General features: G+C 41.5%; 6 protein-coding genes across 12 annotated transcripts in view; 3 read left to right on the forward strand and 3 right to left on the reverse strand.

Annotated features, from left to right (window-relative positions):
• Positions 1-3657: 3657 nt before the first annotated feature.
• On the reverse strand, positions 3658-29297 carry TMCO3 (transmembrane and coiled-coil domains 3). The gene is made up of 13 exons (XM_033147714.1): positions 29256-29297; positions 26369-27238; positions 24892-25071; positions 23855-24046; positions 21547-21675; positions 21171-21263; positions 19605-19791; positions 13061-13178; positions 11618-11813; positions 9998-10148; positions 8180-8259; positions 6138-6287; positions 3658-4584 (listed from the first exon to the last, which is right to left on the reverse strand). Exons 2-13 carry the CDS (start codon positions 26885-26887, stop codon positions 4471-4473), a joined length of 2109 nt encoding a protein of 702 aa, XP_033003605.1. The 5' UTR covers positions 26888-27238; positions 29256-29297; the 3' UTR covers positions 3658-4470.
• LOC117045008 (small nuclear ribonucleoprotein E) lies at positions 14460-14766 on the reverse strand. Its single transcript, XM_033145799.1, has one exon. The coding sequence runs from the start codon at positions 14745-14747 to the stop codon at positions 14460-14462; it is 288 nt and encodes a 95-aa protein (XP_033001690.1). The 5' UTR covers positions 14748-14766.
• A 452-nt stretch (positions 29298-29749) lies between the features above and the next one.
• On the forward strand, positions 29750-41862 carry DCUN1D2 (defective in cullin neddylation 1 domain containing 2). Of its 6 annotated transcripts, none has more exons than XM_033147721.1 (7): positions 29750-29768; positions 32875-33091; positions 35586-35754; positions 37909-38039; positions 40279-40361; positions 40925-41021; positions 41332-41862. In XM_033147721.1, exons 2-7 carry the CDS (start codon positions 32917-32919, stop codon positions 41409-41411), a joined length of 735 nt encoding a protein of 244 aa, XP_033003612.1. In that variant the 5' UTR covers positions 29750-29768; positions 32875-32916; the 3' UTR covers positions 41412-41862. The 6 variants fall into 6 exon arrangements, with proteins under 6 accessions (XP_033003612.1, XP_033003606.1, XP_033003610.1 ...); XM_033147715.1 differs by lacking the exon at positions 29750-29768 and adding an exon at positions 29802-29954; XM_033147719.1 differs by lacking the exon at positions 29750-29768 and adding an exon at positions 29810-29954 and having other exon boundaries at positions 32690-33091.
• A 3547-nt stretch (positions 41863-45409) lies between these two features.
• Positions 45410-79862, forward strand: ADPRHL1 (ADP-ribosylhydrolase like 1). 2 transcript variants are annotated; one of them, XM_033147722.1, is made up of 8 exons: positions 45410-46124; positions 51196-51360; positions 56461-56586; positions 60336-60476; positions 62593-62720; positions 65463-65595; positions 66347-66500; positions 74539-79862. In XM_033147722.1, the coding sequence occupies exons 1-8, from the start codon at positions 45911-45913 to the stop codon at positions 78926-78928; spliced, it is 5451 nt and encodes a 1816-aa protein (XP_033003613.1). In that variant the 5' UTR covers positions 45410-45910; the 3' UTR covers positions 78929-79862. The 2 variants fall into 2 exon arrangements, with proteins under 2 accessions (XP_033003613.1, XP_033003614.1); XM_033147723.1 differs by lacking the exon at positions 74539-79862 and having other exon boundaries at positions 45488-46124; positions 66347-67598.
• Positions 79863-103190: 23328 nt separating this feature from the next.
• GRTP1 (growth hormone regulated TBC protein 1) lies at positions 103191-125827 on the forward strand. Its single transcript, XM_033147724.1, has 8 exons — positions 103191-103686; positions 108235-108386; positions 112166-112324; positions 114390-114514; positions 116935-117031; positions 124197-124369; positions 124484-124669; positions 125486-125827. The coding sequence occupies exons 1-8, from the start codon at positions 103628-103630 to the stop codon at positions 125573-125575; spliced, it is 1041 nt and encodes a 346-aa protein (XP_033003615.1). The 5' UTR covers positions 103191-103627; the 3' UTR covers positions 125576-125827.
• A 1052-nt stretch (positions 125828-126879) lies between these two features.
• Positions 126880-143519, reverse strand: part of LAMP1 (lysosomal associated membrane protein 1) — a 16828-nt gene continuing 188 nt past the window's right edge. Inside the window, exons 2-9 of the mRNA XM_033147726.1 lie at positions 136854-136969; positions 134516-134729; positions 134219-134380; positions 131546-131727; positions 130780-130902; positions 129946-130015; positions 129305-129475; positions 126880-127844 (exon numbers count right to left, since the gene is read on the reverse strand). Of these exons, the coding sequence (XP_033003617.1) occupies positions 127705-127844; positions 129305-129475; positions 129946-130015; positions 130780-130902; positions 131546-131727; positions 134219-134380; positions 134516-134729; positions 136854-136969 (1178 nt within the window). The 3' untranslated portion in view covers positions 126880-127704. The remainder of the gene's footprint in view (positions 127845-129304; positions 129476-129945; positions 130016-130779; positions 130903-131545; positions 131728-134218; positions 134381-134515; positions 134730-136853; positions 136970-143519) is intronic.

Consider the following 143519-nt stretch of genomic DNA (forward strand, 5'->3'; position numbering starts at 1 on the left):
GGCAGAAGGAGAGGGGGGCATATCAACTGCAGAATGGAAGTCAGCTGGAGGCCTTTCAAAGGTAACCCCCCCCCCCCCGGTTATAGTAATTTATTAATACTACCACGATAATCACTTGTACCGCCCTCTTCAGTAAAAAGGCTCACAGAACAGCTTGCAGCTCAGTAAAATGCAAGACACTTCCCCTGCCCTCAGCCTATCAAACTGAAAGATGCAACACTAAAGGAAAGAGGGATTAGGAGGGAAGAGGTTATATAATGTGAGAAACATGAGGCTGGACTAGGAATATCTTTCCTATGAGCTATTTAGGAAAGAGAGATCCTCTGAGGACATATTGGCCTGCTCTGTCCTTCAGATTTCTTTGTGTTGCTATTTTTGTTTTTGTTTTTGTCCCACAGCTTCAGGAAATGGAACCAGAAGAGGGGTCCCTCCAGGAATTGCCTGGCATCACCCCAGAAGATATTAGCAACCAAGGGCTAGCCCACAATTATTCGGCCAGAGATGCTCTGCAGGGGCTGTGCCTCCCACCTGGAAACAAGGCGGAAGAACACCTGGAGCCAAGAGTGAACAAGGTCAGAAGCACATAGGGATTCAGTCCTAGGAACTGCCTGCCACCAGAAGTGGCAAGAGGGCAGGCTTAAAAGGGGGTGGAAGAGATGCATTAGTTGGAGGCAGTGGCCCCTTAACTAGGGTTGCCCTATTTCAAAATGTAAAAAAAAACGGACACCCATGCCAATGGCGCACCTATTCCAGAATCCTGTTCTCACTGTGGCCAGCCAGATGCCCAAAGGGGGAACCCCCAAGAAAGATCCAAGGTCTCCATAGATTTAGGAATAAGGAATGAAATTTAAATGGAAACACAAGCCATCACTCCACGTTCAGGAGGACTGAGAAATAATAATATCGTACCACCCGACCCTGCTACGCCACTGGGAGTAAGGGCTTGGGGATGCCTACACGAAGTCAGCTGCAATTTAAAGTAAATTGGGGGCGGGGAGAGAAGCCCTGCAGCGCCAATCCGCACCAAAGGTGTTGTTTTGGGGAGGGATGGCACCTCCGGCACCAGTGCCTGCCTGCTTCTCCTTGCCCAGTCCATGGAGAGGTGGTCGGCTGCGAGTGCCCCTGGATCGCTTCTAGCTCTGGCGGTTATAATCCCGGGACCTCCAGGGAGCAGGCTATGCTTCCCACCAGGTGCTTTGTCACCCCCCTCTGTGATGGCACCTGGAGTGGGCCGCACCCACTGCACCCACCTTGCTCTGTCCCTGCTTACTCCACCTCTCTTTCCACCATACTTTAATGAGGGATTATATGGTTCATAAATCCTTCAACTTTTATTTTATTGTCTAGGAGGTATGCATGCCATCCATGTCTATTGTTGTGATCCTCTAAATCAAATAAATCAGTATTTTCTAGTATGATCCACTCTTTAATCCAACAGAGACAACAAGCCTTGTAATATAATTTAAGGTCCGGGAGACCAACCCCCCCTTTCTGTTTTGTCTGTAAGTACCGTAATTTGTATTTAATACAAGGTCTTTGGCCCTGTGATAAAAATTTTAATAGATCTTTTCTCCATTTATCGAAACATCCCATCTTTCCAATTACAGTGATCATTTGAAATAAATACAATATTTTTGAAAGGATATTCATTTTTATTGCAGCCATTCCCCCCCAGAAATATAGCTTTAATCTATGCCAGATTTCCAAATCCTTTTTAATCTGTTTCCATAATTCATTATAATTATCTCCAAATAAATTAATATTTTTCATTATAATTTGTATTCCTAGATATCTTAATTTATTAACAATTTCTAAACCTGATTTTTCTTGCAAGCTTTTTCTGTTGTTCATTCATATTTTTCATCATTAATTTTGTCTTAGTCATATTAAGTTTAAAACCTGATACTCTTCCATAACATCCTGTGTAATTCTATGTAAATATTATGTATATGCATTGGAACATCAACAAATGGTTCATGAAAAAAATTAGTTTTAAAAGCCTGAGCTCCTCCTCTAGCTGACCCTCCTTCTAAAGCTGGCTTGCCTTCCTTCCTTCCTTGCTGCCAGCTCTGCATTGCCCGTGTATTTGACAAATTGGAGGGGGGGGAGGCGGAGAACGAAAATCTCCTTGTCTGCTCGCCCGCTAGTTTAAACGCAAAGAAATAAGAAAGGAGCCCTCCACAAACAGTGAGGGAGGCAAAGAACAAAACACATGGGGGAAAGCCCCCTTAGCGCTCCATGAATTTGAGCAAGGAAAAGGCTCAAAACAGGAGTGTACAGCCTGGATCCCCAGGAAAACCATGTCATTCATTTTGCCAACCAAGTTTAATTGGCCAGACTACTTCCATCGGCAGAAATAATTGGGGGGGGGGGAGGAACTTCCTCTGTGTAGGAAGGCTTTCACATTTTTACCCAGTTACATGGGCATGGCCAAGAGGGGGCAGGAAGGCAGGTGCCCCCCATCAAGTAAAACAATAGAAATACTTAACTGAACAATGACGTTGGTTCTGCCCCCCCAAACAAAAATCCTGGCTACACCCATGCCCAGTTCTGTTAGAAACTATACTTCTAGGACTGGAGAATAAGGTATCTGAGCATAAGCAGTGGGAAGTATGTGCCATTATGTTCAGTGCGCTGTGTTTCCATTTCAAGTAAGCATACATAGGAATGCAAGGGTTGTGACCGTGCAGCTTGATCCTGTGCAGATATCCTATGTTCTGCATTTGCCTTCCATCCATATCTGGTTGGACACTGAGAGAACAGCCTTTGGCCTTATACAACAGGTCTCTTCTTAATTTCTCAGAGTTTAGGTACACTTATTGGGGTGTGTGTTGTTGCCAGGTATGCCAAACAATGGTGATAAAGACTGTTAGTGGTGCTGGGCAAGCCACTATGTCTCAGAAGCATTCCTCTCTAGACACTAGAAAGTGACAATTGCACCCTTCTGTGTTCACCATATTATGGAGATCGAAACTGATTTCACAGAGAGCACATTTGTTAGCATGGTTTGTTTCATTGGACAGAAGGAATTACATAACTTTTTAAAAGTTATCTTTTCATCTTTATCTCTCTGGGCATTACTTGGTTCTAGTACAGTGGTTAAAAACCAACTAAGTCACAGGGGGTGTTTCTTTCCGCCAAAAGTAGCGAAAGGAATTGATTTTGATGATGTGATTTCAAAATCTGCAGAGAACAAAGTTAGGAAAAAAGGTTTTAAGTGCTTATGCTCACAATGTTAAGTAAATAAACCAGAAAATAACACTTGCAACTGTATCTTATTTTTCCTTCTTTTAATAATCTCAATGTGTGGGGGGGGGACGGGACAAGAAATTTTCTGTAGCGGGTACCACCAGACCTTGCTACGCCACTGGCCACAGCACATGAAGCAACATGAAGTATGGATTTTTGGAAGCTGCTCAGAGCCACTATAGCTACATATAGAATGCCACTAAGATTGTTAAATAATCACATTTTCAATATTAGACTTGGAATCAAATAAGGTGGAATAGTTCACCATTTAGTATGTGTCTATCTTTATAAGAATTAAAGACATGGACTTTCCAGTATTTATTCAATGTGACTAGATTCTGAGTTTTTCCTTCTTGCTACTGGTATTTAAATGATGGTTTATCCAGTGAAGCAACACAAACCTAAACGTATCTTCCAAAAATAGTTTTAATTTAGTTTCAATGTCTATGTTTTGGTTTTGAACTATTAACATGATCAACACAATAAATTCTTGCTATTCATACTAAAAAGTCATTTCTGATCACAACAAACATTTTTGTCAAAAAATGTATGAGACAGATCAATGTTACAAATAACTACATTATTTAAAATGCATCAATTAAGTGTAAATTTAGGCATATTAACTTTCAGTCCTTTGATAGCTGTAGCAGTTTTCAAGCTTATATTTGAATGAAAAAAGTTAAAGTTTGTATAGCACTGAAAATATATATGTATTGTGGCCGTTAGATTTGGATACTAACTTATTACATAGTTCTTTAACAGTGCCACAGGCACTATAAATGTTAATTAAACTTACTACACTGACTGTAAATAACAGGTTGTATCTAGCACTACACATGTGCAAGTGGAATAGACTTCTGTTCACACTATGGGACTTCACTTTCCTCTCCCGCAGGCCCCTGTGTATCTCAAAATCTGCTCCACAGAGTTGGGGATGCTCAAGGACTGATTGGGAGGAGCATAGGGGGAAAGAAAGGTTGGTGAAGTCCCATTGTGTGATCAGTGTCTTTCTTATGCAGTGCTGGATTCTGCCTGGTTATCACAAAAAGGCACACCAGTCAGTTATTGGAATTGAAGACTTTTTGTAAAAGAAATAAAGCTTTTTGGGGGGACGACGACACACAGGCTCTTCCTCCAAAATTCAGGCTATGTAGTGTGGAAAATTCTACATTTGTTGATTATAAATATGCTTTCTTCATGAAAGATTTGTACTAAGTAACTTTAGCAACTTAATCGTCTCTCAGATCTTGGTACGCATTTCATAATCGCAGCTCTCCAGAGTGCTGGTGCGAGCAACTGGCTTAGAGTAGTCACACTCAATATAAGGAGGTAGACCTAAAAATTGGGAAGCAAAATGTGTTATTTCTGTGAAGAAAAACAATATTAGCAGAAACCCACTAAAGCATTCAAAGATATCCTTCCACCAAGGCCAGTGTCTTCTATTCTGACAGTGGCTCTAGGCTAGGGTCTTGGGCAAAGGTCTTTCCCAGCCATGCTCCTATGCATGCAAAGCACATGATATGACGCAATTATATTTGCACACTTGTGATAGTCTTAATCCATTTCCCTCCCCAAAATCATGACATCTGCCGTGATGCAGCCTTTGAATAATTTTGCCACGATACTTTTTAAAGGCATCAATTAAATGCATGGAAATTTTTCTTGTACTAAAATAATACTCAGAACTAGCAGGTCATAAAAGTTCCATCTGGAGAAGCCATGACATCTTTACCTACCCAAACGCACAGATAGATCAACATCAACAAGAGCGTTTGAGAGATCAGATGAAGAAGTAAATATTACTGGAGTAATGAAGATAGTACAGCAGTGTAACAGGGCATCTGATAGTCTTCACCCTATATTTTTTAATGCCTTTTTTAACAAGTGACTCTGAAACTGCTCCACTGGGTTGCCCATTATCTGCAAGCATTATTAATATAGTTTCATTTACCAGAGGTTGCTTACGGACCTCAGAATGAAAACTCTTAAGGTCTCAGCAGTCCTCTTCATCAGTCTGGGACCCAGCCTTAGGCTTTCCACCCACAAAAACATTAGGCTGCTTCTGATGCTACAGCATGAAGGTAACTAAGACAATGGCAACTAGAGACAACGTAATCCACCACCCCACTTATGCAACAGATACTTATTCTATCCCACAAGTAGATCACCACACAGTGCTTAAAAATAAAAGGATTGTCATTATTGTTCTATTACCAGGACTTGGAAGATAGCACAATCAAACTCAATATGCAACAAGCAACATTTTATGGCAAGCCACGCCTTCTTATTCCTTTAATTATTACCCATCCAACATGCCCTTTAATATTTGTCAATCTACAGCTAAAATACTACTAGAAGTTGAGGCTGGTGGAGTCCAGCTTTTGGAACACATGTATTTGACATGGCCTAATGAAACTTTTGTGCAAATTTCCCATTAAAGAAGATTGAACCCCCAAACAGCCTTGGTAAAGCAAGTTAAAGCAAATGCAGTAGCTAGAATCTCTTCTCCCTTCTGAAGTTTTTGTTTCTACCCATGGCTGGGGAATGCAGGCCTACCACTATTTTGCAAGGGGGGAAAACAGCTGGGTGGGTTTGAAAAGGAACTAGAATGGAGGTAAAACGTTAACCAGCTCTTCCCCCTCTCTTTCTTTTACTAATGAAGCATTAAGACTCCAAAGCTGTTTCTGTTTAAAAAGGAAAAAAAAGCTTAAAGAAGCTACCCACAACTGCGTATATAAAAGTCTCAGCATCACTTAAGTTAACCATTTTACCATATTGGTTTTATTACATGTGAAATGGCTTTATGGCTGTGTGGGGATTTGAACTGTGGTCTCTCCTCACCACCAGCCTGGCTCTCCGTGAAATGGCTTTATGATGTCATAGCTTACCTCTCGAGAAATTATACCCGTTCTGCGTGCTCTACTTCCCAAGACAAAGGAAAATTCACTGACTTGAGCCAAGCCTGCAGATACAATCCATTTGATGTACTGACTGCTCTTTGGAAGAATCATAGAAAGGACAAGCACTGCCAGGAAAAACTGAGAGAGAATGTTTTTAACAATGCAGTGGAAAAAACAGGAACGTTTACGCTGCTTAAAATAAAATAAGGTTAAGAAGTTATTTAATTAACCACAGTTATCTAGTTTATACTGATTAGCAAAGCAGAACAGATCAGATTGTAATCTAGGTAATCTTTACACAGCATACTAGATTAAATTTGAAGTGTTTAGGGTTGTATCTCAGCTTTGTAACAATGAGAAAGCTGCTCACACAATAAGGCTGTCTTTTTCCACTGCAGACACACTGTGCCTTCCAGAGCCTCTGCTGAAGGGCAAGGCATCCCACAGGTGAGACCAGGAATGTGGTACAGGGGATATGGGAGTGTGAGTGGGGAGATTCTAAACAAATTTTCCCATTCCACTGCAACTTCTGCACCACATTCCAGCTCCCAGGAGAAGCTTTTTGCAATGCTGGTGGCTGCAGTAGTGAAGACTTCATAAGAAAGTTGTTGCTTAAGTGGAACAACTCCTAAAAGAACTGGACACAATTATTCTCATTAATTTCAATAAACATGGGCTTTAACTTAGAATGCCTGCTTAAATTTTATAGTTCTGGAAAAGTTTCAGTCTGGTAAAAAAAAAAAAAAACTTCTACAAATGTTTATGAAATAAGAGAAAAAGCTTACAGACTTGTGAGTTGCAATTCTTTAAGCAGTTTGTACACTTCTGATGGGATTAAATATAGCTTCTCTTTGTATATTTTAAGCCAATCTAGTGCTTTATACTAACATTAGAGATCAAAACAATATATTAAGCATAATATATTAGGGAGGCTTGCCTGGCACCGATTCAGATATCTTTTCAGTACTACATGAATATATTTCTCTGCTCCCAGACATTTAGTTGCTAGTTTTCCTGCTGTCATTGCTGACATTTTATCTGAGTAATCTTCTGTAATTGGGCAATTGTTCTGATAACTGAATCTGATAACTTTTAAAATACAGTGGTACCTCTGGTTACGAACGGAATCCATTCCGGAGCCCTGTTCGCAACCTGAAAGGTCCGCAACCTGAAGTGCCATGTCTGCGCATGTGCGCGACGTGATTCGATGCTTCTGCGCATGACGTCATTTTGTGCGTCTGCGCATGCGCAAATTTCCAAACCCGGAAGTAACCCATTCTGGTACTTCTGGGTTCGGCGCATTCGTATCCCGGGACGAACGCAACCTAAAGCATTCGTAAGCAGAGGTATGACTGTATTAAATTGTTTAATATAGAATTTCAGCCTATATATCTCACACTGATGTCTTACTGTTGTTGTTTCTTTGACTAATACAGACACAGTGGTACCTCGTGTTACGTACCGCCCCCCTTACAAAATGCTTTGGGTTATGCGCTCCGCTAACCTGGAAGTAGATGCCCCTTGTTGCGAACTTTGCCCTGGGATGCAAGCGGAAGTTGCGCTCCGGTGGCGCGGCAGCAACAGGAGGTGCCATTAGCGAAAGCATGCCTCATGTTAAGAGCGGTTTCCGGTTACGAACGGACCTCCGGTTACGAACGGACCTCCGGAACAGATTAAATATGTAACACGAGGTACCACTGTAGTAATGATTAATAAATTACTGCTGCATTCCCACAATCTGCATTCAGCAGCCTGAACCGGAGCCAAGACTGCAGTCCTAATCTCACAAAACTGGGAGTAAGCCCCACTGAATTCAATAGAACTTTTGAGTAGACATGGATAGGATTGCATTGTAAAATAGAAACCTGTGGTTAGGTTCCTGGGGGAAAAAATCATCGGTTGTGTCCTTCATCTAGCATTCTTAAGCCACAGAATACCAGTTGCAGGGAGTGGGGTTGCAGTCACCATAGTAACCTAATACAAAATATCAACTTTATTCAATTTTATTCTAAAGTACTGAATATATATACCTTCATTATTACCACTGAAAGTGTAAGGGACAGCAAGACTGTGAGTTCATATATTACAAATGTAGGGAAAACATGAAGGCCTGCAAGAGAAAAAGAAGCATCTTACCACTATTGTGACTTTTTTTTCTAAAAATTGCAATATTTATAAAAGAGCAGTGATGAAATATTGACAGGAATCTTTCTTAAAGCTTATTGTTGAGTTAAGCATGCCATATTAAAGAATAATATTTTAGATGTTTTCATTTTACCCACAATATTAGAGAGGTTGCATAATTAAGGTGGAAGTGCCATCCACCAGATGCAGTATTTTAGCCTAGAGTCTGCTATAGAATCTGTCTCTAAAGCGTAATGGTGATGCTTACTAGCTGGTTGTTCCTGAATTAGGTAAAAAATAAAAATCCTTTCAGTAATGTTACTAGGTGACTATCTCCACTGAGCTATCAACTATGACCCAAGGTCTCACTTTTGGTCACTTACTGCCAGCACAAACTTCATGAACGCATATGTGAAATTAATATATTTTTGACCCTACATGCATCACTTCACACTTGTTTATATTGAATTGCATTTGCCATTTTGCCACCCATTCGCTCATTAAAGAGAGCCCTTTGAAGCATTTCACAATCCCTTTGAACCAACCTCAAACAGTGTTGAATCATCAGCAAACTTGGCCACCTCACTGCTCACCTCTAACTCTTCATTGCTTGTGAACATGGCCCAATACAGATCCTTGGGAGGACTCCACTTCCTACATTCCTTGATCAGGACAACTACCCATATATTCGTACTCTTTGCTTCCTGTTATTTAACCAGTTCCTGAGCCACAAGAGGACCTTGCCTTTTAGTCAAAGACTGCTAAGCTTACTCAGGGGTCTTTCATGAGGTACCTTGTCAAAAGCATTTTAAAAGTTCAGATGCGCTGTGGCAACTGGATCATATATGTCTATATACAGTACTTGTTGACACTCAAAGTTATAGGTTAATGAGATGGAATGTACCCTTGCATAAGCCGTGCTGGTTTTGCTTTAGCAACAACTTGTGCTTTTATATAATTGGCCATTTTATATTTAAGAATACTTTCCACAAGTTTTCCTGGGACATGCATAAAGCTAACCAGCCCAAATTTCCAAGATTCCCCTGGATCCCTTTTTAAAAACTGGTGGTACATTAGCTACTTTCCAGTCCTCAGGTATAGAAGCTGATTTGAGGGATGTTACATAGGTTCCAATTTCTTGATCCACCTTGCTCCTAGATACCATGTCACCTTCGCTCCTGCAATTATTGGGACTTCTTTCCAGTCCCTGAGCTGTGTGATGTTTCAGTTCAGTTTTAAACTAACAACTCCCCCTTCCCTCAGAGAATGTGAACTGCAAACACTCTGGGACATAAAGAGCTACTTAGGTTCATATAAGGAACTTTTATCAATCCAGCTCTTCAATTCTTTTTCTTTTTATACAGTTCCGCATGTCATATCACAAACTGCTTGAAAGTCATTTTAATATCACAGGTAGTTTGTCGTGTATCATGGTGGTTGCAGATCAAGAATAAGCCTAATGACTTTGGAGGATCCATAGTTCTTCGGAGTCTAGTCCAATAGTTTTGTCTACCTGAATAGTTAGAGTACTCAAACATTCTGTGCCTTCACACCATCACCCACCAACTGATGCCAATAGGCTTCACAAGCACAATGCAATTGAAATTCCAACAAGCACAATGCAAATGAAATTTATTCTAGTTATTACAAATGTACATTCCTTTCCCTTTGGCTGTTATGCTGGTGAAAATAATAATCATTTATATATATTTGTAATAAGTTACCTATAGATGCAAAGAATATGATGGCAAGAAAGTCACGTATTGGTTCAATACAGGACATAATTTCTTCAGTAACCATATGACCCTGAGAAGATATAAGTGCTCCTGCTAGAAAACATCCCAATTCCATTGAAACATCCAATAGCTCTGTGATCTGTTAGGGGGTGAAAAAGATTTTTATTACTATTTTGTGTCTATTAATTAACTTTTCATTAACCACCTTGCTTAAAAATTAAATACTACATGCAAATCTTTTATAACACTATCCTTGTTTAATGAAAGCACTATAAATTCAATAATTAAAGTTAGAGGAAATAAGAAATTTTAAGACTTCTAAAATTGTAATCTTTTTGTGAGTTATAAAATGGTCTCTACCTTCTTTGATTACCTGTTAACCCAGTTCCTAAACACAATTTCACTATAGTAAATCCACTTGAAATCCAAACTAGTCACACTAGCATCTCTCACTAAATACAAAGGAAACTTACCATATTAATGTATTTAGGCAATGCAATGATCTAACTGCAAGTGGCCATGCAGACTTGATTTTAAGAAATGTATATGAATTTTGCTTTTAGAAGCTTGTTTTATATTACAGAGAGGTTGTTGTGTAAATCTGTAGCAGCAAGGACAAAGAGTCTTCCTGCATCTAAAAGTCTAGTTTATTGTGGCATGAGCTTTCCTGAGCAACAGTGCACTTTCTCACATGCATGATGGACAATATCTAAATGTCTAAATGGACAATATGTTATAAATACCGAGAAAACAATAATTTTCTAAGAAAGGGAGGCCAAAGGCAATGCAAAACGATTAGATACACCTTCTGGTCTAATGCATATCAAATAACTGAAGAGTAAAAATGAACATAAGATCCAGTCAAAGCATAAAAGTATTTGCTTATATTCTGTATCTTTCTATGCCTCTTAATTACTCATCTCTTCAATCTACCTGGTTGCATGGAAGGACTAGTCTGCATGGAATCAGTTAACATTTGGCTCTTCCCCTCTACCCTGCATTTACCTTCCAACCCCACCTGCCTGGCATCTTATAGCCAATCCAGGAAGAAGAGCACTGCTTATCAGCTTCCTCCTCCTTAGTCTTAGCTGTAGAACCCAACAGAAAAGAAGTTGGCTCTGCGTGTCATTGGCTCTAGTGCCACCTGCAGTTGACCTCCCTGTCAGCAGTCCTACTGGCCCAAATGGGCACCAGGAGATTTAACATATCCCCTTCTCATAAAGTTGACATAACTTCCCAGAGATGACCCAGATAACAAACTTTGATGGCAGGCCATGATGTCTGCAATAATGGCAGCTATATGGGTGGAACTTTAGCTATACAATAAAGGAACTTTAAGCAAGGACTATGTATGCACAAGCATTTTAAGCTATGCACAAGCATTCTTATGAGCAGCCAGCTTTCTGACTGGTCCAATATTCATTTAAAACTTACTTATGAAGATGGTTATTAAATTTGTTGACATAAATTTCTATGTAATTTACATATTCACGTATGAAGCCAGCTTCCATGAATGAAATCTACATTTTCTCCAGAAATTCTTTTCAAAATTAATATATCACCGTATCATGTGCAAGTTAAAAATAAAGAAATATTTGGAAAAATTACCATTAACATAAGAAACATAAAAGCAGATATTCCCAGAACTAGAATTTCCTTATTTCCTTTGCTTTCCGTATGCAACTTGCGGTAGTATGGTCCTATTAGATAAGTCTTTAAAACAAGACATATAAGCAAGGCAGCAGCCAAAGAAAAGAGAATTTGTCCAATCAGCATCAATATTCTCAGTATTTCCTTGAAGGTGCTAGGGGAAAAGAACAAAAAGTCAGTTCAGTGTCATTCTAAAAGCTCTCTTAAAATGATTTTTTCTTATTAAACGGGAAAATGTGTGCATAAATCTATATCTGTCATTTACAGTTTCCTAACCTGCAATTCCTGCAAATGTTAGACTACAACTCCCATCATTCCTAATCACTGGCCACATTGAAGGGGTCTGATGGAAGTTGGATTCCAACAGCTTCTGGAGAACCACAGGTTAGCAACACCTGGTCTTAAAAAGAAAAGAAAAGCAGATCTGGGGAACAGTTAAGCTAGAATAAAAGTTGAGCCTTATCTAATAAATATTTTTGAAAGTGGTGTGTCTTGTTTGCCCTCTAAGCATTTGAATGCCTCAAGATATCATGTGAAAGTTCCTGAGGAGGAGGAGCCAGTTTTTTGTCTATGTCTAGCACTGACCACCATTTTGAATCAAGATGGTGAACCAAAATGTTCCACACCGCACCAGTGCCAAAGGATCAGAAAATATCACCGCCCACTTTGGCATGATGGTTCCAGAGAATGGGGAGTGTGTTTTGGCCTGCATTTGGATACTGTCACATGTCATTTAGAATCCAGATGTCAGACGGAACTGTATAACCTGCACCAATTTGGACGTCACTGAAGTTACTGTTGCCCAATTTGGCATGACAGTGCCCATGTTGAATTTAATCTATATTTGGATACCACCGGACACCATTTTGAATCCAGATGGTATACCGAACCATTCAAAACTGCTACTAAAAATGAGCTACTAAATGAGCTATTAAAATATTTAGAACCGAATTAAATTGACATTTGAGTCACAATATAAAGAGTATTAGGATGTATTTAACATCTAAGCCCTATGCATGTACAAATGATAGCATGTACCAATTTTGTGGCCAGTCCCTCTTCAGGAACTTACATATCAAACTCAGGGCATTTGAAAGAGCAATTTGAAGGTAGAGGAGCTGGACTAATGAAAAGAAAGTTGACATAGAAACTCAAATTTATTTATAGTTCCAATTCATTTGCACCTCTGAACAGCAGCATGGAAAGCCAGTAATTATGTACCATGAATGTCAACAGTAGATTAGTTATTAGATGTATGATTAAACACTTCATTGTATTCACACTTTAAGAGACATGCAGCATGAAGGAAAATAAGCATAACATGTACACAGTCCTGAAATCCTTGGAGGAAAGGCAGGCTAAAAATGTAATGAATAAAAGCAAACAAATGAACTTTGTTACCTGGAATGAGTGCCAACACCCGCTTGAATAAGAGTTGGCATAACAGCTATAAACAAGCCAAGCTGTACATCCTGCATAACCAACATTGCAAGCAGAACACTGCTGTAATCAATATCTCCTGGGAGATTAAAAAAAAGAGGCAGATGTTAAATATGTTCAATAACTGCAATATTAATAGTGTCCGTTTCCTTGATAATTATTTGCCACTTATCATGAACTTGTTATATAATATCTATTCAGTCCAAACTCATACATGTGAAAATATTACAGAAAGAAAAATAAAATGAGTGTCTAAGAAAGTGTGTGCAAGAAGGCACAACTTTCAGAATATCTATTATTGAATGGCAAATCAATGGGAAGGTCATTTTGAGCCCCAAAATACAAGCCAATACAATACAAATACAAGCCAAGTTCCAACATAATTTTGTTGCCATGCACTTTATGCTGCAGCATACCTGTATCTGCTGGATCCAAGATTCAAGGGCAGAAATGTAAGTGATGACTGCACTGCTTCTGTGTTTGACTGCATTACAAAGCAAGCAGCACACTTAGGGCCTGATGAGGAAAGCTTATTTTCTGCAGAGTACAGAACCTATTGGGCCAACATATTTGACAGAGCATCTGGGATTCTGCCAAGCATAACTTTCCTGCAACACAGTGGCAAGACCTTCTATGCACAATACAGTCTCTGACACCTCCTGTCTCTTACCTACTTCAAATTCCTCCCTCTTCCGTAACACGTGAAAGAAACTGGTCTATGTTTTGAAACACACCAAAACAAGAAATAAACTGACATATGAAAGGGTAGAAGCTTGTTTCAACTTGGGCAAACATTCAGTTTTTAGATGTCCATGATAAATATGATGATAAATATGAAGAAACTGAAACTTATTAAAAGAATAAATACTAAATTTCACGTGGGGTTCAGTAAGTTTTGTTCCTCCTCCCCTCTTTTTCTCAGCTCTTTTTATGTCTGCTTAACACTGGAGGACTGGAGAAGACGTAATAGTTTTCAGAACAGTCATCTGTTTCACAATAATGCTGGTAGTTTTTCTTAAGTTTGCCTGCTCTACGGAAGCTTGCAAAATCATAAAGATGAACTTCCTGACAGTTGAGCAGCTTGTAACTCAGTTTGTAACAAAGATTTAAAAAAACAAATGAGTAATTATTGTCTGAATAAAACCTACTTTTTTTTTTACTAACAAAAAGTTTTATTTATAAAGAACAACAGTTCAACACCAATGTAGAAAAGTTATTGAAAATTATGCAAGCACAAATTAAGTAACTGGCTTCATTCTTCACTCTTCAGACACCAATAGTAGAATTGGGAGTGATACCATTAAACCACTGCATATTTTATTCTATAGGTTAAGAGATTAAAATAATAAGCCAAACAGGCTCAATAGCCATTTCTAGTTACACTCTGTAGAAGAGTAATATTGTCTCCATTTAACATGATTCGACCCAGCTGTTTCCTTGATTTTGTCTTGGAGTGAATATCCTCAGCATCATCCAGAACCAAGTTCATATATTCATCAAATCCAATAACACAGCCTTCTATCCTCATGTTCACCTGTTCATACAGCCACACCTGAATTCTGGACCTATTCTGTAGGTATCTGAAGATGAGGTTGATGGGCTGAACCATCACTTTCTGCACCTTCTGGCACTGCCCACGGTACGCCATGGCCAGGAGCTGGGCTGGGAGGAACCCCCAACAGGATGAGCCCTACCTACTTAGGCGGGACCGGGCAGCTCATAAAATCTACTTTTAATATACCAGTCATAATTCTATGGTAAACCAAGCTATGCATATCAAACTGACTTTCAATATGTAAAGAGTACTTTTTAAAAGTACTGCATTTTCTCTCTCTGAAAATGTCCACCCTGCCCCAAAAGGTATGGGTTTCTTTATGGCTTCAAAATTCTTGAAAATTTTACAAATCCAGTAGTTCCCAATCAACTTAAATTCAGAGGCATGCTGTCTTGTCTCTGAACCTGGAGGTAGCATACAGGGGTGGATTTTGGTCATATGGTGCCCTGAGCAAGGACAAAATTTGGCTCCCTAAATTTTTATTTGGTCCCCTCCCCCCTGTTGCCTTCCATTTTGCTCTTAAGTGCACTATATCATAGCTGCAGAAACTCAATCACCTGTCTGACCAGGGCTTAACTTTGAGTAGGTACCAGCATAAATAATGGTTTTATATTATACTAGCTGACCCGGCCACGCGTTGCTGTGGCTAATAATGTGGATTGGAAAAGGAAGTATAGTGGAAAAGAGGAAATGTATAGTTTTTATACCTTATTTTGTTGAAGTGTAGGATGTCTGCAGTGTGTTTTGATCTGTAGTTGTTGTCTTTGTGCAGTTTGGAGGTGTTTGTGGTGGGACAGGATATGTTTTGGATAAAATATAAATGAATTCCTAAGTCCTTGGGACGGGGTAGGTTTTCTGAAAAATATAAATGAATTCCTATGTCCTATAAAGAACTTAGAGATCCATTTTAAATAAAAGTACACCTTCTACTCATGTAAAAACAGCAGGGAGGCCCCATAAATAACCCAGAGATGCATTTTATTTAAAAGGGGACATTCTAGTCATTTAAAAACATGGTGATTTCCGGACGTCCATTGGCCGGACTTAGAAGGTGAGTGAGCCGTATCCGGCCACGGGCCCTAGGTTGTCTACCCCTGGTGTAGCCGGGTAAGGTGTTGCCATGGCGTGCGTTTTTGGGCGGGCTTGTTTCTGTGCACGCGGTGGAGGCTTAAGTCGGGAGGCGGCGGGTAAAATTTGTCTTTCTGGCCGGCATGGTTGTGGATGTGTGCGAGGTGAGTGTGCCAATTGAGGAGGCGCGTTTTTGTGGTGGAGTGGCTCTGTGCAGGCGGTGGAGGAAGCAGCCAAAATCAGGACTTGGGTAAGTTTTGTTTTTTTGGCATCCTGGTTGTGGAGGTGGGCGAGGTGAGGGAGGAAATAGCGGCCACAGCTTTTTTCTCCACCTTTGCTCTTTACAGGCGGTGTTTCCATTGTTGTAAAGTCGCGGCCTGTGGAGGTGGGCGAGGGGAGGCAGCAACTTGAGGTGGGGGGCTTTGCGGGTTACGGTTTGTGCGCCTCGGCTCCACAACTGTGGATACGTGTGAGGCGAGTGCGGCAATTGCAGAGGCGTGGTTTTCCGGCGGACTGGCTGTGTGGAGACGACGGAGGAAGCGGCAGAAAGTGGGAATGGGGTAAAGTTTCGTTTTCGGCCCTCGGTTCTGCACAGGGGGTGGTGAGGACGCAATAAGCTCACTCTGTGTAAAAGTCGCTGCCTGTGTAGGTGGGCGAGGGTAGGGAGCAACTTGTGGACGGGGGTTTACCGGTTTGCGGTTTGCACGCCTTGACTCTGCGCGTGGGCGACTTGAGGTCGGAAATGGCGGACGGCGCTTTGCAGGTCCGCGCGGGTTGGGCAATGTCTTAGGGCGATCTGTCTTTCTACTGGCTGCTGGCAATGCTGGTCGAAAAAGAGGAGGAGGGGCTAGAAACGGGTGCACTGGGACTTCCGGTTTGGTGCCGGTCAATGGCGGACGGGAGCTGAAGAGCTCCGGTTCCCCGAGGGGTTTTAGGGGCTACCGTGCCTGCGCCGCGGGCCCCTTAAAGCCACGGGAAGAGCGTCCCGTGGACCGTGGTCTCGTGGGTCCCCGACGTGTCGTCCCCGCTCCCGATTGACCCTCGTAAGGGGGAAAATCGGGCGAGCGGGGATCCGACACGGGACTGAAGAGACGGCTGCCCCCGGAGAACAAAGCAGCGATCCCGCCAGACTTGAGCGCCAAGCATTTCCTGTCAATTTAAAGAAAAAAGAAAAAATCCCGGCCGCTGTAAGTACGGAACTAATTGGATTACAATTTAACAATTGGCAACCGGGAGGGATGTCAAAAGGAAGCCCGTCCCTCTCCTTTGTTGTGCAGAGAAGATAACTTAGTTTCAAGTAGCTGCAGCTGCACCGTTAGATACAATGTTGCTTTGAAGTACTTTGACAGATGAGATGGATTAAATCCCTGCGAGGGGATTGAAGATTTTGGAAATATCTCTTTTGTGGATTTTTGGATTGTTATTGGCACCCTGTCTCAGGGGAAAATGGCGCTGGGAAACTAGCAGTTAAAGATGGAAAATTACTGACACTTGACACCCTTTGTCTTCTTCAACCATGCTTGCTTTCGTTTTTAAACTGATCTTAGATCCGGGCATTACCCAGGAACAAAGGACAACCCTTTTACAATTAGAACTGATGAATCAGAAAATGGACTTGATAAGGTTTAATTTTAAAGAAATCTTTTATGGATCAAGGAAAAGTAGTCAGATTTGGGAGAACTTTGACAAACTGGAAGTAAACTTTGCCAGGGAGCTGGAGGAAATACTGGAGAAATGCAATAAAGTGACTGAGCAACCCCAAGGAAATGGAAAACCCTGTTGGAGTGAGAGACACAGGGCTGATGCTTCGGCTGGAAGAGTAACATCCTGTCTCTGGAGTGGGAGTCCAGAGATGAAGGCGAGAAGATTTTTGAAGACACAAGTGGAAGATAATCCAAACTACGAAATGGAGTTGCTGGAAGATGAGAGTTGGTGTTCCCCGAGGTTCCCAGGGGGGAAGTTTATAAACTGTGAGCTGACACTGAACAAGGAGGATGGAGGGAGATGCAAAGATGATTGGTGGGTGAGCCTGGGAGAGTGTAGGAAAATGGTAAGAAGGGGGATAGGGTGAAAATGATAGAATTTTAATTAGGACGGCTTTATGGTACCCTGAAGATAGCGTGTTAAGATTATATGACTTTGAATTAGTGAAGAGATATGTGATTGATTATCAGCAGCAGTTTAAATAAGAAGAAATATAAGATTGATTTAAGAATTATTATGTGATATTACAAGATGTTAAGTTTTTATGATTTTGAACTAAAGATATCTGAATGATTATTAAGGTAAAGAAATTTATTGGAATATTTCAATAAAAGTGGATATGGATAATGGATTTTAAAGTTAAAAATGGATGTTATCAAAGTATATTAGTATTGAAAGCAAAGGAGGGAAAACGGGGGAAGTCTTTTTTAGAAGATTTGGAACAAGAATTCCTTTTATCTGTAAAAGTAAAGGGAGGTTGGCGTTTTGTTATAGATGCATTTATGTTTAGGTTTGTTTGAAAAAAGTTGTATGTTGTATTTGTGTATTGTTTTTGTGTTTTTGTTTATATGGAAAACCAATAAAATCTTAATAAAAAAAAAATAGAAACGGGTGCACTGTGCTATACCCTCAAACGTCCACTGGAGGGGGTAAATTTTTTAGATGTAAAATCATATTTCTACCTATGAAAGGTGTGGTATATTTGCAATCCAGGTACACAAGATCACTCCCATATACCCATGGAATGTTGTGTTCAAATTCAAAGAGAATCGGTCAAGCGGTTACGGAGCATTGCGGCTACATCAAACGACTGATCTTGAACGTTTTTATATTACTATTATTATTATTATTATTTTATGCCCACTTGGCTCAGTGCCCTGTGCAGGGGAACTGCTCACACCACCCTAAGTCCGGCGCTGTAGCATATCTCCATGACTAGTAATAATTTATAGTCTTATTCCCCATAAATTTGTCTGATTTCCTCTAAAAGCCATCTAAGTTGGTGACCATCCACACTCTTGTGGCAGTGAATTCCATAGTTTAACTATGTGCTGTGTAAATAATTGTTTCCTATTGGGTGTCCTGAATCTCCTACAATTCAGTTTGTAGTATTATGGGAGAGGAAGAAAAACTCCTCTAGTTCTCATCTGCAACAGCTGTGCGGAACTCATGATTCAGTTCCATAATTAGCCCATTCATCATACCAGTCAGATGACAAAATACAATTGAAAATATAAAGCTACACGTGTAGATGTATTAGCAGGAGTCTATGAAGATGTCTTATTCTCAAGCTTTTATATTTTCAGTAGATTATATCTAAAGCCTGCATGTATGCTTTTCTAGAAGTCTATTACCATACATGTCTCTTGAGGCTTGCATTTCATAGAAACCAACTTATCTCGCACAGAAAGCATTATGGAGTGCTGTGATTAGACATGCTGCAGGATAAGTTCTGTTAACTCAGATATCGGCTGAGAAACTAGGGATAGAATCTTCAGAAGTTATTAACTGCATGGAAGGCACTGGATCTCAAATCTAGCCTTCCAGACACTTTGGACTACAACTCCCACAATTCCTGACCCTTGGCCATTCTTACAAAGGTTGACGGAAGTTGTGGTCGAAAACATTTGGAGGGTACCAGACTGGAGAATACTATGAAATGTTAAGGGTAACTGGAAAATTTGGCAAAAATAAATGGATCCTTAATGGGTAAAGAACTCAGGTAAGGACCATCACTATGCAAAACTCTCATTATTTAACTGGAAGTTAACTGATAGTTAAGAGCACCCTTCTACAACAATCAAAAGTTCATTAGTACCTTTTAAGGTTAATTCTTTTTGCCCATGTGTCTGGGCTAAGATTAAATGGAAGACTTCAGTAGGTTAAGGATCCACCTACCTTCTTTATCTCCCCGAGCACTCCCTGCAAGGAATCTGGATACCAATGGTGTGCTTGATAATGATAAACAAGTAGCAATGAAAACACTCTGTGTTGCTCTAATTTGTAGCAAGTGTCCCCACAGTAAGCCAAATGCAATCATCAGGAATGTCATGTAACAGGGTCCTTGCAATGCTATCTTCCACACCTTTGAAAATAATGGTCACTTAGATTAGCATAATACTATTTCAACATTGCAACTATTAATCCTTTAAATTTTATGCTAAAATTTAATGCAATACAACTTCAGAATATATATCCTGAGAGTTCTTTAGACAACCAAAACTGTTCTTAAATGTAATTGTTTCTGGATCTATTTAACAATATGAATTCCAAGAAAAGAAGAGTTCGCCATCCCTGGCAAATAGATTATATTATGCTATAGATTATGAACTGGGAAACTCACACCTGCTTAATACAACCCTTGTCCTCAATGTTTAACTGAAAAAAGTGCTAGGATATATATTATTACAAGCAGCAAACAAACAATCCTACAATACTGAGTAAATTGTTAACTTGTGTTCAAACAGTAAATAAGCTGTTAGTAAGGCAATAACTCTTTAGCATGTAAGCGTTCCCATATAAAATTTATTTATAGTAGCTTGATGGACTCTTTCAGCTCACAGCTCCCAAAGTGGAGTCCAGAGGCAAAGCAAGATGTGGAATGACAACCCAGCGAAGTGTTAAAGCGGCTGTGATGAACACAGCTATGCTCTAGCAAAGAAGCTTGGAAAGAATTAAAAGCTGAGCACAAGCTGGAAGGTCAGTGGAAAGAGAATGTAAAAAGGAGTAATTGAGAAGAAAGAAAAACGGTACAAACAGGTTTGCCAGCTCAGTGAGAACCCAGGCAGAAGAGCAATATTAAATTGCCAGGTTAACACCACCCACTATGCCAACCCCACTTTCAGACTTTCAAGACTTGCACTGCCCTGGAGGTACTTTCCCATTCAGAGCTGTTGCTGTACTATCCACCTTACTGCTCTTCCAACTTGCCCAGTTATGATGCAGTTGCAATAGTCTCTCTTCTCTCAGTCTCTAGCCCTGTTTTTTTGTTTTTTTTGTTCCTAGGCAGCTGCAGCCTTTGCACCTGGGGACCAATCATGCCCTAAATATGAGTCCAACCCATTTCAGACTAAGGCTCTAGCACAATGTTCTCCCCAACATGCTAGCTTTCCACGTGCAAGGGTTTTCTTTTGTACAGAAGAGCATCTGAGCCCACACTTGCCATCTGAAGTGGTATAACCCAGACACAAATCTGCCACCTCAGGGAGAACTAGGTCTCTGTGTCTATGTATTCTAGGAGAACATGTGTTTATTTTAAAAAAAAATAACCCTCCGCAAACTGTAGAAGTCTTTTAAAAAGAGGTGTTAAGAGAATAACAACAACAACAACAACAACAATAGTACTAATAAATGTCTAGTCAAACAACAATTTTAAAAAATCATGCAAATTTGAACAATCCAAAATGCTGGTTTTCTCTTGGATTATTTGCAATGCTGATGCACATACATTTTATGGAGCAATACCTTTCTTAATCTGTCCGGGGAAAACTCCAAGCCTACGAGGAACAGTGTGTAGAATACACCAAATTCTCCCAACGTCTCTACTTGCACAATTGACTGAAAAACACAAGTTTATTCAGTTGCCACAGGTAAGTCCTTTAATTGTTTCAAAATATAGTCAACTTCTGCAAAAGTAGCAACTAGAAGTCCAGTCATGCTATACATATCTGCTTACATCTTACTTCCACAATAAGGAAAGCATACACAAACCCCTTAATGCACTTACCTCTCCGGAGCAGATTTTGGGGCTGTACAGGACTGGGTGGGGGAGAGGAAGGAAGAGCCCTGGTGCATAGATTAATATCAGCTTATGTAACATTGAACCTCTCCAAACTCTTACCTTAATGCTGTTTAATCCTGATGGTCCTAAGAGTACTCCACAAATAATGTATCCAAACATAGTTGGTAATCCTATTGTTGTACATAACCACCCACAAGGCAAAGATAGCATTCCTATGGTGACAATATCCTAATAAAACAAAAATAAAATAAAAGCATTCCACACACATATGTCAACATGCAAAGCAAGGGGACATACTACTGATCCAGGAAGGAAGAGGATTCATGGATCATCACTGGGCCTTTTCATGGAACACTACATTCCTGAAACACTACCTGCAGTTGAGTGGGACAAGGAGCAAGCCTTGGGCTCCTCTGCTCTGCTCTTTCTCCAAGAGAGTGAAACCTCTTGAGAGAGATTTTAAAAAGTATCACTCATTACACATATGAAACATGAAATGGAGATAAAGCTTGTGTTAATATTAGTTGGGAAATACTTATTCCAACATTTTTTTAAAAGACAAAAATAAAAAATACTGTATTTTTGTCATTAGTCCTTATAAGTGTTGATTTTCATTTGTTCTGGGTAACTCCTAATACTAATATCCAAGGCTTTCCCCCCTACCAGAACAGCGTTCTGTTACCTCTCAGCTGGGCCCCAGAAGTTGGGGGAGAGGCTTGACCAGCAAAGCCTCATTGCACCCCCGGCTCATGAGGACATCCTCCCCAGAGCCTGAAGATGAGGGTTCTGGAGAAGGTCTCCTCGTGAGCTGGAGGCACAGCAGGGCTTTGCTGAGGCTCTTCAGCCTCCTGGTTAACAGCTGATGTGTTTGAAAGCCATGCCTCAGCTGAGCAAGCCCTGAGCTGCTCTGGCTCACACTAGTCAGAAAGACATATAGATGGGGGGCTGCTCATTAAGCTGGTCAGCTGAGGCACAGAAGCCTCTCCACACTTCAGGTGAGCTGGAGAGGTGCATTGGTAGGGGGCCATTAAGCTGATCAGCTGTGGTGTGGAAGGCTCCCCTTGCCTCAGCTGAGCAGCCTCAACAAGCCTCTGGCTGGCAAAGAGATCTCCCAGCCCCACCCCAAGAGGATCTCTGAGGTGGGTACTTCTGAGGGATGTGCATTCCGACACCTTTCTCTCTAGGAAAAAAACACTACTAATATTGCCCTTTGTTGGTACTGGTTTCACAACAATTCCATTTCATTTGTGAGCTGGATGAGCAGCCCAGGGTGGAATGACATTTATGGGGCATATCACATTCTTACTTGGGTTTAATTTTTTCCCCATAGCTGTGAATAGAATCAGATCACAAATTCTAAATTCATTTTTTATACCAGCTGTCACTAAAAACTAACCCAGTACAGCTCCATAAGAACAGCTACTGTAGTTATGGCACACAGAGCTCAGATCAGAAGCTCTTACATACACAGGAGTTCCTATATGAGCAAGGACTTCCCTGGTGCCTTTAGTGTCAAGGGCAGGCATAGGCAACCTCAGCCCTCCAGATGTTTTGGGACTACAACTCCCATGATCCCTAGCTAACAGGACCAGTGGTCAGGGATGATGGGAATTGTAGTTCCAAAACATCTGGAGGGCTGAGGTTCCCTATGCCTGGTCAAGGGCAACTCAAAAATAAACTCAGCTTCCACAAAACTGTGGGTAATGGGAAAGAGCTTTGACTTGCAGCCATAGATCCACCCTAGAATTTATTCTACATTAAAAGCAAATGGAGGGATCATAGTAGTATTTTATACCACTTTTAGTACCAGAACTCAAGACTTCTCCTATATACATAATGGGACTGTAAAAATGTTCACATGTTTAATAATGGAGCCTATCTAGAAGTCTCTTTCAGTTAAGGCAGAGTGATATCTATATCAAATAGCTACTTTGTATATGGCAATTATCTTCCTGTTGAGTGTAATCCTGGTGGCAAACACAAGTTTGTGGTTGAATAATGTCTATAACAACCATCCAAGGCAAAGTCTAAGAAGATGCTTCACAGTCTTTCAAATAAAAGAATGAAGGATCTTGAGATAATCATACAAGCTACTGCAGTCCAATGTAGCACCTAACGTCACCATTTTGAATTCTCAGAAATAGAGGAAATTCATATTTATTATTTTTGCCAGGTTTCAATAGCAGCATTTTTAATTTGGCAAAACCCAGTAGTATTTTAAGATATGACAGCAATAAAAAGTTCCTGACACCTGGATATAACACAATTACAAACTGGTACTGGCAAATAACTTTAATATGTTTATAATTGTTGTTTAGATTTCTGTCTTTGAAATGTAAGTATACAGACAATACTCACTTTTAATTTAAGTTTTATTAATATGCTCAGCCCTCTTTACATACATTACCTTTATAAAATGGTGATCCGCACGTGGAATGGTAGAGTCTCTGGGCTTAGTAAGTATGTACTGATTGTTTTGGGAATCAATAAGCATGCTTAGACCCAAATCATCTTCTACTACCCGTTTTGAAATATTTCTTTTAGTATCTGCTTCATCTTCTTCAACTCTTAAAACAGCTTCAAAATTCACTCCCCTCACCTATCAAGGAAGCAAAGGTTTTCATTATTGTCATCTATTTATTTTTGTTTGTTTTCAGAGTTTAAAAGGAAATAATAATAATGAGCAAGCAATCCTATGGTCTCAGAGGGTATCCTCAGAGGTCACAGAACAGTGTGGACCTCCCTCTCTGTGGGCAGAGATCTGGCCCTGGAAGCCTTCTGATTGTGGCTGAAGAAACCTCCATTGGTCTCTCTCCAATGACACTCCAGTGGTTTTTATGGTGAGAGATGGTCCTTGAAGTATTGCAGTCCTGAGCTGTTTACGGCTTTATAGGTCAAAACCAACACTTTGAATTGGGCCCGGAAGCCAGGATCGGTTTAATATGCTAAAACCATTTTGCCCCAGTGAGCAACCTAGCTGCTGCATATAACGTGTAGCAGTAAGCCAGACTATTCTTACAACACCAGGATTTCAGTTTTTATAAATTGTTTGTATTGCTTTAAAATAACCTTTAGGTCAGCGATATCAATCTTGTGTATCTGTTACATTGCCATTTTTTATTCTAAAAGTTTCTAGTTTTGCTACTTTTAATTTCTACAGTTATGTGGGTTACATATAAGCTACTATGTATTTCTTGCCTCTCACCACTGAAGAAAACTTGCAGTTGCTGTCTTGGAATACTCCCCATTGCATTGGATCTCAAATCAGAATTTATATTGCAACAAGAAGAAATGAAAGACTTCTTATTTATTCTGCCAATATGCCACTTAACTGGAGAACACAACATAAAAATACTTAATAACAATACTTTTGATAAATTGTTATATAAGATAGTAATTAGCAGAATTCAATAGCTATAAAAATCCCTCTCTAGATAAACTTACTGACTTGTTGTCATCAAAGGCATGCTCTCCTATTTCCTCTTCAAGCCTATCAGCCGCTTTTCTTACATCTTCAAGAATCTCATCAAGAATGGATAAACTTTTATTTTGATGCTGCATGTTTTTCAGGGCTTCAGCCTGGTGTTTCTCTGCTGCTAGAAGTTCAACATATTCTGTTTCTTCCTGTTAGAATTCATAAAAAAATTTCTAAGATATTTTTTGAAAGCTGAAATTCACAGAATGAACATTTCATTTTGTTCAAGTTCTTAAAAAAAAACTTTTTAAAAGCTGCAGAACAAGTACTTCAAACAAAGCTTCCTGAGGTCCTTGAATTGCCTTTCAGCTAGATCCTCAATGAAGCTGGAGTGAAATCCTTAAAAAGTCCATTTTATAATGACAGTCAACATTGCAGAGTGTTTACTCCTTTCAGTAGCCATTATTTATTAACTGTAATTATATCCCACTTTTCACCCAGGAAGTACATGATGACATACATGTTTTAAGGCTGATATATAGCAATTTACTCAACATCACCAGTGATTTTATGGGGAACTATGGGGTACAACATAACATCTCTCTAGGTATGCAAACCTATATCTCTCTTCTCATTTCATTATGTGGTTATTGTCATTCTGCAATCACCCCTTCCAATGACCACACTGCTGGAAAAGGAGTTACAATGACCTTGACAAAGGAGCAGTCTCACTGATTGTATATCCTCTGCTGTCATAGCAACCTTTATGGGCATGCATGCACTTCTTCCTTCCTTACTTAAGAAAGGCATCTCCTTGCCCAGTAACAGCGGAAGTAACAGATTTTTAATTCTGGATGATTTAATGTAGGGGCTTTGGCCACCTTGTCAAGAGCTAATGAAGTCTGCTCCTATCAAAGGCTTATGAGCATAACAAATGATATGCAGCAGCCTGCCTAATCAGTCATGAATTCCTGTCCTGTCTCTGGGCATCATACATAGATGCATAGCATCTATAGCCCAAATATGACCACTGATAATATGGGAAATTCTACATGCATTGGCTTTTTTTGCAACTTTTGGCCCTAAGGGCGATATCCAATGTTGATCATATTCAGAATAGAGCCATTGAAATAAACAGACTTAATAGGTCTACTCAGAGTATAACTAACACTGGATACTGCCCTAGCCAGGCTTCCTCAACCTCGGCCCTCCAGATTTTTTGAGACTACAATTCCTATCATCCCTGATCACTGGTCCTGCTAGCTAGGGATCATGGGAGTTGTAAGCCAAAAACATCTGGAGGGCCAAGGTTGAGGAAGCCTGCCCTAAGCAAAGCATTATCTCAAAAGTAATGTGATGGGTGTGATTCCCCCTCCTCCACCAAGCACAGCTGGCAAGTTTGTTGAAACCAACCTAATACTTTGTTGAAACCTGTCTATAGGCAGTAGCTACCTTGACATCCTTTAGTTTTACAACATTAAATTTTCAACTGTAGAGAGAACTAACCTTTATTGCTGCTTCCCTCAAAGCTTCCAATCTCTGCCGACTACTTTCCTTCATGTTCACAACATCTTTATAATCACCTTGTAAAGCTCTTTGGAGTCCGTAGATTGCTTGAAATACGGAGTTTTCACTTTCATTCAGCTCCTTTTGAAAAATTTCAAATGTGTGGACCTGAAAAGTTCTTTCTGCAAGTGACAGCGCCGAGTCCTTTTCTACTGCTCTTATTGCACTTTTTAGTTTGTTGAGAACCACATTCTTTTGACGCAGGAGTCCAGATAGCTTTCTGCAGTTTTCTACAAGCCATTGTTTCCTCTGTGTAACAGCAACTCCTCTACCACGATGCAGCTTTATTGCATGTTTCACTATATCTTCATGTTCCACAGGTGCTATTAGTTGACAGCAAAACAATGATGCCAACACCCATAAGGAAAAAAATCCAGTTGCCTTCATGGTCCAATTATTACCAATCATAGGAAAGCAGTCAGAAATTATCCCAAACTTTCCATCATATGCTTTTTGCATCTCAGATATATATGCAGTGTGATCAATTAATAAAAATTAGCTGTCATTCTTAGTATACTGCTGAACCAAATATGAATTCAAATTCCAGAAACCAGAAGATGAAAATACCTTAGGCACTGCGCACTCTTCTTTCTTCAAGGTTACATTGTTTTTTATGAAAAACATCTTTCTTGGTCTGCTTTTTGTCCAAAACATAGCACTAGCTAACATCTATCAAGATGTAAAGAGGTTCTACTGAAAAATATTTTAATATATTTCCCTTGAATTATATCAAATACTCTTCAATTAATTTTCACTAATGGAATGGTTGCTTGATCTTCTTATATGGACAATAAATGATGATTCCCAACTCTGCATTTCAAAACAAAAAAGTAAAATGGCTACTTACTGAGAGGTTTTTTTATTACAATCAAGCAGTATTTAAATGTTGTTAAATAAAATAAAGTACAACTGATTACATTATTTTAATTTCCTATTAACTAACCTAGCTGTGTACAAAAGAACAATATGAAGAAAAGGAATCATATAAGCCCAGGGCCCTTCCTGCTTCTCTCATCTTTCTCTACCACCATGTCCTTCCTTAGAGCCATATACGTATTAAAGCTTCTAATTCTTACAAGTTACCATGTCTTTTCACTCCTCTTCCACACAAACCATCAGTTACTTTCCCTCCCTTTGACTTTTCCCACCTCCATTGCTTTTGTTATTGTGCTCCTCCTTTTGCATGCAACACCTCATGCTCTCTACTTGTCAAGCAACTTCCTCCTCGCAGTCAACAATAGTGAACATTTCCCTGATCTCTTCCTTTCCAAATTTCTCTGGTCTACATAGACCATAAACCTATTAAAGTATGGCATGGCTTTGTTCTGTACGATAACCAGGAATATGTGATGCTGCAAATCCATGTTGTTATGGAGTGGTCTGGGGACCTGAGTTTTGGAACTCGGGGGCAGCTCCTTGATCTCCTGCTCTTTGCTCTTCCCAAAAAACCTTTTGTTGTTTTACTTTGATGATAGGGTGGTTGATCATAGTGCTGGTGAGATCCCAATGTACCCACTGTCTTAATTTCCTAGAGGCATCTATACATATAAAATACAGTAAAGACATGCAAATTTGTGTATCATGTGCCCTGCCAAGTGTGTTAAACAGCAGTGGATGGCCACTAAAACTTCAGATCCATCAATCCTGTCAAAGATAGCTCCAGGTTTTCAGGTACTCCCAAGCAAGACTTATTCCTCAGTAAGATCACATTCCTTACTTCCATAATACTTAATTCACTAAATACTGATAAAAGACGAAGAAGGGTAGATTAAAGATTGTGCTGGAGCTATGGCTCAATTCAGCATCACATTCAAACATCTATGGACCGCAGGGAGTGGTCTGATGACCTTGATTGTGGCTGGCACCAACTACTTATATATATAGGAGAGAACATCTAGTCCCAGGAAAGGCGTTTATGAAATGGTCATTAAAACACTAGTTATAGCAGACCATTTACATCAGCCCTGACCAAGGTGCATAAAGGTGTATATCCTTTTCGTCCATTGGAAGGAAGAAATTCTGAAGCGGCGTCCACTTACCAAACTCCCAACGCCGCTTGCTTTAAAAGGCAGGGCAGGTCATGTCCAGCAGAAGGGAGAGAAGCAAAACACTATCATTCCTTTGGTGCTAAAGATGTAACAAATGGTGGAGATTTGGTGGGGAGGAGGGAGGGAGAGGAAGAAGCCGCCGCCGGCACCCCACCCCTCTTTTTTGGGGGGAGGGGGGAAGGATCCAACTCGCTAACAGCCACCCTCTGGTCCCATACTCAAAACAACCAACAACAAACGCAGGTCCAGCACTGCCACCTTTATGACGCCACCTTAGGAGCCAACTCCTGGGGCTGAGGTCACTTCAGGGGCCCTGCCCAATAAAACATTGGATGGGTCCAGGCATGGGTGTAACCAGGATTTATTTGAGGGGGCAGGCATTATGTTAGGGGAGGCAGAGCCAAGTTATCTGTGACGCAACTGGTCAGTCAGTTATATTTATTTATTGATTGATTTTATTTATTTATTTATTTATTTATTTTGGGGGGGGGAGTCCAGCGACTCCAGCCCCATGGGTCTAAAAGGCCCCCGGCTCTAAAGTTGATGGACACTGCCACTCAAATCGTGTGCTTGCACCGTGTCATGAGATCACACGCGAGGGTGGGCCGCCGAAGGCGATTCAGGATCCGGTTTCGGAGCCTCTTCCTTCTTTCATTTTAACCGCCCGCAAACCTGGATCCCTCAGCCTCGTCAGGGCCGACAAGAAAGTGAGGGAAAGAAGCGGGGGTGGGCGAACGACATAGCTGTTCCTCTCTCTACCCCACCTCGCATCGCCTCACCTGCACAGGGAGGTCCCACCGCAGCCGAGCCGCCGCCGAACCGCCGGAGAAGCCGAGCCACGTCCCCATCCTCCTCACCTCCACGCCGCCACCCTTCCTCGTTCTCTCAGGTGACCAATAGAATCCCTCGGAGGCGCCGCCTAGCCAAGCTCGCGCCCCGCCCACAGCCAACCAGAACGGAGGGCTCCGCCCCCTCTCCATAACGAACCCCTTGCCATTACCTCACCCGTCAAAAACCACCACCACCAACTCAGCTTCTCTCAGCGTGAAGGAGCGACTCGCCGGCGCTTTCCCTCGCTTTCCTTTTTTTAACGACTTGTGGGAAATGTAGTCCTCCTGGTGGACTGCCTCAGTGCGCTGTGGGAAATGTAGTGAACGGGATTGTTTATATATACATGTACAGTACAGTGTATAGAGGGAAAGAGAGGTAATCGCAACCGCCTCCCTTGCGGTGCATTGTGGGAAGTATAGAATTCCCACTCCACCCCTCCCACGCTCTCATCGGCCATAGAGGTAAGATATTTATAGAGCTACAATAGATTGGAGGTGGGACTTCCTGGTTTCCTTTAACGCTCTTTTTTTGCCGCTTCACTATATGACGGAAGGGGAAGGCGTCGGTAGAAAAACAATGGGGAAAGGCAGTACAGTATTAGGGTATGGCTGCTACTGAGCAGCAGTATGCCAATCCAGAAACAGAAGGTAACAGCAAAGGGCATGTTATTTTCGACTCGGCTCTTATTTTGTGTGGGAAATGTGGGTGGGAAACATACTTAAAATTGCATTGACTGTACCAAAACAGCCATCGTATCCTGCCTTCAAATCTATGCTTCTACATGCAGTTCTGCGCTGAACTGAACTGAGGGCGGGATTATCTTGTTGCAACATGGTGTTTTTGTACGAGGGATATTTTCGAGGCTGTAAATGCAAACTGACCTCAGCATCCCCATCTATAATACTGCAAGTTAAAAAGGAGGCTGGACCTTTCCAGGTTACGGCAAAAAAGTCCCCACCTGAGATCTCCTCAGCCCAAATCCAACACTGAACTGCATGCAGTAGTCTTGTGGTTCAACTAGCTGCATACGAGTGCATTGCCCACTTTAAAATGGTTAATAACTTAAAAAAACATGGCAAGACCTTTGTAGAGGGCTTGTTGTTGCCCAGTTACAGGGGACGGGGAATCCCGAGTTTCTCCAGTTTTTTGTCTCCCTTGTGACGCTGGAAGCAAGCAAACAAACAAAGTTAGCCCAGAAGTGAGACGCTACGCATGAGTCTATCATTACACATCTATGGCAGCAGCCGGTTGATAGCAGAGTGCACCATGGGTAACGTAGTTCCTCCTTTCCCTTCTCGCTCTTGTCGGGCCTTGCATGATTCCCCCAGCGCTACCTCACAGGCGCGGAAGCATTGCACCTTTTAGTATTGGAACCGCGGGAAAGAACACAACTTGGGGGAGGGAGTTTCCGAAGAAGATCCCAGGCGATGGCAGGCGGTTGAGGGTCGTGAGGGAGCGGGGGGGGGAGAGTGAGAGAGAGGCGGCCCGGTACGCGCGTGCGCAGGAGGACGCCGTAGCGGCGGCGGCGGCGGCGGCAGCAGCGCTGGCGCTGGATAGTGAAGTTGGTTGAAAGCGTCGCTGATAAAATGGTAGGTTGCGCACGGGCCGGGAGGGGGGGAGGTGAGTGAGGAGGGAGAGGAGAGAGAGAGAGAAACTGCACCGGTTGTTAATAACCCCCCCCCCTTCCCGCTTCCGCGAGCTGGATAGCAGCGGGAAGGAGGAGGAGGAAGCAGCGGAATAAAAGCTCCTCCCGCCGGGCTGCCGCCTGAGGGCAAAGTGCAGTGTAGCGAGCGACCTTGCTCTCTTTCCCCTTTAGGTCTCTCCCGTCTGCTGTGCTCCATCCGCCCCGGCGCCTCAGTCAAGGAAGGTCACGAGGCGGCCGGCTTTTTTGGAGGGGGGGGGGAAGGCTCTTTTGAGACTTAACCCTGTCTGCCTTCCTCTCTCTCTCTCCCTCTTTCTCTTTCCCCGTCATTGAAAGGCTTTCATCGAAGCTCTCCAAGCGGGAGCCCTCGCGCCCCCGAGGCGGTCCTTTTAACACTAACCTGGACACACGGGTGTGCGTCTCGTGTGCATGAGGGGGGGGGTTGTTCTTTTGTGCGTGCGTGTGTCTAATGGGATTCTTGGGGGCGAAGCTAATAGCAGAAGCACCGCAACTAAAGTACTTACTGCCACCACGGCTGGCTGACTGGCTCTCACCACCACTAACTCCACCACGTACCTTTCCCTTTTTTGGGCAGGGGAGAAGCTGGCAGGGTGCTGCAGCCTGACGACCTCTCTCTCTCTCTCTCTCTCTCTCTCTCTCTCTCTCACACACACACACACACACACACACACCGATTTTGTCCCGCTTCTTACAGACCGGCCCCCAAAGCTTTACTTCTCTTTTCGCCTATCTTCCCACCCGCACTGGCTTCTCAGAAGCCTCGAGCTGTTCTGTGAGCGGCTCTGGGGAGAGGGTTTTTTTATAGGGGGGATATAGGCCGGGGTGAGGGGTGAGCTGTCCCGCGGAGGGCAAGGAGCAGCAGGTGAATGAGTTGCCGGGGAGCCGCTAAGGTGCTCTTCCCTCCTTCCTTCTGCGCTTCTAAGACCAAATCGTTCCCACACACACTCAGTTAGGATCTGGCATCGCTCAATTTTCCCTCATTTGTCACCTGCTAGGTATGATAATGAGTGGTTTATTTGGAGAGAAAGCCAAGTTTAAACGAGGATCTCAAATCAGAATCAGAATAAATGTATTTAAAAAATAAAATGCCATCATGAATGGTGACACAAAATAACACAACTGTGTTCATCTTACTGAGAGATATTTCAAGACTGTACCGGCAGTAGAGAAATGCAAGTGAAACATTAATGCAATAGGGATGTACCGTTAAAGTGACTTCATGTTACTGTGTTTTTGGATGGCTCATTTATTTATTATTTATTTTGGTTTCTAACCTGAAACAATACTTTTAGAATGCCGGCTTCTGATTTTCTATCATGATTATGATTATGCACCTCCACTGATATTGCAACTAAGTGCAATCCTATGCATGTTTGCTTTCAAGTAGCTCATTAATTTAAATGTAACTTACTTAAGTAAATGTGTAAAGGATTGTATCTTCAGTGGTTTTATACCCTTGAATATATGGTAGTGTAATTACATGTTGTTTCATGCTATATAAGGGCACAGTTTTGTTCTTACGTTTATCATAACACCACTACTTAAAAGTTGCTTGGCTAAAGATTTGGTGCCCTTAATGAATAGCTACTGTGTAGATAAACTGGATATTCTCATGAGGAAAGCTGATGTATCTAGAATTGTAATGCTAAGACTGAAATGAATTGCACTCAGAATTTTGTTTGTTTGTTAAAAATGTACATATAGATGCTGTCATTTCAGTTTTCAGAAGAGAGTGCTGTCTTTAACTACAGAAGAACAAGGATTTCTTTGGGTTATTCTGGAGTGAAATTTGTTACCCAACAAAAGAAGTAAACCCTTTTAAAAGATAGGCAGTTATAGTAGAATTCTGAACCAAACGACTGGATTAGCTTCATTGGCTTTCCTGCTTCTTTTGCATCCCAAAGCATAAACTTAAATCGTCTCAGAAGGACAAGGTCCGCCAGTTTATGGCAGTTACCCAGGCTGGTGAAAGGACTGCTATATACTGTTTAATGCAGAATGAGTGGAAACTAGAAGTGGCAACAGACAACTACTTCCAGAACCCAGACTTGTACTACAAAGAATCCATGAAAATTTCAATAGACAGAAAGAAATTAGAACAATTGTATAACAGGTACAAAGGTAAGGTTTATTTTTTCATTATTTCATTTGGACTTGGTTTCAGCTTCTGCCTAAATCTTTGGGGTTTGGGGAATCTGTAATCCTGAACATATCTACTTGGAAGCAACACTCGTTGAATTCAGTGCATTTGGTTCTGGGTAAACATGCATAGCATCAGGCTGTAAACTAAATATGAATGTAGAATTCTGTTCTAATGATCTCTGTATATACTACTGTAATAATCACAGCCTCCAAGTATAAAGCTCTCCCCCCTGCTTTATCTTTACCATTCAATATGACATAATTTTATTCTTAAACTGAAAACACTAAGTGCAAATCCAGCATGCGTGCTAAGGAAAAGCAATCTAGCTGCTTAAATTTGTATGTGTGAGATGTACTAGCAGTATATTAAGTGCTATATATAGCTGTAGCTAGCAGGGTCATATGGGTAGGGCTGTATTGCTCTCTGGCCTTCCCAGTGCCACAGGTCATTGCTGGTTACCAAGGTTGGGAGGGGTAATGTAGTGAGATAATCAGCACGTTTTGGGTGCAGCTGCAGGGTCAATCCAATGATCCCAATTCTGCCTCCTCATAGTGCAGAGCAAGTTGGGAAAATGGGAGTGCAATGCAGCCCCACCCACACTGCCCTGTTAGCCACTACTGACTTTGTGGATTTTGTACTATCTGATTCATTACACATGAAACTCGAGACTTTTCATAATTAAATTGCATCACCCTGATCCAGTTCCTATTGTCAATCACTTGCTGGAGTTATGGGCATAAGAATGGAGGTGCTGTTTATACTCCCTGCATTGTTTTCCATAGAACATGTGTTCTAATGTGCATTCTCATTCACATTGGAATGCTTATGTTGATGCTTATATAAGTGTATACTCCTTTGAAACTAGGTGAGGGTAGCTAATGGGTCTCAAACCCTTGGTGAGTTAGGGACTTCCCTTGCATAGGAAGACAGGCTCTGTTGGATTGAACGGATGAGACAATATTGGGTCCACTAGTCAAGAAGGCAGATTCTGCACATGCTATAGAGCAGGGATCAGCAAACTTTTTTAGCAGGGGGCCTGTCCACTGTCTCTCAGACCTTGGGGGGGGGCAGACTATATTTTGGGGGGGAAAGAACGAATTCCTATGCCCCACAAATAACCCAGAGCTGTATTTTAAATAAAAGCACACATTCTACTCATGTAAAAACACCAGGCAGGCCCCACAAATATTAGTATTAGTATTTATTAGTATTATAGGGACCTTAAACAGAAGCAGACTTGAAGAGGACATTTCATTTGCACCTGTAGTTAACTGCTTCAAAAGCAGGCTCTCAGAGAGATGAATGGAAGACTAGAGTGATCTATAGAATTTAAGTTAGAAAATCTGTTATTGTGTGTATGATTGTCTAATAACCTCTTAACAGCAATCATCTGTTTTTCAAGCCCTTAAGAGAATTATGGAGATGTGAAACACATCCAGTACAAAGGTCTATTTTAAATATCATTACAACTCTTCAGTTGGAATTTTAAAAGTAAGACTGTCTTTCTTTGAAATTTCAACATATACTGTACTGTAAGATGTTGACATACTACAGTGGTGCCTCGCTAGACAAAAATAATTCGTTCTGCAAGTATTTTCGTCTAGCGATTTTTTCATCTAGCGAAGCACCAATGCAAATAGCGGTTTTCGCTAGACGAAAAAATAATAATTTTCGTCTTGTGAGGCAGCCCCATAGACTTTTTCGTCTTGCGGGGCAGCTTCCGCTAGACAAATGCCGTTCGTCTAGCGAGGCATTCGTCTAGCGGGGCACCACTGTATTTATTTAAATTTTGGAACTCAATTTTAAAGAAAACCAGAGAGGATGGTCTTGTTCGTTAGCAAGGTTAAGGTGTGTAGTTTAGATTGGATAGAAAAAATGTAGTGCCCTCCAGATGTTGTATTACAACTCCCATCAGTTCCAGACAGGCCAGGGACTATGAGAGTCTGGAGGACATCATGTTGTTCAGATGGAGGATACCTGGTTTAGATTCACAACCCAGTTGAATTTTGTAACTTCATATAATTCCATTCTGTCATATGAAACATTTAAGTGTAAAGAAGACAACAGGAGTATGCTTCTTTAAAGTCTGAAATTGCTTTCATATCAGACACAGAAAACAGGAGTATGCCTGGAAGTTTCTTGGATTAAAGCTGTGTGTTTACAGCCGCATCTGAAGGTGGGTTAAGCTAGAGTACTTGGATTTAAGGTTTTTGACCACTTGGCTTCAAGTGCTTTAACTTGAAAACTTTGTGGATTGCAGATCTAGGCAGGTGCTCTGCTCTGTACTCATGATTGAGGGGGCCGTGGCCGTGCAACGTCACCATGCCCCATGGTGTGCGTGAGCCCCCAGCCCCCCCCCAGTTTTGTGAAAAATGGAATAGCAGGATGTTTTCTGATGGTTAAAGAGCTGAAATTCTTTGAACTGTGTTTCTTCATGAAAAATATTAACATTCTTTCCTCCCCTATATACAGACCCGCAAGATGAGAATAAAATTGGCATTGATGGGATTCAACAGTTTTGTGATGATTTAAGCTTGGACCCTGCTAGTATCAGTGTTTTGGTCATAGCATGGAAATTTAGGGCAGCCACGCAGTGTGAATTCAGCAAAAAAGAATTTGTAGATGGCATGACAGAACTGGGGTGAGTATGCCCTTCTTTAATATGACTTCAAAATGTTCTTAGTAGACCAAAAGTAACTTTCTGAAATATTTTAAAGATGTGCATACTGAACAATTGTATTATTTAATCACACATGTCTTATTTATACACATATTACCTGAGTTGTGGTCCAAAGAAGCTATTTGTTATCAAACAAACTCTGCATGTATCCAGAGCTTTCTGCATAGCATTCATTTGCTGCTCAATCTCCTAGATAGCTAACTGTCTAGACACTTTTAAAATCGAACATTGGCTTTCCTAGTTCACTATGGGAACTGTCCTAGTAAAAACTACCCAAAGATGCTGTTAGCCATGCATATGGTTTCATTAGATGTATGTGAATTTCTAGAGTTGGAGCTTTTCCTAGTTGGGATAATTTTGTTCCCCAGTCCTTCTGGTCTGTTCCCTTCAGTTAAGACCATATTTGTGGCTCTTTTGGATTCAGTTGAAGTGTAATGGAACACAGAAGACCTCCAGCTAGAGGTTTGGCCCATTTAAGAGTTGGTCCTTTAGTGGTGCAGCAATAAAAATGCTAGCACATTTGCAAAGCTAAGCAGGGTCCTGTATGGTTTCAATTTGGATGGGGAAACCTCGTGTTGTGAATCCTGCATTGCAAGGAGTTGGACTAGATGTTCTTTGGAGTCCCTTCCAACTCCTACAATTCTTTGATTCTGTATAGTTTTCCAAAACAGGGTGGAGCCTAGGAGAGGTGGACTGGAAACAAAAGCCCCAGAGGTCCCAGTTCACTTTAAACCCCTTTTGAAGTATATTGCTCATTAGGAGCTCTCCATGGTGCTGTGACAACTGCCTTGCTCCATTGGCTCCTCCACAGAACCAGAGGAAGACAGTTCATTTCTCCCTGTTACGTAACACATAATGTCTAAGATGACAATGCTCAGGCTCATCTTTCTCAGTAGCACATGCTTCTCTCAATGCTGGCTCACTAGCATGTGCTTTCATCCTCCTCATCTTACAATGATTCTAATGTCCTCTTGCCTCTTTCAAACATGTGACCAAATGTTTTTTAAAATGTCATTTGAAGTCACTAAACATATATGTGGCTTTGTTGACAAAAGAGGTCAAAAATTCTCCCATTCATACCCATGCAATTAGTTTATCACAAGATGGACAAAATTTGATGTTTTTGTTTTGTTCAGTAAATAGATTTTATATTTTCTTCATAAGAACTGCTTGAATTAATTTTCCTCTGTTTCCCTGGGGCAGTGAGACCTTGAATGGTTTTTGAGCTCTCACAATTCCCCACAGATGTAGAATTTAACAATGAATACTGGGTCATAATACATGAAGTAGATCTTCTACGCTTGGTGCAAGAATGAAGCAGAAATGAATGAAAGAATTAGGAAGTAGCCAACCTAGCAGTTTGAAAGCATGCCAAAAAAGTGCAAGTAGATAAATAGGTACCGCTCTGTGAAGAAGGTAAACGGCGTTTCCGTGCGCTGCTCTGGTTTCAGTGTTCTGTTGGGCCAGAAGCAGCTTAGTCATGCTGACCACATGACCTGGAAAAAACTGTCTGCAGACAAATGCTGGCTCCCTCGGCCTGTAAAGCAAGATGAGCGCCGCAACCCCAGACTCATTCGCGGCTGGACTTAACTGTGGCTAACATGGACCTGGAGACATCTAGCAGGCTCAAGAGAATACTTAAACATTCTTCTGTCTGCCATTTTTTCCCTGTACAAATGTTTCAATCCAATATTCATGTTACCATGATAAATGCTGATTGGTGTGCATGTAGTTCTGTCCTGCTTTTAAATGGTTTTAATAATATTTTATTGATTTTTAGCTGTTTTAAATGCCTGTTTTGTGACCTAGAGGCAGGGTGAAAATGAAAATAAATAAAGCAGTTGTGCAGGGGGTTTTTTTTGCATCCCAGTCACAGCATTTTAATGAAGAATTGTGGAATAATTCATAGTCACTAGTTCTGTTAAATTATCATGCCAGTTAGTCTTAAGATGATCCTTGCCTTGTATATATTTTTTTAAAAATAAAGATGATTACTTTCTTTTTAATAAAGAATGTATCTTATCTTGAACAGTGAGAGCATATTTGTCATGTTTTTGTTGGTGCATTTAAACTGTAGGGTTTTTTGTTATAAAAAGAATATAATATTTTCACCAGGTGTGATACTACGGACAAGCTAAAAACTCTTTTGCCAAGGCTGGAACAAGAATTAAAGGATCCAATGAAGTTTAAAGATTTTTATCAGTTTACCTTTAACTTTGCTAAGAACCCTGGACAAAAAGGTTTAGGTGAGTTGTGTTGTTGTTGTTTTTTAAAGTTGAACATAAAAGTCAATTAATGTTCTTTCTGTAATCAGTTCCCTTCCCCAAGTTTTCATCTTCAACTTGAAGGTTCAGATATACAGTTGTGGCTTCAATTTAAGTAGCATTATCTTTAGATTGCAGTTTCGTTGCACATACTCTCTGCAAACAATTTCAGTGAAAGGTTGCCTGAGAATCTTTTGGGGACATTTTTGGGTTCAGTGCAATGCACGTGTGTGCTGTCACGCACATATCAGACACACCTAAAATGGTTACTGCCAGCAATAGTAGTAGTAGTAGTAGTAGTAAATTGCTATCTAAGAAGCCTTTAAGTAAGGAAGTAAGCCTGCAAAAATAATGTTTGTTCTAATTGACACAAATGGGAGATGTGTACATTAAGACCCTTGTGTACAATAAGACTAATGTGTACATGACCACATTAGTTTTTTGAAAAATGATATTATATGCCAAGAATCATCTTAGAACTGCAGTTGTTCATATTTTCCATTAGAGTAGCATATGAGGGTAATTTTTCAGAGATACAGGAAGGTTTTAAAGGACGTTCGTACACAACCATATCCCAAATTGATTGTTGCCATTGCACAATTCTCCAGAAAGTGTTATTCTGTTGTTATTACTAATACAGACACAGTGGTACCTCTGGTTGCAAATGGGATCCGCAACCTGAAGCGCCATATCTGCGCAAGTGTGTGGCGCAATTTGGCGGTTGTGCACAAAGCACAATTTAGCGCTACTACGCATGCGCGAGCGATGAAACCTGGAAGTAACCCTTTCTGGTACTTCCAGGTCGCCACGAGACGCAACCTGAAAAAAGTAACACGGGGTATGACTGTACCTCATCTACACTAGGAGGCTAGACTTGTTAACATTGGCAAGCTTTTTTCAAATTTTGCTAGGTCTGTGTTTCCATATGCAAATTGCTTTGGGAGGGGGAACACACATTGGTGTGAGCAAATTTATTTACTAGGTGTGCTCCTGAATGTGGATTATACTACTGCTACTACTATTACAGTGGTACCTCGCTAGACGAATGCCCCGCTAGACAAAAAACTCACTAGACGAAAGGCATTCGCTAACGAAAGGGAGACTCACAAGACGAATTTCCCTATGGCTGCGACTCACAAAACGAAAACATTTTGAGGTTTTTTTTTTTCCGTAAAGCTGCACTTCATCTGACCATGCTTTGCAAGACGAAATTTTCCGCTATATGACAGCACTCGCGGAACGAATTAATTTCGTCTTGCGAGGCACCACTATATATTATTATTATTTTATTATTAAAATTTATATACCTCCCTATACCTGCAGGTCTATAGGGGAATGCAGAATCTTCAACAACTAATTTATATTTAATGATATCAGAACAATAGTGTAGCACATTTGAATAAGAAGTTAAATGTGGGTTGTAATAGTCTTTCCTAAATATGACTTATATATTTTACTACAGGGGCATGTTTAAATCATTCCTTCTTGCCAGCTTATTCTGTATTTCACCATTATCATGACTGCACATGGATGAAGATATTCTGGTTCTAAGTTTTGTTTCAATGTGTCTTTAAATTTATCTACCACACCAAAGGAATGCTAGTTTTATCTTAGCGGCTCAGACATAATAGCTGTGAAGATCGTATAGTGGATGGCAAACAAGATAATGGGTACTATCTTGAGAAGGAAATATTTGTGTTCATGCTCTGGGAACCAAAACTGTAGTTTTGTTGTTGCTAATCCAGCCTTTTCTTGCAACCAAAACTGGGAATGGTCAAAGCTAGAATTAGTAATATAAACCTCAGAAGAAACAATATGAGAAGCAAATACAATATAGAATTAAATTTGGTTCTCATGTTGTCTTAATGGGTGCTGGTATGGAGGGGGAAACAGGTTTAAATGGAGGGAGCCCAACTTACTTCATAAATGAGGAACCTTTTTTCCTCAATGAGTTGTATTGCCTTGTTCTTATGCCAGAGATATATGTTCTTCTTTAAAAACTTAATTGGTAAACAATGAATACAAAAAAAGTGTTTTTAAAAGCAAGTCTTCTATGTTTAGGACTAGCACCACACACATACAAATACCGAGGCTTTACTGTAGAATCACCAAAGGATATCTCCAAACCTATATTGGTTTAAAAATTACTCATTCTATATTGGCTTATAGTGCAACATCTTTCATATGATTATATATTGTATGTTATGCTTATGTATTTCAGATCTAGAAATGGCAATCGCATATTGGAATTTAGTTTTATCAGGGAGATTTAAATTTCTAGATCTTTGGAATAAATTTTTATTGGTAAGTACAATATTGGAAGTCCATAGAGGCATCTGAAGTCTTTACCTTTTCATATTAAGCATTTACAGCGCAACAAACCTAGAGCTTGGTCCTAATCTCCCTGATGGGGAAGTGGGTTCAGGATGGTGTGTTAGTGTCCTGGCAGAAAATAATGCTGCTGGCAGGGTTCTGTCACAGTGAATATGTCAGCTTTCTGCAAGCAGGTGATAAGCTCCTTCTGGAGGTTGGCAACAGAAAACCCTGAAATATGTGTGAGAGAGGCATTAGTAGCTTTGGATCCACTTGATCCAAAGCCCCATGTATCCCCTAAGGAGCCTGGTCCTTCGGCACATCAGATCTGACAAAGCAGAAAAGAGATGATAAACATGTCCTCCCTTCCACCATCTCTGGCATGAGCAGCAGGGCTTTTGGATGCAGCAGTGGATCTGCTGCTCCCAAGCCAGGTTTGGGATTGATCTGCTGACCTTATGACTTTTTACTCCGATGTTTTGCCCAGTTGAGATTTTACAAAATTTGCGACAGAATCTAAAAATAGTTTATACCAGCTTATTTTTCTTGTGTAGGAGCATCATAAAAGATCAATCCCCAAAGATACTTGGAATCTTCTTTTAGACTTTGGAAATATGATTGCAGATGATATGTCAAACTACGACGAAGAAGGTAACTGATGTGGATGTTCAAAATTAAATGGAGTGGTGCTGAAGTAATACTGTCCATAAGCATTCGCCCTGTGTGTCCACTAGGTGAAGTGTGTGTGTGTGTGTGTGTGTGTGTGTGTTGCAAAATAATGTTGACCCTAAAATGTAGCTGAAGCATTTTGTAATTCGCACTATGCAACTTGGCTTCCCTCTGGAAGATTTCATATGAATAAAATCTGAGTTCGGAACACATGTGCAAAGATAAATGCATTGCTTTTTAAACATTCTAAGGTTTTGACTCAAAGCTGTTTAACTTTTTTTTTTTTTTTTAGGAGCATGGCCAGTTCTAATAGACGATTTTGTGGAATATGCACGACCAGTAGTCACAGGAGGAAAACGTAAAGCTTCCTAACCATAGAAGACTCTTCTCAGTGGACTTAATAAGTTTGCAGTCTGAACTGCATCAGGTAATGAAGACATTTTGGCCAATAACTGTGCGCACTGTCGCTGGTTTTGATAGTCGTGGTGGGATGCCACTGACGAAACAGGAATCACTACTTCTGCTTCAAGAAAATGATGGCTGACTCATGGACACTGCAAGAAGAAATTCAGAAGACAGCCCAGGCTGTTTGTAGGAAATTGGCTTCAATTATTGTACTGGTTGTATCATATAGGATGTAGATTTTGCATGATTTTATACTTTGGAGAAGTTTAACTAGAGGCCATTTTAGTAAAAGTTTTGACAGCACAGCATGCCATTCAGTTCATGAACACCAGCAGTTACATAATTACAACTGTATTATATTGTACTTATATTAAAAAGCAGTATTTGTGGTATATAAATTAAATCCCTAAATAAAGTATGTGGTATGTGGTATTTTTATATGAAGTTAAAGCTGATGAGAGATTGCAGTGAAACGTTTATTGACACATCCCTTCAGCATGGTGCCAAGATTCTAAGTTTATGGAAAGGCCAATCTGAAACATTTTTTAAAAAGTTTGATTTCCTCATTCCACATTGGCCTTGTGGGAATTTGTTTGTACTTGATCAGAAATGAGGCAACCCAAGTATCTGTATTGTGGCTGTTGTTAATATTTTGAATGTAGAGGAAGCATTCAAGAATCCTTTGATATTTCATGATTGCCTATTGAATTTTCTAAGTATATTATGTATACAATCTGGCTCAAGACCATTTTAAGTGCCTCTGATATCAGTGGAAGGCAAGGCATACGTACGCTTAATTCTCCCACTGAAATCAAAGTCACTTAAAAAGTGCTTAAGTTCATTTGATTATGTCGTTATATATGCAGCAGTCCGATACTGAGTGATTGCCAAATGGTGGTCGAGAACTCAAGGTGTATTGATTGTCAACTCATAGATTAGGACCGAGAAATCCATTGCGCCTTGATCTAAAGTGGGCTCCACAAATGGTACCAGCATCATTTTATCTTCTTTAACAATATAGATGCAAAGGACGACAGGACTGTTGTGCCTCCTATGTAGGAGGAGTGATTTCAGCAGACGATCTCTTTCTCAGCCTGCATGATTTCCCTTCTTACATTTCCTCTTCTGTCTGACAGTCAAAGTTGCGGGAGCCCATCTCTTCATTGTAACTTGTCATCCTAGAAAGAAATAGAGGAAGGTGAACATTTGCAATAAATAAAGTAAATAAATTAAATTGGGTCCCATGTTGCATCTGATAAGGTTGAAAGCATGTAAAGTGGTGGATTTCACAAGCCTTCCTTGTGAGTTACAAAAGAGCCAGTAGAGGGTAATGTCAGGCTATGTAGTACAAGGTGACCGATTTCACTTTTAGACTAGGTTAACAACATCAGCTGTGTTCTGCTAAGGTGAAATTTCAGTAAGAAAAATGGAAACTACAAACAACAACAGCGAATTGAATGTTGCCTATCTTTCATTTCACCACTAGATGCCAGTATGACAGCTTTTAGATATCTCTTACTTTTCTAGCCAGGTGGTTAGGCTATGAACTGTGAAAAAGCCACGTACAGTATTCTCAAAAGGTCATTCAACTACCTTAATACATTTGTCCAGAAATGTATCTGGACATAACATTAAATGTATTCAGATGGGGTCTACAGTAGGGCTTCCTAATCTGTGGCTCTCTAGATGTTCCTGGACTAGAATTCTCATCACCCTTGAGTCTTGGCCATGCTGCCTGAGGCTGATAGCAGTTAAGAGTCCATATGGAGTGCCACAGATTAGCTATCTGTGGTCTACAGCAAAAAAAAGAGAGGCCCTAACAGGTTGCACTAGGTCAGTGTTTTTCAACCTTTTTTGGGCAAAGGCACACTTGTTTCATGAAAAAAATCACGAGGCACACCACCATTAGAAAATGTTAAAAAAATTAACTCTGTGCCTATATTGACTATATATAAAGTAATTCTCTTGAATAGGAATCAAATAAACACAAAGAAAGTATTTTATAATTACTTTATTATGAAATAGTAAGTAAACAGAAATATGAAAAATTATAAAATACTTTATTCAGTGCACAACCAGGGCCTGTTTGGCTGAACACAAAGCTGATATTCTGGCTGGGATTTTTCCCACGGCACACCAGGCAACATCTCGCGGCACACTAGTGTGCCGCGGAACAGTGGTTGAAAAACACTGCACTAGGTTTGAAACTGTCCTTGCAAAATCAGTAGGATAGAAATGCTTTGTCTTTAAATGTTAAACCCTTGCTTTTTTCTAATAACCAGTTACATTTGTCTACCACTTCTTAATCTAAGTGTTAAACAGTTAAAATGTGATATTGGATACAGACATGTATTGCAGGTTAAACATGAAAATCTTAGCAGCATGCTGATAGTTTGTATTAGAATTTAACTTTCAGCTTAATGTATTTGAGCATGCAGATGGTTGTCACAACCCTTACGTTCTCCTGTTCTTATATTTTGAGGATATATGTCCTTAATACAGTTTAGTATGATGGGCAATATTCGCAAAATTTAACTTCTCCCTGATACATTGAGAATTCTGGAACTTCATGGGGATCCCAGAGCTGATCGAGGGACAAGATTTTAATTAATGGTGGCCAAATTCCTAAATATACTCTGCATAATTTTCTGAAACATCTAATGTTCGGTTAACCTTAAAACTGCAATCAAGAGAATGATGATTGATAGCACTGTCTCCATTCATCAGAGCCAACAAAATACTTGTTATTGTGCACCAAAAATGATAATTAAACAAGTCATAAAATGGGGGATGGATTTATACATTAAAGGCAATAAGCACAAAACCCAATATAACAATCTTTATTATTTTCAAATCGCAGCAAGCTTTTGAATCAGGTTATAATTTCTAGTACATGTAACAGGAACATAACCTGGGGTGAAAAAGGCTTGCTCAAGAACAATGACTCTGAACTCAGGTGTTCAAAGCAAATCCAGCTGATATATCAGTAGTGTCAATTGGACTATATAGTATGTGCATGACAGCATAACAGCAATCTTGATGGCAACAGAGATATTACTACCTGATGAAATAAGTTCATTTAATTAGTAACACCCAAATTTGGTTTGAGTGCTAAATTCTCTGCAGAAAATGTATGAATGAAGATTACCATAATCTCTGAAATGTTTTGGGGCAATCTTAACCCAAATGTAACACATGCTTTGTTAAAACTGCCAGGTTTTTTCTTCTAACCCTATGCACTTCAGGGAATTAAAACAGGAAGTGGTCAGTTGCCATAACTAATTCATATTTTTAATATGGATCTTCCAAAATACCAATGGATCATCATCTTGTTTGGCTTGTAAATCTGTTTTTGTATTACCATATTAGGAAATAATTTTATATTCTCAGAGGTGGAATGAAGAGAATATTAAAAGATGGCCTTTCCTTTTAGCAATGAGTGGTACCTTTTTGTTAGCTTGTGAGTTGCCTTACAGAAATACCCCTTTCCTTCACAGGCCTGTGAAATTTTGTGTCACATTTTATTTAAATCAAGTCGTTCAGAGTTTACACTTCTGTATTTTCTCACAGTGGATAAAATGTAAAAGTATTTTCCTACCTACCTGCTCAAGTGTGAATCCTGCCAGATTTTCTTTTTTTAAATGAGAGAGAACCTAGAATTATGCTGGAAATAGAAACCAAAGCTAAGCATCATTTGGGGAATGCCTAGTTGCCCCAGAATAACCTAACTATATGTATACATAATGTGATTCTCATGCAGGAGCACTAGGAAGGAAACACTGTTCAACTACTTCTGTATGGCCCAGTGTTGTTTCACTGTAATAAAACATTTAAGAGTGTGCTGCAGGGCAGCAAACAAACTTAAAGCTAGCTCAGTTCATTGATGAATTGGCTTTCCATTTTCTTCTTTTTATTGCTAGTTTCCTTCTCACTTTTATGTTCTTCTTCCTCTGATGTCTTTAATCACTGCTCTTGTTTTGTGTTTTTCTCAGTTCCCCCCAAAAAGGAACTGAATACAGTAGTAAAAAAGTCAAAGAAAAATATGCTCATTTGCACAGCTGTAAAAATAAACCTCCTGATTACAGCATGTGTTTTTCTAGGTGTAGAGTTACTTGAACTGGATAGCCAAAATATTTCTTGGCTTGTTTTGTCCAGGATTGTTAGGAGGGTTTTTGATTTTTGCTACTTGCATGGACTAGTGCATTGCACACTTTGGGAGCTTGCAGCTTAAAAATAAGTCAGAAAATTCTTGGACTAACAATTTCTATCCCTTCATTGGATATCAGACAAGTGGTGGCATCTGCAAAGCCAGAAAAGGAAAGGCTTGCCTTATACAGACAGCTCTGTGCAATGACACAATGGCTCCGATATAAAGTGTTGCTTGACCTGAGCTTGGAAGGCAAAGGAACAAAGAAACAACAAGTGACAGTTTTTGAGAACTGAAGAAGCATTGAAGTCCCCTTACGATGGATAAATTTAAGGCTGCTCTGTTGCTGGCAGGGGTAGGAGACGCTCTGGGCTATCGAAATTTCACACGGGAAAATAATGCATTAGGTGCAAAGATTCAAGGGGAACTGAAAGAAATTGGAGGACTCGAGAACCTGGTCCTGTCATCTGACAAATGGCCAATCAGTGATAATACTCTTATGCACATGGCTACAGCTGAGGCTCTCGTCACAGGTAGGAAAAACTTCAGGTTGTACGCAAGCTGGGAGGGGAAGGCTAAAACTGGAGAAGAGAACAGCTGTAATTGTGCTCTGTTAGCTAAGCAGCGAGTTTGTGCAGAAATTCATGCTACCTTCAGTTGTCAATGCATATGATGTCTTGGTTTTGCCATATAACTAGCGTGGTTGCTGAGAATGTAAATGATACAAGGAGTCTTCCCTTCAAATACCACCTCAAGCGTGAGCTTGCTAGGTGGCCAACTACTTCTCATCTTTCTGTTTCAGTATGGAGAAGAGAATACTGGTCTACCTTATTACTGAGAATAATAGAGTCTCAATGTTCTCACTATATGTGTGTGTGTGTGTGTGTGTGTGTGTGTGTGTGTGATTTCCATTCACAGTAAGAAGGTTACATATTCTCTTCGTTAGTTGTATAAAATTTATTGTTGAAAGGTATAAACTAAGGGAACACATTTTTCTTTCACTGTATGCATTGATATGAACTTGTCTTGAATGAAATATGGATGGCAAAAAGAAAACCTTAAGCCATTTATCAGAGTTGCCTATTCCTGACTGGTATATAGACAACTGCCCATCATAGTATCAACTCCCTTTGCATAAAAAGCATCCAATATTGTCAAGTTATTGAATGCAACGGTATCTTACAACCCAATTTATGTGTTATTTTTATGATACATTCAAGACTGCTGAACAAAACAACTGTATCTTCACTGAAGACAAATGCTCTCCAAATGTGTCGCACTTCTCAGTGTGTTTTCTAGAATCGGGAAAGTCAATGAAATTTCTCTGACATTCCACTCTTATCTGACTGCTGCTGAGATGCTCTAAATTTAGCCACCAGAGGCCTGTTGAAGAGAATCTGGGATATTTCGTTTCTAACTACTGGTCAGCCAATGATGTGAGCAGGAGCTAATACCCTAAAGATAATGGCAATATGTCAACCTATCATGGGAAAGGATGACTAACATACTTCTGAATATAGTCAGTGATTAAATGCATGTCACATGTTTCCTGCTTCTTGACCTCTGTATGAGCATAAATGTTATCTGCAAGGCTTATCAAGCTGCTTTGCAACCATTTTTAGCTGTACAAAAGCAAGCTACATATCCCTCTGCCTATAGTGTATACAGCAGGGTAGCTGCTGTTTCAAAATCTCATTTTTGAACTTCTGTCCGAATTCCATCAATTGCAATTGCAAGCACCAGTTGTTTAATATATGTGTGCTGTATGATCTTCCTGTTTTAGACATAGGAACATGATAAAAACAGTTTCTAGCCATTCAAGACAATACATGATTTCCCATTTTGAAAAGCAAAATGCACCTTAACTTGCTCATTATGGGTTGAGATAGTACAAGCAAGCCCCCATTTACGCATGTTCGATATGTGCATGACTGTCTGGAAGTGATCACAAAAAGGGGCGGGGCGGGGGCAGAACAGGGTTTTTGCAGGCTTTTCTAATGGTGTTTCAAATATACACAATTTCATGTAACCCCCCCCCCCAATTTGTGTCTACTGGACTGAGCATTGAATGAAAGATAATTTGAAATCTAATAATGGCATTTGGTTTTGTCTTAAGTGTAAAGCATATGGTCTAAACCCTTTCTTCCTTTGTCCTTTGGTGATATCTAAATTGATTTAGCATAACTTATCTTTTAGGGTTGTTGAAACCAGAACATAACAATCTCAGGCTGGACTGTAGAGTGGCTGTTTCTGCAGCTTCGCAGTCCTAAAGTTTTCTAGAGCAGGTAACGGCACTTTTCAGTTGCCTCCCTCCTTAAAGCAGCTATACAATATTATTTCCCTCCATATCCTTAAAGGTAAAGGTAAGGGGACCCCTGACCATTAGGTCCAGTCGTGGATGACTCTGGGGTTGCGGTGCTCATCTCGTTTTACTGGCCGAAGGAGTCGGCGTACAGCTTCCGGGTCATGTGGCCAGCATGACTAAGCCGCTTCTGGCGAACCAGAGCAGCGCATGGAAACGCCATTTACCTTCCCGCCAGAGCGGTACCTATTTACTTGCACTTTGACGTGCTTTCAAAAGCAGAGTTGAGATGTGTCCTAGAAGGAAAACAGCAAGCTGGGGAGAGAGTCAGATCAATGTTTGATTTCTGTTTGAATTCAAGGCTGCAGCTATGGGAGAAACAAGACCCTTTCGGGTTTCTAATGCTGCAAACACCTCCATTGTAGGCTCAGGTTGTATGTATGTATAAATAAACCGAATAAAGGAACCACAGTTTGCACTGTGCCTCATTCCAAAAGGAAACACAAAACCTGGGTTAGTGCCTGGAGCCCCTGGAATCTCGCGTCGCTGGGAGATTGGGGTGGCGTGCAACAATATGTAGACGTGTGATCATCTGTTTCTCCTACATCAAGGCATATGGACCACTGGCATTCATGGCAGAGTGGCCCAGTACCTACGATGCTATCAGAGCCATTGACCAGGTGGTGTGCATCAGGTGTATCTATATTCATACTGCAGGATTCATTGTGACCTAAATCAACAGCTGCAGTGGGCAGAATGGCTGTAGTGAGATGGGCTGCCTTGAAATTACAAGTATAACGAGTTGCAGGAGGCCAAACAGGTCTGCATATTCCGCCATCATGGCCAATACAATTCTGTCTGAATCTCCAAGTGCCCTGGTTTTGGCCCTTTTCAGCGTTGGCACTGCATCAGTTCTGATTATGAGAAAGTTTGAGGCCCAGCTAGCAAATAAAGCACCAGCGAACATGCTTGGGAACCTTTTAGCTTCAATTTGTACACTATGGAAGCAGCTGCTCACGCAAGCTCAAAAACTTGTGGCTGCCTCCTTATATTGGCAGTAGGTGCACACACATGGTTGAAGCTGATAGCCATGCTCTGGGAACTTCTGGAAGCTACCTCCAGCATTTCTGTATTCAGGCACATATATCGAGTTAACAGAAAAACGGAACTGGAAACCTTTACGCTTGTGTACCCCTTCTTATTTTGGCTGTGTTTATACTACTGTTCACTCATTTCCAGTGCTGGGCTTTTAACCTGTGGTCACATGATGTTAACCAAAATGTGCCCCTATACTAAAAGTGAGTATTTCCTCCAAAAGTGAGTATTTTTGCAGAATAATAATAAAAAAGACATTTCAAGTGACTGCCCAGACACCATTTTTGACAGGTGAATCCCGGCCATGTCTGGGAAATTTTAGAGTGCAGTAGAGTTGTTTCTTCTCCCGTCCCAGCCATAATGTTTCACAGCACTTTGCCCCCAAGCTATTCCCATCAGCCTGGCTCCATTTGATTTGTTTCTGTTTGTGTACACATCCAGGAGTGTTGACCAGGTTAAGGATGTTGTATCTCATCCCCACTTGCAATGTGGGGATAAAACCAATGGGGCCACGGGCTACATTTGCTATGGAATTTGCATTGAGGAGGGGGGGGAGGTAGAGTTCTTTCTCAACATTACTACTTTTGGGTAGGGTTGGTAGAGGGGTGGGTGATGCCCAATGCCAGCTCCATTAATTTTTATCTTTTTATTCATTGTTTTCTATATGTATCTCTCAGTTCTGTTTGTTGGAACGTTTAAAAATGGCTTTGCAGGGCGCTTCCAGACTGGTGCTATTTTGGAGTGGGTTTTAAGCACATATGGACTAATTCAGGTTGCACCTTTATAGCTGATGGAGAGGTCTTGTGCTACAAACCCACTTCTTTAATAAGGAAAGTGATGGGGAAATGCACTGGAACACACAGGACAGCACTTGTTTGGTGAAGGGTCATTTAACATCCCTACAAACACATCAGATTGAAAGCTCATAAATAACCAATGTCGTCGTTATCTAATCTCCCTGGAAATACATCAGGATGAAAATATAAAACTGCATCGCTGTTTCAGCCACTCCATTTTCTACATTTTTTTTTCTTTTTGTACAGAGATCCCAAAAGTGTCCCTATTCCTATACAGAGCTTTTTCCACCATGGTATCCATTTTATGGAGTAAGAACCCCAAAAAGGTACAGTTGTCCCCTCATTGCCTCGCAATAAAAGCTACAGTGGTAATCCGTTCTGGAAGTTCGTTCCAAAACCAAAGTGTTCCAAAACCAAGGTGCGCTTTCTCTTAGAAAGTAATGCAAAATGGATTAATCCATTCCAGACTTTTAAAAACAATCCCTATAACAGCAATTTAACTATCTAACGAGACCATTGATCCATAAAATGAAGGCAATAAGCAATGTACTGCAGTCACACAATCAATCAATCAATAGCTGAACTGAGTTCCACACAGTCACAAAAACAAAACAAAAAAGAGCTGCAAAAACAAAACCGCAAAATAAATAGCAAAAACAGACAGACCTCAGCATAACACTCAAAACAGAAGTGTGGCACTCAAAACGGAAGCATAACACTCAAGACAGAGCATGTTCAGCTTCTGAAAAATGGTTCGCAAACCGGAACACTTACTTCTGGGTTTGAAATGTTTGGGTTCCAAGTTGTTTGAGTACCAAGCCATTTGAGAACTAAGGTACCACATTACTTCAACTGTTTTAAAGGTTAATTTTCCTCTGATTATAATTTTTGCTCTTCTAGTTTTGCTAAATTTTATGGTATTGTGTTTAATGGTATTATGTTAGCTACCCCTGCTTTATATTGTTGTGTAAGCCACACAGAGTGCACATTTTGCCTAGAAAGGTAGGATGTAAATGTATATGCCCCAGCTCCAGCTTTTCTCTCACCTGACACCTCTAAGTAAACATGCATAGAATTGCACTACACATTATTTAACCTCCTAATTGTGTTTATGATGGGCAGGTCCCCGTCCCCCCAGCTGGCACTCACCACAATACAGTTCCGGCACTTCTCAGGTGCCATTGCCATTATAAGAGAATAAGGGAGGCATTTGTGGTGAGTTCCAGCACCTCGTTTTTCTAGAAAAATAGCACTGATGACAGAGTAGTTCAAGGGTGTTAAGGTCTCACTGATCCATCTTTAGCAACCTTGACAAATGTAAAAGCAGCAGCAGGAGTGATTTCTTTTTCTCCTTTTGAACATTCCCTTCTGCTTCATCTGACTATATAACACTTTTCTTCCCCTGAACAGATTACTGGTGTTTAGAAGACCTATATCGGGAACTTGTAAAACGTTATGTGGATGCTATTGACAAACTTCCTGGGAGACGATCAGATTCTGCTACTATCGAAGCCTGCTCCCAACTGAAACCAGACAACTATCTCCTGGCTTGGCACACACCATTTAATGAGAAAGGTAAAGTGGTGGTTTTTCTGAGCTGAAACTTATCCTACATCATTGTACAGTGGTGCCCCGCTAGACGAATGCCTCGCTAGATGAAAAACTTGCTAGACGAAAGGCATTCGCTAGCGGAAGGCTGTCTCGCAAGACGAAAATGTCAATGGGCTTGCCTCGCAAGACGAAAAAAAATATTTTTTTCGTCAAACTGCTATTTACCGTTGGTGCTTCACAAGACGAAAAATTCGCTATACGACAACACTCGCAGAATGAATTATTTTTGTCTTGCGAGGCACCACTGTATTTTAAAGTAACCTACAGTGGATTGGTAAGGAATAAAGTCAGGGCCAGCTCAAAACATTTTGCTGCCTGAGGCAAAGGACAAGGTGACACCCCCCCCCTCACCAAATGCATACACAGAAGCCAATCTGACTGATAGAATCATAGAATTGTAGAGTTGGAAGTGACCCCAAGAGTCATCTAGTCCTACCCCCTGCAATGCTGGAATCCCAGATAAAGCATCTATGACAGATGACCATCCAACTTCTGCTTAAAAATCCTACTCCAGTACTACACTTGAGGGCAGCAGGCTAGGGGTTCCGCTGAATTCAGTGGGTTTACTTCTAAGTGTAGGATTGCACTGTTAGGCTGTGAGTTCATGGACACTTACCTGATAGGAAGCCCTATTGCACAAAGGAGGACTTACTTCTGAGTAAACATGAATGTGATTGCATTATTTTTGCAATCTGAATAGTTTCCCATTTTGCTGCTATCTCAGCACTAACTGATTTAAATCAGTGTTCATTATGTAGTTTTTTTACACAGCCCCAAAGAAGTACTGTTAGTTCTGGAGGCAACCACAGCTTCTTACATAGAAAGCTGCCTTATACTTAACACTGAGCCAGATCGACCTATAATCTGACTTATCTACAGTTGATGAACAGTGACTCTCCTGGATTTAAGACAGGATTGTCTCCCATCCCTTCCTGCAGATACTGGGGACTGAACCTGGAACCTTCTGCATTGCAAAGGAGATATTCTACGATCCTCCCCCTACATTCTCATTTAATCTACTTCTGACAATAATGCCCAGTAATGAAGTATATAATTATTTTGATTCTTTACATGCTTTATAAATTGCCTATAGTTACACGTGTTGATGCGTAAGGGCAGGTTTCTTCCTTGTATGGGCACTATGACCATGTGGGGAAAGATTGTACTCATTGTATAGTTTTTCAGCAATTCCAGATTTGCCTGGGATGTTAAATGCAAGCTGCCAGGAATTCCTTTTGTAGGTCACTGCGTCCTTTTGTAAGTTATCTCTGTCCAGTTTAAATGTCTATTTAAATAATCTTAGTTCTTGGCACGATCCCTTCTGGTCCAGATTTTTTTGTTCTGGAATTTGTGTTTCTTTTCAGGAATATAATCTGTCGTGGATCCTTTTAGGGGCCTGCACTAACCTGAACATTTTGTCCATGTAAAGCAGGGGTCAACAAACTTTTTCAACAGGAGACTGGTCCACTGTCCCTCAGACCTTGTGGGGGGGCAGACTATTTTTTGGGGGGGGGTGAACAAATTCCTATGCCCCACAAATAACCCAGAGCTGCATTTTAAATAAAAGCACACATTCTACTCATGTAAAAACACCAGGCAGGTCCCACAAATAACCCAGAGATGCCTTTTAAATAAAAGGACACATTCTACTCATATAAAAACACGCTGATTCTCAGACCGTCCGTGGGCCGGATTGAGAAGGCAATTGGGCTGCATCCGGCCCCTGGGCCTTAGTTTGCCTACCCATGATGTAAGGTGATCTATTTAAACCAAATTGCCCAGGGAGCAAAATGAGGCATATGTGATGTCTCTCAGAGTATGTGCCGAGATGCAACTTCACTGTGGTAGTTATTGTATTATTCAGGCTTCAAATGCAACATATACATTCTGCAGAGAGATCACTTTCCAATCTTTAGTACTGACCATTTAGAAGAGGCATTGTACATCTTCTTCACTGGCTGCACATGGCCTCACAAAGAAAGTGCAAATTCCAGACCCAGCACTGTGTTGATGTGATACTATATCACTGGAATATAGAACCACTCAACACCAGCATCATATATTGATGCAACATCATGGCATAAACATTGTAATGCAATACGATGATTATTTTTGTCTCTCTGCAATCAACCTCATTTGACAGTGCTGCTGCCTCTCTCCCCCCACTCTGTCCTTCTCATGGCAATTGCTGGAAGAGAAAAGAAAAGAAAAATACCTGGCAATTTTAGCTCTCTTTTCCCCCTCTGGCCCCGTTCCATGGATGGATAGCAGGTTGGTAGTGTAGCAGTTACAAGCACACTGCTCTCATTCATGCATAGATCGAATAGAAACCTCAGAAAGTGTTTTGAGAAGGTATGTGTATCTCTCAAAGCAAAATCACAATAGCTATTTGAGATTCCACATAGGATCTACAGTATATAAGGTGGGCACAACTAAACCCATATAAGCCAGACTTTAGGAATGGTGCTGCAAAGGTGGCTGTCTTCTGGAATTGCTTTCTTAAATGATGTATATATGAAGACATGTGAAGTGAGAAATGGCTAAATTATGTATTCATATATTCATAGCCACTAGAATGCTAGCAGACATTTGGTTGGTAATTTCTGTTTCTATAAAGCATGGACTATGGGAGACTTGGGTTTGGAGGCTCTGTCCCTTAAAAAGTCAGCCTCTGCACCCCCTCTCTTTCCAGCTTCATGTCTTATACCACCCATATATAAATGGGTGGGGGTAACCAATTCAACAGCCAGACACCTTTTGTGTAGCCCCAGGCTTAAAGAAAACAAAATAAGCTAAAACATAGAAAAGACTATCATTAAAATATAATTGAAGGTTATATTGGCTAGGGGATACAACAACAACAACAACAACAACAACAACCTTTTTACCTAGTCCCTGCCTATCCATTATGAGGTGACAACAGACTATGAGGCTCTAACAGCTTAATCTTATTCATAGCTTAACATGCACCAAGCCATTCAGTAGGGTGTGAAGCATTAAACTAATAAGCAAATACCAGGACTAAGTTCCACTAGTAGGGTTGAAGCACGTTCCTGTGCCTGACAAGCTGGACACAGCACAGTTGGCATCCCAAACTCCTAAAAATGGCTGGCACCCACAGTTTCTATGGAGAAAAAGGCCTCATAGGCCTAGTGCTGAATTTTGAAAAGTGTCAGGGTTTAAGGTTATCCTGGCAACCTTATTCTCCAAACTGGAAACATTGTCTCTGTATCTCTGGTATGGAAATGAACTCTGCTACTTGTTTTTTTTTTAATGTATAACAATGAATGGCTATTTATCCCTGTATGAACTTAGGCTGGTGACACTTGAGTTGTCATCAGAGGCCTTGCCCCAGATGCCTGCCCTTTTGAGATACTGTGAGTGGTGATGGGAGACAGTCAGGGCCTCTTCTGTCATGGTCCTGGGTCTTTGGAAAATCCTCCTCCAAGAATGGTGCTGTCCTCTAGACCACGGGTAAGCAAGCTAAGGCCCGGGGGCCGGATCCGGCCCAATCGCGGCCCACGGACGGTCCTGGAATCAGCGTGTTTTTACATGAGTAGAATGTGTCCTTTTATTTAAAAAGCATCTCTGGGTTATTTGTGGGGGGGGGGGCATAGGAATTCGTTCATTTTCTTTTTCCAAAATATAGTCCAGCCCCCCACAAGGTCTGAGGGACAGTGGTCTGGCCCCCTGCTGAAAAAGTTTGCTGACCCCTGTTCTAGACAGCTAATTATTTTATTGTTATTGGTTCTTAGCACTGTTTCCAATGCTGCTGTTACTATTTTCTTTTTTAATGTTTTGCTCATCTTGCGACTTTATATGACTTTATATGATGGAAGCTATATTGTGTTAAGAGGTGGCCTACACAAATATTTGGATTTTGGGTTTTTTTATATGGTGTTGCTTATTGCGGATGCTTTTTATTGTTGCTGTTTATTAATTGATGTTTTTTGACTGGGGACTCAGCTATACAGCTGCAAATATAACGTTTTAAGTGCATTATACAAATGTGACACTAGATGGTGCTAGTGAGCTAATGGCAAATTCCACACATATTTTTAAACTTTTTTTGAAAAAGCATTTTCACAGCATTTTTTAAATATATGTGTGTGTAGATTCAGCCTGGCTTTTATTTCTTTATTATTGTTTTAACTTATATTTACACATTCCTGCCCTTTAAACACCTCCAAGGTGGCTTGCAAAAGGTCATCTAACAATATCAAGATAAAAGTTACTCCAATTAATGTGATGATGATGATGATATAATAGTCCAGGTAGCAATACAGCTAGATAATGCAGGGGTGTGACTGCCTTCCCTGCTGTGGCCTAAGCAATGGACGTTGGTGCTTGGGGAGAGGGAACTCTCTGCTAGGAGCTGTTTCCAGGCTTGGTGTAAAAGTTGTTGCTTTCCTTCCCTCTGACACCCCAAATCAGCAACTTCCAGCTATTATAATTCTTTCGAAATATTGTAAGTTACTTCAATGGGAAAAAATGGCATATAAACAGAAATGCACTCAAAATATATTAGAGTATAATTTTATTCTAACAAGACTCCCAACTAGGGCCTCAGACAAGCTCTGCACGGGCCTGGTCACACCCTTAGCTCTCATGTTAACATCAACAGAAATTAAAAGGTGTTTCATTTTGGATTACCACACCCTATATACGTATGTATACTGAATTATAATTACTATCCTCCTCCCAGCTTAGCGATGAGCCACCTGTTGCCCCCCACCAGGGCCGTGCAGAGCTTTTTTCAGGCCCAGGGTGGCTGGGAGGTATGGGGTATTCTTGACATGGCAGTTTAAGTGTGGTATGCCCCTGGTGGGGGGCCCCTGGTCAGCTTAGCCCCCTGAGGTCTAGGGCAAGTGTACCTGTCTTTCCCCACCCCTCTTCAAGGGCCTGCCTCCTGCCCTCAGAGTTCTCGGACTCCAACTACCAACTTCCCAGCAGCCTTCTGGCTCCCACACCACTTCAAAATTAACTAACATCATCAGCTACGATCAAACATGATTCAAATTATCGTTCATGACTCATTTGCCTTTTTGTTGCTGTTGATGATAGGTTCAGGATTTGGAGCAGCTACAAAAGCCATGTGCTTAGGGATGAAATACTGGAAGCCTGACAGGCTGGAAACTCTAATTGAAGTGAGCATTGAAGTTGGACGAATGACTCATAACCATCCTACAGGTAACGTCCAGGGAAATCGACCTGTTTTGGTTAGGATGTATTGACTCTGGGTTGCCCTGCCCCTTGCAAGACTGGCAGTCCTGCCATAGCCCTGGTTGATCTGTGTGTGCGGCTTGAGGTCTGTTAACAGCATTTGAAGACAATTGGGAAAAATGCAAGTAGCACAGAACGCAGTCACCAAGTTGTTGACAGAGATGGGGCAATCTCAACATAAAACACCAGTCATGGTGAGCTCCCATTGCTCTGTCCCAGTTCCTGCCAACCTAGCAGTTCAAAAGCACGCCAGTGCAAGTAGATAAATAGGTACCACTGTGGCAGGAAGGTAAACGGTGTTTCTGTCTGCTCTGGCACTCGTCACAGTATCCCATTGTGCCAGTAGCATTTTAGTCATGCTGGCCACATGACCTGGAAAGCTGTCTGTGGACAAACGCCGGCTCCCTCGGCGAGATGTGTGAGATAAGTGCCGCAAACTCATAGTCACATTTGACTGGACTTAGCCATCCAGGGGTCATTTACCTTTTATCTTTTTACCTTACCTGCACAAATTGCCAATTTGTTTCCAAGTCAAATTCAAAGTACTGTATATTCTGGCGTATAAGACTACTTTTTAATCCAGGAAAATCTTCTCAAAAGTCGGGGGTCATCTTATACGCTGGGTGGAGAATCTGCAGTCGAGTATATCTCTAACTCTAGGCTATATTTTAACTGGAAAAGTTGGGGGTCGTCTTATATGCCCAGTCGTCTTATACGCCGGAAAATATGGTACTGGTTTTGACTTTTCAAAGTATTGCATGGCTTGGGAGCCCAGTACCCCGAGGACAACCTTTCCCCATATGAATCTACCTCGATCTGAAGAAGGGAATCTCTGTATGTTCCCTCCAAAGATGCTCAGAGGGTGGCAATAGGAAAACAGATGTTTTCTGTGGTAGTCCTATGCTTATGGGACACTCTCCTCTTAGAAGCTTGTCTGCTGCTAACATTGTCATCTTTTCAGCACCAGGAGAAGATGTGTTTATTTTCCCTGGCATTTGCCCAACAATAACAGTCTGGCTTTTAGCAGCTATTTATTTTGGGACCATTCTTGGGTGGTATGGTTGCTTGCAAGTGATTATTGTAGGCGAACACATTTAGTATGTTGCATTGTTTTAAATGGACATGTCTCTTCTAGATTTTTATTTCTTTTGCAAGTTGCTTCAAGACTTCTTTCATGGCGGGAAGCAACACATAAATTCAATAAATTAAACTGTATTCAATAAACTACACTTACCCTGTGTTCTCCTCATAATGCAGGGGTGGAGAGACACTTGCAGGGGAAAGCTGCCCTTCAGTTTTCCCTTGCAAATGGCCCTGTGTAGTTTTTAATAGTTCCCCATCCCCATCTAGGCTCCTAAACTGGAAGGAAGCCCAGTCAAGGGGGTGGGTGGTGAGTGGATTGCAGTACCATTTGGACAGAGGAAACCTAATATAGTGTTCAAGTATGAAACAAGAAAGAAATGAGTGTACACACACAACAAATTTAACATGTTCACCCAGAAGCTCCTATTGTTTCAGTGGGCAAAACTCTCAAATTAGCATACATAGGCCTGTAGCAAATTTAAGGTGCGTTTTGCTCAGTGCAGTTGTGGCTGGAAATTAGCCTGCATAAGTGCTTGGGGGCTCTTTCATGTAAGGATTCTGCAGTGTGCCATATCACAATTGGAACATGTCAGATTCAAGTTCTACACTAAAAGCACCCCCCCACACTGCAATTCTGGATGCATGAAGATAGGAATAGGGGTGGGATCACTGGATGAAAAAAAGGGGAGGAGGAAAGACAAGAAAATGCTAATGAGATGGCTGGGCCAATAGGAATAAGAAGGAGCAGGTTGGAGAACCACTGGCAGTAAAGACAAGCCTAAGCTTGACTATATCTCCTACTTCGGAGATCTGGGGGATGATGATATGCTGTTTCTCCCAGCCAGCCAGCCAGCCAGCCACACTCATTTATTACTCTTCCTCTTTTTCTATCCACTAGACTGGTAAGGGGAACAGCAGTGGTCTGCAATCATGAGAGCCATTGCATGGGGCACACATCTGTTCTGCACCTTCACCTGCCACCAGTCTAAGAAAAAACCAATGCAATATGCCCACCATCAGAATTGCAGAATTACTGTAGGTCAGTAGAAGCAATAACCAGACACAGTTGCATTCTGAGACCAGGTTAGGCTGTAGTCCAGTCTGACATGAAAACAGGGTTGCAGTGCCAAAACACTGGTTAATTAGAGCAAGAAACTGTTATGGTTAAAACTCTGATCACTGAATGACATGCAACATATTATGAATTCCTTTTAAATTTCAGCAGTTCATTTTCATGATTTTCATTTTCAGTAGGTCTAAAGGCCATAAAAGCAGTTGTTTTAAACCTATGCACCATTCTAATGTTATCCTCGTTAAGATCAATTGGACATACACATGTAAAAGAAGTCATCACCCTGGAATGTTAATCTCAGCCAACAATCATCACATATCAGATGGCTCCCTCCTAAGTAGAGACACAAGTTGTAAGTCATATGTAATTGCTGAAGTATTCCATTATGCCAGTTTGCCCCAATCTAGTTTCATTACTTTAAATGATAAAAGCTCACACAGTCTTGCTTGTTTTCTAGCTTTTAAAATGGCAAAATAAAGTTGCAAACTATGTGACTTTTAAGTGTTTGGCACACTGCATGAAGGATCTGTATTGAATGCTAAGGACGACAGTGATTAATTGGATTCAGTAAATCAATCAGAATTGTCACCTTATTTTTATTTTTTTACCTCGTGTACTTTTATCGGCAGTCTAGCTCTCAGAAATTAAGTACAGTGCTACCTCCGGTTAAGTACTTAATTCGTTCTGGAGGTCCGTTCTTAACCTGAAACTGTTCTTAACCTGAAGCACCACTTTAGCTAATGGGGCCTCCTGCTGCCGCTGCGCCGGCCAGAGCGCGATTTCTGTTCTTATCCTGAAGCAAAGTTCTTAACCTGAAGCGTTATTTCTGGGTTAGCGGAGTTTGTAACCTGAGGTACCACTGTAGATGAAGCATCTCCTCCAATGGAGATTAAATGGTGGCGAAAAGGCTCACATGGTTTCTGTGTTAAAGACACAGTACCTTGACTGGCAAGATACATCACTAAAATAACAGGCTCACTGTAATTAACACAACAGCCAAATCACTCATTCTTTGGAGGACATCAATGCCATAATTAAAAAGGAAATTGTCCAGCACCTGACCAGCATTTCATAGGAGAAACCTCCAACTAAAAACCCCCATTTAAAATAAGCAAATAGAAAAAGAACCTACCCAAGTGAAGCTGACACAAACCTCCACACATACACTAAGTAAAAGAGCCAGGCAGAGGGCCTTCTCGGTGGTGGTGCCCTCTCTGGAACGTCTCTCTGTGGTCAGGGGTTGAAAGTAGTGATTAAGGCTACAATCCTAACTCCATTTGACCTAAGAATAAACCCTTCTAGTTCAACAGGACTTCTAATTAGGCATTGCACCAGTCAGTTATATACACATACAGTAATGCTATTTGAAGTTCAATACCTGTTTTATTGGTACAAAAAAAAATATTCCCGAAGAAAGGCATATAGCTTGAAATGTGTGCATGTTGTATTTCTTTGAGCTTAATAAACTTAGTTTCTTATGCATCTGTATGCTGATTTCTCCTCCTTTTTGGTGCTACTTGGTGCCATAGTCCTCATCATCATTTTTCTATGCTCCTTTCAGGGTTTTTAGGATCACTGTGCACAGCTCTGTTTGTTTCATACGCAATACAAGGAAAGCCACTGGTGCAGTGGGGAAGAGAAATGATGAAGGTTGTCCCAATGGCTGAAGAATACTGCAAGAAGACGATTCGGCACATGGCAGGTAACATTGCGTAATATGCAATTGCAAATTCACACATAAGGTGCATAATTGAAGTGTTTATGCTCTGTTAGATTAATTTCCCTACCTGCCATTTCAGGTGTTGTCTGTTTCAATCTGGAACTCAGAAGATTTTATCATGAGCCTAGAGAGAGAGATGCTACCTGTCAAATGAGGTTCCTCCTAGCGGATAGGGACAAGGACGTTACTGCCCCAGTGGCTTCCTTTTTGAACTCCATCTTACCTGAAAGGGTTCTTAATGAATCATCTCTCTAGGGAATAGACAGGGTGAAGCAGAACAATTGAGTACCTTGTGATCTTCAACATCCTCACTCCTGTCCCTTTTAAATTTATCCTAGTGTTTTGAAATGCTTTAACTCGTAATGCCAATAAAGTTATTTGCATTTGTATTTGAAAATTTGCTTCCTGTCCCTCTTCTCTGAAGCCTTGCTCTAGGAATATACCTATATACACAATTTTAAAAAACGGAACCCATATTTGGATAGTAATGCAGGCGACTAGTGACAAACAATAGGCCCTGTGTTCTTTCTCAGAAGTTCTCTGGCTTTTAGCTAAAGCCTTCTTCTTCTTCTTCTTCTTCTTCTTCTTCTTCTGACTAGACCAGGTGCAGGATTAAGTCGTATAGGTCTGCTTTTGACAGAAGGATGCTGTCACTCTTCTTGCACAATTCCAACCCTGAGTAAAATATGCAAGACTCCTAAAGCATGCATCTGTCATTATGGAGTGAAGTGCAATGCTATTTTAGAAATAAATAAAGAGGACGACATTTTAAAAAACCCTGCCTGAAACAAATGTGAGCCCCTTTTCACAAGGGATCTATCCTTTTGAATTACTCAGTCAACTTCTTTTGTTTTTCTTTTCTAAAAAAAAACCCACATTTGTTAAATGTTCCCTGTTTTGCATATTCTTACTCTGTAGTTCTCAGAGGCAGCTTTACTGCCAGGTAGCCACAAGTAATTGCCTGTGGTAGCACTTAGTATAGACAGATGTTTGCAATATGCTGCAGAAGATTATGCCTAGTATTTCTTTGACAAAAGTCAGTCTTCTGCTCAGGGACAGCATAGTGCAAAGGGTTTCGGTGCTGTAAAAAAAGAAAGGAAGGGTAATGAAGCAAGGGAAAGATGGGGAGGGGAACCATATGTCTAAGGCCATAGGTAAATAACAAGAGGCTAGCAACAAGCATCTCTCAAGTGCCTTTGGGGAGAACCCCAATAGCAGAAAAAAAGTTTTTCTCTAGACCAGCCTTTCTCAATCTTGAGTCCCCAGATGTTTTTGGACTACACTCCCAACTTCCCTGTCCACTGGTCCTACTAGCTTAAGGATGATGGAAGTTGTATTCCAACAACATATGAGACCCAAAGGTTGAGAACAGCTGCTCCAGACTCAATATATAAACTGTGCTGCAAATGTTTGTTTTGCTACAGGTACAGTGGTTCAGGAAGGTAGGCTGAATATTGGTGGCGGAAACAAAGCTACGGCAATGGACTCTGCAGAAGTGGCAGAGATATTGCTTCCTGTAGGAAAATGTGAAGCGCCACCAGTTTACAAAGTGCACCCTCTCCACTTTTAAGTAGTAGGTCTTTTGGGTCCAGAGTCGGAAAAAAGCTGCCCTTGTACAAATGGGTAGAGATGCCCATCTTAGTTTATTTGTAGAGGCTGCCTTCTGAAGATGATACTGCAAAAAAAGGTGTTACTGCCAGCTGCCTTATCAGGTAGCATACAGCCTGCACTCAAAATAGCTCCTGTTGAGACTTGGGAGGGCTTCTTATGCTTTTGCTTAGTATTCAGGACCCAGTAGTAATTGCTGGTTTGTTTGTAGGTTTAATAGACACTGTGATCTATTATTCTGGTTTTCCAAAATGTGTGTTTGGTGGCCCTAATTACTTGTATTTACAATAGAAAATTAAAATCTATTCCCCCCTTTCTACATTGTGAATATTTGCTAATTAGTATTGTTGAGAGGCTAAGAATAGTTGGACAGGTTTTATTCAATTTTCTTCATGAGAGTTCTGTAAATTGGATTTTGTCATTCATGCTGTTGCACTGAAAGAACCTATTCAAGATTAAATGTAAATCAATTTATTCGTTTTTCATTCAGAATATCAGGAGCATTGGTTTTACTTCGAAGCAAAATGGCAATTTTACTTGGAGGAGAGAGAAATCAATGAAGACAACCAGAATAAACCCAACTTTCCTGACAATTATGATGCTGAGGAAAGAGAAAAGGTAAACTCTTCAACCAAAAATTCTGAAAGTATTGGGGACAAATATGTACTGATACTTTTCCATCTAAAAGTGGGTCCTGTTTTCTTGTAATTTAGAAACACTTGCAACCAAATACCATAAAATGGTAGTAGTATAAGTTTACTGAATGACTCAAGCCTACGGGACAAATATTAGATTGGTGCTAGGTTTAGTGCAGGGGTGGGCTTCTAGATATGATTGCACTCCAATTCCCATCAGCCCCATTATAGACATTGACCAGGGGTGATGGAAGTTGGGATCCAGCAGGTCTTGAAGTTCCTGGATCAACTTCATATTCCATGTGAGAAGGGGAATTGGAGATCCAAGGTCACACCATTGCAGCTGGAGGTGAAGGGAAGAGCCAGCAGTGTAGCTTAAGGCAGTCAAAATATTGGGCTCCAGATGTGGTAGCTGATGTGCAGATGGACTAGAACGGCACACATTGCAGTTCAAAGCAGGAAAAAGATCAGGTTACAGAGGTAGAATGTGGGAAATGGTGGAAAGCAGACATTCTGGCAGTCTTCTCGACAGAAAAACAATATGCTTAGATTGGGGAGCAGAATTTAACAAAGCTGAGGTTTTATAGAGTCAAATGGAACTGAATTAGCTGCCCAGGTCACCAAGCAAATGGTGAGGTTGGGTAGCAAGGACTGTAAACGTGCTTCTAGCAATCTAATTCTGCCTACCACTCCTTCAGCAGACATGCTAAGTTGGCGGGCGCAGCACAAGAGGTAAGATGTCGATGTCTGTTTGCTGGCAGCTCCAGATATATATCCCAGGCACTTTATGAGAGCTGCAGTTTTTTCAGACCCATGTGCTGCTGTGCTCTCTTTATTTTCTTAACTGAGATCTGATTCAAATGCTATGACTATCGTACTCCTGCATGGCAATGATTCCACGGGGTGCCTCTGACATTTGAAACCCCCTCACCACCTGTCTCATCTGGGTTGCATAGAAAGTCTTCATTACAATGCCAGTATTCTTTAATGCATTATTCCAGTGTACAAAGACTCTTCACGAGATCAGGTGACCTACCTCATGAAATGGCTCTCTTGTCAGTCGTGCAAGCCCTTTCCTCACCGGTATTCCATACGAAGTTACAATATGCACAATCCATTCTGTTACTTGGAGACTTTCCCCAAACAGATTGCACCCAAGTAAAAGGCAACAGCACTTAAATAGGATGCAAATTTCTGCCCCAAAACATTATAGTAGTATCTACTTACATTTCAGCATTTCATGAAGTCACAATACAGCAGAAGCTGCTGTTAGAAAAACTATTACTAAGAATTCCAGTATCACTGGATGTAGATGTGACAATTGCTTAGCGGTAAGGATGTTTGTTTGCTTGTTTACTTGGGGGCACCACTTATAGTACATTAAGATCTGCTATATGGCCTTTGCTGCTCATTCTGTGAAGGCTACATCTTTCAAAAAAAGTTTACTAACTGTGACCATCTTCTGTAGAAATATACACATATGCTCAGTATAATGTGATACCCATGCAGGAAACCATATTCTGTGCAATAAGAACCTTCAATCAGCAGATAGGACAAGTCCCGATTAAAACTTTCTGGATCACACACTGTCTCTCTATTTTCTCCACCTCTTTACAGAAAGTGTTCAACGGTCAGTGAATGAAATAAAAAGGTTTGCCAAGAACAACAAAAACGGTAACATGCAGTTCCCTCTCTGAGGAAGCAGCCTTGTGGGATTCCACGTTTTAATAGACTTAAGTGATAAACTGTAGGCAAGTTTTGAAAATGCATAGGCAATGTTGCAAATGCCATCATGGTAATGTCAGAGAAGCAAATGACATCATCATCATCATCATCACCACCATCTTCATCATAATCCATAAACTGATGGAGGCAAATGGAATCCTTATTTGTGAAGGAACCCAAGAAAGATGAGCTATCTAAGAAATTGCCTTAGTGTGGTTCCCCCAAAGCTAAGAAAGGCTGTTTCTATCTTGTTTCATGTCAGGGAACTGCCACCTGGCCCGCTGAGTGGAACGGAGGGTCCGTTAGCATACAGAGAGCCCCCAATGCGTTTTGAGCAGCAGTACCTCTTCCAGCGCGAAGAGCAGCCACACCTCCAGTGGGGAGGAAGGGGAAGCGGCTAGCCGGGAGAGGAGGGGGCTTGGGGATTCTGCTGAGAGCCCCAGTACCTCACCTCGTCCAGCTGGTCAGGAGGGAAACACGCCAGTTCCGGTGCCCCAGTTGTGCAGAGGGATGAAACACAAGGAGGGTAGGAGGAGATGTGGGGTGCTGAAGCTCTTATGCTGGGGAAGGAGCCAGAAGGGGCCACTCCCGGATTCTGCCAGCAACTGAGACAGACATGCTTTAGTAGCTCTGCCCTGTAAATAGTTTTGCACAATAAAACTGCCAAAAGACTGTTTGGGTTCCTGTTTCATTACTCGTAAGAACCATCACGCGGACCTCACATTTCAGATTAAATTTTTTTTAAAAAATATATTTAATGTATGCTAAAGCAAGGCTTGACTACACACAGAAATAAGCAATGAGCAAATGTAGCATCAATATTTTTTAAAAAAGAAACAAAGAAGGGAGTACTTTAAAACACAATCTGCAATGTTTCTGTGCCATGCTATGAAAAGGAAAAGGAAAAAAGGCAAAGGAAAAGAGTGGCATTTAAATCTGTATATTCTGGGTTGCCTTTTCATCAAATTAACCCAACCAAAGCCATTAATTATCCATTCAGACTTATAGGAGATGGAGTTCTGAAGGTCGTGGTGGAAGAAGAGGTCATGATGCTCCCATGATTGCATATGATGCTCTCTTGGGATGTGGTAGTGATTGGACCGAACTTTGCAACCGGGCAATTTTCCATGGTGGTGAGTAATCTAGTAGTTCCTTCATGCTGGTTCCTTGTAACCATAACAGCAAAATATATACTACATACAGACCATTTTAATTTTTGATTAGGGTCAGTTTGACTACATTAGGTGACTCACTAATAATTCTAGCTCTTTCTAGTTACCGTACTACATCCATTGAAGTATCTTGCATCTAAAGCACTTGTTGTACTTTCCAATTAGTAATTATTGCAGTAATGTTGTGCTGGTTGGGAAAAGCTTCATTTCTTATTCCTATAAAGGAAGTGGCAATCCTACTATCAAAGAAAAGTTAAGCCACAGGAATTGTGAGATTATTATTATTTTTTAAATCTATGAAAGCTTATATGGTCTACACCTATGTTTCACAACTAGTTTTACAGCAGGAGATGACGGGGAAAGTGGGCAACGTTTGTTAAGGACACTATGGTTCCCAGAATTCTTTAGGTCATGACTGCTAAAGTAGCCTAAGAATGCTTTAAAAAGGTATGATGTGATTGTGACATGAAAGACCAATTGTCAGCATGGCAATTGAGCATGTGGGCTGTTTCCACCTTAGAGTTGTTTCCCTCCCCTAATGACTTTTTAAAAATGTTTCTGCCAACCTGATACTACTTGTCTCTTGGTGCTGCCAATTTGGACCAGTGCTCAGAGAACTGAGATTGCTCTTAATATATATGATATTATTTGACGGAGAAGCTAAAAGGGCATTCTAATGAAACTGGGTTCTCGTTTGTGCTTTATTTTACAGGTGAGAGTGCGGCGACTGGAACTATTGCTGGCTGCTTGTATGGCTTGCTTTATGGGCTCAACAAGGTCCCTAAAGGCTTGTACCAGGATCTTGAACAGAGGGAGAAGCTAGAAAACCTGGGAGAGACTCTCTTCCGACTCTCTTCAGAGGAAAAGTAAAGATGTTTTTGCCATTTAAATTTTTTTTAAAGATTATATTATACCCTGCAGCCAAATTCCTAAGAAGCAACTCTAAACAGATTTGTAACAATTCAGGAAAATAATTGTGTGCCCCTAAGTCTCAGTGAAGTCACACTGTCTTTAACATGATGTTATCTTATTCATTTACACTGAAGTACTCCCACTACTCCACAGATAGGAGTTTCTTGACCCAACCTAAGGGAAAAGTTCACACATTACTTTTTGGGGTACATTTGAGATTTTTTTTAATGGACCCCTAAAAATCTAATGTATGAATGAGACAAGTGTTAGCAAATATAGGGACAGAATCAGCTGCAGCTGGGTTGCAAAGCTATATTTCCATGTAATGTGTGGAAAACTCCCAAACTATGCCAATATTGTTGCAGGCAGCATTATAAAATGCTGCGCAGAGTTAGAATAGTAGAATTATACTATTACATTTATTGCAAGCCACTCCAATAATTTATTTGAAGAAAAGGGTATAGTAAATAAAATAGATTAAGGGTATTTAAATTCTGTCAGTATTCAATACCTAAGAATGTCTTTTAATATTAATTAATATTAATCATACTACTATAATTTTTGGGGAGGATGAAGCAGTCTAAGAACCCATTTTTTAAATAAAATTCTGTATCACATCAAAATGTGACTGCATGTACACATATGCCAATTATATATATACAAAACTAATGCTGTCTGCACACCTATTTAAGGCAAACTAATTTTATCACCCTTTGAAGGAAGTATTTCTGAGATTCTTTTCTCCCCCAGTATATTTTTATGCACTCTTTCCGGTTTCCTCTCAACTCAGTAATATCCACTTTTCTGTGACATCACCTAACTGAAAATCAATTAAATGTATATTCTTTTTCAGAACTGTAGTGCCTAAATATTATAGGAAATTATCTGAGATTAGCAGAACACAAATATATATAACAAAACACTACAACTATTCCTGGCTTCCTATATATTTTGTTGTGATTCCCCCCCCCAAAAAAAAAAACCCTTTACAAACTTTTTAATGATTTGGGTGGCTAAAATACTTGTAAATAAATTAATCTTATGCCTCTTCATAAGCATCATTCTTTATTTTGACATTGTGTGCATTGCATGTTACTGTGTCATTGTTGGAATTCTTGCTTGCAGTTGTCACTAAGTCATTGTTGGTCAAGGTTACAGTGAGTTTCTTTGTGCTGAGAATTGCTTCTACTACGAAATCTAGAAAGTGTTGTTCTGTTATAGAAAGAATGTAGGAAATACAGTGGCAGATAAAGAGTTTCAAAGTTAGTGGGTTGGATCCAGACTGAGGCTAAAATCTTATATACATTCAGCTTGGAGTAAGATCTGTTGATTTCAACGTGGTTTTCTTCTGAGCAAATATGGAGATGGCTGGTAGTTGTGGTGTAAGTTAAGAGCATTTAGATTCTGTTAAAATCAATATAGAAAGTTAGTCATGACTAATTTAAGTCCTATTGATTTCCATTGGACTTAAAGTGTGACCAAAGTTGGCACTCAACTAAGTCTTACTCAGAGTAGACCCACTGAAAATTTCAATCAGTCCACCTGGAGCTGAATCTAGTTGAATACCACCTAAATGGTGCAAGTCTTACCATGTCTACTCAGAAGTAAGTCCTATTCAATTGGGCTTACGAGTTCCAGGTGAGTAGGATGGATTGCAGCCTAACCTAGTCTAGATCCAACCAAGGCAGCAGATCCCTATTTAGATTTTTATTCTCTCCATTGTTCCTGATATAGATCTTCACTCACCCCTTCTTCCCTGGTGGTATGGGGGACGCCATTTTGTGGTTTGCCTCAGATGCCAAAATGTATTGGGCCGGCCCTGTGTGTAAATTTCGACATACACTGCCTTCTCCCACCTTAGTTCTTCACTGTGGCCAGGTCCTTCACTCTCTCCTGAATTTTTAAGGGTTTTTATTTTATTTTTTGCCAGTCAGAGGTTGACTCCCAAATGAAAATACAGTTGGCCTCTTTCTCCTTCTCCATATTGAACATACTCTCTTAAACCGTCACCTTGTAAGTTGTAACAGTAACCTTGTAACTATGAATAGTGACTGAGGCAGCCTACAAAACAATCTCTGTATAATATGATCCAAATTATAAAGCCACATTTGCTGTTTTATATTATTACCTTTGTTTCAAATCAGTGCCTTGGGCAGTTTATTTTATTCGCCCCCAATCTATTTTAACTTTCTGAGTAAACTGCTTTGAAGTCTGATTGATTTCTGATATCAACTTTGTGCCTCAGTCGCCTTTTACAGTAAATAGGATGTACAGACCATTCCTACGTACTTTTACTAAGAAGTAGCCACCACAGTTCAGTGAGACTTTACTTCCTAGTAATCATGCATAGGATTGCATTCCTAACACATAACTTTAATTCTTTCCATAGAATACCTATTCCTAACTCTTTGTCGGCAGCTATACTTACCGGTAGTTGCCCTAAGAGTATATGCAATTTGCTTTCATTTGTTGAAACTGCTAAAGTGAAGAATATAGGTGTTGAAACATACAAACAGGTCGTTCATGACAATACGCTGATTTAATTGTGGCCAGGAAAGGAAAAGGAATTTGCCATATCATTACCAAATCTCTAATGTGATCTTTGGGTTCTTATGTTACCACAGCAGAATAGGAAAGAGTTTCCTCACTGCTGAGGTAACACTGAAGTGGGTCCTATGGACTCTGACCCACAGTGTGAGTTCTTCGGTTGAGACTGAACTCTTCTGCCTCGTGACACCAGAAGACAATTAAATGAGGCACTGGCCCACAATGCTGGTTTCAAGACCTCCTGAATATGCCTTTTGTGTGTGGGCATTGATGAAACAAGGATATCATATGGGGGAGGGAATGGAGAGGGAATGAAGAAATGGGGAACAGATATTTCCCCTTCATTCCCGAAGCTAGATTTATAAGTGCATCATAGCCTTTGTTTGAAATAAAACGCTTGATGTATTCTTCCCAACTGAAGGCTCCTATAATTTGAAAGGGCAAATTTTTAAAATCATCGGGTATATTTAATATTTGTCCTTGAATTCATACTTCAGTAACGGGAAGAGAATCCAGTGAGTGACATGGCTTGAGATTAACACCGGTTCCAATAAATCCAACCCTCGAATCAATGACGTTATCCATTCTTTCATGTGTGCGTCAGGCATGGCCTCAGCAGATGCTGCTTTTTATAAAAGTGTTGTATACATGTGTTGTCGTGCAATGGGGAAAACCCCGAAACACAGTGACATCTAGCTGCTCATCTTTATCCTCATATGCTGCATATTGTTTGTGGTATTCAGTGCTGGCCAACTGTCAAAGTTTTCATTGCTTTGTTGTCTTTTTTCCATTATGACAATGGTAATTATAAGCAGAACCTGTGATGTTGAGCGCAGCTGTTTCATTCAGATGTTCTTGTGTGCAATGTTTAACTGTGAGAAAAGCTCTGAGGCCTAGATTTTGCCATCTTCATTTACAAGCAGAGGGATGAGGGGGCAGTCTGCCACTTCCATGTGATACTGTTCTTCAGGAACACCTATATTTCTGGTTATTGTGAGGTATAAAAAAGTCACCATAACATGTGCTGTTAAAATGCAATGTTGTTGTGTGTATTTCTGTCTAAAGATCTATCTCTCCAAAAAACATTCTTTTGATTCTTGTTGTGAAATCTTTTTCTGCTCCTCCCTCCTTCAAACCTGAGCTGGCACCCCTGTTGATAGGACATGACCATTAATAGTACCTTCCTTCCTTCCTTCCTTTCCACAAAACAACAACAACTCTTCATAAAATGCCACAGCTTGTTGAGAAAGGAAAAATAAATAAATAAATAAATGGTTGACTCTCTTATAGTGATGTAGATGGCAGAATCTATCTGAATTTAGCAGCTTACGTTGCTTCTCAAAATCAGGAAATCACCTTCTTTGTATGGTCTGGGCATCTTATGTGGTTAAGGATGAACTCCTGATCTGCTGGAATCAAAGCTGGCATTTGCCCTTGCATTCACCAGCGCCAGGATTTCATCCCAAGGCGATTTGTTGTCTTTGCTTTTGCTCGTATATGAAGAGGTATAAAAACTTAATACTGTCCTGGTATGCAGACTGAATCCCATTCACATACTACTTTATTACTACATGAATTAACCTCCCAAGTTTTTTTTTATGGTGCTAGAAAGTTGAAACCTCTGGTGCATTTTCCCCCCTCCGGGCTATTGTCTATTACTGTTGACTTCACCATGTAGCTTTCACACTGAGTTCACTATTTTATTTAGTAACTGATCCTCACCCGTTAAAGCATTTCCTAAATCCTCAGCTGCCTGTAGGCCTAATTCTTCAAACAGAAGTAGACTTATAACCATGCCAGACTTCTCTCTCTACCCATGTTAATAAATGAAAGGATAGAGAGGTCAATTTATATTGTGTTGGATATAATGGCATACAGTGCTTTAATCTCTGGCTTTCCTGGTTTCATTGGGATTCAGAAAAGGGATTTTAAGAGAACATTTCCCTGCATAATTGATGGGAAAGCAGATCAGATTTTCGCTTAGGACTAGATGGATTTTATTACACAGTGGAATGCTGCAAGCTTTCAAACTTTGCTAGCTCCCTGTAGAGAGCAGGCCAGGCTCCAAAGTGTTCTGTGCATAAAAAAGTAGGATTTGGACTTGCATTTCTGAAACAGTAACTTCATCACACCCTACTCTCACATGATAAACTGCATTAGAAATGAGGGTTTCAATAGCAGTTTCTAGTATGGGATGAGAGTCGGCTGAAATAAAATAAGTTTTTTGTTTTGTTTTGTTTTTTAAACCCCACTGAATGAATGAACTATGTAATCTTTTGCTAGTATCCTGTTCCTCTCTGTTTTCTGCCCCTTTCAGAAATGCACAGATTTTTTTTTTTAAAAAAAAACACAGACAGAACCTTGCACTACATAGTGTCATGCTCCAGACTTGACACATAGTCATATTTTGTTTTCTGGTACTTCTTCACCTCACAATCTCAGCTGCACGTTAAGCCACTGTGCCATTATTTGGGATGTGCCTGCAGAGGTGCGTCCTGTGTTTCTAAGAAAGTAAAAAAAAAAACTCTGTGCTAATACTATGTATTCCGTGCGCTGCTCTGGTTTTGCCAGAAGCGGCTTAAGTCATGCTGGCCACATGACCCGGAAAAACTGTCTGCGGACAAACGTCAGCTCCCTCGGCCAGTAAAGCGAGATGAGGGGTCCCTTTACCTTTACTTTTAATACTATGTATGCTTACTGTTCATAACAGCCATTCCTGGACAGGTATCAGCAATCATCTGTTAATAACAGTCATGGCTAAGACAACTGTTGTATATAATCTTCTGCCTTGGATAAATGTGCCTGGCACATTAAGAGGAGTGCCGATGTAATTTTACTTCTAAAATTAATGCTCATTTTTTATTATGCATGGGGCATTCCACCGTGACGTGTGTGACATTCAGACAACGTTTTCAGTACTTTTGTAATTATTTTGACCCTAAAACAACTGCTGGTTCAAAAGCAATTAATTGACATCTGTCATTTATGTCTTAAGATATAATTAATTTGATTTGGAATATTTTTTGTGTTGCCTGAATAGAGATACAAATTTTTAATTTTGCGTGACGTGTGTGACCATTTTGCAAATGTTTTTCCCTCTCTTCTCAAGTTCTTTGAATATTTCTGTGAGTTCTTGTAACATTCATGGAAATAAAAATTATAAGAATTAAGCCATATATGTGTAAATCCAAAAGAGGGGTTTTAGGAATATGAAGTAGCAATACTAAGGCTAAAAAACAACAAATAGTACTGTGACGTGTGTGACATTTAACGTGACGTGTGTGACCGCATATGAATTTTTTTTCTAATGAAACCCTTAAAAATATAATTTGCGTGGATAATTGTTATCTTTTTACAGATTGAGGTTAACAAATTAATAAACATTAACATAAAAGTGGAATTAGACACAAAGCAATCATCTTTAATGTTTGCACAACTTGTAAAGGTAAAGGTACTCCTGACCATCAGGTCCAGTCGTGTCCGACTCTGGGGTTGCGGCGCTCATCTCACTCTATAGGCCGAGGGAGCTGGCGTTTGTCCGCAGACAGCTTCCGGGTCATGTGGCCAGTATGACAAAGCCGCTTCTGGCGAACCAGAGCAGTGCATGTAAACGCTGTTTACCTTCCTGCTGGAGTGGTCCCTATTTATCTACTTGCACTTTGACGTGCTTTTGAACTGCTAGGTGGGCAGGAGCTGGGACAGAGCAACGGGAGCTCACCCCGTGGCAGGGATTCGAACCGCCAACCTTCTGATCAGCAAGCCCCAGACTCTGTGGTTTAACCCACAGCACCACCTGGGTCCCTGCACAACTTGTAGAACAGCCTTATTTTATTGACAGTTACTGAACCAAAAATAGCATTGCATTGGTTCATTCGAACACATTCACTTTACTTTCAAATATATTCAGTTCTCTGGCAAAGTGAATTAATTTTGGACAATTTTCTCTAGCTCTTTGTTCATCTGAAATCCAAGCCACATCTCCCCTCACAGTTCTTCTTTCAGGAACAGCTCCCTTATGAAGAGTCCCAGGGCCAGGGGGTGGGGCAAGGCAGGTGGAAGGAGGCCTTCCACATTTAACATTATTTATTTATTTTTAAGCATACTACTCTTACCTTGACTTGCAAGTGCAACTTCAAATTTGTGAATTGTTACTCAATAGAAAAAAATATTTGGTCAGCAAATGAATATTGATGGAGCATAAATTTTTTGTGATGTTTTGAAGATGGCACAGTCACAGTTAGCCCTTTGATGCCAAATTATGGAGCAAAATACTTCAAAGCTTAATCATAATCTAATAAATTTTTCTGTCAAATATCTGTTTGCCATAACAGATGTACTTGTTATGATCTATGTTAATATTTTATTATTTACATGTATTTGCATTTTTAATTTTAAAAAATGCTCCTGTCACACACGTCACAGTCACACACGTCACAAATAGTGACGTGTGTGACTAAATTTAAAAAGCCCAATATTTTTTTATATTTTTTTGAAAAAAAAATCCAAACTTTTTTTTAGTGTTTTTAAGTTTAATAAGCTTATAAAAAAAAAATTCAGCATGGTGAAGTTCATGGCTACATTATTAGATAAAAAATATTAACTTATTGTGACGTGTGTGACACTGGAAGCCAGAACCAGTTACTTTAACATGAACAAAATTTAATCAAAATCAAAAATACTTTTCTGCCAAATATTTTTTGGCACAACAGATATACTTGTTATGATATATGTTAATATTTTATTATTTATTATGTTTATTGCATTTTTAAAAAAAACATGAACTCATCATTAAGATTTCATTTTAAAAAGTGACTTTCTGAACTTGTACAGTTATTTCCAATTTTCACTCCCCCAATTTTCTTTATTTCAAATTAAATTGTTATTTTAACAAAATATACACTTTCAACTACATAAAATATTTTTTTGGGAATTTTATCTTTAATTTATTATTTTAGACCACAGGACCACTTTTCATGGAATGCCCCGCATATATTATGGTTTTTCATTTTTAAAAAAACAAACTGTTGATTTTATCTATATCTTGATACATTTTGTTATGTCTACCTGTTTTTAAGTTCACTTTTCTTGGTAATGTGAGTATTTTATAGTGGGTTTTGTTTTTTTAAGGAGGAGGACTGTAGCTCAGTGGTAGAGCACCTGTCTTTCATTCGGAAGGTCTCAAGGTCAATCCCTGGCAACTCCAGATAGGGCTGAGAGACACCCTTGCCTAAAACCCCGAACAGCCATTGCCTGTCAGTGTTGACAGTCCTGAGCTAGATGAACTAATTGCTTGACTCAGGCAGGTTCCTGTGTAAAAATAAAAAAATAAAGTGATATGTAGTCTTGTTAAATAAATATAAACACATTAAAACCAGTAAGGAAGTAAAAGCAATGTTGATGACTTTCCCTGGACAAAAACAACAACATTCGTTTTCTTTTATGCAGCAGAAGTAAAGGTACAAAGCTGGGCAGTGATAAGGTGCTGGTTGACCCCATAGTGCTGAAGAAGAAGCTCAGTAAGATGTCCACAGAACTAGGTGCATTTGCTGTCCTCAGCAGCCTTCTACTTTACCTCACAGAGCTCCTATCCAGCCAACCCCAGGTCGAGAGCAAGAAGGCCAAATGGCTCGAAGGGATAGAGAACAAGGTGAACTTGAGGCGCGAACGCCAAAGCGCACATGGCGGCATTCGTCCCACCAAATTCCAGCTTCTGCAATCGAGGTTCATGAACAACAACCGCGAGGCCTACAGGAAAAAGTCGAGAGAGGTTGGCAAGCTGGTCGTTAAGGAAAAGCATAACAGAAATGGGCTGAACTCCATTGTAAGCAAGCTGGACAAAAGCTCCTCAAAAGAAGGAGATAGCCCAGAGATAACACCCCATGATAAAGTCAGATGGGTTTGCTCAACTGGGAAAAATACTGTGAAGAATATCCTGAAGAAATTCTTAGTTGCTGAGGAAAAACAAGAAGCTAAAGATAGAGAAAAGCAGGTGGCTCCAAAAAAGAAGACACCAAACGATAACCTGCCGAAGATAATCAACAAAAACTCTGTCTTGTCCAAACTGAAAGAAAAGTTTGAACAAAGCAGTAATATCTGTTCAGCCATTGAGGTGAAATCTTTGCTGCCATGCAAAGGCGAGAGAAAGAGCAAAAAGGGCCCAGAGAGAAAAAAGATTTGCAAACCTGAAATAAGAGTGCTTGAAAGGAAACTGAGGACAACCACAATTGTCAACAGCCCTCAGCCTCAACAGCTGGTATGCACAACTGTCCCTACACCTAAATTCTGTGTTGCTACTGAAATTAGTCACCCTTGGAGTTGGACTACAAATGCCAAGTCCGCCACTCAGCCTTCTGAAGTGGGGAGACCAAAAAACATCCAGAAAGCACCTGACATTGGGTCTCATGACAGCAGGATACCAGAAAGAATGGCACATAAAGGGCAACTGGGAGGACAGTTGCAAAACAAGCATCATGAAATGCCTAAGGTAGTGGCTGACAAAAAGGACATTGTCGAGAGTAATGTAACTCCTACAAGCCCAGGTTCTAATCAAGACAGTGTTCTTCCTTCACGTGAAAGTGTGTCCCTTGTTGATTGCATTCCTCCTTTATCTAAGGACAGCTTAGACCACAAAGAGAACATCATACCGCCTGTGGATGATACCTTTTCCAGGTCCAGAGACAAAAATGCAGCAAAAATCATGAACAGAGAAAACATACCTACTAACGACCTCTCTTCTAATCCAGCTGAAGAAGTTCATGCACATAGTCACCAGGAAATGAAAGGGGATGGGATTCCTGGCATACCAGAAGGCATGTTCAGGCCAAAGGAGACAGAAATAGAATTAGCAGAGCCTATAAAAGATCCCCCATTCACCGGCCAAAAATGTTTCTCTGAAAAGAAAGTGTTGGAAAATATTCCACCATTTCTCTCTCCTGTAGCTCAGGCATCCTGTAACAGAGAGCCTCCAATAAAGGACCAGCAATCAAGTGTTGAACCTGCAGCTGTTCACAAAATGCCTCCGCTTAAGCCAAGTCGAGATAACGCACAAGGTTTTGGGAGTATGTTTTCTGACGCGGTTCAGAACAAAGAAAAGCTGCCTGATAAAGAGGAACTATTTCCTAGCCGTAGCAAAAGTGACCATGAGGGTAAAGCAAAGAAGGGGGTGCTACAGCCATTGAGAAGCCAAGGTGAGCCATCTGATCACCAGGCAGAAAGTGAGCATTTGCCCAAAGAGCCACAAGCACATCCAAAGCTGAGCCAACAAAATAACCCTAGCTCAAGCATATCAAAACAGACTATAGATCAACCACACCAAACTCCTACTTCAAATAAGAGCCAGAAAGACAACAATGATGTAAAAGGAAATGATTTTGGAAAAGACCTTTGCCCTTTGACTGGCGATTTAGATAAACCCAGCTGCGCTAGAGCAGCAGAGAATACTAGCAAAGCCGAACTGCGCTCGGATAATGAAAAGACAAATTCTGAAAACAAGAGCAAAAAGGGAAATAGTAGCTTGAGCCATTTGGATACCTCTCAGAGGCAGCCGGAAGAATTCATCAGCCACGAAACTGGCAATCTGGAAAAGAATCCTGCGCCTCCTTCTGGAAAATCTCGCTCATCCTCACTGACCCACTCAGCAAATCCAGAAGGCAATACTCCAGAAGCCGACAGACCTTGGTGCAGTGTCGGAAACCTCCAAACCCCAACATCAAATGCAGTGAAAAAGAAAGAGAGCTGTATTGTAGCTAGTCCTAATTCTGAGAAACACCATTTCCTTTCTCCAGCTGAATTGCTGAAGCCCAAGGGGCCACCTGGGCAAGACAACAAACCACCAACAAGCAATTTGTGCAATGATTTAATTAAGAGTGAAAACCGTGATGTAGAAGTTGAGGGTATGAGTCCCCAGACCAGGAAGTATCAACCACCCTCAACAAAGGAGATTAGAAAGCGTGAAATTAGTCCTGTAGGGGACGCAAGTCCCGCGCACAATGTGGAGAAGCAGCAGGTGCCCTTGGGAAACAAAACTGGGGAACCTGAAAGCATGAAAGTGATGGCAGAAGTAAAGCCTGAGAAAAGCAGATTTCCCTCCCAAAATGAAACAGCGAAGCAGGGGAACGGTGAAGGAGGAGAAAGACATCTAGTGAAAGAAGCACAATGTCTGATTCCATCATCTGTTGACAGAAAGGAGCAAGAAGACAAAGCAACAGAAGAGAAAAGCTCTATAGTGGGAGGTAAGAAGTTGATGCATAACTCCACTATGCCCCAGAAATCAAGAAAAAGTGAACTTGCAGAGGGTGGTGGTGAAAGAGACCCACCAAAGCATCAAACTAGCAGTCCTGGGGTGCTACATTCCCCAGATAACTCAAAATGTCAAACGCCATCAAGAGATCCAGAAAAAGGTGGAACTGTTGCATCAAAAGATGGAAACACTGCAAAACACCAGCTCTCCTCACTCAAAGAACCAGTGAAATGTGATGATAATGCTAACCAAATAAATGCCCAGGATAGCCTTAAGAGTGACAAAATACCATTATCTGGCAAGAAAGTGAAAAATGAAAGCAAATTGGGGAAGACAAAAGAGAACACTACTAATTCTGGGCAAAACCAGTTACCTTTGGGAAATGAACTTCCAAAGAATGAAAAGGCCGAGCCAATGAAACCTGCAGCAGAGAAGTCACAGAAACCATCTTTAGGTGACTCTAGAAATGGACTTCCAAAGAGTAAAGAGACTACTGTAAGCAAATTGGGGAAGACAAAAGAGAAGACTAGTAATTCTGGGCAAAACCAGTTAACTTTGGGAAATGAACTTCCAAAGAATAAAAAGGCCGAGCCAATGAAACCTGAAGCAGAGAAGTCACAGAAACCATCTTTAGGTGACTCTAGAAATGGACTTCCAAAGAGTAAAGAGACTACTGTAAGCAAATTGGGGAAGACAAAAGAGAACACTAGTAATTCTGGGCAAAACCAGTTACCTTTGGAAAATGAACTTCCAAACAGTAAAAAGGCCGAGCCAATGAAACCTGAAGCAGATAAGTCACAGAAACCATCCTTAGATGACTCTAGAAATGAACTTGCAAAGAGTAAAGAGACTACTGTAAGGGAGAGAGGTCCTTTGCGCAACCTTAAGGAAGATCAAATACGAGCACCAAATGAATCAAAGACTGAGCCAGTAAATCTTGCAGCAGGGGAGCCACAGAAACCATCCTTGAATGACTCTAGAAACCATGAGGATATTGCTAAGAATGAAAAACAGGCTTCATGGAATTCTAAGAACCAGCAGCTACCCTTATCAGATGTGAAACAGGAGAGCCATCCATATAGTGTCACAGCAGGGAAACAGCAGCAGCAACCACAACCACCAAAGGATTATGTCAAGCCTAAATCTAGTATAAGAGATGGAAAGCATATGCACCATAAATCTGAGAAGTATCGTCTTCCTGCCTCAGATGAACTGGGAGTGCATGAAAAGAACGCTAGTGAAAGGAAAGGTTCCTTGGCTTCATTTTCAAGTCACGACAGGACCGTGCAAAAGAAGAAAACACTATGTGAGACTGATACCGGTCCCAAATTGGGCTCACTGAACAAGACATGTCCTGCAGAACAGAGAAAACAACAGCGTAGTCCTCCTGGCAAGTACCAAACTCTATCAGTAAATGTGCTACCAGAGCAAGGAAGTGGGGAATCTCAAAAGCACGGGGCTGATGCAATAAGTCAGAAAGCTAGATCGCTAGCCTTGGAAAAATACATAGCAGAAAGCTACAGTGAAGAACTAGTACCTTTGTCTATTAAACCAATGGTTGTTCGTGTGATTGATACAATTAAGCTTGATAACTAAATGCAGCTCAAACGACTGGAATATAGACCTGAATTTTTCATCCTTTGGCCACTGTTTTACTTCAGAGCTTTAAATGATGATCAACCGAGCCACTGTTTTACTTCAGAGCTTTAAATGATGATCAACCGAGTCGGCTGTCCGTTGATCAGTTTTGGATATTAGCGGTTATTAAGATTGGTGTCACCTGGAACCTCAAGTAAATATACATGTCAACCCAGAATAATCAGAAGCCAATGATTCGCGTATGGTAACTCTTAGATGTATTAACTATGGGAACAAAGGCCCAGTCGATATATGTGGCAGAATAAAGTGGCCTCATGCCATCATAACACTTATTTATGTTAGAAACAAACAGATAAACAGCACAGGAGGCAAAGACTAGACTAGATCCTTTCTTCCAGATATGCTTAACAGAGGAAAGTTTACTAAAACTGTGCCCTTCACCTGGGAGATAGAAGTGATTGTGTTTACCCTACCTCCTCAATATGCTGCCTCCTGTTTCTTCTGTATGGGAACCCTCAGGCAAAATTAAGCACTTTTAATGGGAGAGACTTAAACAGTAAAAACAACAAAGAAGTTTTGCGGCACCTTAAAGAGCAACCAATTTATTGAGGCATATCCATGAAAGCCACAACTTCTTACTGTTGCTCCAGAGGGCAGGGCAACAACAAATGGGTGGAAATAGCAAGGAAGCAGATTAGAATACACTTCGTAACAATAAGCTGTCTGACAGTGGAGTGGGCTGCCGTGGGAGACACTTTCCTTCAATGAAGGGGTTGGGTTTTTGTTGTGTGTTTTTTTTTTGCGAGGGTAGGTAAAATATTTTTATTGAATTTTCCATTATAACAGATATTACAAGTCAAAACCATAAAACTACAGAAGAAAAACAAAACAGAATACAGAGTGAATGCAGGAAGGAGACAATGTTACATCATTGTTATTCTTTGTAAAATATTTCAGTGGAGGTTTCTCAACAGAGGTTGAATCTGTCAGGGTTGCAGCAGTTCATTTGTTGGGAACCTGTGGATATTGCTAGCCTATAAATCACCCCAGAACACTGGCCATGCTGCCAGAAGCGAAGTTACAGGGAACCAGGCAGAGGGCCTTCTCGGTAGTGGCACCCGCCCTGTGGAACGCCCTCCCATCAGATGTCAAGGAAATAAGCAGCTATCTAACTTTTAGAAGACATCTGAAGGCAGCCCTGTTTAGGGAAGTTTTTAATAACAATGTTTTAATGTATTTTTAATATTTTGTTGGAAGCCTCCCAGAGTGGCTGGGGAAACTCAGTCAGATGGGCAGGGTTAAATAAATATTATAATTATAGGATTTATGGTAGTTCATGTCCAATACTACCTGGCGGGCCACATATTGTCCATTTCTGTCATGGTTGCATTGTAGGTTCTGCCTTCAGTAGGGGATCAGACAAGATTGAGCAGGAGATTAGACCTCTAAGATCCTTTTCCAACTCTGAAATTGTATGATTCTTAAATAAAAGGTGCCAGACTTTAAGGTTTCACAAGTCTTTGCCAGATAGCTTTCTGGGATTAATCATGATGGATGACAGTTTAGAAGACCCGTCCTTAGGGCTTTGCTTTCTTTTCTCCCAGTCTCTCACTTTTTGTGAGTCTCTTAGAGGCAGCTGGCAGCTTACTCTTGGAAACAGGATGGTGGGTTAGACAGGTCTTGGGTGCGAAACCAGTGGGGCATAAAAAGTGCTTAACTTCAGCTGCATCGTACCCAAAGTGTGTTTCTCTGCTAAAGGCTGAGGTTAGTGTATAACTAACTAGAGTGACCCTTTCGAGAGTGCACTTTCTCATTCTAATTACTCATTAATCATTCTAATATAATGCTATTTATTAGTGCTCCTGGAAGGCTTTGGACCTTGCAGGCTATTCAGCCACTGGAATCATGCCTGTATATACAGTTTTTGTGTGTTTTAATTGTGTGTTGTTGTTGTTTTTTAAAAAGTGAAAACAGTGGTGCGTAATAGTGTGCGTAAATAAGACAAGCATATAAAGATAGAAGAAGCCTGTAAGAAGGTCTTAACAATGCTACAAAATGTAATAAACCGCAAGTCATTTTTGAGTATTGTAATTAAAGGCTCTTTGTGACAATATACCTGCTCTACAGGATGATACAGTAAAATCCTGAATGAAATATATTTTATCACGGGGAAAATATTGATCAAATCTCTTGCAGAGGTAATTTGGTATCTTCCATGTGTTCAATGCATTCAGATTCCTGTATAGCTTTATCTTTCAACATTTCTTACATTCCTCATTGTGATCAGCCTATTAATAAAGATTTGGAATGTGGTAAGCATACCAGAGCCTAGCACTGCCTGGAATCTGCAGAAAAGGCGCTGCAGAAAATTATGAAAGCCATCATTGTGAAATCTGGAATAAGAAAAATTGTCTGAATCCCCTGCCTAAAATTATGGGACAGAATAAAGGATCATCTTCTTGGTCTCCCTTCTTCCAACTTATTTGTCCACAAAGGGAGAGTGTCTTGTTCAGGAGCAGAAATAGGCCCACTTTTCCTGAGGCACTTCTGTAATGTGAACATACCAGAAGGATAAAAAATTTGGACCCAGGTGTCACATTAAGGTCAAGACTTACAGCAACAGAATTCTGGTCTACAAAATGAAACTTGATACTACATAATAAGCAACCAGGATCTCTGAACTGTCTTAAAAGGTGACTTTCACAATTCAAAAAGCAAACACATGTAACCTCTGTCCAATGAAATACATTTTGTCAAGGTCCTGTGTTTGCTTTGATCCTTTCAGATGTTAGTTATTGTCAGATACTACAATTATCTGTTAGAGCAGGAATATACTGCACTGATTTCAGCTAAATTTGCTTTCAGATAGTAAGTCTAAGGCTGCAGTGGACTTCTGTGCCTGCCTAGAAGGAAATAAAAACCATTAAACTCCATGGAACTTTCACTCTAGTAAGTAAGTTGAGTGCTGGATGGAGACTCACAGATTGCTTATTGGCAGTCTGTGGGGCAAAACTAGATGTGATGTTAGTCATATGTTTAAACAAGTATCATATAGTTAACCAGTGCTATTTTTCTAGAAAGAAAGGTGCCAGAACTCACCATGAATGTCTTCCTTTTCATGTCAATTGTACCCACCTGAAAGGTGCCGGAACTGAGTTCTAGTAAGTTCCGGATGAGGGGGGGAAAAGCCCTGTAGTTAACCACATTGCTTTTACTTTGGGATGGGGGAAACGGGGGCACCAATCCACAATATGCATGCAATTCGGGGGGGGGGTTGATAGTTTTCTGCTGAAAACTGGTCCCTTCTGGCTGCTTTCTGCACACACACCCCAAAAAAGTGCTGATTACTGTAAACTACACCTTTGAGATAGAATAGCAGTAAACTGTTTTAGGGGCTGTTTTAGTAAACTGTTTCCAGGATTGGAGTCATACAAAATAAAATAAAAGTGGCCAGGTCATTAAATATGTGATTAATGTCCCTTTTAGTTTGGCCCTGGAGCATTTACTACTGATAATATAATGCAGCGTTTGTGCACCGATATTCTTTTGCTACCTCTCAGGTAAATGTCCTCTGGGAATTCCTAGGACTTTGCTATGATGGTTATTTGTATGAATTATTTGGAATTGCTAGTTGAATATAAGACTTAGGGCTCATTCCATTATGCTTGGATGTCACTGAAAATGTTTCTAGGTGGCAATGCAAAGTTTTTCAGCTATCTATATCTGGTACATGGAGTGGTGCAGTGATCTTTGAACCAGTCTTCAGGAAACTACTATGGAGGGTCTTTGAGAAACCAGCTGGAGACAACCACATACTGTAATTTATTTTGTAAATGCTATGTCAAAGTAGGTGCTTATGTTTAGATACTGTTTTTCAACACTGATGAGCAGGAAATGGACTTCTTTCTGTTGATGGAGAATCTCTGCATGACTACAATCTCAACTGGAAGTATTTTGGAAGAACATGACAGTAAGCTCAAAGCAGATACTATTGTGGACATGACAGCAAGTTTTGTATGAATTATGTTATAAATCCGGACTCGTGTAATATATTTAAGTGTAAGTCTTTTGCACAACTTGTTTGTGTAGTTTGGAATGAGACTATTACATGTGTCAGACTTCATAATTTGTCTTGAAACACAAATATTTCTTATTTTATTGTATTATATAGCGTATGCTTGTTTTTTAAAAAAAAATATTCCCCATTTTATATGGTACTGTAATTATTTATCTTTGTATGTGGTTTTGTTGAATAGGAATTTATTTATTTATTTATTCTGAAGTTTATTTCATAGCCATCCAGGCCTAGATAACAATGGGTTCTTGTGGGATTCACATTTGAACTTTTATTTTTTAATGCTGTGACACAGTCCACCATTTTGCAGATCATCACAATAAACCACCTCAGTGAGGGCTGAATGGTGTTATGTGATGTTTCAGATGTTCTTCATGAATGGCAGGTGCATGAGTGCAAAGAGATGGGGGGGGCATTTCACAACAAGCTTCACAAAAGTGTGCCCTTAGACAGCCACAAGGTAAAGCAAATAAATAAGTAAAATAATTTATTTATAGGAAAGAGTAATTCTTAAATTTTGTCACCTTTTAATACTATAAATAAGGATATAAAAGGGGACGTGGGTGGCGCTGTGGTCTAAACCACAGAGCCTAGGGCTTGCCGATCAGAAGGTCGGCAGTTCGAATCCCTGCGACGGGGTGAGCTCCCGTTGTTCGGTCCCTGCTCCTGCCAACCTAGCAGTTCGAAAGCACGTCAAAGTGCAAGTAGATAAATAGGTACCGCTCCGGCGGGAAGGTAAACGGTGTTTCCGTGCACTGCTCTGGTTCGCCAGAAGTGGCTTAGTCATGCTGACCACATGACCCGGAAGCTGTCTGCCGACAAGGCCACTTCCACCCTCGAGCAGGAGGTGGATTTGCGGGCGTCACAACCCAATCACGCGTGCGGGGGCTGGGCTCAGCCCCTGCGCGATTGGTAGAATATCAGCTGCATCACTCATAGGCCGACCAACCCAGTCGGCCTGGGGGCGTGCCTTGCTTTCTTTAAGCAAGAGACAGGTGGGAATCTCTCCCTCTTTTGCCCTGCTTCCCAGCTCCTTAGCTTCACCCGCCCACCCGCCCTTTAGGTTTAGTTTTTGACCTAGGTATGGACTTCGGTTGGTCACCTTGGTTGGCCAGGGGGCCTGATAGGACGTTTCCCCACTTGGACTAGATGAGCACCGCAACCCCAGGGTCGTCTGCGACTGGACTTAACGGTCAGGGGTCCCTTTACCTTTACCTTCAAAAATATAAAAAATCATTGCTGGATCAGACCAAGATCTATGCAGTCTTTGCCAGAGTTCAGCATTTTTTGCCAATGGTGTATATAACCAAATGAAACCTGCAAAGTCTTTTATTAGCTTGTTGTTGTTATTGTTCAAAATGTTGGGACAGCCACTGTCAAAAGGCGGAAAAGTTGACCAGATTCACCCTTGATCAAAGACTGAAAGAGCAGCTACATATATTACAGCTCTTGGACAGACAAGACAGGAATACTGAAGACATGTCACAGCACACGTTGTTCCCTGGGACGTTAGGTAAGGCGTCAGTTTTACATTTTTTTTCAAAGTCAGAGGATTAGCAGGTCTTCCTGGCATCAGAAAAACATTCCCTTCCCTTGGCCTACACATCTCATAAACACAGGCTTAATTTAAAACAGGGCCCACTGAGACAGTAGCCTTAGGATCTAGGTCCAATGCCAAGTGACAAAACCTGGATATATGAAGCCAGGATATTGATCCACTGGATTATCTACAGATAAAGTTATTTCCTAAGTTTGGTACTTCTTAAAAAAATGGACAGAGGTTCTGTGCCTTGGGTATTTATGGCAGAAGTATAGCTCATCTGTTGTACACACTATTGTTGCCAACAGTTAAAATGAGCTTCGCTAGAACGTATGTATGCCAAAGGGATAAATCCCTTTTATTTGTGGTTAAAGAAGATGATCTGTGTTGACAGCCTTGCTGCCATTATAGTGAAGAATAAAGAAGCCTAACAATCCCAAGTGCTCTGAAAATATTTCTGTCCTCTCTCTCTCTCCCACTACTCCACAACTTTAGCTGTAATATATCAGCTGCAAGATGCCTCGTTGTGCATCTTGGTTTGTTTGTTTGTTTGTTTGATTGTTTGTTTGTTTGTTTGTTTTTGGCACTCAGATTTGCCCTTCCTCATTAAAATATTGATAGAATATTTCCCCAGGCTCCTTATTTCCTTCCAAATAACAGACTGGAGGTGAGACATAGGCCTTTTGAAAACAGGCTGCATTTAGCTGTTTTTAAATAATACGGTAATAATAATAATAATTTTATTATTTGTACCCTGTCCATCTGACTGGGTTGCCCCAGCATATGGCTTCCAGCATATATAAAAACATAATAGAACATTAAAAAGCTTCCCTATACAGGACTGACTTCAGATGTCTTCTAAAAGTTATATTGTTACTCATCTCCTTAGTATCTGATGGGAGGGCATTCCACATGGTAGGTGCCACTACCAAGAAGGCCCTCTGCCTATATTTCTGCTAGACAGAGTGTTCAGAGAATTAAGCAACTTTTATTTACCGGTACATGGCACCTGAAAGACCATGTTCCAGTTCTACCACTAGGGCCGGGTGGAGGGGACTTTTCCATCCCAAGGGCCCTATGGGCAAATTTCCAGGGGGCTGCCCCCCCATGGCAGATGTGGGCCAGTGCAGCGGGCACAGCAAATGGATGTGACTCTTACCTTTGTAGTGCTGATGACATTCCGGCCATGGAAAGACAGAAGTCGCTGACTGTCTCTCTCTTCCTCTGTCTCCATCCAGGCATACCTGAGGCATTGTAACAATTCAAGGACACATTCCATCCAGTCAAAAATATTCAAGTAGAGTACACAGCAGGACTAGTGAGATGTGTGGTCTGAGGAGAGGGTGTTTGACCTGGGGAGAACCCCCAAAGGCGAGGGAGAAAGGCCCAGGTCTCAGAACAAGAAGAGGGAGCTAGACTGCTCCTTCTCAGGGAGGGTCGTCTGGCTTCCTCTGTATTAGCCTTCCATTTTAGGAAGACCTTCAACTTTTGCCTTTAGATTTTATTGCAGCTGTTTTATTGTTGTTGTTTCACTCCAAGACTGATTTTACTTGCTGCCTTAACTTCCTGCTGGTGGTTTTAATGTTCCTCGTTTTGAAGCAAATATTTGATGTGTTGTTGTTTTTTTACTTATTTTTGTTCATCGTTCTTGCAGTTGCATTTTGTGCATCCTGGTTAGGAGATTTGAACTGTTGGGAAAAGTGGGGTGTTAATGTGTTAAGCAATAAATAATTATAGTAACGCACAAGTTTTGTTGCACAGTTCTAGGAATTGAAGAACTGCTAAAGCATTGACCTAAGGGGAAATGTTGTTGTTTTTCTGTTCTAGTTTTCTGAAAGAATTAAAGTGCTCAAATTGTAAGTGAAGATAACTAAACTAATATATGAATATTGTACTCAAATTTCTCTATAAAGGTTTTCCTAACAAATGTTTCATTAAAAACTCATTTTCTGGAGCCATTTCAATCGGGGTTTAGGCCTGATTTTGGCAATTGAACTGCTTTGGTTGCCCTGCATGATTATTGGGAGAGAGACAGGGAAAATATGTCTTTCTTAATTCTCCTTGACCACCCAGGGCAAGACAGTTTGAGTATATTACACCGATCCTGGCCTGACTACAGTGGCTGCCAATTAGCCTCCAGGCCCAATTCAAAGCACTGCTTTTGACCTATAAAACCTTAAACGTCCCAGGACCACAATGCCTCAAGGGACCGTCTCTCCCCATATAAACCGACCCGGACTCTGCATTCATCATCTCAGCCCCTTATTTCTGTGCCTCCTCCACGTGAGGTCCGGAGGGTGGCAACATGAGAATGGGGCCCTTTCTGCAGTGGCTCCCCATTTGTGGAATGCTCTCCCCAGGGAGGTTTGTCTGGCGCCTTCATTGCATATCTTTAGGTGCCAGGCAAAAACATCCCAGGCCTTGGGCTGATTAATATTCTGCAGCCTTTTAAATGCATTTGTAGGTGGGCGCATTAGTGTTTTGTTGTTTCTGTTTCAACTATTTATTTGTGCTTTTGTCTTGTGTCTTCATCTTGCGAAACGCCCTGACATCTTTTGATGAAGGGCAGTAAATAAATAAATAAAATTATTGTTATGATCATAATTGTGCATTTCTAAAACACTGTTTATAAGGAAAACAGTATTATTTATTTGTTCCATTTGCATTCCTCTCTTCCTCCAGTGACTTCCCCTAAGGTTATTCCCAACCACCCTGTTACAGGTAGGTAGCCGTGTTGGTCTGCCATAGTCAAAACAAAATAAAAAATAAAAAAATTCCTTCCAGTAGCACCTTAGAGACCAACTAAGTTTGTTCTTGGTATGAGCTTTTGTGTGCATGCAACAAGGTAGGCCGGGCTATAATTTGTCAAATGCCATGCAACGAGTTCAATTACTGAGTTCTGAATCCAAGTCTCCTCGCCTATTGGCAACAAAAGCTATCTGTTAGACCACCACACTGACTCCAGCACTGAAGATACCTTTGCTGTTTACAGGTTTAACCTTTCGCGTTTCAGTTCCACAGAAACTGTAACAGATACCAGTGCGTATTATTAGTCTAAGCAGTCGTCATTCCCCCCCTTCCCCCCCATGTACAGGAACTATCAGCTGCAGTGGGGAGGCTCCATCATGTGGCTTGATTTATATTGCAGGATATAAGTAAATAATGGAAATTAGCAACTACACGTAAATCCCAGAGGTACAAATCTTGCTTGTACTTCATCGAGCTGTTTTTAATGAAAGCTGATCTATACTTTTTCTTTTTACACATAAATAACGAATTAGCATTCTTATTTTCCTATGTGCACAGCTATGCCTGTAATAAAACTTTGCATGTGTCTGAATTGGGAGTTTCTAATAGAGCAGAGAGCTCTTCCATAATTCCACTTGTTGTGTGCCTAGAAAGCATGGTTCTAAGGAGCTTTCCACTTGCCCAGTGCTGTATCTAGCGGTTTTGCCTTTGCCCTGCTGTTTTGGCGCTAAATCAGAGCAAACGTCAATCAGGAGAAAACCCAATTGCCGTTTGCTCTAATTCAGTGCTAAAGATCAGGTCTCCCTGGGGGGGAAGAGGCAAGGCAAGCAGAAGCATGGATGAGCCCCGCTACTTCCAAACATCATTTGACTCAGGTCCAGTTCTCAAAAGAGCGGTAACAGTTGTGTCAGGGTTGTACCACTTTGGGTAGCTCATATGCTCCTCTTCAGAGTAAAAAATAAATGCTTGCACACAGGTGACTCAATTGAAAGAATAGGGGTGGGTGGGTCCATATATCTATATATGTATGTATGTATGTATGTATGTATGTCCACAGCAGTGACCAGAGGAAGAATGAATGCAGAGAGAAGATATGCCACGGTGCACCTGTAGCAGGAAAACGGGACGTAGTCATCTACCCCTGCTGCGATAAAACACTGTATTCCTCTCTACAGTCACAGCAGGTGCAGTAACTTTCCAACAGTTTGACTTTACGCCTGAAGGCGCACGCTTCCACTGTCTGTAGGGACAGACGGATGCCAACAATTATATGCAAGGTGTCAAAGAATAGGGTGGGTAAGTGGATCTTCAGCTTGCAATGGAAACTGCGTGACAAAGATACCAGACGCACTTCCCGGAAGAGGAGATTCCTCAACTTAGTAGCTGCCACTGAAGATGCCCTCTTCCAGGCTGTCACATGAACCCTCCAAACTTCTGAGGATGGTGGAACTACCAAGAGGTAGGCAAGACCTGCTTATCTTAATACCTGAGGGGAAGGAGGCAGTCTTAGAGATTTGGGGCCCGCCTTGTTTAGGGTTTGAAACACAAATGTGAGCACCTTGAACCAGACCTGGAAACGACCTGGCAACAAATGCAGATGTTTTAAAACAGGAGTTATAGGAATTCTGAGTTGTCACCACAGCCAGTAATCTGGCTGCTGGATTTTGAACCAGCTGAAGTTTCTAAGTCATCTTCAAGAGGTCACTGAAGGTTTATTGTGTTTTCTGTATTTGAGGCGTGGCTTAAGCACTCCAATAGGAGCCAAATCCACTGCCTCACCCCCCCCCCACAGAGAGAAGCACCCCCCACATACACAAAAGGAGCATCTTGCTCATTTCCATCCTCTCTCTGATTCTCTCCTGGTCTGTCTCACTCCCAGACAAAAGTGCAGCTTCTATGGGGTTCTTGCATTATTTGTTTGTTTAATGCCTCCTTTCAGGGCAAAGCCCCCTTGTCCCCACAGCTTGCATGAAAACCATAAAATCTAGCAAATTGCTGGAGAGGGTGTGGGAAGCAGGATACTTTTCTCCACATGTGGTGGTCATGCAAGGAAATTGCAGAGTACCAGCGAACTGTTTCCGGAGAAATAAATATAAGCAAACAATTCTGCCAAACCTTCAATTGACTTTACATATGATTTCTGATGGGCTATTCAAACTGTTCCTGCTTACAGCAGCTAGGATTGTAATAGCTAAAAACTGGAATGCTGTGGGGGGCAAATATACAGTTGTACCTCGTGTTGCGTTCGCTGCGGGTTGCGAACGGCACGGGTTATGAACGCGCCGAACCCGGAAGTAATGGAATGGATTGCTTCCGGGTTCGGTGGGTTGTGCATGCGTAGATGCGCTGAATCGCGACCAGCGCATGCGCAGAAGCAGCACCGCGGGTTGCGGACTGCTCAGGATGCAAACGGAGCTCCGGAACGGAACCCGTTCGCATCTAGAGGTACCACTGTATTAGAAAGCAGGATTTAGGAGGTTGGTGTATATATAATGCTAATGGGAAAACTTAAACATAAAATTTAGGCAATGCTGAAAGGAACCGGGGGGGGGGGGGCTTTCATTTTCTCTAGATTTCTCCCATTCTGCCTTACTGCTGGTCTTACTACAATAAACCACTTAACCTTTGAATGGGTGACATCCTTTTTTTTCTTTTGTAGGCAGACTGCTTCCCCCCCTGCAGTGTACTTTTCTGCCTCTAGATGGTGCATTTTCCATTTAGCAGAACAATCTGGGTGTAGAGCAGCAAAAAAGCACCACAAGGTATCTAAGTTCCTTAGAACATTTGCATAGGTAAAGAAATAATTGCACAATATGAATTTTTCAAGAACGTTATCATTTCCCTGCTGTTGGCAAGCCTATGTTCAGAACCAGTTAGCACAGCACAGCTGTACTCTATAATGTAAGGTAAAGGTAAAGGGACCCCTGACCATTAGATCCAGTCATGGACGACTCTGGGGTTGTGGTGCTCATCTCGCTTTATTGGCCGAGGGAGCCGGTGTACAGCTTCCGGGTCATGTGGCCAGCATGACTAAGCCGCTTCTGGCAAACCAGAGCAGCGCACGGAAACGGCGTTTACCTTCCTGCTGGAGCGGTACCTATTTATCTACTTGCACTTTGACATGCTTTCAAACTGCTAGGTTGGCAGGAGCTGGGACTGAGCAATGGGAACTCAGCCCGTCGCAGGGATTCGAACCGCCGACCTTCTGATCGGCAAGCCCTAGGCTCTGTGGTTTAACCCACAGCACCACCCGCATCCCTACTGTATAATGTAGCCGTAACTAAATTGTCTGTTCCAGCTGGTTAAAGTTGAGATCAGGGCCGTCTCAAAGGGATCGTGCGCCCTGGCGCGACGATCCCTCGGCGCCCCCGGTGGGCCGCCTCTCCGCCCACCTCCCTCCCGCGCTGGCCGCCCCTCGGGAGGGGGGGTGGGCAAGCGGGGGATGGGGGCGTGGCGCTGCAAGCCGGCCACCCTCCGGAGCCCCAGCTGGAGCGCTGGGAAGGGCGCGCAAAGCCCCGCACTGCTCCAGCGCCACGTCCATCATCCCCCGAGGGGCGGCCAGCGCGGGAGGGAGGCGGGCGAGCGGGGGATGAGGGGCGTGGCGCTGGAGCGGCGCGGAGCTTTGCGCGCCCTTCCCAGCACTCCAGCTGGGGCTCCGGAGGGTGGCCGGCTTGCAGCGCCACGCCCCTCATCCCCCACTCGCCCACCTCCCTCCCGCGCTGGCCGCCCCTCGGGGGATGATGGACGTGGCGCTGGAGCAGCGCGGGGCTTTGCGCGCCCTTCCCAGCGCTCCAGCTGGGGCTCCGGAGGGTGGCCGGCTTGCAGCGCCACGCCCCTCATCCCCCACTCGCCCACCTCCCTCCCGCGCTGGCCGCCCCTCGGGGGATGAGGGGCGTGGTGCTGGAGCGGCGCGGAGCTTTGCGCGCCCTTCCCAGTGCTCCAGCTGGGGCTCCGGAGGGTGGCTGGCTTGCAGCGCCAGGCCCCTCATCCCCCGCCCCATAGGGGCGGGGGCAGGTTGGGGAGGGGGCGCCCGGTATGCCGGCGGGCTCGCGGGGGCGCCCCTGGGGGGCCTGGCGCCCTGGTGCACCGCGCCACCTGCCCCTATGAATGAGACGGCTCTGGTTGAGATACCGCCTCTAAAAAGAGTCCTGTCATACATGTAGCATCTAGGCTATTGATTCAGTTATTTCACCTCACTACATTCTCTGAAAAAAATGTGCTGTGATCTCTGAACCATGATGCAGGGTTCATTTTGACAGATGCTATCCAGATATGTGTGCATCTGTGCATATATGCATCTCTGAGTGTGTAGATACACAGAGAGATGCATTGTCAATTTTTTTTTAGCTTTGAGAGATCTCATTTTTAGGTATTTGGACCACCTGAGGACCATGATGATGGAGATGTGTTAACACAAAAGTTTGTTATATTTAGTAGATGCAACTATAGCTAGTTAGCAGAATGCCAAGGTCAGGCTAGTATTAAAATCTGGCCCTGAAGGGTCTCCAAACTCTTGAGTCAGTGTCAGTGATTCATGAGGTCAGTGTCTTGAACTAGGAATTGAGCCCCGGAGCCCAGAAAGAAGAAAACATGACTTTCTTGACAAGGGACGGGCAGAAGGCCTGATTCCTTTTATGGATACCAGAAGCTAATCCACACTTGCTGATGCTGCATGGCTCTGTTGCATAGGTCAGTAGATGACACGGTCAACGTGGCATAGCACTACATCCTGGATTCCCTGCAGGCCTATGTGCGAGTTTTGTTTGTGGACTTTAGCTCAGCTTTTAATACTATTGTTCCATCTAAATTGTTTTCTAAATTACTTCATCTTAATGTACCTGCCCCTGTTTGCCAACGGATGTACAGCTTTTTAATGGACAGGAGGCAGCAGGTGAGATTGGGGAAAATTATATCGAGCAACAATACCATCAATACAGGTGCCCCCCAGGGGTGTGTGCTTTCCCCACTGCTTTTCTCTCTATACACAAATGACTGTACCTCAACTGATCCATCGGTTAAGATCTTGAAACAACAACAACGGGTGTTGAATATTTGGTTTATGCCCCAGTCTCAAGACATGGCTAGAAGGTAAACAATACAACAACCTTGCTGAAGATAAGCAGGTCCAATGCTGTTTTTCTAGGAAAAGAGGTACAGGAACTCACTGTGAACGCCTCCCTTGTTGTCTTGTAATGGCAATGGTGCCCACCTGAGAGGTAACGGAACTTCTTTCCAGTGAGTTCCAGATGAAAAAAAGCCTTGAGCAGCTCGATTTCTGATCAGTGCCTGGATGGGAGGCTCTCTGGCGATCCCACCTTGTACACCACCTTGAGTCATGAATGGAAGAAAGGTGGGATCTAAAATAACATTTTACACTGCGAATCTACCGTCCTGTCATTTACATTTGCAAGCTCTTCTGGGGGCCCTTTTTGGTTGAAGAACAGGGAAAATCATGCTTTAAATAAATACTCTTAGCAAGCGTTTTTTTTAAAAAAAAATATTGTAATGAGTTTCCCTCCTCCTTTTGTAATTCCCAATTTATCCACTCCATTCCTCCAGATCCGGTGCCATCATCCTCTTCCTGTGAAATTATTACCAGAGCTACTTTCCTTAACAATGTAGTTACCCAATTACGCTTTTGCATATTGCCTGCAAGTACTTAACAAACCAGTCATAAAAAAAGGAGTGACCGCCATGAACATTCCAGAGTGGAATGTCAGAGAACCACATACACACAATTCATAAAATTGCACAAGAACACATTACATATACAGTGGTACCTCAGGTTACAGACGCTTCAGGTTACAGACTCCACTAACCCAGAAATAACGCTTCAGGTTAAGAACTTTGCTTCAGGATAAGAACAGAAATTGTGCTTTAGCGGCATGGCGGCAGCAGGAGGCCTCATTAGCTAAAGTGGTGCTTCAGGTTAAGAACAGTTTCAGGTTAAGAATGGACCTCCAGAACGAATTAAGTTCTTAACCTGAGGTACCACTGTAATAACAGATGCAGCATAGTCAGGGGTCCCTTTACCTTTATGAACTAGATCTTCCTGAATGCCTATTTTATTTTCTCTGGGTTCTTATGATGAGCTACAGATCTTCTCGCTCAAGCATGATATGCTACCACCAAACTGGAATAACTAGCCTTACAGTACTTGCTACTGCAAGCGCCTGAAGGGGGTGACTACTGCTCCGATGCAAACATCAGCCTCTATAGTTTCCAAGGTGAGCATAGTATTTATTAAAAAAAAAAAACTAACACCATGCTTGGGGTCATTAAAGCAGATAGCACTGTTGCACAACTCCAACTCATCATGCATAAGCTTACATAAATACACTGAAATGCCATTTGACCACCGTAATCTCCTGGGAACCTGCTGCGAAAAAAAGAGAAATAAATAAAAGGAGGGAAGTTGTGAAGTGCCATATTGTCTCTAGTCACAACAACATCAACATGTGCTAAAACAAAGGTGTCTGTGCAGTGGTCAATAACAACCCCCCTCCAAAATCCACAAATGGATAACATCTTCATAGCACTGTCTAGACTGTGGTCCAGGCAGTTACTTCCTGTATTCTTGGTGGTCAGCTGTACACACAACCAGGAACATGTTCTGCATTTAACCTATACTGAGGCTGCAATCCTAGGCACGCTTATAGGAGGTAAATACACACACACACCGGCACATTTGTAAGTTGCTTCAGGGTAAACACCCATCTGATTGCATTGCCCATTTGCACTGCAGGAAATCAGCCACACTGGAACAAAATTCTCAGTCTTCAAAATGGCAAGCCAACCAGACAAGGCCTTGTCTTCACACCAGGCATAGGCAAACTCGGCCCTCCAGACGTTTTGGGACTACAACTCCCATCACCCCTAGCTAACAGGACCAGTGGTCAGGGATGATGGGAATTGTAGCCTCAAAACATCTGGAGGGCTGAGTTTGCCTATGCCTGCTTTACACACACACACACACACACACACACACACACACAAAATACCCTCCTATTTTTCATATCATGTACAACATCCACCATTTCTGTCTGATGAGAAAATGTTCGGAGGCAGTAAGCTTCTGAATGCCAGTTGTTGGAAAACCACAGAAGGGGATAGTGTTCTTGCATTGAGATCCTGTATGGGGGCTTCCCATAGGCATCTAGGTGGCCACTGTGAGAAAAGAATGCGAGACTAGATGGACAAGCGGTCTGATCTAGCAGGCTCTTCTTATGGTCTCTTAAGTCTAGCAAAAATAAAATCTGCCACTGATTCCAGTTGAAATCAATATTGCTGAAATAAAATTATTCTTCTGACATATGAAACTGAACAGCTAAAGGCCACAATTAGACCCAAGTCAGATCACATGTTAAAGGACTGTCTCCTATTGTATGACCATTCGCCCTCTTGTACAGTATGTCCTGCTCCCAACTGAACGTGTGCTGTTCCTTCAACCGCGAGGATGGAATAAGGATGCAGTAACTTGCCCATAGGTTCCATAGTTTTGTACCTACTTGTATGAAATTGGCGGGTGAGGAGACTTTCCTATGTGATGATCCATAGACAGAACTTGCTTTCTTATGCTCGGGGAAACTGTATTGTGTCTTCCAAGTTCTGCCTGTGAAATCATCTTAAAATAAAAGATGTCCCCTCCAATACATGTACACTCTTAGGACCTGCCCTAGCTCCCACTCATGGACACGGACTCTCGGCTCAATTATTCCTGAAGGCTTTATTCTAAGAATCACTACACAGTTTAAACATAGATCAGATTACTGATTACAGGGTTCAATAGTTCAAAGCAGAGCTCTAAGGTACATGGTTGGCACAAGCTAAGATGCTGTCTCAACACCTGACATGCCCCCTTTGTGCATGTCATTTGTGTATTTCAGGTTCAAAGCAACAGGGGCTGGGGCAGGTGGCTCTCCCTGTTCTGCTGAGATGCCCAACACTGTTGGGACCAAAATGTCTCCTACTTGGTTCTCCCTGTCTTCAAGCTTAGCACTGCTTTCCTATTCCTCCTCTCATTCTGACAGCTTCATTAACGTGTGGCCCTGAAATTCTGGATCCCCCCCTGAAACTGATGCCAAAGTTTTGTGCTAGTTTTGTGCTATTTTGTGCTGCAAACCCCACATTTTGTGCTGCCCCCCAAATGGAGTAATTGACCCTCAAACCAGGGGCCATAGGGACACCCCCCAACCCAACCTTGTCCAGTTGGCTCCAAACTGGTCCCAAAGAGGCATGCTGTTTCGGTGCTGTTTTGTGTTATAAACCCTGCCTTCTGCGTGGCTCCCACACACTGAGCAACTGACATTCAAACTGGGTTCATAAGTAAAGGGCCAAAAAAACTGAAGCAGCTCAGGCAGCTCGGGCAGGGAGTCATTGGTGTAGCGGGGTGGTCGGTACACCAATAGGAATCCTGTACTGCCCCTATTGCCCAACTTCCAGAAGATGCACTCAGAAAACTGGGTTTCCCTAATAGGACTTCTTAAAAATCACTGCAACCTTGCCTCCCTGCCCACATGCCCAGGGTTGCAGTGTGTAAGCGAAACCTGGTGGACAAGCAGCGGCAAGAACAGACCCATCTGCCATGTCCAACCAAGTCTTCTGTTACACATGCCAGGTCAATTCATCCATCTATGAACAAGTTATGGATGGCGGTGGTCTTGTGAATCATTGACCTAGCATTGCACCACAGCACCTTAAGGTCATGTGGGACACCTTTGTTGATACCTGTATCCTTCTCGTCAGGACCAGACCCAGAGGCAGGGACAACGACTAAACTTGCCTCCTCGGTAGTGACATGGTCTGGTCATAGCGTAACTCCTCTTCCTGCCTGGGAGTGGGATCACTGAGATTGGGTTTCCTGATGCATTCCTCCGCTGTGAAACCTGCCCCAGCCATTCTCTGCTGGAACCTGCCCCAGCATACCCCAAGCTCCAAGGTCCATTCAGCTGTCTCAGCTGTACTTCATCAGTCAGTCAGGGCCTCAGCTGCTGTCAAACAGTCTGTCCGGGCCCCACCCTCCTCAGGTGGCTTGGTCACAGTCTTTTGTAACTGGACCCCATCCTCCTGGGCCAGATGGAACTGGCCAGCCTGCCAGGCAGGGGGCAGGTCCAGCGAGACTCACAGCTACTGGTCTCAGGCCAGAACAAGGTGACCTCTGAGCAATGGGAGTTACACTGTAGAAGGCTAAGGCAGGCAAGGACCCAAGTGAGGCTCGCTAACCCAGGTGGGGCTCGCTAGCTTGGGGAGGAGGTGAGGGTCACATGCCTCGTCAAGCCCAGAAGGTATAAAAAGGAAAGCCGCCCTGGCCAGGCCTCATCTCTAGCGTGAAGACAAATAGAAACTAATTTTATCCCTTCCCTTGCAAGTGATACAAAGAGTTGAAGTCCATTGAATGGCTCTGTCTGCCAACTTACACTATTATTGTATGCATGTTAGGTATGCTCAATATGGCTTACTTAACAGTGACAGTATTCTCCTCATCTTCCGCTTCCTTTCTTACCGTCCCAACATATATATATATATATATATATATATATATATATATATATATATATATATATTTAAAAAGAGCCGCCTTTATATGCATCCTTCTTTTCTACATAGAATTATTAGAGTAATGTTGATGCCCCAGGCTATTCCTTGATTCCAGAGCAACCTTATAAATGCCACAGTACATTAGGAAACTTTGAAGCTCTAAATCACATGGAGATTAAACTAAATTACGGAATCGGAAGTATTTTTCAGTAGCAGCTTTCAAAGTTGCCTTGATAATTCTCATTCCCTGAATATAGCAAATATATAGATCAGGGGTGGGGAACCTTCAGAACACAGGCCTGCCTCTTACCCCAAATGGCTGGAATGTGCCCTTGAATGCCTTTTGTTTGCCTGGATCGAATATTGTGCAGAAACTAGCCTCATGTACCAAGGTAAAATTTACTTTAATCGTTCCAACCACTTTTGCCTCTGGCCCCACCTACCACAGAAATGTGGCCCTTTGTAAGGTTGCCAGGAAGCCAATGTGGCCCCCAGGCTAAAAACTGTTCCCCACTGTGACATAGATGAAAGAAAGATAGGTTTTAATTTTGTGAGATATGTGTTATAGGTCTCTCTCTTGCCTTTGATTTCTTGAGTGTATGAAAAAAAGGTGTTGTGGTCACACAGAAGTCTCAGTGTTAATAATAATAATAATAATAATAAATTATTTATTGATATGCCACCCATCTGACTAGGTTGCCCCAGCCACTCTGGGCTGCTCCCAACAAAAACAAAACAAAACAAAACACAGTAAAAGTACAACGCAATGTCACACTCTGAACACTTCCCTGAACAGGGCTGCTTTCAGCTGTCTTTTAAAAATCACATAGCTGTTTATCTGTTTGACATCTGCTGGGAGGGTGTTCCACAGGGCAGGCACAACTACCGAAAAGGCCCTCTGCCTGGTTTTATTCACATAAGTGCTTGTGGGGGCGGAGGCCAAAGGGGAGTCTAATATTTTCATTCAGTGTTGATCCAGAGAACAGCAAACCCTTTTATCTGTCATGTCCAAGACATTTTGCAAACAACGGTCCCCTTCATGAACTTGAAGTTCATGAGAAAAATATCAAATAGTCCCTCTTTGCCTGGGAACTTCTCTGCAAAGTTAAGTCAATAAATACTCACAATTAGGCTAATGCAGTGGTGTAAAAAAGTGGTGCTACCACTTCTGAATTTTCTCTGTGGTAAATACAGCATAACTGCACCGTACCTCTGGCTATGTTTGCTATTGTGATCTAGCTAAACTGTGTGCATTGCATGCAAAACATATCAATATTGATAAGGTGGGAAGAACTTGGGTGCATTGTGCTTTTTTCATTCATGTCAGCTTTCTTTAACCTTCATATAGAGAATGGCACAGACAATTCAAGCTTCTCCCCATTTTTTTTTTAAGCTGGGTTTTTTCCCAGCATTTCTTCTCCCAAAACACATTACAGTCAAACCTCGGTTGTCAAATGTAATCCGTTCCGGAAGACCGTTTGACTTCCAAAACGTTCGACAACAGAAAACTGAAAGCGGAAGACTCAATACAATTGGGAAACTCAAAATGGAAGCCGCATAGCATGTTTGGCTTCCGAAAATCATTTGAAAACCAGAGCAGTTACCGGTACTTCCGGGTTTTCAGCGTTCGGGAGCTGAAACATTTCAAAATGGAGGCGTTTGGGAACCGAGGTTTGGCTGTATGTTTCTTCTTCTCAACGTTTTACAATAATTAGGAGATTCGTAGTATATTGCATCAGATAACAAGTCTGTAAGCTATCTTTATTTTTTTCTCCTTCTTGGGTGATGGCTGAAAATTATAAGGGAGCAAACACATATCTGCTTAGGGTTCAGCAACTGGAAATCCCAAGGGTCAAATCTGTCTCCCTGAGATTACTTGTCCCCTCCAGGGTAACATAGCAAAGACAAAGGTGGGGCCATAAGACTTGCTAGCACCATGCTTTTTTTTTTTAATATAGAGGAATTGGGTTGGCCTACTACCCACCTACTTGCTACAGTCGGTGCATCTATGTTGAAGTAAAGACAAATCAAATAATACTGCAAGGACAGAGGAATAAAAGATTAATATGTGCTCTTTTTGTATGCAGCTTTTATAGAGAAAAGAGAAACAGATTTACTTCCATCTTGTTAAGCATGGCAGGATGGGCAAGTTCCTTTGTTTTAAACATGCCTTCATCAATGAAGCGGCCATTAAAAGGAAATGCAAGACATAATCTGACAGCAACAACATCTGCTCTCTATTTCTGAGGGCTATTTTTGCTTTTGGCCATTCACATTTCAGACATCAAAGACTGGAGAACAGAAGTGCCCAAGAGCAAAACAACAACAACAACAAGCAAACAACAAAAAACTAAGAAATACCGTACTTTTCCGTGTATAAGACTATTTTTATTTATTTATTTAAAAAATAATGCTAAAAAGTGGGGGTCGTCTTATACATGGGTAGTGCATAGGGTGAACGTTTGATTGGTTTCTTCCGAGGGTGTCAGCGGCTATCATGCGTGTCAATGGGTGGTGTTGATTGAGTGACGTTCCGGCAGTTGGACAGGCAATTGGCAGATTTTGCCGGCGATGGGACAGACAGGAGGCGGATTTAGCAACGTGTGTGGATGAGTGACTTTTGGCAACTACCCCTAAAAAAAGCTCAACAACCCTGGGTTTAGTTACAAAGTTACTAAAGATGCTCTTGACAAGGCCTTTTCCCCCCTATCCAGAACTCAATTCTGGCACCTGTCAGCTGGGTGCCATTGCCATTATAAGAGAACAAGGGAGGTGTTCATGGTGAGTTCCAGCACCTCTTTTTCTACAAAAATAGCACTGCTCGTGGCATTCAGGATTCTGATCACAGGGCCTGCATGTCACTGTCTATCATCACCCGCCATTCTTCTGAGGGTTGTCTGAGAAGCCCCCGGGGTGTAGGATCCTGAATTTTTGTCCCCAGGGTCCAGCCCTAGTTGCACCACTGGATACAACCCTTTGTGTATGACTAGTTGTGCCATGGTTGGAGTTGCACATTCAAATAGAATTGTTGTTGTTGTTGTTGTTCAGTCATTCAGTCGTGTCCGACTCTTCGTGACCCCATGGACCAGAGTACGCCAGGCACGCCTATCCTTCACTGCCTCTCGCAGTTTGGCCAAACTCATGTTAGTAGCTTCGAGAACACTGTCCAACCATCTCATCCTCTGTCGTCCCCTTCTCCTTGTGCCCTCCATCTTTCCCAACATCAGGGTCTTTTCCAGGGAGTCTTCTCTTCTCATGAGGTGCCCAAAGTATTGGAACCTCAACTTCAGGATCTGCCCTTCCAGTGAGCACTCAGGGCTGATTTCAAATAGAATAGAATAAATCTTTATTGTCATTGTCCCCTTGCGGGAAACAATGAAATTACTCGGTTGCACATCCAGTTGGAAGCACGTTTACCTGGGAGTAAGTGCCACTGAATACAGTGAGATTTCTGAATAAACATGCATGGTACAGCTATGTTAACCATGTTGTTGTCCTTCTGAGTTTCTTATTCCAACAGGCTTTGGGGAACTGACTGCTTTTAATGAAAGGGCAGGTGCTGTGTTGCATTTATTGTTAATTATCTGTATGTGTTTATTAGATCTTTTATATTCTATTAATGTTTAATTTTTTTAAATTCAGTTTTAGCTTTATTTTTTAGCTGTTCCTATCTTACCAGTACGCCGCCTTCCCTACCAAGGAAAAAAGGCGGGATAGAAATAAATATATAATAATAATAATAATAATGTATTTAACTCTCCCAGTGAAATCAGTGGGACTTTAAAGTATCTAATTCACTTTATTGTGTGCAACATGGGAACACAGCAGAAACAATGCATGATGCAGTCTTGCAAATTAGACCTCTAATTTGACTATATATATTTAACTAGGAAACCAGCACTTTCAAAAGCCATATCAAAAGTCTATCAATAATTATCTGCATTAACAGCAGTAAATAAGGGTTTTAACAGACCATCAACGCAATAGATTTTCATTGAGCTTGACAAATGAAAGCGGGCAAGTCAAAACGTTAGTCACATTTTGGTTTCACTTTTAAAAAAAAAGGTAATAGTAGAGATCTCACTAATCCTGGTTATCGTACAGACCCTTCTGGGTGTGTAAACCCTTGCACAGAAACATAGCTCAGGGTCCTTAACTTGCCCCAGAAGCTTAAGCAGCTCTGCTTTTAGTGTTAGCGAAATGCTGTTATTTGGAGGTCATCTATTTCAGAGCCGAGGAAATTCTTAAGCTACTTTAAAAAATGATCTTAGCTCTTACTGATCTTGAGACACTCCCTGATCAACCTAATCCCATGTGATGTGGGCGAGAACCCTGGAGCTGACACTCTGCCAGAAGCATGAAACTTTGATACAAAAAAACCCAAAAGTACAGTTCAGCATCGGCCATTAACTACTGGGTAAATGTCTCACGAAAAAGGAGGAGGAAGTGGAAAATGGGTTTTCTGTTGAATCATTTTCTTTAGTGGGATCGGATCTGTATCTTCTACTCCACAGGCAGCATCTCGGGTTCAAACCACAGGCACAGCAACGATTCCAAGCAACCACTTCCTTCAGCTTCTTCTCCTTATCTGATACACTTGCGACTCTGTGGAATGTTGGCTTCGGAGAGGCAAAGTCCTGTGTTCAAATCCCACCAGGGATTGGCCTTTCTACTAACTGGTCCCCAAAACAACTGAATCCCTATCTGACTAGCTGTTAGGTGGCAACTGCATTTTTTTTAAAAAGGTAAAGGACCCCTGACAGTTAAGTCCAGTCGTGAACGAGCACAAGCAGCCTATTCAGATGAGCAACATCAGAAGGGGGTACTCACAGATATCTGCACCTTTGCAGCTCATTCTGTTCAAGGAAGCAGATACACTATTCTTGATATATCCTTTTCTGAAGTTACACCTCTCAGGTGAGTAGCCACTGATGTAAGCTTCTTTCATAGAGTGCTGATCTTCCACAGAAGTGTGGAGTTGGAAGGGACCAACCCCTTGCAATGCAGGAATCCTGTCCTGGGTGGGCTCGAACCACCAACTTTCTGGTTAACAGCCAGGTGCACTGAACTATTTTGCCATCTTTCTTAACGGCACTTGTACCAAATTACCTCTAAACCCTCACATGCCATGCCACCATAGCCAACAAGTGTATGATGATTTATGTTGTGAACTGCCCTGAGATCTATGGGTATAGGGAGGTATACAAATCTAATAACTAACTAAATAGAATAAAATCCCACCAACAGAGTCCCCAACAAGGAATGTGGCATGTAGGAACAGACCAACACAGGTTTCCGTCCAGTTCCTTGTTGTTGTTGTTCAGTCGTTCAGTCGTGTCCGACTCTTCGTGACCCCATGGACCAGAGCACGCCAGGCACACCTATCCTCCACTGCCTCCCGCAGTTTGGCCAAACTCATGTTGGTAGCTGTGAGAACACTGTCCAACCATCTCATCCTCTGTCGTCCCCTTCTCCTTGTGCCCTCCATCTTTACCAGCATCAGGGTCTTTTCCAGGGAGTCTTCTCTTCTCATGAGGTGGCCAAAGTACTGGAGCCTCAACTTCCTACACAGAAGTAAATGCCTCCCCCCAGTTCATTTCAATGGGGCTTACTTCCATGGGCGTAGATGTCAACGTGTTTGTTGTTTATTCAGTGTCCCTAGGGTGTGTGTTGCTTTAAGAGCACAGGTCCTTGCCCTTAGGAGCTTACAGTCTAAAACAAACAGCTGGGGGAAGTGAGGCAGGGGTAAACCGGAAAGCAAAAGTGTAGTTGTTTGCATACGCTGAGACTTGGTTATAAGCTGTGTTACAGTAGGGCGTGTATGGGAATTAGGGGGCTGAGTGCCATCTGGGGCTGGAGGTCACACCCTTTGCTCTGGACTTCCCAGCGGCACATGCGTGGACCTGCTGCGCCGACCCACGAGAGGAAGGCACGCTGCTGCTTCCTTTATTCCCACTGCACCTGCTCCAAAACGGAAAACGAGTCCCGGCCCTCCGCCTTGCTGCAAACTGAAACGCTGCCCTCACTGCCCTGGCGAGGCTTCCCTCCCCGCTTGGCTCGCCGCCTCCTCTGCCGGCAACACGAGCAGCAAGAGGAACGTGGGGAGAGGATTCCTTTTCCTCCCCTCTCCTCCCCAAGGTTTTTCTGGGGAAGTGCGCGCGCAACTCGAGGCGAAGAAGGAGCGAAGCAGCAGGTTGAGGAGGAGCCAGTCGCGCGCTCAGCCACCCAGGAGAAAGGAGGCTTCTCAGCTGCGCTCCTAAGTCGCTCTACCTCAGGAGCCGTTTGCCCCGGCGCTGCCCTTAAGGAGGAGCAGTTCCCAACTCGGCTGGCGGTGGGAGCTACAAATAAGCTAAACTCTTCCCTCACAGGCGCGGGGGGGAGAAAAAAAGACTAGTCTGAAAAAGCGTTGGGCGCGGACAGAAAGGGATAAGCTCCGCGCGCCGCTCTGTTCCCTGTCCTTGAAGGGCAACGCTGTGGAACTTTGGAGACACTTCCCGCTCCTCTTTTTTTCCTCCCCCCCCCCATCCAATGTGAACACATTTTCTACTGCAGGCTGCCCTGCTCTGGAAACCGCCCGCTCCCTTCCCTCCCACCTCGCCCAAGGCACTTTTTTTGCAGACAACTTCGGAGCGTAAGAAGAGGGAGGAGGCGCGCTCTCCCTTGATAAGAGTGGTGGGACTTTGACTCGTCTGCAGCTAAGGGGAGGAGGAGGAGGAGGAGGCAGCTGCGAGGCCGCGCCGGGCCGGGCGTGGGTTCGACCATTCTGTGCTGGAGGAACCCGGAGTACTCCCTTCCCATGGACGGGGAGGAAGAGCGGCGGGCGAAGCACGAGAACCGCGAGAGCAACGTCCACAGGTAGGTTGCGCCCTTGCAGAATAATGGAGAGCACTCTTGACTTGGCCCTGCTGCTTTTTGTATGTGCGCCTTTAATATTCTATATAGTAATATTAAATATTATTATTAAATATTAAATATTACCATATAGAATATTAAAGGCACATATATATCATGCCCCAAACGTAAATATATATATATATCTTCCTGGGTTGGTGTTAAGTGGCCCCTCAGGTGTATGTGATACAACAGGAAGTTAAAAAAAAAAAAAGCAACAGCAGCAGGATTTGCTTGAGTAAGGCAACCCAGAAAACTTATTTATGTTTGGGGTAAATCGATGTTGGGAGTGCCCTTTCCCTTCGTGCTTGTGGTTTTCAGCTAAAGTTTGTATCGCATGAATTCCCCTTTGGTTACTGAGTACACAGTGGGGCAGTTATTTCTGCCCTTCAGGTTTCAGTAGGCAAGGTTGGTATGGCTGTTTTATTCAGTGCATAAGTTAATCAAGCTAACTACATTGTCTGTCCCCCCCATAATTAAACTTTCAAAACCCTGTTACCAAAGATCTTGATTTGTCACTCTGTTTCAGGTTTTCTTGTAAATAAAGCTAACCTTTCACTGCCAGGATTATTTACTTGTTGCCACAGTAAACACCTACTCCCTTTGGAAGGTTGCATGGAAAGAATGAACTTTTCTTTCTGCTTTTAAACCAATCCACTTGAAAATTAATTTATTTCAGTTCTTTACATTTAGTGGCATCTTAACTTCATAAAACGAGATTTAATTATTATTTTTTGAAATCCCTCCCCAACACCCCCCATCATCCCCATTGTTATTACCACATAGAACTTAAAACTATAATAGACTCTGTCCAGAAAGGCAGTCTAAAATACTTTAATTGAGAAGCCCTTGTTGTTATTATAAGAAATATCAAAACAATTTGTGTTCTGTAGTACTCTATAAATGCAGAAGTATTATAAATAAGAGAGCACAGAGGTTGGTAATCACTGGAGAATATGGAAAGGCTGAATACTACCTAGATGGAGGTTATGTTTATAAATTTCCTTGTAGCTGAAATAAAAGGCTCAGTGGAATTTTTACAGAGAGACAGATGAGACATCGAGGATGGGCTGACCAGCATTTCCCTGTTTATCACCAGACAGTGGCTAATGGCTATGCAAGGATGTAACTTAAGAAGAGCCGCCCTGCTGGATCAGATGAAAGATCCATAATTGTTCCACATCCTGTTCTCAACAGTGGCCAACCAGAGGCTTATAGGAAGCCCACAAGTAGGACTTGAGTGCAACAAAACACTCTCCCCACTTGTGAATCCTAGCAACTGGGATTCAGAGTAACACTGCCACTGCAGTATTCTTTGTCCTGGTGCATATTATACGGCACAGCCATTTAGACAATACAGTAGCAGAGGCAGATTTAGGAGAGCGCAACCAGTTAAGGCATGGAGCCTTGGGGATGCCATAGCTGCGATTTAGAATCAAGCATGAGAAGTGCTGAATTTTTTTAATTTGACACCCCAAGAGCTGCCACTGACAGTAATAAAAGCTTTTCTCCTGAGCTTTACCACTTCAGATTCTAGTTGGAACCGCTTGTTTGAATGCCATCCTCCCAACAGGGCTGAAAAGACCTAGTGGAATGTGGAAACATGAAGTCTTAAGTTACAAGGAAACAGTGCGATACTTTTTTTTTTAATGGTGCAGCATAGAAACATATTGTATTAGTAGTGCAGTCCAGGAAAGGCTTGCTGTATGTATAAATTGTGCTTGAGCAATTGGGAGGTATTGTGGCCCTCTCTTTTGGAAGAGTACTTTTTAAGAATTACGTTATTATCCAAGTTCCCATGTATGCTTTTCTGGGAGGCTTGAGAAAGTTGTGCCTTTTGCGTTTGAATGCTAAATATACAACTTGTTTGTGCTGAAGCGCTGAGCCTTTCTTGAACTTTTGCAGTGATTAAATCTGCACAGTTATGCATGCTTAAGTTCAGTCGAAACCAATGGCACTTAAGCACATGTCCCTGTAGCTGAACATTTCCCTTTAGAAGTACATGGTGAAACTGATATTATTTATTGGAAATGTCTTAAGCGGTGATACTTTATTCTCTCGTCTGTCTATGTTTTCAAGCAGCTAATAGCCAGAGGCTAAAGGGAGCTGAAAATGGATTGATTGACCTGCCTTATGCATGCATTTAGATAAGCAATCATGTAAATCAATATTGGTCCCATTATACAGAGCTTGATGAGGTTCAGAATTTAATGCAAAACACACAAGTGACCTGAAAAAGGCCTTGTCTACTCTCTGCAAGAGTGTGCTATCACTTGCCTGAGTAAACCATGACTGTAAAACTGAGGTAAAACTCTCAGGATTAGAATTACAAAACACGCAATGATATTACTCTGTATAAATGGTCCATTAATGTCCTGGTTAGATAAAAATAATTAACAGGTTATAATGTGCTTTATATACAGTGTAATCTTTACAACATCCCTATAAGATAGGTTGAAAGTGTTATTTAGAAGGAAAAAATAAGTATGTAAAAGAATTCCCTGGATGCCAAGATCCAGATTTGGGGCAAGTACTCTTTGGTGAGAGAACCCCAGCAGACATAAAAATAACAAAATATGCAGCAAAGTAAAGTGTGAAATAGATCATTAAAATATGTCCTTCTAAGTTCCTTCCAAAGTCCCCCTCTTCCCTTAGCATAGAAAAAGTCCACAAATTTGGTAAGTTAAACTCTCCAGAGGTTACTGGTACATTCATGTGCTTTTCCACACAGCATTTAGAAAGCATAGGCAGTAAAACTTGGCTTTGTTTCAGTGGTGAAAGTCCCTAAATCATTGGTATAGGAACAGGGGTGTAGCCAGGTAAATTGGTACCCGGGGGCAAAAAATTTTTTGTCGCACCCCCCCCCCCCCCCCCGCCGAGGCATAGGAAGGTCAGGTAGTACCTGGTGCAGAAAATTTCTTGTCACCCCCCCATTGATTCCCCCCTGCAAAAATGGTTTTACGTTATTTCACATTTTCTTACAAAGGAATGATAACAAGTAATAATAATAATAAATTTTTATTTATATCCTGGCTGAAGTCGGGCTCAGGGTGGCTAACATCAGATACATAACATTGGTATAAAATCAAACAATAATTAAATTACCTCCTAAAAACATCTCAAAATCAAATTAAAGTTTAATGAGATGGCTTTACACAGGGTTAGTGTTGGGAACAGTAAGTGCTCCACTGAACTGAAATTTCAGCTTTCACGACATAAGAAAACAGCCAAGTAAATAGCTATTTTGGTGGAGGAGGGTCAAGATATTAACCGATATGCATGAAATTTCATATATAGCTATATAATCCCTGTATAGTCAGATAAGACCTTTGGTGCAGGCTTTTTTTTTCAAAAAAGTTTTTTATAAACCACCCTAGTAGGGCAGTAATTGTTCCTTGATAATTTGTCACCCCCTCCATTATAGAACATGGGGCAAGCCGCCCCCTATGCCCCCCCTTGCTACGCCTCTGTATAGGAACTCAAAAGAAGCTTACTAGAGCCATGTGGTCTGATCTTGGAGCAAGCAGCTCAGACCTCACATGTTGAGCCCCTGAGGTTTACTTTGGTACAACCATAGGCCCAATTATCTTCCTCCCAAGGGGAGTGGGAGTAACCTAGCTAAGCCTGGCAGGACCACTTACTCTATGGCATTAACCCCTTCATGCATTAATTAGACTTAAGCATGTTGGTTAACTGTGGTGCTGGAGGAGACTCTTGAGAGTCCCATGGACTGCAAAAAAGATCAAACTTATCCATCCTTGAAGAAATCAGCCCTGTGTGCTCACTGGAAGGACAGATCCTGAAGTTGAGGCTCCAGTACTTTGGCCACCTCATGAGAAGAGAAGACTCTCTAGAAAAGACCCTGATGTTGGGAAAGATGGAGGGCACAAGGAGAAGGGGACGACAGAGGATGAGAACAGTGTTCTCGAAGCGACTAGCATGAGTCTGGCCAAACTGCGGGAGGCAGTGAAAGATAGGCATGCCTGGCGTGCTCTGGTCCATGGGGTCACGAAGAGTCGGACATGACTGAACGACTGAACAACAACTACAACAAATAATAATGTTGGTTATAGGAAGCTGGTTATCCCTCAGGGTAGAACCAACTGTAATCTTCCTCCTTAGTGTTGCCATTGTAGACTCAGTAGGGAGGATGATGGGAGCAAAACTAAATTTGCTCTTCCTGTCATATGTTCTGGCTCCACCTACTGTTGGCTTCTTTGTCTTCTTCCCTATCAGTCCTAATTAGCATCAACCACCACCAAAGCTAATGGGTGTTAGCTGGGTGTCTACAAAAGCAGACTCATCATCTAAACTTCCGGAAGGTTTCTTGAGCCCATTCTGGCATTTCCAGTCAATAAACATTTTTTCATTCTGACATTCCAAAGTCCAGTTTTTCCTCCCTCTAAGCTGCATTTCTGTAAAAAAAAAAAAAAAGTTTTAATTTAGGTATGTGAAGTTTATATAACTACATAAAACTAATATGTCTGTACAATGATTTCCCTTCTGTTGCAGAGTGGATCCATATGGGTTTGAAAGGCCAGCAAACTTTGACTATACATCATATGAAGATTTTTTTTCTAGATACCTAGTGGTACTCACTAGGAGAGCAATTAAATGGTCCAAGCTTTTAAAGGGTAACCGCGGTGTACCGAAAAGCTTAAAAGGTAATATTCCAGTTTGAAGTTGTTCATTGTTTCCTTCTCCTGTATGAAATCTTCCTTGAACCTTTTCAATAGGACTTTTTCAATAGAGGGAGGTGGACATTGTTTTCACATTTATTTTAGTGCCAATGTCTTACACCTACCCCACTTCAGACCTTAGTTTGATTCTTTCTGGACAAACGGTGTGATCCTATACAAGTTTACTCTGAAGTATATTCTAGTGTAGGCTTCCTCAACCTTGGCCCTCCAGATGTTTTTGGCCCACAGCTCCCATGACCCCTAGCTAGCAGAACCAGTGGCCAGGGATGATGGGAATTGTAGTCTCAAAACCTCTGGAGGGCTGAGGTTGAGGAAGCCTGTTCTAGTGAGTCCAGTAGGGCTTACTCCCAGGTAAGTAGGCATACAAATTACAGCCCAAATGAATAGAGTTTATGGGGAAACTGCAAGGAGGGTAACCCCTGTTTTTGACAGTTGATCGCTGATTAATTGCTTTCATTTCTACGTAAATCCTGTCCTTGTAAGAAATAATCTGTCGGCTACTACGGATGTTTGGTAGCAGCAGCTACTTGTTGCAAATGTAGTACAGTGAGTTGCCGTGAATAGAAACTCTTCTCTTTTTCTTCCCCAATGTGTCTATTCCCTCACCGTTTCAAATATGGCATGTTTGGAAATGTAGATTTTCAAATGTGTCATTATAAAAGCAAATGTAAATGCTGAAAGGAAATATATAATGTCCTTTAAATGTGCATTACTGAAGCTGAAGCAATAAAATAAAGTTTAATTAATTAATCAATCCGAATATCGATTCCAAAGTTCCTCCGAGATGAACAACAAGGCACTTCTCAGTCTCTGGTTGTTGTTGGTTGGTTGTTGTTGTTGTAGATTCCCCCTGTGCTGCATCTCATACTGTTCTAGAACGTTCCCCCAACGCTTGGGGGCAGATTTCCAGGAAATACATAGGGCGTTCAGCAGGAAGAGGATACGAAAGGGCCCCATTCCTTGGAACAGGTCATGGAAGGTGGAATCCAAACTAATGAGATCAAACTCATTTAGTGAGTTTAGTGAGTAGGACAAAGTTTGATGATGAATCATGACACTGAAGCTAATTAAAATATTTTCGCGTTTGCATATTCAAAGCCATCATGGGCTGAATAGGAAAAGGGGGATTTCACAGTCAGGTATGCATAACTTATTCCTCTGTGAAGAGAACTGGGCGAGTTCGTGACTCGGTGTTTGCACAACAATTGCAGCTTACTGCTGGAATGGTAACAAGTAACTTGCAATTATACAGTTTTCCTGTACATACGAAACTGCAATAACCAGTTGGGCGAGAAAGATGCCACTGATTATTAGTGGCTGTTTATCATAATTAGGCCCAACCACTGGCTTATTGCCAAACTGGAAAGTGATTAAGCTAATCAGAGCTGGCAAAATATTTTCTGTGTCTCTCTAGGACCTAGGTGCTGGCTCTACACAGCTTTTCTAAATTCGAGCACAATATTCTAGGCACCCTAGGTTCCTTCAGCTGGGATTGTCCCAGCACTGTGCTAAATTTGTGAAGCTTGGCTTCCGTTTAAACTGAAAGTAAAATGTCCTCCCCTTAAAAGATTCTTGATAATGTTTTAATTTTGTAATCCTTAATGGGTGTAGGTAGAAGTTGGCTCAAACCCAAAATAGAACAGTTTGAGAGGTGTTTTGGGTTCTTCTGTTCTCCCCTACGTATACACACATTTTTCATTTTTTTTAAAAACACCCTGAAAAGATAGATTGTAGAAGTATACAATAGTATATCTCCCAGCTGCGGCATCAGCTTCAAAAGCAGAGACTGCTACAGTTGTTTTAACAATTGTTTTAACTGTTGTTGTTGTTTTTAAAAAAATTATTCACTTTTTCCAGTCAGTACAAACACCAAACTAAAAAGACACGTACACATTTGTTTTAACTGTTTTAGATTCGTGTGGGTTTGTTTTTGTTGTTTGTTTTTATTGAGGGAAGGCAGATGTGTCTGGGAGGAGAGGAACTGGAGAGAACATGGGGGCCTCCAATCACAGTGGTTCAGCGTAGGGGGAAGTGGGGCAGGTCAGGTAAGAGGCACACGGCACAGGCTGTTGGTGACTGTGCTGTGTGCCAGCCCCTCATCTAACCTGGGGAATTGCTGTTGTCCCTTCAGCCAGCCCTTAGGTCTATGGCTTCTGTTGCTGAATGCCAGGTTGGCTCTGAGTAAGACCCTCCCTCATCCCTCTTCCGTGCTCTGATTATAGATGAGGAGGCTGGTCTGGTCCATATCACTGAGACCTGGGTAGGTGAGTAGAGGGGAGTTGGTCTCACACAGCTGTGCCCTCCTGGATACTCAGTGCAGCGTCAGGGCAGAGAAGGGGGAGTTGCTGTGGTTTATAGACATTCTCTCTCTCTCAGCCTTGTGATGTTCAGATGAAGGACAGTATCTGAGAAAGGAATGCATGGCCTCCTCCTCATTATAGGCCTCTGCAGGGCTGGCCCGAGGCCTTTTGGCACCTGAGGCATGCCATGGATGCTTCCCCATCACCAGAGTTCTGGACCCATGCCCTGGTGGGGTGGGAGGAGCATGCCACCTGAGGCGGGTTGTGTCACTGGTGTGCCAGCCATGCTAGGGCAGGAAGCTAGCTTAGAGGCTGTAGGGCAGACCACGTGGCACACCTTTCTAGCCAATGTCCAGCTCTCTGAATTTGCTGCCTGAGGTAGCTACCTCACTCTACATCATGGTATGGCCGGCCCTGGGCTCATGGCTTTGCTGTGAACAACAGCAACAACATTATTAAGAATAATGTATGTTAAGCCTCAGGGTTGCATTCCCCTTCCACTGTCCACCAAAGTCATGAGGCTATATCCGATTGCAGCATCTGATTGAGCTGTGTTTTTAGCTGGCTTTACTTTTAAAATCAATAGCTATGATGGGAAAGGGTCAGCGGCAAATGCAAGAGACATTATGGAAACAATATTGAAATATTGTGCTTTGCTTAGCTATAAGTACCCACATACTGTAATATCCATACACAAAAAAATGCAAGAATAGATTCTCCACCCCAGATGGGAATCGTTTGGCTATTGGAATATTGGCAGCATTTTTTGAGCCAGGTTTTTAATTTATTTTAGAATTGTAGGGAGATTTTCATATTCCTAATCAACTTAATCAGTCAATCAGATCTTTATTACGGTCATAGACCAGCACAAGTAGTGTGCGGGTGCAATCATTTAGAATCTGTAAAACGTTTTTGGAAAGCTAAAAGGTATTAAAACAGAAGGTATACTAATCAACTGAAAAAACAATTAACCTGAAAAACCCAGGAGTGTTTGGTTATACTAATGAAACAAGTGCTCCTTCCATGGTGAGTATAAATAAAGGAAGGTAGAAAAAATGGGAATAAATAAACAAATCGCCTCCTTTTTGCCCTCCTCAATGATACACACAAGCTACCTCTCAGGATTTTTGTGATCATCTAAAAAAAGGCATTTACCTGCTTTTTGTGTTTCCCTCTTGTCACTGAAGTTTCCTACCTTTCTTACTGAGGTCACACAACTGTTGGTTCTGCGCTTTTGAGCTCTTGTTTGTGGAATTATTAGCAGTTGCTGGTTAATAATAATAATAATTTTATTTGTACCCCGCCCATCAGTGACTGGGTTGTCCCAGCCACACTAGTTACCTTAATGTCCTTTTACTTCCTTTGGAGGGTTTTTTATTTTGTATTTTAAGTATCCAAAAAATAATGCTTGAAATATCAACTGGTGTGCTTTTTCTTTTGCAGTAAAACGCTATATCAGGAAAGGCATTCCAAATGAGCACCGTGCACTGGTTTGGATGGTGGTGAGTGGTGCTCAGTCCCACATGGAACAAAACCCTGGATACTACCAGAAATTACTTGAGGGAGACAAAAATGACAAACTCGTGGACACAATTAAGACAGGTTAGCATCTAAACATATATGTGGTTGTTCTAGTCTGTTGTTTACCAAGTAGCCAAGAATTCTGTGGATAGAGAGACAAGTGTGGGAATTGGTTTGTTTGTTTTTTTGTATATTGTCTTTCATCTGAAGGTTCACAACATACAGGTGAAACTCGAAAAGTTAGAATATTGTGGAAAAGTTCATTTATGTAATCAATTGTCTTCATTAGCTACTGGAGTTTAATATGTGAGATAGACTCATGACATGCAAAGCGAGATATGTTAAGCATTTATTTGTTAAAATTGTGATGATTATGGCGTCCAGCTGATGAAAACCCCAAAGTTGAGATTAATTTGGGGTTCTCACCAGCTGTACGCCATAATCATCACAATTATAACAAATAAAATCTATCTCATATATTAGTTTCACCTTTTAAGTTGAATTACTGAAAGAAACGAACCTTTCCACGATATTCTAATTTTTCGAGTTCCACATGTATACAAAATCAGGGCACAACATACATAATAAAACAAAAAACAAACTAGTATCATCCTTCCCACAAACACATTTAAAACGCCATAGAATGTTAATCAGTAAAAGGCCTGGCTTACAGAGAAATGTTTTTGCCTGGTGCCTTTGTGGACTTGTGCTGGGTTTTGGAGACACATGAAAACCTGACCCTTCGCAGAAGCAATGGTGTTTGTGTTCAGTGCAGGACATTCTCTTGGCAATTCCTATGCTTATTCTTTACTTCATATATATCTCTTTTCCTGCTCAAATGGATTGTTTGTACCAGCAGGACCTCCATAGGTCTCAAGTGAGGTTGTGTATACACTGACCCATTCTTAGCACAGAAATGTAGTTTTTCTCGGTCCAGAATTATTCATGGTTGTTCTCCTAGATTGTTTCTAGATCCTGCTGTTCACAAAGGGTTACTGGCTATACATCTTAAAACTCTCCCCTTTATCAGTCATGCCTTTCTCTCCCTGCACATGCCACAGGTGAATGGAGAAGGAAGTGGCGATGCTCACCCACAACATCATTGGGCTGGTGTGGGTACCTCCCTGTTCCCATTGCTGGAACTGCTCACATCGGTTTTCACACTGGGGGGGTTACAGAGAACTGATCTGCAATGAACTTTTATTTTTGGAGTGAAACCAATTTCACAAACAATGCTTTTCAGGGGCAAAAAATAAATGCATTTGATCTAGATTATGTTTGGATACACACACACACACACACACACACACACACACACACACACACTTTCTCTGTTGATTCTAGAATAAAATGCCAGTTTCTGCAAGTATAACAAGCCTCTCAGAATATCAGGGCAGTGTACAGCAACCCTTTAAAAGCAATACAGTACAAACATTAAGATGACTGCAGCGATACCCCCACAAAGTTAATGTCTCTAGGTGATTATTCAAGGTCGTTTTAAGAGACTGTTGGAATCTTGTAAAGGATAATCCCTGGAATGCAAAGAAACAATAAAAGACTTCTTTGCAGTCCTGAGGGAGATGGGATAATGTTAAATCCATGGACAGTTGGCAGACGAAATAGACACACAGCTGTGGCACCTTTAAAGACACAACAAATTTATTATGGCATGAGCTGTTGTGAATTACAGTCTACTTCAGAGTTGTTTAGAGTCAGCCTTCTCCATTTATGGACATGCAGCATTTTGCCTGCATTGCTGAAGAATAAAAGGTTTCTTAAATCCTGTGATGCTGATCTTCTTCCTGTACACAAAACCATGTTCAATGTGCAGATGTTCAAAAACAACCTAATATTGAGGATGAGGCTAAATTCATGGCCCTGTTCTGCTTGTTCAGATCTGTATTTGGGCATCCCCTCCACACAAGTCATGCATCCATAAGGCTGTTTTGATCCTTTCAATAGGACAGCTGAACCGTATTGTTGATCATTCCTATGGCAGGGAAACCCAGATAGATAACATGTTGTCAACTATTGAGTTCATGGGTAAGAAGGCAACTTCAGATCCCAAGACTTTGGTCCATGGATCATACTGCTTTATACATACATTTTAAATTTTTGCCATTTCCTCTTTTTTTTTACATTTTAGACATGAATAGGACATTTCCGGATAATGTAAGGTTCCGCAAAACTGCTGATCCCTGCTTACAGAAGACACTCTACAACGTATTAGTGGCATATGGGCACCATAATCAGTCTGTGGGATACTGTCAGGTATGTAACATTAGGAATGCAATTGTGAGCTTCTTTTAAAGCGAAGCATTTACAATTTGGGTGGCCTTGATGGCAATGCAAGATTTTAGAAATGTAGATTTCATGCACTTAACCTTCCAATCCTTCTATTTTAGTCCTTAATCGATATCTTAAATTTGCCAAAACTTTCAGTTTGCTTCTTCATTTGGAACTTTCCAGCCCTAATCCAGAATAGCTTCTTGAGACTGGTGCTCAGAGAACCTCACACCACCTCACATGTGAACAATAGATAATAAACTTATACCATCATTGCATATCAAACTGCCACAGGTATAAAGTAAGCTACCACTGTTCTCTAAAATACATTGCAAACACCAACATCGGTTGGGAGACCTTTTTAAAGCAAAAATTAGACGTTTCTTTAAAGAAGGCAAAGCCTTTTCAGCAAGGTAAAAGCGCGCCGGTGTGTGTGTGTGTGTGTGTGTGTGTGTGCAGATTTCTTTGAGTCCTTTCAAACACCCACCAAGTGTGGGACAATGCTTGCGATCCTGGGGCACCCGAGTTTGTGTTTCAACAGGACCTTCCTAACGCTTGTAATGTTAATGTGCCTGACAGTTAACTCCCTGAGAAACATCACTGTGAACTGTGAAGTTAGTGTTGCCTTGCTATTGTATGCCGCAGTACTGTGCTTCAGTGCATGAGCTTTTATGCTGGCATGTACAATTTAGTTTGCTCCATGAATGTCTGTTGAGGGGCACTCTTTTGTTGCAGTGCCAAATAACCCTCTGTCACCATGGTTGCTATTGTTGAGCAAGCTGGCAGTCCGAGGACTGAAAACGTACCCTCACAATTGGAGGGCAGATACCCCAATAAAGTAGAATAGAGGGTTTTGTTGTTGTTGTTTTTTACAACATCTGTTAGCTTTTTTACATTTTGGGAGGAATTGGAAACAAACATTTTTGAGCCATGCCCATTAGGCACAAACAGATGGTTATGAATTCTTGGATTTAGAAAGCAAAACAGTTGGACCTATTTTGGATTAACTGATCTACTAGTTGTGGGAGAACTCTTTATTTATCCAGGAGTCCCTCAACCCCCCCCCCCCAATCTTCCTGCTTGAGACCAGATGCATTGTTTATGAAATAAAAATGAGAGAGCTTCGTTCTTTTTCCATGGAAGAAGATGGTAAAGAAGAGTGATTGGTGAAAGGTTCAGAGAGGTTTCAAAAGAGAGAGATGAAACAGGAGATGCAACTGATACTAGCATCCATTAATGTTTTAAAACGATCTTACAACTTGTACACTTCAGACTTGCGGACCAGCAATTGCTGTGAGTGTGACTAGGATGGCTGCAAAACAAATTCATGGCGGGGTGTGTGTATGTTGCAGAAATAGAAATAACAGCACAACCCTATCTATGTCTACTCAGAAGTAAGTCTTATACTTGACGCAGTCCTACTCTTCCCCACCACACAGACAGCATTGAAAATGCATTTCTTGCACAGAGACTGTCTTTTGTCTGCTCTTTCTTCTCTGTGCCAATTAGCCACATCATAAATCATTGAGTTAACTGCCATTTCGCTACTTAATCCAAAATATATGTGTAAAAAACCAAAAACAAAACTACAGTGCTTGTGATGATGCACTCAGCTGGTTCTGGTCCATGGCTGACTGCCTGGGAACCACATGCATCCTGCATTTGGTTCTGTGATGAAAGAAAGGTAGGGCATAAATGTAAGGAAACAAAAAAACAACAACATTACATCTTATGATGCAGAAACCAAACAATCCAGTTGTATTTCCTGTATTGCTTATGTGTATTATACTTCAAATAGCCAAGCTGTGAACAGGCTGTAATTCTAGAGTCAGCTGTAGAATTCCTAACTGGTATTTATATATATATATATAAATAACAACATCTAATTATTCTGGGAAAGGTTTGAGTATTATCATTGGCTGAAAGCAGAGGAGTGTCCTTGGGGTGAGCACTCAATGCAAAACATAACTGGAAGCCATTTTGTCATGTAAGCGGTATATAAATTAATAAACAACAATAAATGAAAACGGGGCTTATTCACGTCCCTGGAAACTTCTTTTGTTTTATGCATTCATTTGTGGCCATTCAAACAGTTTTCATCCTTCATTATTCAAGGCAGTGGAATTCTAGACTTCGCACAACTATAAATGGAGACTTAGTCTGTGGGATTTTAAAGTCAAAGTGGCCCAAACATTATTTTCCTTTTAATGTAGCCTCAGAAATTGAAGTGTTTTCCTTGCAGCCAGAAATTGCTTGCAACACTTTTAAAATTGACTGTTGATAAGCACGTATTACCGTTAAGTCCTCCCCTCTGTCCCTTGCATTTAATATCTTGGCTCCTTTTAAGATTACTTTTGTCAACAATATATCAAGCTAGTTAGACAAATTGTTCCTTTTTGTTTTAGGGCATGAATTTCATAGCAGGCTACTTGATTCTTATCACAAGGAATGAAGAGGAATCCTTTTGGTTATTAGATGCTCTCATTGGACGAATATTGCCTGGTAGGTCAGACTCCACCGTTTCTGTCTTTGTGTCACAGATCATTTCCTGTGTTTGAACTAAGTGTGCTAAGTAAGAGTGACTGTCAAATGGGTAGTCTAATCATATAATATTGTAGCTCCAGAGAATTACCCAATTCCTACATTGAAAGCAGTTCTCCGTAGGAATAGCAATCACATTCCTGTATTCATTCATCCTTTTGTATATGTAGCAAAATACATGTCGATATATTCTTCGATATGCAAGCACATAGCATAGTATTTTTTTGGCATTTGGGTTATTTCCTTCCATAAGAGGCCCTACGTACGTCCTGTCACAACATAATCCTATACTATACACACACACACACACACACACACACAGAGAGAGAGAGAGAGAGAGAGAGATTGAAAAGTTGCACAGAGCTAAAACAGACCATAAAATTTGTGATATTTCCATGCAAAAATGCCCCCCAAAATAGTTGTCGGTGTCCTCAGGCCCCTAATTGGGAACCACTGCTCTATACCAAAAAGCATGTACCACAGAGAATCAGGAAGATGTTTCTCACCTAGCCTTTTCTGACATGCTGGCTATCTATGTATGTATGGGGAATGTCTTCTTCATGGTACATCATTCCATCATGTGAGCTCCCACCTGCAATATAAAGTGCTGCAGTATGGATAGAGACATAGTTGGTGCTTTGCTATACTTCTCATCCTTTACAAAAGGCAGGCAAGCAGGCAGGAAGGAGAGGAAAAACATACATAAAAATAATCTGCGAAATTGAAATGTAAAGTACTACACTTGGGCAAAAAAAAAATGAAAGGCACAAATACAGGATGGGTGACACCTGGCTTGAGAGCAGTACATGTGAAAAGGATCTAGGAGTCTTGGTAGACCACAAACTTGACATGAGTCAACAGTGTGATGCAGCAGCTAAAAAAGCCAATGCAATTCTGGGCTGCATCAATAGGAGTATAGCATCTAGATCAAGGGAAGTAATAGTACCACTGTATTCTGCTGTGGTCAGACCTCACCTGGAATACTGTGTCCAGTTCTGGGCACCACAGTTCAAGAAGGATACTGACAAGCTGGAAGGTGTCCAGAGGAGGGCAACCAAAATGGTCAAAGGCCTGGAAACGATGCCTTATGAGGAACGGCTTAGGGAGCTGGGTATGTTTAGCCTGGAGAAGAGAAGGTTAAGGGGTGATATGATAGCCATGTTCAAATATATAAAAGGATGTCATATAGAGGAGGGTGAAAGGTTGTTTTCTGCTGCTCCAGAGAAGCGGACACGGAGCAATGGATTCAAACTACAAGAAAGAAGATTCCACCTAAACATTAGGAAGAACTTCCTGACAGTGAGAGCTGTTCAGCAGTGGAATTTGCTACCAAGGAGTGTGGTGGAGTCTCCTTCTTTGGAGGTCTTTAAGCAGAGGCTTGACATCCATCTGTCAGGAATGCTTTGATGGTGTTTCCTGCTTGGCAGGGGGTTGGACTGGATGGCCCTTGTGGTCTCTTCCAACTCTATGATTCTATGAACCAGAGCACTTCTGCAGGCCTCTGTTCAATTGCATGTTAATTAAAATAGTTAAGGCGTAGTACAGTAGGAACTTCTAAAGCATGCTTCTTAAAAAGGAAATGGAATCTTTAGTGGTTCATCTTCTAGTGACTGGAACTGGAACTGCTAGGTATTTTTTTTTAGAGCATGTCTTTAGAAGGAGGGCCTGGGCTACAAAACCTGTGACATCTTGAAAGTCTTGTTTGCTGTTGAATTATTTTTGCTACATCCCTTGTTTTTCTTTTTTTTTGAAAATAGTCTTTTAACCATTATCCCAAAGATAATGGGAATTTTCAAGAAACCAGATAGCGGTCTCTCTTCCCCCTTTCTGCTCTACCCAGCAAGAAGCAATTAATGGTGAAAACGTCTTAACTACAACCTAGCAGAGAGTTGAAAATTGCTGGATCTGAATGTGCCTTCCTGTTTTAAGCATCTTTTTTATTCTTTCCTTTTTATTTTATTTTTATTTTTCAATCATGGTGCAGATCTATTTGCACCATCCTTGAAATTTGATCAGTTCCTGAGTAGTGGACAGGACAATTTAAGTGCTTTTGGTGTTTTAAGAGTTGCGAGAAGATGCCTTTAAACAAAAGCTCCTAAAAGTTTGGATGCAAGCATAGCCTTGCTTCTTTCTCCTTTAAAAAATGTTTGAATAAATCTTTCATAAGTTGGCTGGGCTGTCAAGTATTGGGGAATAGCTCCCCCCCTTACGTCCTCAAGTGCTGCACTTAATCTCTTCTGCACAAGAGTGAATAATCACTAATAATAATAATAATAATAATAATAATAATAATAATAATTTTATTTATACCCCACCCTTCCCAGCCAGAAAACCGGGCTCAGGGCGGCTAACATCAATTAAAATCACAGCAAGAAAACTACACACTGATGTAGGAGAAAATGAAGAGGTGTGTTTGGGGGATGTTGTTGGAGGGCTAGAATCTTCCAGATATAGACTGCAACTTGCCAGTCTATATCTTTTGACTTTTTTTGTTAAGTATTCAGGCTATCTTTTCCCATTTAAACATCCAAAGTTTTTCTAAATCATTCTTGCAAATGTGGGTACAGCAACCTTGTGTTGAAGTCTAAATGGGCATGCATATGCAGTGTTTCAAAAGATGGCTCTTCAGCTTCTGTGCATTGTTGATGGAGATTTAAAAGTAGAAAAAGTCAGGGAACTGCACCATGCTCTATTTCTGGATATTCTTTTTAATCCATTTGTGGCAGAGAACAAGTCCACATAGCCTTTATAATCTTTATTCCTTATTCCCTGCAAATCTCATTACTGGTCCATAGAAGAGTTTGGAAGAAGAATTTGGATTTGATATAATTACCCTAAAGATTCTCAAAGCAGCTAACAATCTCTTTTCCCTCCATCCCCCACAACAAGCACTCTGTGAGTGAGGCTGAGAGACTTCAGAGAAGTGTGACTAGCCCAAGGCCACCCAGCAGCTGCATGTGGAGGAGCGGGGACGCGAACCTGGTTCACCAGATTACGAGTCCACCGCTCATAACAACTACACCACACTGGCTCTCCCTTAGGACTAGAAAGCAGCTGCAATTGCATTGATGCTTTATTAAAGATTGTAATATCAAGACTCAAGCAAATCTACCAAGCATAATTCTTTTGAATTGTGAGCCCTAAAAGCCACTGTGTGTGTGTGAAAATACTGAGTCCCAGTGATGAGGGGAATGCATGCACAAACCTGAGCATCATCATAACCCTATAGGGATCTCAGGTACCATGTCTTAGGAGTTTTTCCTCTGTCAGTACTGCAGCAGATGCACAATTTTCTGCTGCTGTCTGAATCAGAGGTATTTATTGTGAGTTAAGAGGAAGCAGTATAAAGCATACCTCTGTCCAGCACATTGGGAAAAGCAGCGCTCTCTCTCTCTCTCTCTCTCTCTCTCTCTCTCTCTCTCTCTCTCTCTCCAACTTGGATAGGGAACATACTCTCTTAGAGCACTTTTACCCATTTTTTTTTAAGGAAGCAAACACATATTGAGCTTCAACTATTTTGTAATGCCAGTGCAAACCTACAATGGACAGCACTCACATTTTAATTTATTATGCCTCTGTCTCACAAGGATATCTTTGAACTATATCATAAATTGCATGAGAGAGGGGCTCAAAAGCTATTGAACTCTTCCAGGTGAAAACATTGGTTTTCATCCGGTAATTGCAAGTTACTACTGTTAATACAATTGGTTAAGTAATACGTCAACATCACTGTGCAACAATTTCCCAAACAGCCTTTCAAGCTGATAACACAAATACTAAAACCACTTCAGTAAAATGCAGGTTTGGTACTTAAGTGAGCTAGCTTTCCATTGTCTCTATTGCAGCTGTGTATTTTGTGTTGTTGTTTTTTGTAGTGTCGAATGCAACTCACTTGGTCTATGACAAAACCTGCTGCCTCAAGTCTTTCAGCTATTTCATGACTTAAAAGGCTGGTTGCTCCAAGAATTGGACATTCTAAATCTGTTCACAAGCAAAGAAGCTTGAATGTCACAGGGCCAGTGTGGATGCTTCAGATTCTAATTGATCATATTTGATTATATTAGGTGATATTTGAAATTGCGGAAATGGCAAGCAAAGTAATGAGATAGAAGGGAGAGATGCAGGTAATACAGGACATTGGATAAATCTCCGTTAGACATGTTCATAGTCAACTGATGAACTGGATAAATCAAGTTAACCTAGGATGATTAGAATTGTTAAAAACGGGACACAGTTAATTTTAAGTTTTTATCTCCGCCGTGAATCAGTCTCTCTCCTCCCCTGATCGCTGAGCTGCAGTAGGTGACAGCATATGCCATGACACTCATTCCTTTTGAGTTTTGACCTAGTCCATGCACATGGGATGGCTTATTGCTTAGCACAAATTAATGTCTCTGTAGCTTAAGCCACTGCATAGAATTGGATGTGCTATAATAGTATTTTAGTGGACCACCTATACCATTTCTTAGCCTGCCTCAACTGTTAAAGATCTCCATCATAGGCAGTGTTCGAAACTCCCATTATTCTAGGCACATTTTTGCGACAGGGAATTTCATTAGCACAGGCAGTTTCTGAGCTCTGGGAGTAGTACTGTATCTTAAGATTTTGGATTAAAACTGCAGAGTGTAAGAAAGAAGGACCTTTTTCTGCCTCCTCACTTCCAGCTATTCTCTGAAGACTGGGGAAGAGACCCTCTTAATAATATTAGGGGGGTGGGCAGGGGAAGGACCAGACCATGTGAAAATTGAACATAGTGTTTTAGCAGCAGTTCATCCATTTTCAGCTTTGTATTCTTGTTATAAAAAAGTGCACCTAGACATACTGTTGTTGCCTTGCACCCATAACCAAGGTTTAAGGTGCCATTTAGCTCCTAGCTTTCATATCTCAGTTTCTAACATTGATCATAGGCTTGACTCATAGGTTTTGATTCTTTAAATAGGTAGCTACTGGGTGTAAGGCTCCCTTAATAGTGGCGCCTTGGCTATGGAAATATCTCCCCTTATCTTTGCTGATGCCCTGCTTGATCATCTTCCAACACTCAGTAAAAGCAATTCTTCATTTCTGGGCTTTTCCTTGGTACCATAGGAGCCAACTCCTAGGGGCTAAGGGCCCTTCAACTGCCCCCAATAAAATATATCGGAGGTTAGGCGTCCCCAGAGTTGAGGGGCATTGCCATTCAAATGGTGTGCATGCACTGTGTCTTGTGATCAATTCTGCAAGGTGAGGCCTACCTGCCCCCCCCCCCGCCGCCAATACTTTATTCAAATCGGCACCTCTGCTCGGGAGTATTTAAATGGCTCTTGCGAGTTCCAGTACAGTGGTACCTTGGTTTGGTTTACAACCATAATCCGTTCCAGAGGTCCATTTGTAAACCAAAACAGGTTGTAACCCAAGGCATACTTTCGCCAACGGGACCTGCAAAATTTTTTGTTTGTAATCCAAAAAAAAAGAAAAAAGGTTGTAATAATAAAAAAAAGTTTGCAAACCGGGACATGCACTTCTGGGTTTGATGTGTTTGTAATCCAAAATGTATGTAAACAAGACTGTTTGTAAACCAAGGTACTACTGTACTATTATCTCAAGTTTACTGTTTTGCATTGTTGTGGTTTGGTTTTAAATGTTTTTCTACACTGCCTGTTTAGCAGAAAGTGCCCTGCCTCTTCCTATTTTGTGCCTGGAAGTTAATATTCCATGTGCAATAAGGCACACTCTGTGATGCCAGATAGAATCCATATAACACTGGATTTTAATTTCTAGTTGACCTCTGTGCTCAGTTGGCGCTATTATTTTCTGACCATTTAAGCACAGTAACTCAACAATGGCGCGCCTAGCCTCAGTCTAGTTTTTTAGCAGCTTGGAAAGGTGCCCTGCTAGCCTTGTGGGAGCTTTAGCATTCGTTTTCTGCTCTGAAGACTGAAAGCAGCAACTGCTGTTCCTTTTCCACAGATCAAGTGATTAATGTTGAACATAATGCACAGTGACTTATGCCAAGTTACAGAGCGCCCTCTGGAGGCTTCCTTAAGAAAATCTGTTTGTTTTCTGTACAGTATTTCTTTTAAATACAGTGGATGCTCGGGTTGCGAACGTAATGTGTGTGGGAGGCGCGCTCGCAACCCGCAGCACCGTGCCTGCGTGCGCATGCATGTTACGCAATTCGACGCTTCCGCACATGCGCAAGCGCCGAAACCCGGAAGTAACCCGTTCTGGTACTTCCTGGTCCAGCACACCCGTAACCTGAAAACACGCAACCCGAGGTATGGCTGTACTGAGTTTATGTAAAAAAAGGGGGGGGGGATTACTTGATTGCGTATCTGACAACTTTTTTGCCACCTGCCCCTAAGCCTATTATGGTGCCAACAGCAGTTTCTGCAGTCTTGAATTACATTTAGCAACTTTATATTTTCAGGTGCCTGTGATGGACTGGGAATTAGCTTGGAGCAGTTTCTCTAGGGCTTATCAGGCAGTACCCCATCCAGAATGAGACCCAGGGACCCACAAATGTAGTTTCTGATGACTACCAGTGCTCACAAAACCATTCTTGCAACCAGCTGCCCTTGATCACTGTGCACAAAGTAAGAACCCTCCTTTCCCCTGAGTTTTCTGAGAGTCTTACAGAACTTAATAGGTGAGAGGAGCAATTGCACTATGCGGTCCTCGGTAGTGACAAATCATACTAAGGCTGGCACTAATTTATGGAGCCGTACTGAGACCTTTTCGTGTTGAAATAACTGACAATTGCATGTGGCCTACAAACGTTTTGTGGACCCACATGTTATAGGTAGGGTTTGAGATGCTTTGGAGGATAAATCCAAAACATACCACATATAGTCACACACAGCTGTTTATATCAACTGTGCATTTGTGTATCTAGAGTTGGGTCTGCTCGGTGCTCAAGTCATGGAACGCAGGGCATTTTGACAGCCTCTCCTAGTTACAACGCAACCTGAGCCCTCTTAACAGCTGTCGCAATAGATGGGGTTGACCCCTTTACTCTTTCAGAGGAAAGACATGCTGCAGTTTTACCTTTTGAAAAATGAGCTCTTTCCCTTCCCTATATACTGTTTTTCTTTTGAGTGATAGCAATTGATCATTTTGGTGATTAGCTTTTGTTTCCCCCCCTCTAAAGATTATTATAGTCCGGAAATGATGGGTCTGAAAACAGATCAAGAAGTTCTTGGAGAGCTTGTGAAAATGAAAGTTCCTGCCGTTGCAGAATTAATGGAGAAACATGGCATCATGTGGACTTTGCTGGTATCGCGTTGGTTTATATGTTTGTTCATTGACATCCTTCCAGTAGAGGCAAGTGAGAACTTGATGGTATTTTTAGCTGTGTGGGTTTTTTGTTTTGTGTGTGTGTGTGTGTGTGTGTGTGTGCTTTAGTGATGCCTTTCAACAAAATCCTCTCCCCTACAGACTGTACTTCGAATTTGGGACTGCTTGTTCTACGAGGGATCAAAAATAATATTTCGTGTGGCCTTAACACTAATTAAGCACCACCAAGCTTTCATTTTGGAAGCCACCAACTTCCCAGACATCTGTGATAGATTTAAAGAGATCACCAAAGGACCATTTGTAACAGAGTGTCACACTTTCATGCAGGTAGGCACCCCATGTTGTAGAGAATTATAAACTGGCTAGAAATGCTGTGACCATTGGGCAGCCTTCAGTTTATTTGCTGTTGCTTTTCTGCATACAGTCGTACCTTCGAAGTCGAACAGCCTGGTTCTCAAACGTTTTGGCTCTCAAACAATCGAAATCCAGAAGTGACTGTTCCAGTTTTTGAACGTTCTTTCGGAAGCCGAACATCCAACAGTGCTTCCGATTGGCTGCAGGAGCTTCCTGCGGCCAATCAGAAGATGCGCTTTGGTTTTCGAACGTTTTGGAAGTCAGACAGACTTCCAAGGTATGACTGTATTGCTTCAATGTGCTTTTTCATGGTGCTCTTGAACTTGGGTTGGTTGGATATAACGTGGGTTGAACGTTATAGGACACACCACTAGAGAGAGGAGTTTGACGCAATTTTTTTGCTGATGCTCTCTCTAATCTTCTGTAAAGCTGCTGTCAGATGTTCAAGGGATCCTGTGGAGCAGCATGGGAGGCAGCACCAGAGATGACATCTTTGCTCCGGTGGGAATTTTCACTGGATCTCCTTCCCTTCTGCATACAGGAGCCCTTCTCACAGAAGAGCAAGTCTGAATCTGACCCATAGTTTGCAGCATTGAAGTGACCACCCTGGGACACAAGCCTGAGTAGTGTGTATGGAGGTGGTCCTGGGCTCCCCAGCCTCACTGAGGTTGTCCAAGGGAAAGATCCATTATAGTGATGGGAATACTCAAGGATATAAAAAGAAACCACTTGTAAAAAGAATGACAGTGTCCTGACTTACACTAACAACTTCTAAATTCTTAATTCTAGAAAATATTTACAGAGCCTGGAAGTCTAAGGATGGCTACAATAGAGAAACTACGGGAAACTTGTAGAGCAAATCTGATTGCTCAGACATAAATGGACAATATTTAAAATAGACAAAATGGGCACTTTTCTTCACTTAATTCCACTGATACACCATTTCTTCAGTTTCCATTAGTGTTGATTGAAATGACCAATTCTCTCCAGCCTTTCAAGTAAGTGTTGAACTGGGTAATTTGATTATTTTTTTAAGTTATGTGAGACTAAAATGTGGTCACTATGGCGGTAACCTTTTTTTTTCTGGAACAAATGCACTCCATACTTTCAGAAGATTTTGTAATATTTAAATACATAATTTATAAATATCAATATAAAAATGCAAAATAAATTCTGTTTTGAAATTCCCTCTTCTTGAATTTGCATAGTAAAATGGGCCTAAGAAGTATTTAAGAAGAATCTTGAGCAGCTGGAAATATTCAGTATGCTGTTGCATGCTGCTGACCTTAAAGAAATCCAATTTGGTCTCTGTATTGATCACAGGGAGGTTTTGCTATATTTCCCACACCCCCAAGAGGGAGCAATGAAATACATTGCTTGTGTTGTAGACCAGGCATTCCATCTGAGAATCAATTGCATGATTTGGCCATGGCTGAGATGTTTAGGAGCCATCTGGTATACAGAATGGCTACTAGAACAAGCACAGCTTCTATTTGCACCTCTGAAATTTAAGTTGTGTGTACACTGTCCTGTTGTGACTGTATGATAAAGGGTCTATACCTGGTCATTAACATTGTGATGTATCAGCAGCTAAATGCCATGATTTACTGATATCACGATGTCTGAAATGTATTTCTGCTGCTTCTTCCCCCTCCACCTTAGGGGAGGAGGAAGCAGCCAAGATACATTGCCCAACCCCATGCCGTTGTGCTTCACGTGAGCAAGAGCAGTATGGGGGCTTGATCAGTTGAGGGGTGGGTAGCTTTCCATGCCCCTCAGTTGAGCAAGCCTCCCCCCTTGCACTGCTCAGCTGAGGGGCAGAAAGCCTCCAACCCCGCAGCTAAGTAAGCCACCATACAGCTCAGGCTTCTGCAAGCCAGAGGGGCAGCTTGCCACCAGCAGGAGTGAGGTACGCTGTGCTGGCAGTGGCTGCCAGGCATATTACACAACAGCCCAGGACATATTCCCTTGTCTGTAGGTACCTTGGCCACTGCAAACCCAACTGCTCTTTCATCTTCTGAAACTGCTTCTGAGCTTCTCTGGGGCACAGACTAGAGAAATGAAGATGGCAGGCAAAATTTGCGGCTTGGGTTTTGCAGTGTGCTCCTTCCACTTACGGTTTTTTTAAAACTTCCACTTCTCTTTACACAAAGATGTCGCAATTGCTCAACTGGACACTGACAAAACATACAGAAAAGTCTTTATTAGCATTGTTACAGGCAATGCATCCATAACTGATCCTTGCAGTGTACAGTCCCAGCCAAGATCAAAGCAAGAATTAGCAGACTGAAGTCTATTATTGTACACATGTGCAGAAAAAGGACCTCCTTTGAACTTCAACAGAAGAGACTGAAATTCACTTTACAAAAAATAAAGTAACACCCATTTTTTTATGTAAAAAAGGGCCAGCTCCTACCAAGCTGACAGACCAAAAACATCTTAGAAGTCAGCCAAATTGTATCTCCACACCTTGCATATACCAGGCTTAGCATTTAAAGCTTATTAATGATACATACCAGGTAGAGACAAAGTGGGAATTGTATATTTGATTGGTCAGTCATTACTGTAGTTACTGCACCTAAGCAGTTTAAATTCAGCATAGGATGGTAGTATCAGAAAAGTGGAAATTTCCCTTTGTTAGATATAATTAATCTGAATTTTAAGTGAATGAATGTGAATTAACTACTTCACATCCATTTAGAGTAGTTGACATTAAAAACCATGCCAATTCAGAAAAGCATTCTTAAAACTTCAGCCTGTTTCTATGTGGGTGAATACTTAACCCATTAGCAAAATTAAACAGAATTATAGAAGTTATCCTTTGTGCATAGTTAAATGCCACGAGATGGATTTCACATTTAGTAAAAGCAGGCACTGCAAGAAACAGTTGGTAAGGAAGAGATTGTGCTCCCTCATATCAATCTATTTGAGGGGGAAATGGGGGGAATCGATGTATCTGCTTCTTGCAACTGCTGTTCTCCCACACTGGTTTACGGAAGTGCAAAACATTAAATTGTTTGATAGCCAGCATGGCTACGTTTTCTGCCAATTAAATATGCAATCAATACTATAAGGACAAGTCCAGCAAGGGCTGCACCAACTATGATTGGGATCAACATATTGTTTTCATCCATTGGGCATTCTTCCGCTGAAAGAAAGACAAAAACAATCCTATTAAGCAGCTTTAATCCTAAAATTCTGTTAGAAAAATAGCAAGGAACCAGGCCAAACACCAAATAATCATTCCAGGACCCAATCTATTCTATTCTTCAATGATCTGTCAGGGTATCTACATTGACTATCAGAAAGTGAATTTAAACCATTTTGCCTCCTAACTTACTGCAGGTGCCTTCCAAATATTTTTTGAACTACAATTCCCATCATACCTAATTCCTGGCAGGCTCATGCTGTGAGTTGTAGTCCAAAATATCAGAATTCTAGGTTCCCATCTGGTAGAACCTTAGAGGAACAACTTCCCAAGGTAGTATTACATTCGTTACCACTTGGTAAAACTGTCTGTATTTATTCAAAATTAATAGAAAGTATAATGGTACTTCAAACTCTTAAGTTTTGACAGTAGTAGTAGTAGTAGTTCCAAAGGGGAAGTGCTTTCTTGCCCACCTTTGAGCACAGGTGGTGTCTAAAGTAACCATTTCAACCTTGTTACTTTGCCCTTCACATGAAATCAGGCAATTTCAAGCCTGAGAAAAAAGGCACACAATCTTACAAGCGGCATGTTTAGTTCAACTCTAGGCTCTCTAATCATGGCTATCATATTTTCTCCCAGTAGTAACAGGAGACAACTCTAACTTTCTGTGGAAAGGACATATGCACAACATCAGTCCCACAATCACACCAATATAGGAACTCCCTTGCTAGCAGTTCAGCACAATGGGATGGATGCAGAGAAGTCTGGATTGTCGCAGCATGTATCGCTAGGATGAGGAACTTAAGTCCCACCAGCCACAGCTGGTGACTGGGAGCAATGGGTTAGCTGTTAGCAATATGATGCAAATTAAAATGGTCAGCAGTCAGATCAAATGACGTTGTGGTAAACTCTACTTGGGAATCTGAAGGGTTAATAGCCAAACATTTGTAGCATACTAATTAGCTATAGGCTTAAGCACAGCTGTGTACAGCTGCAGTAATGTCACTTGATCAAACTACATTTTTTCTCTATATGGCATCTTGCTCTGTACCAACTCCCCCCATCCCTTTTGAAACTGCAAAAATGGCAGTCTGCCTTTACCAATTGGGAGTCAACTTTAAATTAGTGAGGCTGCAGGAAGAAGAATGCTTATTATGGAGTGTTCTGGTACAACAGACTAAGAATTAATGATAGTCTTCCTTCTGAAACTTATTTAAGCTTCTTTTAACTACCTTCAGTGTTTGGGCAGAGCCGAGATGAGCCACCATATTTGTTCATCACAACCTCAGGGGTAAGTCACAGATCATGTGCTCACCCACAGTAATGTAAAGTAACAAACCTATGAATGTGTACAGGTGACACCACTGAGTTTGACTAAGCTAGCTCATCAAGTTACTATTGCTCTGAAAGAATGAAGTTTTTGCACTGAACTTCTGTTTAACATAGTTTATACAGCTTACGTGTTCCAAATGTGTCTCCTGTGATCTTGAAAGCCTGGACTTGAGCATTGAATATATTGAGAGAAGTTTCATTCGAGATCAAAATACTCTCTTCTGAAAAACACTTGTATGATTTTCCAACTGTAGCTTTGAGAGCACTCAGGCTATCGTTGTCAGCTTTAAATGTTCTTTCTGTATTAAAAAAACAACCACACACACAATTAAGTAGGACCACACTCTTTTGTAAAGGCACCAGCCCATTTTGCCACCATGTTTTTATAGGTGGTGGTGTGAAGTCCTGATGAACAGTAACAAGCCAAAAGTCAGGACTCCTTTCCTGCTATCAGTACAGCATTGTCGTGGACAAGCTATTGCACCAAACTTTTATAGGCTATTTGCTTTCCTGGGCTTCAGGACCCTGAAATCATGGTGTGGATGTCAATCAAAACAGTTGACTGTACTTCAAGGTTCATGGCTTTCGCTCTTATCTCCTAGTGAGCCTTCTAAAAGCTAAAGAATGAATAACCCAGGCATTTCAAACTGGCAATAAACACAGTTTGTGAATACTTGCATCTCTTTGCTATTTTGGACATTCTTTGTATCCTTCAAAACCTAAGCTATTAAAGTCATTTTAAAATATATAAACAGTATATATTACTTACTTATAGATTCAACAGGCAGACTTGTGCTCACAGAGATACGGTGCAGAAAATACTTGTCAGTGGTTGAGTTCTTAAAAAGAAAGATAAATCTTAGTCACTTGTTGGATTTCTTTTAAAAGGCTATCCTATGCATGCTACAGGGCCACCACATCACTGGTAAAATATGCTGCAGTTGTTAAAAGACAACATACATCTGCATATCATGACAAGCCATAATTAAAACATGGGTTATGTGCATGCACATACTGCTGAATCACTCCTGCTTCACTCCCTTTGTTAAGCCAGGAACAAAAAACCACAAGCATTGGCAACTACAGATGACACTGAAGAAGAAATGCCCTATTTTAAGGGCATGAACTCCAGATCCCACTGGAACTATTGATGATTTTAAGATAGTGAGGCTGTTTCATAAACTCAAGTAAATAAACGTAAACATACAAAATTACAAGTCATCTAAATTTGCCATTTTAATCTGCAACACCTTCCTCCAGGGTGATAAACACACCAATAGTAACATAATGAAAACCTCTAAAGTAACCTTCTAAAAACAGTCTAAAGCTACTGAAGTTCTGCACATGAGCTATTGTGCCCTGATCCATGATCTTCCCAATTACTGGTAGAAGCAGAGTTATGCACATGAACAGAGTAATATTTGCATGGTCTATATATGTCAAACACAGCTCTGCCTGTAAATCAGAAGCAGTCAATGTGGTGTCCTCCCAACTTCACTGGCTCCAGCTAGCATGGCCAAAAGTCAGGGATGATGGGGGGCCTAGACCAATACCATGTGGAGTACATCAGCATTCTGTAAGTGTTGCATCAAACTATGCTTACCTGCTCAAAATAAAAAACCAGGTCAGTGCTCCCAGAAGTCAAGTTCAGAGTAACTGTGGAATCCCCACAATGCCCAGAGAAATTTGTATTTGCTGGAAGATTCAACAACTCCCACTTCTTAGTCTTGGAAACAGAAAAACAAAACGTTATGACATATTTTCTTTTAAAAAAAAAACCCTTCTCACTGGAGATCAAGCAATAATGTATATACTTTCAGTAAATTTTGTGTAAACAGCTTTGGGAACAGTGTGCAGAAACAGGAAAGCAACTTTCCTAGCAGTACACAATAGGGTTAAATTGAATGACTTTGCTGTACAGGCTGTGATCTGTATGGATATTGAAATGAGCACATTTAAAAACCTTTGGAGCACAGCAGTGTTATCTCCTTGATTGTTTTTAAAATTTAGCTGTTTTTAATTGTCTTGTTTTGTTGCCCTGGGCTCCTCTGGAAACGAACGCAGGAAAGAATTTTCAGTAACAACAATAGTGCCATGAGGGTGATCAGATGATCAACTTTTCCAGATTTTGCCATGTTTATGATTAGTCTAAATTTAACTGGCAGTTGTGCAAGAATAAGAGATCCTGGCCAAGTGTGCAGGACACACTGCACAGGTGGACGACACTAACCTCCTTGAAACACATTATTGTGTGGCTGCTGGTGCTGAAGAGCCTGGGTTTAATAAGCCCACTAGTCTGGTCTAAGGTGCATTAGCTTCCCATATATCTCTATGTATTTCTATGTATAAATAATAAATATGGAAGTTACCTGGTTTTTGGTGGTGTAGGTAACATTAAGCTGCAGGCCCATAGAAGCAAGCAAACAGCCAGTCAAATTGTATCGTCCAACATCTGGAGTTTTGGGGGCTGCAGTTGGTGCTGCAGTTGGTGCCACACTTGTAGTTGTGGGAATGGCGGTTGTAGACCCTATGTCTTCACTACAGCGAGTTTCTAGAAGGCAGTGATCACAAATCATAGCATGGAAAGTAAGTCAATTAACACCTAGACAACCTTCATTTTTTCACTTTGTCCTTTTCTAGTCAGCCAGTCTTTTCTCCTGCTTCACTCCCAACTACAAAATGTGTACTAAGCCCCTTTTCATTTTTGAAAATAAATTTTAATATTCCTTGTACAGCTGTGTTCTTCAAGGCAATTCATAGTTTGTTAAGCTCAAAAACAAAGACATCTACCAATAATGCAATCATTAAAAAGCCCAACAATACGAAACACAGGATGGGCACGGGAGCTAAATATTTAAGCATCAGCATGAAGCCTGCAGGGGCAAATTTACCACAAAACTCAGGAAGACAATAAAGGGATATTGAAATAACCAGAAGAGCAAAATCTTCACCTGGCATCCAAAAGACAATAGGTGAGCTTTTTTTTGCAGAGCATTACATAAATGGGGTGCCACCATCAAAACCACTCACCTTACCACATTAGGTGTGGAAATGTGGGGAAGGGCCAATGAAAATCTTAAGGTCCCAGGGCAGAAATATATGAGAAAATAAACTCATTCAAGCAGACTGACCCAAAGTCATTTAGAGCTTTAAAGGTTAAAACCAACACTTTGGATTGGGCCCAGAAAGGGGCTGGAAGCTAGTGCACATGTACAATATGATTTTATTTGCCAATCCCCATCAGTAGTCTGACCACTCTTATTTTGGACCAACTCAAGTTTCTAGATATTTTTCAAAGGCACAATGCTGTATTCCAACCAGGAGCTTTGTTGAGTCATAGTTAGGTCAGCCAAAACTGATAAAAGGTGCTCCAAATCACTGGACCACCTAAACCTCATTGGGGGGGGGGGGCAGTGGAGTGCTCAATCAAGAAGCATCCACAAGCTAACTTTGTGTCCTCCACATGTTTGGACTATGATCAACTGCAGCCAATATGATTGTGCTGTAGTTGTAGGAGCCCGAGCCACAGTACCAAATATCTAGAGGACACCAGTTTGGCAATGGCTGGCCTATGATACTGAAAGCTGTTGACAGGTAAGAGAATTAAGTCACACTCTTCACCTGTCTTGGTAGAGACCACCTCATAGGGAAACGCAGGCAGTTTCTGTTCTTTCCAAACCCAGTCCTAATGCCTCACTAAAGTGGATCTAGAAAATCAGAGCCATCCAAGAGAGCTTGGAGCAGCTAAGCCTAGACAAAGTTCCTGTCTCACTCAGGTGCTGTATAGCTTGGGTCCACTCCCTCTCACAATCATGAATTTACATTCTCCTGGATCCAGGCAGACTGCCCCTTCCTAACACAAGTGGTTGGTCAAACTAGTCCAGAGCCATGTCACTATCCTCAGGCCTCAATAATTGAAACTCCAAGCAATAAACTGGACCAGACAGTGTTATGGAGCCCACCTAAGGCACTGCACTAGAAGTAATAGGTGTGATGAAATAGGCATAAATCATCAGTCAACATTTCTTTTCAATTTCCATTTCAAAAAACACTTTGATAGGAACACCCATCCACCAGATATTAACTGTTACTTCACCCCCCCCCCCACAAAAGACTAGATAAAATTCCACCAAGACTCAATGAACCCAAACACCCAGTTAGCAATAGCTAAATGGCCAAAAACCTTCTCAGAAATGACTCCCATCACTAAATTGCTTCCTTAAAAGGTTAATAGGGTAGCCCTCTCTCTCATACTACCCCCTCCACTGACATTGGCACAACTAAACACACACCTTTGCTTGAAGAAGTCAAGGCTCTTGGCCTTTCTCAGCAAATTTATCAGCTGTGAGGACTGGTGTGAGTCTCATAGCAGGGACAGTGGCAGCTGGTGCTCCTGCCCCCAGCCGGGTTTTTGTGTGGTAGCAGTGAGGAGCAGAGACCAGATGGCAAAAAAGAGCTCCTGCTGTCCTACTTGTAGCACTGCTGTTCCAAATTCACCCTTGCATTTTGAAGGAAGCTGTGTCTCAAACTAAACTTGGGTGTCAGGCTCGTCGGTGTGATAGCAATTTGTTTCCTGGAAACGGGCCATTTAAAAAGGCATGATAAAATTCATTCATTTGCTGCTACATTGCCGTTTCACAAATTGCACACAGCAAAGAGGGCTCCTCCTGTTCTTCCAAAACACTATACTGTCAGAAAGACCAGTGAAAGAACTGGGAGGAAGGTTCTCCCAGTTTGCTCTTCTCTTGTCCTTTCCAACTAGGCTTCAGCTGCATTTGCCAGTAATGCTTACTACTTCCCAACTTATTAACAATACCCTTTGGCTTTCTACATGATAAGTTGTTGGTCATTCAAATCCTATGCTTTTACAAAGACTGCTTTGGCTTTCCCCAATCAGAAACTCATTTTACATAAACCATTACAAAATAGCAATATTCCAGCACAACTCCAGACCTACAGAGAAAATGGGAGTCTCTGGGGTATGACTAGTTCCACTGGGAAGAGTTGGCATGCCATAAGCTTTTTGAAAATACAATGCTTACCTTTTCCACTGAAGGTGTTATTTACAAGGTATGCTTCAAGGGTAACATTGCTGAGGACGACAGTCACATTTTTCATGCTTATGGTGTTCTTACTGTGACATGTATATGTTGTCTTTAAGTCTGCTCGAATATCAGTTTCCTTGGACACATCTCTTGCTCCAGCTGCAGAAAGTGTGCAATTGTATTAGTGTGTGGTGGTCTTCAGACAATTTCTCCATAAATATGGCAACCATCCTAAGTACCACCAAGCCAGCTACCTTCATCATACTGTATTTTGCAAAGCCTCAAAACACTTACTTTCATTTGAGTTGGGGAAAAAGCTGGCATCTGACAAGTTGTAGGTGAACGTCAGATTACTGACAACGTAGACGTCTGGATTTTTTACAAATGTCATCTTTAATGAGTTCTTGTTGCCAAATCCAATTGCAAGAACTTCTGAAGTGTCGTCCAGCTTGCCACATGTGCTTTCTGGCAGTACCACAGCATTAGAAGGAAGTGAAAAGACTGTGACCTAAGAGACAAAAACAGTATTGCTGTTATAGTGAGCATCAGAACTGTTGTAAACATAAAACAACCCAAAGTAAGTAAAATTCTTCAAGGCATTCAATAACCATAGTAAATTTTGGGGGGTGAGGGTGGGAATATAAAGTCAACCTATAAGTTTTAGTGGTGCACCTCTGGGTCAGGATCTACCGGTAATTGCAGTTTAATTTCTACAATGTAGGATAAGGCTTTAGAGTGAAGTGTGGGAAGGAGGGATCCCATGCCAAGTAAAAATGTGTTTGCTTGTTATTTATTAACTAAAGGTTAGGCAGGTGGGGTGTGCATTGGGGAAAGAATAATCCCTCCCTATGTTTTATAAAGGATTTGGCACAGAGTAGATTGGGGCTTACTTACCACATTTCGTTTCTGTCTATTCCTAAACTAGGCAGGCATACGTAGCAACAGAATTTTAGCAAAACAATAGTGACAGAACCAATGGTGTACCGATTAGAATGCTGGACTAGGACAAGGGAGATTCAGGTTCAAATCCTAACACAGCTATGAAGCTGATTTTGTGACACTGTGAAAGTCATTGTCTCTCAGCCTAAATTACTTTACAGGGGCGTTACAAGAATAAAATGGGGCTTTAGCTTCTTGTAGGGAAGGCAGGATAAAATTGTAAAATTTAGCTGAATCTCCTTTCCTGCAATTTCTATCCATTAGCTCCAGTTCTGCCTTCTGGAGCAACAGACTGTCAGCTCTGTTTTCTGCATGATATTTTTGAAAACTGCTATTGTGCCCACACCCCAGCTTCTCGTCTCAGGCTAAACATGCCCAGCTTTTTCAACCATTCCTAATAGAATTTGGTTTCCAGACTCCTCTGCACTTGGGTCACTCTTCTCAAAGTACACTCTCATCTTTCAATGTCTTATTTAAGATGTGATGCCCATAACAGTACACAGCTGTAGCCTGACTAGTGCAGAACGGAGTGGAACTATTACTTCTCATGGTATGATTCTGGACACAATCCTGCTACCAATGCAGCCTGAACTTTCATTGGCTTTTTTTAGTAGCTGCACTGGTGGCTCGTGTTTAATTTTTTGACTGACAAACCTTTAGTTACTAAAGATACCTACTTTTCACATGTATTGCTTCAAAGCAGGTCTCCCCCCATTCCTACACTTGTGGCCTTGATTTTGTAAACATAGAACTTTACAATTTCTCACTGTTCAACTTTATCTTGCTGGTTTGGGTACCGTGTTTTAGCCAGTTACAATCACTTTGAATCTTTATTCTGTCTTCTTCCAAGCTTTCTGTCACCTACAAATTTGATGAGCATATCCTCTACACCCTCACCCAAGGGATTTATAAAGGTTAAAAGACACAGCACCTAAGACAGTTCCTGTGCAGTACTTCAATCAAGACTTTCCTCTAGGTCAGGGTTTCCCAAATTTGGGTCTCCAGCTGTTTTGGATTCAATACCCATCATCCCTGACCACCAGCTAGGGATGATGAGAGTTGTAGTCCAAAAACAGTTGAAGACCTAAGTCTGGGAAACTTTGCTCAAGGCTGATGCAGAGACCATTAATGAGCACATGGTGGATACGGTTGTTTGAGCAGCTATAAAAGTGAAGTTAGCATTGTGTGCCTTATAAACAGGGCTATTTTTAATCCCATATTTTTTTAGAGGCATTATTACTGATCCCAAGGAATTGGGTTAGGACATAATTTTATGTATAACTAAATTTTATCCTCATCTCCCACCAGTAAATGATATTACAAACTTGTTTTCCATCAAGCTGTGCCTTCAGTTGACCACAAACACTTCAGCAAAGTACTTTCCTTTCTGAGTGAGTTTTGAGCCAATTCATGCATTACTTTCATGATGTACATTTAAAATTATTTTCCTACCATGTGGATAGGATGAACATATACATATACTAACAAATCAGAGACCAAGGTTTAACTGCAGCTCCCAATCAAATATAGAAATTCAAAATTTCTTCAGACTCAACCTTGAGTGCTAATTAAGCATCTTCAGCTCTGAAAGCAGCATCTTGCTGCTTTTAGCCACAGAACATAGGACCTTAAAAGTTATGTCTCTGTAAGCAGCTTTCTGGGCCACCACTCATTTAAGCTTCAGCATCCTCACCTCTTTACTGGTGTTTGTGTTGTATTCCACTGTAAATAGCACAGAAAAATTGGCTAATATGCAGGTTTTGTTTTTCCCATCTCTTACTTCAAACGCTGAAGATACTTGTAAAAATCCTGCAAACAGAAAACAATAAATATCAAGAAGTGCAATGCCGATAGACAGCTTTGAAGAATATATGCAATGTCCATATGTAACGATGGGCTTCACTGGGACAAGATGACTTTTGTGGAAGCAGAATATGATTGCTTTTAGAAAGCCTGCACTTACTCAGTACAGGCACCTCCCCACTCGCACACAATTGATTTTGGTGTCCAAGGGGGTGGCATGGAAGGAACCCCCATGCATCCTGCTGCCATGCACAGCCGCCAAGAACAGAACCGCCACATAAGCGAGGATTCCCCTATAGCAACTCTTGCTCGCAACACATTTTCTTGTGTAGATAATCTAAACCATTATTATAAAACACACAATATTTAAGAACCTTATGTATTAGTGCATTCCTACGTTGATACAAAGCATGTTCCATAGGGATGAAAAACTCTTAAGCAACCATGAGAATGATGTAAGGAAAGTCAATTTATGTCAACCAGAATTACAACCATTGTTTGCAAAATGGTTCATTGTATCTCCACTGGCTTTATTTGTATCTAGTCCTCTTGATAACACACTGATAAGAGTCCTGTTACAAAACTACCAAACATTCTTGATTAATTCATCATGTGAGAAACACAAGCTAACAAGTTTTAGCTACATGCTAAAGAATCATTTTGATTTGAAAATATACAAAAGCAGAAAGCTCATCACATCTCCATTTTTATACTTTTAATTGTTTATATGAGTGGGTTGTATATGTTTTCATAATTACGATACCAATACTCAAGTGTACAAGACGGCTTTTTAGTAACGGAGCCATGGCTTACATTAAGACTGTATGACAAACACAAAAATATTACCTAAATACTCATTCCCATTTTACTGAAAATTAAAGGAATGTAGAAATCCCCACCCCACAAAGGTGTTCCGAGTATATTCTACCTCTGGCCGGGGTCAGTATTTTTAAAATGTGAACAGGCAATATTAAGTTGACCTCAGCTATCAGATGTCTTCATTAATAAGGTTCTAGTTGCTACAGTACAGGCTGTTGCCAAAGGCAACTACAGATTACCACCTGCAGGAGCTAATGATTTACTCAGATTGCACCAACATATGAAGATCTGCACAAAGGACAATTCTTTAAACCTCCACCTTTTTATAATTTAAGCTACAATCTTATATGCTTCCCCTCTAGATTTACACAAGTACATTGTTAGGCTTTTTCTACAACAGTGACATGTTTTCCCAGTGCTTCCCCCTTCCTTCCAAACTGCAGCAACTTAATTCCCTCTCCAAAAACACAAACAACTATCTTGGAATACCAAGTAGTGACCTGCCAACGAAGCAACATTGTTGGAAGACACAAAAATTGCGCAAGTTTCACAGCCTGATTATACCCCATCATTTTGTTGATTTTGTCATTTTTGAACATGCTGGAGTGGCAGCAATTCAAGCCCATTATGAAAGTGCATTCATACAAGTTTCTTCTCCCAAGAACTGCTTAATGCAGAGAGAAGGGCAAAGTCCACTGCAATGTTTTCATCTTCTACTTAAAAATGCAGGAAGGCTGTAAGCTGTTTGTGCTTCTGAATGACAAGTTTTACTGCAGGAGAATTGTGTTCCATTTGTTGTCAGAGGTCTCCTAACATTTAATTGGGAGTATATACCATGGAGGGATTCCTCTAAAATGGAATAAAACTGCTATCTGAATTGCAAACACTGCTACATCTTTGAATTGTATGGCAGAATCAGAAAGAAACAAATGAGCTACACTGCCAAAACAGCATCCAACCAATAGAACATATTCTTCACAAGAGACTAGTCTAGCTTATCCAACTTTGAGAACAGGTGTTTCAAGCAGTTTTACATCACTTAGGGCACAATCCAAACTTCTGATGTGCCAAACAGTTTCACCAGCCTCTGTGGGATGGGAAGGGGCTGAGCTGGCCTAAGATCCGGGCCCCATCCCTACAATAGCTCCAGAAGCAGAATTTTGCCTGCCCTGCACCCTGGCAATGAGAGCAATAGAGCTGCAGATGTTGTGGAAGCTACGCTGCTCTATTATGTGTTTCTGCTGCCCAACCAGGGTTTGGATTGCTCTGCCAGTGTATTTTCAATGCCAGTTTCTTTAAAGTCATTGACTATTCATACCCTATGCAAATAATATTTTAACCAAAATGCTTGCTTGGTTTTTTTAAAGATATGCACCAGAACCAAGAAACATAAAGGCCTTTTTAAAATAGATAGATCCTTTTTATTGGCCAATTCTCACAGGTTTGAAACTATCAGCATTATGCAATACAGAGCTGGAACTGCTTATTAGGAAATGGGTAGCCGCTTTACAATATGCAAGCTAACAAGATGAATATATAAATCAAAAGAAGACACACCTGCCTTACTCAATCACTCAACACCACATTAATAGAGTGCAAGAGGCATTTTAAATACAGTATGTGGACAATGAAATTTTTAAGCTGTGGGATCCATGGAAAGATTCTTTGTATTTGCCAGCACATTTAAGATCTGCAGGCAGGCAGCAAACAAGGGCACTAGTCTGGCTGCAGCCCCTCCTGTGCATTTCACAATACTGTACTGCACTATGGGAGCATGGCTGTTCCAACCCTTTATGCAGTGGATAAAAGCAGAGACAGGAAGACTCCAGGGCAGCCTGAATCACTCTCTACTCTATGATAAGTGTGCCATGCTCAGAGTAGTAGAATGGTAGCTACATGTTTCATGCGATGAGAATCTGAACCATTGAGATACCTAGTCAACTTGAGTGAAGAGCAGCTATGTGGGAAAGCAGTTCACATTAGGATTGCGCACCCCATCTTAACTTAAGAGCAAGGCTAGGTTAAGTTTCAGTGGATCATTTAATAGTCTTGAAACCGAAAAGTTCATCATTATGCAAGACAATATATCACACAGCTTCCTGCTAAATAGTCATCCCGGCCCAGATTTCATGCTGCATCAGCTCTTCCTGAGTAAGCAATTCTATGCTACGGATAAACATAAAACACAAGTTTTAGTGGAAAGTCATTTGTAAGCTTCATGTTTTGGATTATACATATGTGAAATGAGCTGGTACAAAGAGATGTTTCTAGTATTTATGCACCAATGTAGGTTTCTTCCTTGTGACTATGGGGCAACTGCAGATAAACCTATGGAATGAATATTACCCTTCCAATAAAGCAGCCAAGAAAAAGAAATCCCCCACCGCTTTTCATCTGATAACGGCACCTCCATCATGAGCCCTTTTAAGTTAGTGCCTTCTAGCAAGAGATTAGATGACACCAGTTTGTCAGCAACTCTGTGATATATGCAAGACTTTGGGCCAACACTGCACTAGGAAGATCATAACTTTCATATCAAGAGTTTAGCAGTACTGCAGTGTTCAGACTTATCACACTTTTCCAAAAACACTATTTGTGCAATTTTCAAAAGCTGAATTGGTGGCTATTAATTTATAGCAAGAAACATCTGTTATGTTTCCCAAATACAGCTTCTTTACACCTAAACTGGACAAGTCCACTGCAGAAGGGAGTTAAAACCCTCCACAATTATCTACATATCCAGAGCCCTCAGCCTCATTTAGGGCACTGGAAGGATTATCATTCCTTTTACACCCCTTGTTTATCTTCTTTGTTTGCTCCTAGTAAATCAACTAGAGTTTGGCAGTTCTGGAGAGATATCTACCAGACCTTGCAGTTAGCTGAATTGTTGTGCACATGCACAAGGATTCCTTACCATACAGATCCATTCAAACTACCCAAAGTTTCAAATTGTTATAGAAACCTCATCTCATGCCATAAAGCTGGTTCTAGTTCAACCATTTGTAGTTGACAGCTGATCTGGAAAGTTTAAGAAAGCCAACAATTTTCTTGCAGGCAAAGATGTACAGTACTAAGTTTATAGTTGCTTATGGAAATTTATTCCAAAATCCTGAAGTAATCAAGTTCAAGAGAAGCCACCAGTCAAAGTTACAGCTCCCACACAATTAGATATCAGTTAACAAGTTTAATATTATATTTCACTGAGCACCCATAAGTCTTTTGAAGACATGGGCATGAATGAGAGTTCAAGAGAAGACAGCAGTTGACCAAAGAGTACTAAATCATCCAACAATATTGTTTGTAGGCAGTATGCTCTCCTGTCCTTTTAGAACCTTTATTTTGGTGCAGAGCAGGAAACTGCAAAGTGAAACTTGAGGGAGCATCATATAAGCAAAAGTTGAATTTCAGGAAAAAGCAGATATCACACCCAGAATAAAATCCACTGGCAATCAGATCCATGAATGTATCTTTAAAGAATCCAAGTTCAAAACCATTAAAAACACACCCCAAGTATACATAATTAGTTTAAGTAAAATAAGTATTCATTATTTTGCAGTAAAAGGGGAGACTAGTCTCATTAGTCCCAGGTTTGTCTCTGGTTTTCCTAATCTTTGTGTTTTAATGCCTTTAAAACATTGTAAATAAACCACTCTTGAATTTACTATATGTACCTTTTTACTTCTAACATGCCTCTGCTTTTTTACAACAGGCCCAAATACTTCAGCCTATAATGGCAAGGCTAAATTTAATGACAAAGGAGATACAATCAATCTTGGGGTGGGTGGGGAACACTTCAGGATATACATAACCATCTACTGAGTGGGATGGAGTAAGGCAGAGACTAATAATCACATACAAATCCATACCATATCAAGTCAAAGCAGCACAGAAGGACACAAATTCATGAGTCATACTTGTTCTTCATTCTATACTCTGGCCTACATTACAGTACTGGGATGCCCAGGTTTTCTCATTTACCTCAAGCTATAGTGAGAAGATTGTATGATTTACAGCCTAACCCTATGAATATTTACTAGGGGGATTAAGTCCCACTGAGTGCAAGAGAACCTGTAGAAATCTCTGCGAGATAACAGCTTCATATAAACAGTGTTATACACCCAGTGATAAAGATACTGAAACCAGACAATGCCACTTGGGAGAAAAAAACCAGCAGAAGACAACTACTATCAGGAGAGAAGAATTTCACCTTCAGCTGGGTCACCTATTACATTCTAAGTTCCTTCACATTTGCTACATCTAGTTTCCACAAAACACAAGTTAGGTAAGATGGGGAATGCCTTGCAAAACAGCAGGGATGCAGAACCTTTTAGTTGGGAGGACACATTCCCTTGGGGAAGCCTTCCTAAGCCACATGGCAATTATGAGTAGGGCCAGAGGTAAAAGTGGGCAGAACAAATGTAAATTTTACCTTTGTACTGCAGGTTGGTTTGCTCACTCACACTCTCAAACAAGCCTTCCTATCTTCCATCCAGAGAAACAAGACTACTTATCAGAGTTTAGCCAAATACAAGAAGGCTGCAAAGCAGTGCTCATGAGGAGTGTGACTTGGGAAGCTGTGTGACTTTGGGGGGGGGGTAGTCCTGAGGGTCAGCCAGAGTGGCCTCAAGGGAGCATTGCCAGTTTTGTTGGTACAATCAAGCGGAGAAGAAACTCTCAGTGCTCTCTGCACCAATATACCAACAGTGAAAGTTATCTATTTCAAATTAGCAGTATGCAAGGCCTCAAGCACAAGAAGGCAAACAAGTTCTCTTGCTCACACCTGTAGTTGCTAGAAGAGGACACTTCCGCAAAAAAATAAAATAAAATGGTTTGCAGAGCTGCTGGGGGAAAACAGAACATAGGGATACAGGATTTGAGCAGGCTTCAAAACACAGTTGCCATGGAAGGAGAACAATCAAGTGGCAGTATGTTTCTTAAGATATGCAGCTGCAGCCAAAAGGAATTAGGCGTCAAGGTTTAAGGTTACAAAGCCACCCACACCCTGGGTGTACAAGCTAGGCAAAGGTTGGAGTAAAGCTACAGTAGCAACTAGTCAGTCTCGCGAAACAGTGACCTGGAGGAAAAGTAGGTTGTCAGTTCTGAAGATAAAGCTCCGTGATTAATAATAATTTTATTATTTATACCCCACCCATCTGGCTGGGTTTCCCTAGCTGGGCGGCTTCCAGCACATAAGGGGAGAAGGGTGGGGGACGACGAGATGGGCTTCGGTATACAGCCAAATCACACCTGCCTAACTGAGGAGAGGCAGCTCCTTTAAATGTTGAATTCCGCGTTAGCGGTTGCACTACATTAAGTACACCGTGTACTGCGCCACCGTTTCCCACGGCGAAAAACACTCCTCTTGCTTCTCCCTAACGCGGAGAGGCTGCTCTGCCCGCAGGGCCGCGTGGGAGTCCTGCCTGCCCTTTGGCGCGGACACCTGGCCCGCTAACTTCCCAGGTGCCGGGAAAAGAAAGCGGCTGCGGCGACCCCGCGGCCCGGGCCCAGCCCTCGGCTCCAGGAAGAGGCGCGGTGCCAGCCCAGCGCCACACGGGAGGAGGCCGCCGCCTTTTTCCTCGCCGCGGGGCTTCAGGCACAGGGCGCAGGCCTGGAGTGGAGGGCAAGGGGCGGCGGCGGCAGCAGTCAGGGCGCTCCTTCCCTCCTCAGGTAAGCGGCGGAGACCAGCGAGCCGTGGCCGGGGAGAGGCCTGCGTAAGGAAGCCGCCGCGGATACTCAC

The sequence above is a fragment of the Lacerta agilis genome, chromosome 4 (genome assembly GCF_009819535.1).
Source record: "Lacerta agilis isolate rLacAgi1 chromosome 4, rLacAgi1.pri, whole genome shotgun sequence".
NCBI lineage: Eukaryota > Metazoa > Chordata > Lepidosauria > Squamata > Lacertidae > Lacerta > Lacerta agilis.

What these genes read in the sequence shown, in the direction of transcription:
- LOC117045008 (XM_033145799.1), bottom strand. Translation starts at nt 14,747, where the DNA reads ATGGCGTACCGTGGGCAGTGCCAGAAGGTGCAGAAAGTGATGGTTCAG.
- TMCO3 (XM_033147714.1), bottom strand. Translation starts at nt 26,887, where the DNA reads ATGCAAAAAGCATATGATGGAAAGTTTGGGATAATTTCTGACTGCTTT. An exon ending in TGAGGGAAGCAGCAATAAAG is followed by an intron (nt 25,072 to 26,368) that starts GTTAGTTCTCTC and finishes GAATTCTAACAG; the next exon opens with GAAGAAACAGAATATGTTGA. An exon ending in CGGATCACCATTTTATAAAG is followed by an intron (nt 21,676 to 23,854) that starts GTAATGTATGTA and finishes TTGTTTTATTAG; the next exon opens with GATATTGTCACCATAGGAAT.
- DCUN1D2 (XM_033147715.1), top strand. Translation starts at nt 29,934, where the DNA reads ATGCCAATCCAGAAACAGAAG. An exon ending in TGCCAATCCAGAAACAGAAG is followed by an intron (nt 29,955 to 32,874) that starts GTAACAGCAAAG and finishes TGCATCCCAAAG; the next exon opens with CATAAACTTAAATCGTCTCA. An exon ending in TTTGGAATAAATTTTTATTG is followed by an intron (nt 40,362 to 40,924) that starts GTAAGTACAATA and finishes TTTCTTGTGTAG; the next exon opens with GAGCATCATAAAAGATCAAT.
- ADPRHL1 (XM_033147722.1), top strand. Translation starts at nt 45,911, where the DNA reads ATGGATAAATTTAAGGCTGCTCTGTTGCTGGCAGGGGTAGGAGACGCT. An exon ending in GACGATTCGGCACATGGCAG is followed by an intron (nt 60,477 to 62,592) that starts GTAACATTGCGT and finishes TTTTTCATTCAG; the next exon opens with AATATCAGGAGCATTGGTTT. An exon ending in CCGGGCAATTTTCCATGGTG is followed by an intron (nt 65,596 to 66,346) that starts GTGAGTAATCTA and finishes TTTATTTTACAG; the next exon opens with GTGAGAGTGCGGCGACTGGA.
- GRTP1 (XM_033147724.1), top strand. Translation starts at nt 103,628, where the DNA reads ATGGACGGGGAGGAAGAGCGGCGGGCGAAGCACGAGAACCGCGAGAGC. An exon ending in TGTACCGAAAAGCTTAAAAG is followed by an intron (nt 108,387 to 112,165) that starts GTAATATTCCAG and finishes TTTCTTTTGCAG; the next exon opens with TAAAACGCTATATCAGGAAA. An exon ending in AGTCTGTGGGATACTGTCAG is followed by an intron (nt 114,515 to 116,934) that starts GTATGTAACATT and finishes TTTTTGTTTTAG; the next exon opens with GGCATGAATTTCATAGCAGG.